Source organism: Dermochelys coriacea, chromosome 1, assembly GCF_009764565.3.
Source record: "Dermochelys coriacea isolate rDerCor1 chromosome 1, rDerCor1.pri.v4, whole genome shotgun sequence".
NCBI classification, from domain to species: domain Eukaryota; kingdom Metazoa; phylum Chordata; order Testudines; family Dermochelyidae; genus Dermochelys; species Dermochelys coriacea.
Genome location: NC_050068.2, coordinates 18,871,585 through 18,995,472, shown reverse-complemented (window position 1 = coordinate 18,995,472; position 123,888 = coordinate 18,871,585). Strand labels below are relative to the sequence as shown.

The following is a 123,888-nucleotide window of genomic DNA, read 5'->3' as shown; positions in this document are numbered from 1 at the left end:
GGCAATACTCCTACTAATGCAGCCCAATAGGCCTTTAGCCTTCTTGGCAACAAGGGCACACTGTTGACTCATATCCAGCTTTTCATCTACTGTAATCCTCAGGTCCTCTTCTGCATTTGAGTGGGGTAAAACTAAGACAAACCTGGCACCCCTGGCCAGTAATGGGAACTTGAGTAGACCACTAGGGCTTTTGACAGTGCTAAAATGTGCCCACACAGTGTCCATCCTGTACTGCACAGAAGTGTTATCCATGTCAGTTTGTAGTGCTGCCTCATCCCATACACCCTGAGAGGGAGCTGATTTCTGCATCAACTGGTAATCAACAACCTCCTCTTGCAGCTTCTCTATCTCAGGTGGAGAAAGATTGAACATGCTTAATCTATTCAAAAGTGCAGTTTTCCTTAATATCAAAGTTCATAAATGCTGCCATCTTTAACCTTTCATCATTCAAAGGTAGCTTCTCACATGCAGACTTGGCTACACTTGTACAGAATGCTCTGGCTGCACAAAAAAGCTTCTGTTTTGCAAGAGGACTAATGTCCCCTTGCTCTGCCAACTACCGTACAACCTGTTTTGTGACCAAACCTACACACGCTGTTTGTCTCTTTCAGATTCAAACTTCCTTTCAAATAGAGCATGACTAAGGCTAAGCTTTTGTCATGGTTATTTTTAGTAAAATAATAGTTATTGCCCAGGATCTGTCCCTGACTTTTACTAAAAAAAAAAAAAAAAAACCTGAGAAAAATGGGAAGGGAGGAGGCTCCAGCACCCCCCGTTGCTGGAGTTCCAGGGTTCCCCCTGTGCCCACAGTGGCTGAGAGCATAGGGTTCCCACTATTGCCACCACCAGCTGGGAGCTGCAGGGTCCCCCCGGCTGCTTGCAGCGGCTCAGAGCTGCGAGGAAGCCCCACCCCCACTGCCACCCATGGCGGCTTGGAGCTGTGGGGGCACCCCCACCACTGATGGTGGCTGGGAACTGCAGGGAGCTGTGACAAAATCAGCCTTAAGCATGACACAAATCACAAATAAAGAATTAATCATCTTATAAATAGAAAAATGTGAATGATTAATTTCTTAACATAAAAATTGAGATCTGAATAAATAAGGTAAGCTATATAATTGCTTACATGTGTATACGTATAGTATATCCTCCGGGCTAGCAAAAAGGAGCACGAAGTTTAGTGTAAAGGCTATATTTAGTTGCAAATCTACATGTTTTAATAGTTACCAACCAATGAGAATCAACCTTTCTTTAGGAAAATAAGTACAATTGCAAAACATGTTTAAAATTGAATATTTAAATCAGGGGTTCTTTCTTGCTGCTTTAAATCATGATTAAAATTGGTGATTTAAATCACTTTGATTTAAATAATTCCACCCTGGTGAAGATAGGCCCAAGTTTGGATCAGAGCTGAAAATCGGTATGGGGGTTTGATTTTTTTCATCCAGTGCTTTTGGCTTGGGACCAGCTCTAGGATCTTGGTATTTTCATGTTATAACTAGGAGGACTGTAGGTCTCTAAAACGTAACTTTTCTAATACTTGTGTGCACTTTAAAAAGAGACTTCTACTTGTCTAGCTGATTTAAGACTTCAAATAACTCCAACCTTAATGTGTAGAGCCCTGCCCGGATACAAATGTATATCTGCAGATATAAATCGGTACCCATGGAACCGCAGGGCTCTCCCAGGAACCGCAGCGGTGAAAAAAGCAGAACATGATATCGCTGCTCCCAGGAGCCCATGCTGGCAGCTCCTCGGGCGTGGCTATACCTCCCCTAGCCCCGTCCACCTGGGTGGGCACCAGGCTCACCAGCAGCTGTCCGTGGTCACGTTAGTGTGCACAAGCAGCACTCATGCCCCCAGACAGGAGATGCAGACAGCTGTGTGGAAGGGCCTCCATGTGCCTTAACAAGCCGCTGTTTGAATCAGTGGCATTATTAAAGGATGAGTGTTGGAGAGGGAAGCAGCTGGGTCCAACTCTGGGACAGGGAGAGTGTGATGTTCCCCTCTGGTGTTATCTGGACCTGTGATCTGTTAGGTCACTCCAGTCCTTGACTCTGGGAGCCAGCCTTACCCTGCCCTGCTGTGAGAACCCCCCACTCCTGGGCTGTTCACACACAGCCTCTGGCATGTAAGCTGCTCCTTGGATTGTGCAACCCAGTGACACTAGCCAATATCTCCAGTCCCAGACACAACCCTAGGAACCTCCATCTTGCAGTGCCCAGTTATGCCCGCTGGGTGCTGCAAGCTTATATGAGTTCATCAGTTTAACAAAGAAATTGATGCTTGTTATCCCAAGGGGAATCTGACGCTTCAAACCAAACACACTGTTTCAGGTAGAACAAACAGATTTGTTTAGATATAGATAGATAGATAGATAAAGATATAATTTAAGTGATTATAAATCAAAGCATAACAAGTCAGATTTGCTAATTCTAAGCTGATCTTAATAATTTGTGCCCTTACAAACTTAGATGCTTCTCACCACAGGCTGGTAGGTTGTTTTCAGCCAGGCTCTCCCCTTTGATCAGCACTTCAGTCGCTTGGTGTGGTGGCTGTAGATGTAGGTGGAAGAGAGAGGAAGGGCATGGCAAACATCTCTTTCTTTTATCATGTCCTTTCCTCCCTCTTGGCTTTGCCCCTCCTCTCCTTCAGAGTTAGGTGAGCATTATCTCATCGCAGTTCCAAACTGACCAAAGGAAGGGGGGTTGACTCCCTCGAGATTCTTTTGAATTTCAACAGATTCTTTTGTTGCTGCCTAGGCCAGTGCCCTTTGTTCCTGTGAGGCTGGGCTGGGTTTGTCCCATCCACCCCCTGATGAGGCGTGAATTGCTCCTCTGCTTCTGGAGAGGTTTTGTCTGGGCTTGCTTTAAGCCATGAGAATATATTTTCAGTCTCATAACTATATTCATGAAATTATACCCTATAACATTTCTGTAACAAGATCTCTATCAAGCCTTCTTACAACTACAGTACTCACCTGCTGAAGTGAAAAAACAGATTGACAGAGCCAGAAGAGTACCCAGAAGTCACCTACTACAGGACAGGCCCAACAAAGAAAGTAACAGAATGCCACTAGCAGTCACCTTGAGCCCCCAACTAAAACCTCTCCAGTGCATCATCAAGGATTTACAACCTATCCTGAAGGACAATCCTTCACTCTCAGATTTTGGGAGACAGGCCAGTCCTTGCTTACAGACAGCCCCCCAACCTGAAGCAAATACTCACCAGCAACCAACCACACACTACACAACAAAAACACTAACCCAGGAACCTATCCTTGCAACAAAGCCCATTGCCAACTCTGCCCACAGATCTATTTAGGGGACACCATCATAGGACCTAATCACATCAGCCACACTATCAGAGGCTCGTTCACCTGCACATCTACCAATGTGATATATGCCATCATGTGCCAGTAATGCCTCTCTGCCACGTACATTGGCCAAACTGGACAGTCTCTATGTAAAAGAATAAATGGACACAAATCAGACGTTAAGAATTATAACATTCAAAAACCAGTTGGAGAACTCTTCAGTCACCCTGGTCACTCGATTACAGATCTAAATGTCGCAATACTACAACAAAAAACCGTCAAAAACAGACTCCAACGAGAAACTGCTGAATTGGAATTTATTTGCAAACTGGACACCATTAAATTAGGCTTAAAGACTGGGAGTGGATGGATCATTACACAAAGTAAAACTATTTCCTCATGCTTATTTCCCCCCCTACTGTTACTCACACCTTCTTGTCAACTGTTGGAAATGGGCCATCCTGATTATCACTACAAAAGGTTTTTTTTCCCTCCTGCTGATAATAGCTCACCTTAACTGATCACTCTTGTTATAATGGATATGGCAACACCCATTTTTTCAAGTCCTCTCTCCCTCTCTCTGTATATATATCTTCCTACTTTATTTTCCACTGCATGCATCCGATGAAGTGGGTTTTAGCCCACAAAAGCTTCTGCTCAAATAACTTTGTCTCTAAGGGGCCACAAGTACGCCTCATTCTTTTTGCTCTAACTAATACTATAATATCTCTATAACAACCATGCTCAGTGCATCATGAGCCTTCCAAAGAGACCCAACATGACAAACTTTGCATTGGGTACCGCACAATCATTTTACAAGGATGAACATGGGGGTTCTGGATGCTCCCCCGAGGTACAGAGCATCACAAAGAGGAGTGGGAGGGAAACATCCTACTCCCAAGGAAAACATCTGGCACTGGAGTGAGGCACACAGAAAATGCCCCCTGCAAGAGCACTGGCATTAGTGACTCCTACTTGGTATGGAGGGAGGAGGAGGAAGAAGGCGGTTAGAACCAGTCTTGGTCCCCCTCTCTGTATTTGCATGGATGATAAAAGGGCTGTGTGAAGGGCACCAGACCAGGACTGTGTAACAGCAGGGGGCGCTGAGCACTCCGGGCTGGTTCAACAGCATGCAGAATGGGGGTTCTTTACGCCCATCATATAGTTGCCTTTCAGCAGGGCTGTTCCTGATGCACAAGGTAGCAAATGCTTTGAGTGGGATGTGTCTCCCTGCTGCCTGGGGGTGACACATTCTTGTGCAACCTTCTGCCAACAGCTAGGTTTCGGTTGCTGCATGGGGCATAAGCATTGTGTTTTCAGGCAGTCTCTTCTGCTACAGGCCTCACATCCTAGCTGAGACAGCCAGCAACTCAGTAGTGTGCAGAGCACCCCAGGAAGAAAAGGGACCAAGTGAGGCAAGGACTAGAAACCATCACGATGGGGTCATAAAAGTAAAATCAATGAATCTCTCCCCATCCTCTTCTCTCCCTTAAGGGCTCTCAGTTTAATTCATTAACATGAGACACTTTGAGATCTCTACATAAGAGGTGCCAGGGAGTTTCTTTATAAATGAATGGCTTGCATGCAGGTGCCAAGGGGTTTCGGGCAAGTATTTGCTTTAATTGTGCTTTGCACTGGTGTTTAATTTACTTAAACGTTTTGCTGTTGGGCTCTGCATTGTTACCCTCACCTGTTTACATTTAGCTAAACACCATGGAAGATTAGGTCTTACCTTGCATGTTCTGCCATCCAGCAGATGTGTTGCAATTGGACATTCCTAAGACTTGGTGCCAATATGTGGCAAAATCTCACATTCCCATGGCTTTAGATTCCACAGCTCAGATGCTGCAGAGCAAGACACCTTTCAGGACCTAAGGGCCAATTTTTCCTTTATTAGAGAGGCAAAACCCTGCTAACATCAAGTGTACTGTAGCTGTGAAATGGGATGGCTACTGTTCTGAACTAGCATGGACACTGTATCCTTATGTAGATGTTTTCCCATAACGAACATCACGCAAGAACACTACATCAACTGGAATTGAGAGGTCTCTGAAGCTGAACTGTTTATTTCTGTGCCAGCTGGATACTTCCCTTACAGTAAGTGTGGGTCCATCTTCTATATACAATAGCCATGCTAATATGTATTTCCAGGCACCCATGCCTGATGGTCACACCCAACTGCACTGAGTGGCTGATGATGCATAGATGCCAGCTGGCAAATAGGACTTAGTCAAATATGCCAAACAACTTGTGAGGCAGCTCAGTGTGAATAGGCCACATGGGCATAAGTGCAGAGAGCCAAAACTCAGTATCGCACTCTCATCTGCAGTTGAGAATTGCACTAGCATGACCGAACCAGTGCAAAGCATCCACACTACCCTGCCGGCTTCTGATACTCCAACTGCAGCATGTCCCTTCCCCCTCCATCCCCACCCCGAGTGCTGCAAGGCTTCTGGGCTGGTGCATCTATTCCACAGGGAAAGACACTGCTCGCTACTGCAGGGGCACACCATCTATGGCTTTTACATCTATGTACCTGCTCACATTATTGGTGTGTTCCACTCACCAGCTGTTTTGAATAGTTCTGTTCTGTGCATCTCAGCAGGAGGGGCCGAGATTACACTTATGCAGTGTGGAGGATCACTAGACGTTTACACGAGGCAGCTGGTTGGACTCTTGGGCCGGCTGCCCAGAGCCTGTGATGAGGATCACCAGTTTTTAGGTGGCACTGTTCAAATAGGTAAAGAACTTGATTTTTTTTCTGTTCAAGTTTTTTTTTTTTTAAATTCTATTTTGTGCTTTACAGTGTAGCTGAGCCAATGTGTTTTGTTCCTCTCCTATGTCTGTCTAGGATCCACAGATGGGACACGGCTGGCAGAACATCCCTGCAGGCGCCTCACTATGGCCCAGCCATTTCCCTTCACCACCTAGTGGTGTAGGATTCCCAGAAGTGGGAAGAACTCTTGGTGTCAGAGTGCCACAGTGAGTGGTAGAAGGTCGAGAGGAAAGATGGTCTGTCTGTAGTTAAGATTCTGCTCTGGGACTGAGGCAAGCTGGGTTCTATGTCTGTCCGTCTACCACAGACTTCCGGCAAGTCTCTGAACCTCTCTGTCTCACTACCCATGCTGTACAGATGGAGAATGACTCTGCTCTGCCTCATGGGCTGCTGAAGATCAGACCATGAATAGGTGTGAGGTCCCGACATTGTATATTACTGAGCACAACTGAAAAGCTTCTTTTAAAGTGGATTTGTTTGGGGATATTAGGGAGCCTTGGTATGTGTCCACTAATGACTTTTCTTTTTTGGCTTTCAGAAACACTGCAGTGCTAATATGCTCAGCTGCTAAGAGGAGGAAGCACCTCATGCTGAGTAACCCTTCTCGCCAACTACAGAGAAACAGCGAGGGGCTTCAAAGTTTTTGGTTAGGAGATGAGTGGCTACAATGTGGGGGGCCATGAGGTAGGGTAGAGAAATGGAAGAGAGATTTTCAGAGCTCCATAGGGCAGATGGAAAGTCCATGCTGAAAATAAAGGAAAACTGCTGTTCAGGGAGATTTGGAACAGGAATAGATCTGCATTTACACACTGCTTTCAAGCAGCTCTCAGTGGCTGAGTTTTCTTTTGCAGATTGAAAAACCCACTAAGGCCCAGAGACAGTGGATGCCTTGGAGCCCATTCCACTAGCCCATGAAATAATGAAAAAAGTCTCCTACTGATTCCTCTGACTGGGGACTGAATATTGTTCCTGGTGCCAAGACAGGTGCATTAGAAATATCATAATGACTTCCCTCAAAGACAAAACTAAATGGGTAGCAGAGATGGAACCGAATGCAGCTCATCTGATGCCTAGTTCCAGTCACAGTACCTAATGTTTTAGAATGGAATTTATTCCCTCCTGTGACATATTTCCTAACAGTCCTAAAACAGCAAAGTCAGCCTTCCACAAAAGAATTTCACTGAAAGCAGAATCCAGGGCCTGTGTTTTGAACAAAGCAGGAGAGAGAGCCCTAGGAATGCACCACTCTCTGGGGAAGATACAATTATTGGCTAAACAAGCCTTTGCTTGAATAGGCTTCAAAAGTAAGGTTGCATAGCCGGTCTATTAATGTTAAACTTTTATTTCACATTTTTTAGCTTAGTCATTTCATCCTCAAGAAAATAAAGTGACAGCAGGGTTCTGTGTTCCCCAACCTCCGTGCAAGACAAAAGGCTTTGCAGCTAGGCATAATTCATCTTAAAACAAGACAGATGCCGAGAGACGTATGAATAATTACACTTTTTTTAAAACAGCCCTTTTTCTTCTCGGGTAATGCTGGCACCCTTCCAAAAATTAAACAAAATGAGGTGGAGTCATGTTTCAAGATAAGGCTTTTTTCCCCCCAAAAGCCACATACTTAGAAATAGTATTTTTCTGTAAACAGTTCAGGAGACCAGCTAACTGCGTCATCCAGTCCACCCACTAAATAAGTTACACATGAATGGCTCTTCTGGGTTTCTGAGCAGGCACAAGTTCCAGACACCGCATCTTCCAGAAGCGAGGCCTTAGCAGCATTTTCAGGTATAAGAGTTGTTGGAATTCCAGCTCTATTCATAGGATTTAATTTTCTGCTTCTTAAACATGCATCAGTTCTTGACTTTCCACTGTTGGCTTTGTCTTCAGAAATAGTTTTTTTGTCAAGGGGTTTGCAGATAGCTGGGCTCCTGGCTTGCAATCCAACTGTTTTTAAAGTAGAAAATGCAACTGGCTGTAACAATTTTGTTGCCGATGGAGGAATCCATTCTTTAGAGTCATTCTCTGGCACCTTGCTGTTGATAAACGATTGCTGTGAAACAGACTTATTGATGGCTATGTTACTTGATCTTGTGTGTTTCAGGAAGTTGCTGGTAAGTTGTCTTAATAAAGTATTTTTAAAAGAAGGCCTAGACGGTTTACATTTGCAGTGGATTTTAGTAGGACTTTTAGATGTCAGTTTAGGGAGAACTGATTTTCTCCCCCTCTGGGATCTGAATTTTTGAAGAGGTCTTGCAACAGGAGTTGACTGTGAATAAGGAACAAAGTTCTGGGTATCTACCAGATCAAGTTCTAAATCATAAAGTGAGTAAGTTATGGGTGTACTGTGTATACCAAAAAGTGAGGATCTGCACTTTGAATAGCTACAGTCAACATCTAATGGACTACACACTAATTCAGATGCTGTGCACTTTTCAGTCAAAACATCTTCCTGTGCTGAAGAGTTGTGAGACTTATTTGAAAATTCTACCATGGTTTCTATCTCTCTGGCACTAGCATCAAAGAGGTCAGCAGAAGCATTGTAGCTGCTTTTGGGGTGATTGGAGTTGTTCTGTAGCAAGTCACTCTGGTTTATAGCTCTAACAGTATTTTCTTGCAATTCAGTTAATGGTTCTAATTCTCTCTTACACATATTTTTAGCTTTGTAGGGAGCTGCTGAATCACAGCCCAGGTCTTGAGAACTTGTAAGATCTGTTCTTGGGTCTGGTGGATAACTACAATTTTCTTTATTTTCCCAATTGGCTACACAGCCATCATATAGAGAATGTAAGCGGGCAGGTTTCTCTCTCCTTTGTAAATATGGGCTTTCTGCATCTTTCATAGTACACTGAAGGTTGGTGAAAGAATGGGCATTGTTTGAAATATTAACATTTGCTTCCTCAGATTGTAGAAAACTGCCCGCTGAAAGAGCAAAAGTTGCTGTAACTGCTGAGGACTGGGACAGCACCAGCAGAGGTAGGTTAGGTATAAAGTCAGACTCTCTGCCTCCCTTAGTACTTGTAGATAAAACGCTGGTCAAAGACTCACTCTGTGATACTTGGCCATTTACAGGAGTGAGGTTTGATTGATGGCAGGAGGTAATATGCTCTTTGCAAGTATTCACATTCTCTGCTAGTTGTGGGAACCTCCCTGTTGTGGTGGTTGATTTGCAGGCAGCATGTACAATGCCTTGACTACATGATGTTTTGCTATGATTTTCATCCAACTCACTTCTTTCATGCAGGGAATATTTATGAGCATTGAGACCTACTGGGGATAGGGTGCTCTTGTTGTTTTCAATTCTGGCTATGAATTCATTTAGACTTTCAGAGAACGGCAACTCATCCCAAATCATAGGGTCATCCTGAGAAGTTCCAGCTGCAATTCCATAATTAGGAGACACTGCTGAGGCGCAAAATGAATAATCTTTTCTCTGGTAAATCAAGGAGTTAAAAGAGTTTTCTTGAAAGTAATCATGTCTGCTGATAATCTCTGGGCAAGAGTATTTTAAATCCAATGGGCTTTGTAACAATCTGGACCTGTTCCTGTCAGGTGACCATTCTCTCTTTAAAGAAGAGAAGCTCTCTAGTTTTTCAGTTGCAGTGATCGTGTTTGACTGACTAGATAGTGAACTGAATTCATTATCTTCCTGTTCATTTCTCTCATTCAGAGGGTTACAGAGCTGCAAATCTTGAATGGCTTGGTTGCTGGGGCTTAGGCTGCATACTTCTGCAGAGAAACGCCTCTCCTGTAGTTTACACTGTTCACCAGCAGCCTTGCCCAGTTCTAAAGATGAAAAGTCTTCTGTTGTTATCCAATCAACAGATGAAGAAGTCAGACCAAAGGACTGCTGCCAGGGTCCTGAAAAACTCTCTTGGCCACCTGACTGAACAAAATATGAGTTGCTGCCAGAGCTACACAAGCTGCTGAGCTCGCTGCTAGGCTGATCTATTGCAATGAAAGGACAACCAGGTTGCTGTGAGCTACAGTGACTGCTCCTGAAATTAGCTGATTGCAGGAGCTGATGGAAGTAGCTGATAACAGTAAAGCCGGCAACAGCCGTGTTTGGCAGGAAAATCTGGCAGGCTGTAAGATCTCTTGTAAGTCTATTAATTCTGTAGCAGTTTTGCAAAATGCTGTCATAAACAGAGTGTCCTCTATCATCATTTTCAGAGCTCTGCAAAAGAATTAATTATGTTTATTAGTGTAATGATTTGTCTGTATACAGAGCAAAATTTTATGGGGACTGAGAGCAAGAAAGGTCTAAGCAAGTCCAGTCCACAGTTCATTTTAAAAACCTTCTCTTTTAATCAGGGTCTTTGGGGAAGAGATGAAAACCTGCTGTCTCACAGCAGCACACCCTAGCAAATGTGTGCTACTGAAAGCTATAAAGGACATCCCAGTCAGAAGGCCTTTGTGGCAATGATACAAAGAATTTTCAGAGCACTTGGTGAAAACTCAGTAGGAATTCTAAGGAGAAAAGACAAAACCTGGGTAGAAGAAAAACTACGTCACTAGAGAAGGCCATGTTGTGAAGAGAGACGTACTACATAATTGACTAGGTGGCCACTGGACAGCAGATACCTTCCTTTGAACAATGACGTACTGAGCAATGTTCAAAGCAGGGCACCCTGATACCCGGGAGCAGGGATTGGAGAGGAATATTACCTGGACCCAGTTGGTTAGGTCTAGATAGTGCTGGAGCTGTATGGCCACATTTTCAGAGGGGCCTCATCTGAAATTCTATTTGCACCCCCATTTATCACTCACTGAATTGAAACTGCAGGTGCAAATTTAGAGGCATTCTTGGAAAAAGACCTAAAGCATGTAGCTCACGGAGTGATTAAAACACCTGTAGTGTCTAGAGGAAATGCAATGCCACAGCTGAGCAACTGGTGGAAGGTACAGACTGCCGAACGATTCACAGATTCCAAGGCCAGAAGGGACCATTGGGATCATCTAGTCTGACCTCCTGAATTGCACAGGCCTGAGGACTTCTGCAAAATAATTCCTAGAGCAGGTATTTTAGAAAAACATCTAATCTTGGATGGTCAGTAATGGAGAATCAACCATGACCCTTGGTAAGTTGTTACAATGGTTAATTACTCTCATTGTTAAAAATACATGCCTATTTCCTGTGCAAATTTGTGCTGCTTGGTAGAGCGAAGAGTCCATTATTAAATGTTTGTTCCCCATGTAGATACTTATAGGCTAGGGTAATCCCTTTGTGTTTGAGTCTTAGTTTTAACACTGCAGTGTTTAATACTGGTGTTTTGAGCTGGGAGCGTGTACAGATGGTGTACACAACTATACCCAGTCAGACCCTCCTTAAACATCTGAGTAATCCTTACAATGCGAGTAGCCTCATTCCCATCAAAAGGATGATTGTTCAGGTGCATAAAGAGTACTCACATTGGAGAATTGGAACCTTAGTGAATAGCTGCTCTCACATAAAGCTAATCTCCCAACTTCCAGTATTCAGATACCAGGGAGATCTGTGTATTTCTATTGCACCTGTCACATAGAATTCCCATCATATCTGTGGGAGTGGGAGCTAGCCAGTATCTCTCAGGATTTAGTCCAGACCTTTCAGTCTAGATTAACAATACCTGAGTTTACATAGATATAAAATCTTTAAAATGAACATTTAAAATGAAAATATAACCAACACCTTGGAGTCTTCTATTGAACTATCAGTTTCTAGTAGTGTCTTTGGATCTGTGGAGACCTCTATTAACACTCAAATGCAGAAAGGTCTGTGAATGCAGGTGCTAAACTGTAGCAATTACAGTATAATATATTTAGCACTTTTTATCTTGCAGCATCCAAATGTTAAAAAAAACTAAACAAAACCCCCTCAAAGCAAACAAACTAGACATTTGGAGAGAGAGAAAAAGTTACTCTACAGTCCAGGGGTTAGGGCACCCACTTGGGAGGTGGGAGACCTCAAGTCCAGTCTCCTGGCTCCAATGACTAAAATATTTATACAAAGTGGACCAGTTTCATCAGGGGAGACGGAGAGGTATCAGAATATCCCATGGCAAAGTGGTTAGAGCACTCTCCTGAGAGGTGTGGAAGACCTCTGTTCAAATCCTCTCTCTCCATTAGGCGGGGGGGAATTGAACTTGGGTCTCCTACATCCTAGGCGAATTCTCTAGCCACTAGACTAAAAGTTACAAAGGTGGGCACCTCCTGGCAAGTTTTGAATGGGGCCCGATTCAGTAGGCTTGCTCCGAGCATGCCTATTGGATCAGATCCCACCGGTGAGATAGGTGGCCTCCCACCTAACTTCTCCCAGTTCATGGATTGTACTGGGGCTTAGGCAAGAGAGAAACATCTGAATGCCTAGAGGGAGGCAACAATGCATGTGCCCAGAGGCAGAAATGTAGGTGTCAAGGGGAACCTTTACCCTGAAAATGTAGCTGCCAAATGGCCTTAATTCCTACACATAACAGCCATATGGGGGTTTTGTGGATGGCAGTGGTGCCTAAGATTGTGACGTAGAAGCCTAAATCTGGGGTTTAGGCTGCTAAGTACCTTTGCAGATCTGGGCCTTACTCAATTACATGGGAAGTTAATAGCAGAACAGAGTGGAACACAGGTCTGATTCCTCATCTTATGGCCTAGCCCCACTGCCTTCTTTCCTGGATATTTCAGTCCCCAGAAGAAATCATACATGCTGCTCTGCTACTGTCAGTGTGGGAACAGGATACATTAGACTCTCAAGCCTGCCTAGTAAAATTTGCATGATTCAACTGGAAACTAATGGATCAAAGGTGGAAAGTTACCTTCACTCCAAATATAAATCTTCTCCCAATGAAACAAGTTTTGACTGCTTGAATTAACACACTTGGAGATACATCTCTGTCCAGCTCTCCTACTTGGTTAAAATCTTGAATATACCTGAAATGAAGAACGTTAAATGTTAAGTATTGACATGGACAGAGAAAGCTTTAAATTGTAATGATTAGGGCACCCACACTAAAATGGGGTATTGGGTTAGGTTGTTGAGCTACACATGGAATGAAAAGATGAAATCAGAGTAGGAAGTTAGCAGTGACAAAGCAGTGACCTGCAGAGAATCAACTTTATTATACAGAAGAGAAGTAAGGACACATACAACTGGAAAAAAATCAAATAGAGAAATAATGGAGTAAGCAGACAACTACATAATTTGCTTTAGGACTGGTCTGTACACAATTTTTACAGCAGTATCAGTATTTCTGTTAAGGGTGTGTTTTTATTGATAGTTAGATTGGTACCACCCACAGCGTGGACGCAGTTATACTGGTATAAAGGTGAAATACCAGAGTAACTTGTTCCCCTTCTGGTATGGGAATAGCTATACTGATACTAAGCACGCTTATAACGATATAACTTTGTCCACACTAAGAGGAGGTGAGAGGTCTGCCATTTCATGTATAATGATATAGTAAAAGCAGTACAATGTTTTATTGTAGATAAGGCCAAAAATTAAAGCTAGCACCAAGCCTGAAGTATAGCAATAAATTCACACTACACTGGGTGTTTTTTGTTTTTTTTTAAAACGAAGTATTCATGATACATTCTTCTGCTATAAAGTAATAAAAATTTACAGAAGCATGTGTGCACACAGACTGAGCCCTGGTCTACACTACAAACATGTCAGCATAACTATGTTGCTCAGGGTGTGGAAAATCCACACCACTAAGTGATATAGTTATAGTTATACCGACTTAACCCCCGGTATAGACAGTGCGATGGTGACAGGAGGGTTTCTCCCGTCAAAATAACCATCACCTCTCGGGGAGGTGGAGTATATATGCCAATGGGAGAAGTTCTTCTGTTGGTGCAGGAAGTGCCATTGCAGCACTGTGAGCTTAGACAAGCCCTGAGACACTATACACTCCCTATTCCTATCATCTACAGCTGCTAAAGGAACTGGAAAACATGGAATTGAAGCATTAGAATGTCAGTTGGTAAGAAGGTGGTACCACATATTACTCTAATGATGGGAACTACCTGATGGGCAGCTTACTCCTGGTAGAATTCTGCACCAAAAAATTAAAAATTCTGTGCACAATATTTTAAAATTCCGCATATTTTATTTGTCAAAAACAACACAATTATTTTTGGTCATTTATTTCAAAATACCTGTCAGCAAGTATGTCTGTAACAATACAGACAACAAAAAAGATTCAGGAAATGTTTTTTGACAAATAGAGTTCTGTATTAATATACCTAGTAAGGAATCTGAGTAATAATTCACTTAAACTACACCACAGAACCATTTTCCCCACACCCCTCAGAAGCAGTGCAAAGGTTTGGGGGAGTCAGAGGTAACGGAGGAGCTGAGGGAGAGGAAAATATATTGCTGGGAAGGAGCCTGGGTGTGAACTTAGAGGGTTGTTGGGTATGAGTGGGAAAAGTATGGAACAGGTTTTTTGCGCGGAGGGATTGTTAGAGACCTTCCCCCATGCAGACCCTGGCTAACCCCTATCCTCTCTCATTCAATCAGGCACATCTGCCCCGGTCCCCATGTGTCTCTGTTCCCCCACCCAGCCACTCCCGTCCCTACATGTCTCTGCACCTCCACTCCCATTCAGCCCCTGCCCAAGTCTGTCCTCCTCCACTAGCCCTTAGGAGCCCATCTGACCCCGCAAACCACAGCACCCCACGCTTTTTGTGTCTCCATAACCCCCGTCCCCTGACCTGGCCTGACAAGCACTGTGAAGAAGGCAGCTCTCTCTCTTCCCTCGCTGGCCATGAGCCATAGCTTTGTTTTATGGCCATAGTGCCCTCTGGTGGGCAAAAGACAGAATTGCATAAGTTACTTTCTGCTGGGAGCTGCTGTTCTTGTGCCACAGTGCCCTCTTGTGGACAAAAGGCGGAACAGCAGCAACATTTTTTTCTGTGCAAAAAATTAGAAATCTGCAGGGCTCATTAATTATGTGCCCACGCAATAGTGCACAATTCTCCCAGGAGTAGCAGGTTGTAGACTGGGATAAAAAGCCAGAATATTTTCCTAACTATTCAGAATGCAAGACAAAGCAACCTTCTTTGTCTATCCACCACAACTTGTGTGTGAAATTTGAGAGAGAGAGAGAGAGAGGTCATGGTGATGGTCTTGAAGCTGAGGAACAAGCTGCAACTATGTGTTATTAGAGAGAGTTAGCAAAGGATAATACAAATCAGGTGGGTGAGAATGTATTCCCTACCTAGGGAAGCTATTAAGGTGGTGTTTTCAGAAATTCTTGGCTTAGGTTCAATTCTGCTCCTACTGATCACATGGATAAAATTCTCACTGAAGTCAAATCCCACCCAAAGATTTTTATAGTCAGGATTTTTTATGGCCAAAGGGTGAAGCTTGTAGGGCTGGTGGTTGAGTTCTCAGTAGCATGCCTGGGAATTCACTCCTTGCTAAATTCAACCTGACTACTTCAGTGAAGAGCTATAAGACACATTTTCTACCTCAATGTCCAAAACACAAGGTAGTGCAAGAGAGAGATGTCCCCAATGAGGCATCTAAATGACATGGAAAAGTGTGTCTAAACTTGAGGGAAGCTACACTATTTAGCAACTTGCCATCAGACCAGGAATGATCACTAATGACAAAGGGACATAAGGGACCAAACTCCCAATGCAGCGTGAAACTCACAAATGGCAGATAATATCTACCTTTGATAGAGATCCTTCAGGTCTCTCTCCTGCACTTTGGCAACACATGTACAGCTGTCATACCAATAAATTATTAGTGAAATGATATTGTGAGGTGCACCTCTTTGACAAGATCTTCTCAAATGTTAACTCCTGGTTTCCTAGTAGACAGATTAAGCTGCAGGCAGTAGAGCTCATGGGGTTTTGTCTCTTACGAACATCTTTAATGTCTCAACTTAAGTCTTTTAAAGTGTCCAGTTAACATGGTGATAGGTGCCAAATAAATGCTTGTAACAAGTAGGTATTTTCCTGATTTCACCCTTACAAATAAATCACCATCTATTCAGATCTAATTTTTACCAGTTTATGGAGGAATACTGCTCAGATACCAAGTTGGCAAACAGTTCTAAGAAAATATTTAGAGCCATGAATGTAGCCACACACTCATTCCCCCCTCCCCCGCCCCGATTCTGCTAGGTTGAGTGAGGGGAAGCAGCTATATAATTTTAAAAAAAGTAACCCTTTACCTCTGCAGACTTCCTGCTGTGACCCCAAAGAATGGATCTAAAGAGCTTCCAAACACGGTAATGTTAAATAAATCACTAGTGCCAGCAACTTTTAGGGACAGCTTATACCTGTAGTTTGCATCCTTAGCTTCACCCGTGCAGCCACATTTTAGACAGTTAAACCTGGTAAGACAGTAAGAAAAATGAGCACACATTTTTGTTAATTGATGGTGTAGTAAGAATTTCTATCCATCAATAAATACTACCAGCATAATGCATCTTGTACCAAATCAGAAATGTTTTTTTCTTATTCTTTGCTCTTTATGGCCCAATCATGCAATAAGCTCAACAAAGGCAGATTCCTGTGATCATGCAAAGCCCTATGAACTTCAGTGACGCTTTTTTACATAGTTAGTAAACAAACCTAATATAGGCTTTGGGGAGGTTGGGATACTTTAATGGGGTTTTTGGGGGGAGGGGGGGAGGAGGCGTTGAGGGATGACTGACTTCACTTTGAAACTCCTAGCACAGTAGTTTTTGTATTTTGTATTTCTTTTATTTTATTTACTCTAGTACCTAGAGCTTTGGATAAATCAAAAAGATAACAACCCCCCTCAGACATTAGAAACCTCCACCATCTATCTTCTCTTCAATATCTGACACTATGGAGATATCAGGCTTTGTAAAGCTGGATGTCTTGATTTAGTATTTATGGAATTCATTGTTTTCGTGTGCTTCAGAGTCAGTGCCCAGGGTTTGACAGGGCATCAATCTGCATGTTCCACACATTTGTGGGAGTTTCTTGATTTTACAGAACAATGGCACTATGTGATTGCCAAATGCTGTGGAGTAGGAAAGGGCAAAATTTGGGCAATGTCTAGATGTGAGATGAAGAGGAGAAATCACACAGGAGGAGAGACCCTATGTTAAGAGAGGAAGGATGGGGTTGTCTACAGATAAAGAATGAGGAAAGTCAAAAGGGTTCATGAAGTTCAAGAAACCAGCTCAGTTTTAGTCATGTTAAACTGAAGTTAAGACATCCAGGAGAAAGTGTCTATAGATGCAAGAATGAGCCCATAGTTCCTACTGGCATAAGAAAGCAGGAGCTAGTGAATCTAGATTTCAAGGAACCTATAGGAAAGTAAATGTATTCTGTGCTCAGTGCCCCGTATTCTGCCACCATATTGTCCTCTTTCAAATCCCCCCTTAAAACTCCCCATTGTCATAATGCCTACAAGAAACTTTACAACAGTTAGGCTGCTAGTGTGCTGAGACCACTGTCATTGACGATCATGAGCATTTTCTCATTGTGCTCCCCTTCTATCTTTTGTCTCACCTGCTGTGTCATCTTATAATTACATTTGTAAACTCTTTGGGATAAGGACTGTTTTTGTATGGGGCCAAGATCAATCAGATCCTGGTCCGTGACTAGGGTTCTCAGGCACTAACATAATAGTTCTAATACAACTTTCTACAGGCAACTTATAGCACCCAAATTGTGGTAGGTGTTTCCAAATAAACAATTAGCAATGCCCCAACCTGGACCTACCTATTAGAATCTAATATCAGCTTAGAAAAGCAATTTTGACAAGAAGGATACACAAAGTTGGAGTTTTGGACAGAAATTACAGAGGCAGCTAACAGTCTTCTCCTGCCATTCATGTGTTCACAGTGTCACCTGAAAAGAGAGAAACACAGAATGATCTGATGAGATTCTCATTTATGAAATTTTAACACAAACTTCTTTTTCTGAAAAATAAAACTTTAGCTATTTTAAAAAGAGTAGTCTGTATCCCGATTAATCTCAGCATATTATTTACTGCTCCTTGTGAAAAAGACAACGGCTACTTGAAGTTGTGTTAAAGAGAAACATTTAATAGTTTTTCAAATGAGTACTGCAAAATACTGTACTGTTTAAGGTGGTATTATAACTATGCTTCATCCCAGCTTTAAAGCAAAATTGTTCTGGACTTTTTTTATTTAAGCTGGAGTCACAACATGGGGTTAAAAACCTGAGACACCTGCATGATGATGTTTGCATTATTGTGTTGAACTTCAACGAGTTCATGAGTGAGGGAGACAACCTAGTGACAGAGGATGTGGAAAAAGCTAATGTACTCAATGCTTTTTTTGCCTCTGTCTTCATGAACAAGGTCAACTCCCATCCTGGCTGGGATGATTTAGTTGGGGATTGGTCCTGCTTTGAGCAGAGGGTTGGACTAGATGACCTCCTGAGGTCCCTTCCAACCCTGATATTCTGTGATTCAAACGATGAGGGGACAGGGGGATGCTGGGCACTCGAGGCACTCAGAAAATCACTAAGTTGTCCTTTCAATTGAGAATGAAGACTATAATTCTGCCTTTTGATCCAACAGTGCAGACCAGCGAAGTGTGCAACTAACTTCAGTGAGGCACAGGTCTACCCATGTGTATCGGATAGCAGTATGAGGAGCTAAATAGCTTCCAAACCAAACTAGTCTTAATTTTCTTTGCAGAATTACGAATGTACTCTATAGTTAAGGGGTGGGCAAACTTTTTGGCCTGAGGGCCACATCGGGGAATAGAAATTGTATGGCTGGCCATGAATGCTCACAAAATTGGGGTTGGGGTGCAGGCTCTGGGGTAGGGCTGGGGACGAGGAGTTTGGGGTGTAGGAGGGTGCTCTGGGCTGGGACTGAGGGGTTTGGAGAGCGGGAGGGGAATAAGGGCTGGGGCAGGGGTGCAGGAAAGGGTGCAGGTTCTGGCTGGGGATGAGAGGTTTGGGGTGCAGGAGGGTGCTCCAGGCTGGGATCAAGGGGTTTGGAGACTGGGAGGGGGTCAGGGCTGGGGCAGAGGTATGGGGAGAGGCTCAGGTGGTGCGGGCTTCCAAGCAGCGCTTACCATAAGCAGCTCCCGGAAGCAGTGGCATATCCCTTCTCCGGCTCCTACGCGGAGGCACGGTCAGGTGGCTCCGCACTCTGCCCCATCCACAGGCACCGCCCCTGCTGCTCCTATTGGAGTGCGTAGGACCCAGATCGAGGCCATCCCGTGGCTTCTGGGAGTTGCGTAGTGCAGCCCCCGACCCAGTGTCCCGGCCGAAGCAGAGCCGAGCCACGTGGTGCGGCTCACGGTCCATAGTTTGCCCACCCCTGCTATAGTTAAAATCACAGAAGAGACCTCTGATACATCTATTTTTCAGGGGACTGCAACTCAAATATTCTTTTGAGAAGACATTTGGCTCATTTGGTTTTAGTATTATGTTTCACCAAAATTTAAAAAATGTAAGTCATCTGGTTTGAATTAATACATTTTTGCTCAGGCACACTTTACTCCAGGGGTCAGCAACCTTTCAGAAGTGGTGTGCTGAATCTTCATTTATTCACTCTAATTTAAGGTTTCATGTGCCAGTAATACAGTTTAATGTTTTTAGAAGGTTTCAGAGTAGCAGCTGTGTTTGTCTGTATTCGCAAAAAAGAAAAAGGAGTACTGGTGGCACCTTAGAGACTAACAAATTTATTAGAGCATAAGCTTTCGTGAGCTACAGCTCACTTCATCAGATGCATGTGAGCTGTAGCTCACGAAAGCTTATGCTCAAATAAATGTTAGTCTCTAAGGTGCCACAAGTACTCCTTTTGTTTTTAGAAGGTCTCTCTCTATAAGTCTGTATTATATAACTAAACTATTGTTGTATGTAAAGTAAACAAGGTTTTTAAAATGTTTAAGCAGCTTCATTTAAAATTAAATTAAAATGAAGATCTTATCAGTTTAATGCAGTGGTTCTTAACCTGGGATGCACGCACCCCCTGCAGGTGTGAGATGCCCTTTCTGGGGGTGCGAGACATGCGAGTTTTTTTAGAAAGTAAATCATTGAAAACACAAATTAAGCACAGGCACATAAGTACAACTACTTTGTTTCATCAAACCCATGTATTTATTAACATTGTATATTACAGTAATCATTAAAAAATGTATAAAGTTTTCAAGCTAACTGTAGTGTAATTTTGATAAGGGCTGTACAGCGTTGGGCCCAGGCCAGAAGCAGGGCCCTGGGCTGGCTGCCGGTACCTCAACCTGGCAGAAGGGCTGAGCAGGGCTGGAGGCCTGGACCCCGGCTGGCAAGGGGCAGGGCGGCTGGAACCCCAGACCAGTAGTGAGGTGAACGGGGTTGGCAGCTGGTATCCCAGGCCAGCAGCAGGCTGAGTGGGGCAGATGGCCGGGATCCCGGCTGGCAAGGGGCCGGTGACTGGAACCCCAGACTATCAGCAGGCTGAGCTGGGTGGCAGACAGAACCCCAGACCAGCAGTGGCTGACTCGCTGCCGGTCTGGGGTTCTGCCGGTTCCTGCCAGCCGTGGTCCCAGCCGCTGGCCCTGCTCAGCCCACTGCTGGCTGGGGGTTCCATTCACTCAGGCTTGCAGTGGGCTGAGACCCTGGCTGGCAAGGGGCCAGCGGCCGGAACTCCAGACCATCAGCGAGCTGAGTGGGGCCGGCGGACAGAACCTCAAACCAGCAGCGGGCCGAGTGGCTCAGCCTGCCACTGGTCTGGGGTTTCATCCACCGGCTCCTGCCAGCTGGGGTCCAGGCTGCCGACCCCGCTCAGCCTGCTGTCAGTCTGGGGTTCCATTCACCCAGGCAGGCAGTGGCCTGAGCGGGGCTGATGGCTGGGGACCCTGGCTGGCAGCAGCGTGCCAGTAAAAATCGACTTGCGTGCTGCCTTTGGCATGCATGCCACAGGTTGCCGACCCCTGCTTTACTCTCAAAGCTGCTGTTTTCTCAAGGAGTCATTTAGCCATTCATATATGCTTCTTGCTCTGAAGGTTTTTTTTAAAATATAAGACTATATCACAAGACTTCAATTCTGAAACTGCAGAACACTATTTTGGTGAGACAGTCAATTTACCAAAATATTTCTTATGTATTTGACACCAACAACTTTGTTTCTTCATTTGCGTGGGTCTTTCAAACAGCAATGGAGGAGAGAAAAACATGTTTAAGAATAGGAAAGTGACTGTAAAACTAAAACAGTTATCAGAAGGGTTTATATAGATGAAGTCCCTCAAGGTACTTTTAACATGAAATCAAATCAAGTTAAAAAAAACCAAGTTGAAGCATCTCTTAAAATGTTTCATGATAAACATTTTTAATCCAACAGGGTAACACTTTGAATTTTAATGTTGCTTTTATAACTCAACCTCCTCACTATACTGGCATAGAGAGAAAAAAAGAGCCCTTTTAATCATATGGTGCCATGAACACTTGCTTTTTACCCAGACAACGTTAAAATTCCAAATTAAAACTTTGTACCCTCAACTATATTCAAATGTTATCTACCCTAAAATATATTCGAGGATTTTTTAAAAAAAAAAAAAAAAAGCTAGCACCTTATACTGTTTACAGTTTTAATTAAAAATACCCAGCTCTTCCTGTTTTCTTCACTGAATTATCCATTTATCTCAGCTGTGGGTTACTAGATAGTAAAAATATCTTCTACTAATCAATATGAAAGATGTGGCTCCAAAGCTTTCAAACAGAAGTGGAGGACTTTGTTTAAGGGCCTTATTTAAGGTGATGTGTAGTTCTTCAGTTTGTTAAAGTTCGTAGAATGGAGAACAGAGTGTGGATTTCTGAAACTGACAAACTGAAGTGTTTGTATAACTGACGTATGCATTTGTGCATTCAATCATTTGGAGCTTATTGAGGATACCTAAAGGTGCCATTTTTAAGCAAACAGTTGATAATGGCAATGTTTAGGCACAATTGCTCACAATGAGCAATACCCTTCACCTTAAATAGTCTAATTAAAATCAAAAGGAATGTCTAAGGGTATTCTCCTCCACAGAAGGGTAGGACAATTTGGTCTTGTACCTTCAAATCAAGTCACAGACAAGCTACTTTTGAGCAGTGCAATTTGTAGAAATCAAGCTTTTTTAAAGGACTACACAGAATTTACAACTGCATCAGGAGAGGCCCTAAAACTTCTTTATGAAAAATTCACTGTCATTGTACGATCCAAACCTATATATCCCTCGCCACACTCCTTCCCCCAAAACTTACAACTTAGAGAAAAAATGTTTTAATAATTTCAATGGAAACTGAATTCCCAGGTCCTATATTATCCACAGCATCAGCCTATAGCTCCTTCTGGTATGCATGTGTGTATGACTTCAAAGGCAGCATTTGTAGTTTATAGATATAGCTATATTAAAATACTTCAAAAGGATATCTATTTTGTAAATATTTAAGGCAAAGTATCTAAATAATTGAGGACATCTCCTCTGGCCTTGGCCAGAGCAGGCAGGGCATATCTATCATTTTTGGAAAAGATAAACAAGATTTGGAACAAGCATAGTGGTCATATTCAGGTTACAAGACTTGTTAACTTTGTTTTTGTTATGCACAGACAACATGTCCAGTGCTGTGCAGATATCAAGATGGACCCAGCCCCAGAAGTTTAAAGTTTAGAAAACAGAGACAGAAAGACAAAATACATTGGGACATCAAGTGAGAGGACAAATATTATCCATAGCATTAATGAACTGGAGAAAGATTTGACTGTATACACATTGTATTCTGTAAGTACTACCAAAACTGCATAATCTTGATTTCAAGAATAAACACACAAGCGAGCTACAGAACCACACAACAGGACCAAGAAAATAAGTTTGGTCAGGGAATAAATTTGAGAGTTGATAAAGAATGAGTCTGATCTTGAAACTGCTCCAAATATGAAATTCAGATAGAAATCAATAGGAGTTTCATGCAGAGAAATTGGAAGAATTGGCACCGAGCTGTCAAAACAGCTGTTACCTATGCATTTTCAGTCAGCTAGGAAATAAACACAAATGCACATTCTGAAACGGAGACAGGGTGATAGGTTTCAGAGTAGCAGCCGTGTTAGTCTGTATTCGCAAAAAGAAAAGGAGTACTTGTGGCACCTTAGAGACTAACAAATTTATTAGAGCCTAAGCTTTCGTGCATCCGATGAAGTGAGCTGTAACTCATGAAAGCTTATGCTCTAATAAATTTGTTAGTCTCTAGGGTGAGAGGTGTAACCTTTGTATTTTACAGGTTTTGTTGTTAACCCCTCAGGTACAGTTTATATAGAAAAAAAGATGTAATGAGTAGTGCAGTTCCTGCATGGTGGAAATATTAAGGCTGCTCAGTAACAAACAGGAGAGACAGAGTCAGCTTTAGTTGACTATAATTTTTGTCTCAGAGTGCCGAGTATCGAAAGGCGCAGCCCTGGAGACAGGGCTCTGTCACACAACTCTTTGATTGGTTACCACAGACAGGCTTCAATAAAAAGAAAAGGAGTACCTGTGGCACCGTAGCCCATGAAAGCTTATGCTCTAATCAATGTGTTAGTCTCTAAGGGGCCACAAGGCCTCCTTTTCTTTTTGCGAATACAGACTAACACGGCTGCTACTCTGAGGCTTCAATCCCTGTCCTCCTGGTATGTTGTCCCTCTCAAACCCTATAAATCAGTGTTTGATGCCCTCTAGTGGATCAGGTTTCAGAGGAGCAGCCGTGTTAGTCTGTATCCGCAAAAAGAAAAGGAGGCCTTGTGGCCCCTTGGAGATTAACAAATTGATTAGAGCATAAGCTTTCGTGAGCCACAGCTCACTTCATCGGATGCATTTGGCGGAAAATACAGAGGGGGGATTGATACACACACACGGAGAACATGAAACAAGGGGGTTTCACTTCAGTGAGCTGTAGCTCACGAAAGCTTATGCTCTAATCAATTTGTTAGTTTCTAAGGGGCCACCGTGGATCAGTTATTCCCCCCCCCCCCTTCAGCCATGAGTTTACACTGCTCCGCGGGGGCGGCCGGGAGCCCCAGGCTGGAGCTAAGCACAGGCCGAGGCCGCCTGTCCAGAACGCGGCGTGGGCGGCAAGGCCACTGCGGGGCGCAGCCTCTCGAGGGGCGCGGGCGCAGCCCGGCGGAGGCGGGGCGGTAACGGCGGGGCGCCAGAGCTGGACGCGGCCGTTACCGGGACCAGGCAGACAGTTGGGGGGTTACTGGACTCACCCAATCGCAGCTCCGCCCCAGCCCCAGCCCCAGCCACGGCTCCTAACTCCCGCCGCCCGCCCGCACGCACGCAGCGGGCTCGCGGAGTCCGAAGGGGAAGTGACGTCACGCGGAGCCTCCGGCTCGCGCACCAATTATCCTGCACCCTCAAGGCGGAGCCCCTTGTCGCCTCCCAATATCAGAGCAAGGTAGCCAACCCCTGCTCTTCGCAGCAGCCAATCACCACTTCCAAACACAACAGCCAATCAGTGTTAGCCATCCCCAGCTTTGCAGCCAATCACTGCAATCAAGGCAACGAGACACTCGTTGCCCATCCCCGGAAATCCAACCGCATCCGGGCAGGCCAGGCCCGCAGACCAATCAGAGCACCATGCTGGGTAGGCCCCGCCCCCTGGGCTCCTGAGGCCCGAGGCAGATAGCTCCGAACCTCGCTAGGGCCGGGGCCGGGGGCGGAGCGGAGCGGGGCGCGGCGGGGCGCTGAGGCCCCCAGCAGCCCCTCCCCCACCGGGCTCGCTCTTTCCGCCGCTCCCGTCCCCGCCCCCCGCTTTGCCCCTCGGCCTCGCCCCTCGGCCTCTCCCGCCCCCCACGCGGGGCAGGGGCAGCGCCCTGGGGAGCTGCGGTCGGTATAAAGCGGGCGGAGCGCAGGCGGCGCTGCTCATAGTCGCTATGCTGCGGCTGCTCCTGCTGCTCGGCTTGGGCAGCGGCTGCTGCCCTCCGGGGGTCCTCTCTGGTCTGCCCCTGGGCTCCCGGAGGGGCCCCCCGGGGAGAGCTCAGCCACCCCCCGCCGCCCTCTACCAGACCCGCTACTTCCCCCAGAAGGTAAGCGCCTCCGCTCGCCCCGCCGGAGACAGCCCCGGCACCCCCGGCCTCTGCCGGGGGGTCCCCTCCCCTGGGCCCAGGGGCACCCCTGCGTCAGTGTCTGGGGAGGGTCCCCTCTGCTGGACCCAGCCCCTTCGGCCATCTCCCCCAGGCCCCTCCCCAGCGTGAGTGTCTGGGGGGGGGCTTCGTACTGAGCAACCCCCTTCCCAGCATGAGGGGTGTCTGTGGGGGCCAGCTCAGACTCCCTTCCCCAACATTTTCTTTGGGGTGCGGCGTAGCTCTGGGGGCTTACCTGCATCCCATATGTGCTTCTCTGGTGTGTCTGTGGGGCCCCCAACTGCTGCCTAGGTAGGGCCCCTCTTCCTGTTAATCAGCACCCACTCCCTGGCATGAGGGTCAGATGTTGTCTGCCCCTCCTCATGGTGTGTATGTTAAGGGCCTTCTCTCTTATGCTTCTGAGGCTATCTAAAACCTGGGCCAAGGGAGACTTCGGGCAGTTGTGAAAGAGCCTTTGAGAGTATCTCTACGCTACAATTAGACACCTGCAGCTGGCCCATGCCAGCTGACTCAGGCTCACGGGGCTCGGGCTCAGGGGCAGTTTGATTGCCCTTAGCTGGGCCTGAACATCTGCGCTGCAATTAAACAGCCCTTTAGCCCAAGTTCTGCGAGCTCCAGTCCGCTAGCGTAGGCCTGCCACAGACTTTTAATTGCGGTGTAGACATGCCCTAAATGTCTTGTTGAAATACAGCCTGTCAGTTTTCCTTTCACACTCTGAGCTCTAGGGTACAGATGTGGGGACCCACATGAAAGATTCCCCAAGCTTATTTCTACCATCTTAGGTTAAAACTTCCCCAAGGCACAGAGTCTTTGCCCTTGGATTAGATAAATGCTGCCACTACCAAGTGATTTAACAAATGATCAGGGAAAGGACCACTTGGAGTTTCTATTTCCCCAAAATATCCCCCCAAGCCCTTGCACCCCCTTTCCTGGGGAGGCTTGAGAATAAACAAGATGAGCACAGACCAGTACTAGGAGCTTGGATTCTATTCCCTGTTCTGCTACTGACTCTGGCTATATCTACACCAGTGCTTGTGTTGGAGTAACTTATGTCGCTTGGGGAGAAAGGGTGGGTTATTCGCACTCCTAAGCAACATAAGCTGTAGTATAGATAAAGCCTAAATTTATGTCTACACTAGCATGTTGGTCGGTAAAACTTTTGTTGGTCAGGGGTGTGAAAAAAAAGAGAAACTCTTTCCTGCCGATACAGCTACTGCCACTCATTAAGGGTGGGTTAATTATGCAGGCAGGAGAGCAGTTATATGGGAGACCTTACAGCAGTACAGATGTAGTGGTACAGCTTTGCTGCTGTAAGGTCTGTAGTGTAGACATAACCATGGTTCCGTGGGTGAACCACAGGCTCGGGGAGGCTAGCCCCTGCTGCAGCCCACCCCTTCCGCTTGAGGCCCAAGCCAAATTCCACCCCCTGCAGCCACCAGCTCCCCTGCAGCCCCAGAGCACTGGGTGCGTGGCTCCTCCCTGGTGTGTGTGTGGCCCTCCTCTCCTCCCCTCCCCCCTGCCCTGGAGCATTGGGCTGTGCAGCCCCGGTGCCGGGGCTCCCTCAGCACTGGGCAGCCCCAGCTACCCCAAGTCCCAGCTACTCTATCCCCAGCCCCAGTAGGCTTCCCTTCCTGGAAGAGTTGCAGCCTCCCTGGGCTGGGGCCAACCAGCTGCAGGGGAGGGGCCTCTGGACTGAGTGTGGGTGGGGCCACCTTAGTCTCCTTTCTCACACACAAGCCCCCCCCCAGCTGTCTTCCCCCCCCCTTTCCTCCCTAAGACTGGAGAGGTGTTAATGGGCCACTTTGCCTTGAATGGTCCTTTAAATATGTGTTAAGTACGTATCTAAACAATCTGTTTCATCTTGTATTTATCAGTGACACTCTGAGACCTTGTCTACCTAGAACTTACTTCAGTGTACCTTATGTCACTCCGGGCTGTAAATAATCCACATTCCTGAACAACATAAATTACTCTGACCTAAGCCCCAGTATGGACAACGCTATATTGGTGGGAGAGCTTCTTTTGCTGACATATCTACCGCCTCTTGTGGGAGGTGGTATAATTAAGCCGACAGGAGAGCTCTCTCCTGTCGGCTTAGAGCGTCCTCACCCGAAGCGCTACAGCAGTGCAGCTGTAGTTTCCCAGACTTGAAGAAGAGCTACGTGTAAGCTCAAAAGCTTGTCTCTCTCACGGACAGAAGTTTGGTCCAGTACAAGATATTACGTCACCCACCTTGTCTCTAATATCCTGGGACCAACCCGACTGTAACAATACTGCATACAAATGGGGATAACAATGTTTCACAACTTTATAGGACATCAAAGTATTATGTTTCTGTTCCCTATTTCTTATTTTAGCTTCTCAGCAACAAAGATCCTATTTTGATTCAAATGGTCTCTAACGCAGGATTGAGAGAAGAAAAACATGTTTGGCATAATGACTTCTAGAATGTTATATAAAAATAGAGAACTGAATTTGTGCATACCGCAAAAAAAATTATAGTGTAAATCACAAAGTAGGCTTTCATTTTTAACCCATTTTTGTATATTCACCATTTCCAAAAATTCTCTTTGGGGCTGAAATTTTCTATACTAGATCTCTGTCCAAAGAGGTACTTTAAAAAGTTTGAGCAGAATTCTTTCAACAGGGGGCAAGTTCCACTGCCAGAGAACAAACTTGATACTTTAAGCTTTAAAGAATATTTAATGGCATTTTGCAAATGGATAACTTCAGAAGAATCACCTCGAAAAGTCTCAACTTTTCATATTGTAAGTTCTGACTAATCTCTTGGGTAAATTTTTTTTTTTTTTTTTTTTTGCTGGGTGTGGGGTGTGCAGGGGAGAAGACTACAGTATTAAATAAAAAGTTGCAAATGACTGTAGGGGAAAATCACTTTTGCACAGAACAGTATTTCTGTGTTTAAATTGAGTTTGACTGTGAAACATATAAACACTTTATAGCGCTGTTTGAAGCAGGATTTGTATCAAAGCTTCACTGCTGAGATTCAACTATTGCTGAATATGCTCTTTGTGCAACTGGGGAAGTACGTAGTAGAATTATAAAGTTTAACATTTACTTCCTCTTTACCCATTTTTTCTTACTTAAAGTGAGATTAAATACAAAAAGCTTATGTTGGTGGAGGCTGAAGTCCAGAATGTTGAGAAACAAATCAAGTAATGCAGAAGTTAATGTTGCTATGAGATCTTTAACTTGCATACCTTGCTTGTACAGTATGGTGCATATCAGTGGCTGTCAATCTTAGTTATTGAAAACCAATCTTGGAATGGACTGGTGCAATGATGGCCATGTCCTGACACAGGTCTCTCTTTTTTTGCTACCTATTATTTCTCCTTACTGACCTTTTTCCCATCCTGTCTTTTATTTATTTTCTTATTCACTTTTGCTCTCGTGCATATTTCTTTCTGACTTCTGAGTCTGATTCACACAGAATTTTGTATCAGTTTAACTATTTGGGTTAGGTATGTGACTTTTCTAGTGAAATAATTAGAGGTCTGGGGGTGGTGTACCACTTTGTGTGCACACATTTATACCAATATGAAGGTGCTTGATAGCTTAATTCCCTTCTATTACAAGATTAAGTTATATCAGCATAAGCACTCTTATACTGGTATACTTGCATCCACTAGAGGAGATGTACTGCTTTAACTATATGGGTATAATTAATGCAGTACATTTTTTGTGTGTAGACAAGAACTTATCCTCTTTTCTTTGGTAGTTTTGATCCCATTCTCCTACTTACTAGAAGGCTACATTGGGAGTGTTCACTGATGCTGTCTGAAGCCGAGCTGAGTGTAATGGAGAAGGGAAGATGGGGATGACAATCTGCAGCTTGCACCCAGATTTGTGTGAGCTATTTTTATACAGCCAGCTATGTCAGAGGTCACAACGAGAGGCAGGTGTGGGTAGCTCTCAAGGAGCCACTTACCACTTTTATTTGCAGATTGGCAGCAGTTTTGCCATGTGTCGGGGGCCTGAAGGGTGGAGAATTTGGAATCATGCAGCTTTTCAGACCCACAGTGATCCTCTTCTGCCCCCTAAAACTAGTCTGGCACCTTTCTCCCTCCAGGAATCCCACATCGTAGATTGGAAACAGTGGAATGTGTATTAAAGTACTGTAGTCCTTGCAGGAGCTTGCAGCCCTCACAATGGTTATAAAGTAAAAGACTAGGAAAATGACGCAGAAATGCAAGGGGCCCATAGGCCTAGACCTATAAGAATAACTTAAGCAGTTAGCATGAGTGTAAGGCCAAACAGCCTGTGTAGGAGTAGTTGCTTAAAAGGGTTTGTGATCATGGTGCTTGGATGGGCCATGCTGAGAATGCCAACTTAGGGCAGGCTGCAAGAGATGGGGCATACAATCACCAAGACTGGTGATTTATTCTATAATTAGATTCCCCAGTCCAGTAACAAAACAGCTTTTGTAATACCACACTGGTTAACCAGAAACCAAATATAGTCCCCTTTTAAGCAATCCAGCCTTTGGCTCCCATCTAGACAGCCAACTCTAAGGGCTTGTCTACACTACCCGCCGGATCGGTGGGCAGCGATCGATCCAGCGGGGATCGATTTATCGTGTCTAATATAGCGCTCTCCTGTTGACTCCAGTACTCCACCAGAAAGAGAAGCGCAAGCGGAGTCTACGGGAGAGCGTCAGCTGTCGACTTACCGCAGTGAAGACACCGCGGTAAGTAGCTTTAAGTATGTCAACTTCAGCTACGCTATTCACATAGCTGAAGTTGCGTATCTTAGATTGACTCTGCGCGGTAGTGTAGACAAGCCCTAATATAGTGAGGGGTTACTAAAAACCTTACTCACCATAAAAGTTTTAGTTATCCCAAAGGACTGGATGCATTGCCCACCAGGCCAGTGAATATTCCACATTTCACCCAAATACAGCCAATCCTTATTAACTAAAGCATCCGATGAAGTGAGATGTAGCTCACGAAAGCTTATGCTCAAATAAATTTGTTAGTCTCTAAGGTGCCACAAGTACTCCTTTTCTTTTTGTGAATACAGACTAACATGGCTGCTACTCTGAAACCTGGTTTGTAAAAGACTTTCTGGAATAAGTTTAGAAGGTTATAGTCCAATAGGCAGTCCAGGTGTAGAATCTGTTCAAGTTCTTCCATGAGAATTCCAGGGTAATCCAAGGTAAATCTGGAGACTTCAGTTTTATGGCTTAGACCTTCCCTGTTCAGAGTTTAAGCAGACCTGAGATGGCTGGATCACGCCCAGGGCTTTCCTTTATAGTTTCCTAGCAAGCTGGCAAGCCTCTTGTCACCTCTCCGGAGGAAGCAGAGGCTGTGCAGATAGTTGCTTTGAAGCTAATCTTCTATTTCCTAGGCATACACAGATCGTGTATGCATCCAATGAAGTGAGCTGGAGCTCACGAAAGCTTATGCTCAAAAAAATTTGTTAGTCTCTAAGGTGCCACAAGTACTCCTTTTCTTTTTACAGATAAACTAGTTGCATTCATTCACATAAGGCAGTTAGCCACTACTTCATTGTGGCATAGATAATTAAGTTGAAGATAATATAGATATTATTAGTTTCCTGCAGTATCTTACATCTTCGATCTTAAGGTTAACTGAACCATCCGCGTACATAATATAAAGCACTTAAGACATGAAAGGGAATTAGCATCTACAAGCTGATTTCTATTACTACAAATAAATGGGTTAATGATTGCTGGTCTAGTATATTTCTTTGAAATTCACATACAAGTCTTGATCACATTTCAGTGCCTCCTATTAAGTTATGGGTCATACCCAAGTTGTCTGATCTGTCAGTGTCACAGGGTTAATAAGAAAAGGAGTACTTGTGGCACCTTAGAGACTAACAAATTTATTAATAAATTTGTTAGTCTCTAAGGTGCCACAAGTACTCCTTTTCTTTTTGCGAATACAGACTAACACGGCTGCTACTCTGAAACCTGTCATTATGCAAGGGTTAATAAGTAAACTATTAGTGTCCTTAAACCACAGGATGGCATGAGACTTCGTTTTGCTTGTTTTGTAGTAATCACAAATGCTGAAATTAAGGAAAACTGCAGACGGGTAACAGCAAGAAGGCAGTTTGTACCAGTTTAAGGTATTTTTGGAGAACACCAGCAGATGTCTCAGTGCATGTAGTCCTAGTAACCCAATCAATGTATATGCCAATACATTTAAAGTAATCAATATACTAACCTATAAGGTAAGGACATTCCAACATTATGAGGGTGAGGAATTTAAGATATGGCACAGGAGGATCTACTTGTACATATGCATGAAGAACATCAGAGCCTATAAAACATCTGGTTTTAGTACAAATTGAACAACTGAACTGATGATCCAGAATGCTACGTATGGCCCGTATGGCTGAGGTGATGTTACTCTGAGAACTTTAACTTTTGCATTTCCTGATGAGTCTCATTGTATAGTACTTAATAACTTTTACAGTTTTTTCAGAAAAAGAACTAATAAGATGTATGTCAGAGTTGTCTTTGATACATAGTGCTTCTGGAGGATTTGATGCATGTGTCCGATAGGCCCTGTTTCACGCATCACTCATTCTGATTCCATGTTTCACAGATTTAAGCCTCTATGCAACAGCTTGTACTGATATAATGCATTATTTAAAACTTAAACTGTTTTCCAGCATTGGTTTGAAAGATCAGATCCTATAAATTCTATCAAGATCGTGAGACTATTATCTTTAGCAAGGGGTTTATATTTTCAAACTAGTGCATGTAAATTGTGACAGTTTTCAAAATGTACTCTTTTTGCATGCAAGTAGCTTCAAGTGCTAATTCGTACAGGCTATAAAATAAACACACACAGCCACCCAGTACATGTGTAATTGGTAATGCTCTAAAACACAAATGTTTGTGTCCATAAAATTGCATGTACATAAAAGGGGAGAGTGCATCGAGACACGAAAATTTGGCTTTTTTTCAATGGGAGCAATACAGCTAACTCAGTGCCCAGCTGGATCAGATGCCTTCAGTACCATGGCTTACATTACAGTCAGCAATGCTGCTAAACCTAGAAGAGCTGGAGAAAGAAAGACCTTAAGGTCAGAATTGCAAAAGTAGGGAGGAAAGAAAGAAAAAAGGAAAAGAGAAGACAAAATATTCCTTTGGAAGTAGTTCTTTCTGTCAGTCACAGAAGTTGCCCTGCCTCCAAGAGATGCATCAGGAACTCCCACCTGTTCATGCTTAATGTGTTCCTTTCCCAGCAATGCACAAGACCTAGCTACAATCTGGATTATTATTCATTATCAAGCCTTCACATTCACCTGGGGAAGTTCATGCATTCTTGTACCACCACCATGGGTGCTGGGATATGATGGTGCTGAGCATGATTAGATAAAGAGAGCAGTGTCAAAGTGTGACTGGCCGTTTAAGACTCTGAAGCCTGGTCCGCACTAGGAAATTTTGTTTTTGCTATGGTTTTATTGGGGAAAAAAGGGGGAGCGGGTTAAGCATGTTGTTTATTTTCTTTACAATGGTGCCTAGAGGTCCAATGTTAGATCAGGGCCCCGCTGAGCTAAGCATTGTATACCTAATAAGAAACTGTCCCTTACCCAAAGAATACAATTTGAGTTGATTTTATTATTAAATTAGAAATTTCTATCTTTGCATGTGCCCACACTAGGAAATTTCTACTAAAATTTCCTACTGGTGGAGCTGAAGTGGAGGGGAAATTGTTGTGGGGAGAGAAGCAGGAAAATAGCCATTAAAAGGGTGTGATGCTTAATAGCTGTGGCCTATAAATTCCACAGTTGAATTGTATATGGCATGGAGAGTAGTGTATGTAGTAATCCTTCAAACTATTTTTGTTTGAAAGGTAGCTAAAAACATCTTTCACTTCATTTTTGTCATCTATCTCTGATTGAGAATTTGAACGCGTCTGTCAGATCCGGACCTTACTACAGTCACTCCTGCCTTTGTGTTGTCCAGACTGGATTTTTACAGTGCTGTCAGTGTGGCTGCATTTGAAGCTCACTTGGAAGTTACAGCTGGTTCAGAATGTGATACTGTATTGGCCACAAAGACAGTATTACACCAATTCCTCGAGAACAGCATTGTTTAATAATTTCTGGGTACAAAGTATGGACTCCATCTATCAAGCCCACTATGTCATGAGTCATGTCTACTTGAGAGACGTAGTAGTCCCCTTCCTATGGAGTGCTAAGTCTAACAGTTTCTTGACCTGCCTGTGTACTGTGTTCGTAAGAAGAGAGTTTAAAATTATGAAACCAAAAATGCCTTTAGCCCCAACTCTGGAATTCTCAATGCAGTATAATATTTTTGTGTGGATTAGTGTCTGACTTGTTTTTAAACAGAGCTGTATAATATAACTTGGCACAAATGTAGCACTTTTTATCCATAGGTTTCAAACCACTTTACAAGGAAAGATGTGTGGGCAATACCTCCTTTTTTGAACTTATAAAACTGAAGCACAGAGGCTAAGCCTGGGTAAAACAATGAATTGATGTAGGGTGTCCTTAAATCACGTGCTCTTGAGATTAATACTTTTAATTACAGTAATTATGGTGCAATATTTAATTGGTACTAGTGTTGGCATCTCAGAATAGTAACATGTTGAGAACAAATAAGTTGGATCTCTTCTTCATCACCAACAACATAATACAATAGCTTTTTAATTTTTTTTCATGAAAGGAAAAAAACCAGTGGTTTTTGAAACCCACTTAGTGCTAATTAAAAGTAGTGTCATTGGTTAAAAAGAAGTGATAATTCATGTCTGTGACAACACTGTGTGTTGATTATATGTTTTATTCATCAAATAGTATCGGAGTATTTGGCAACAGCTATGCTGTGATTTCATAATGGGATTTAAACCAGGAGCTATAAGTGAACACAAGCTATAAGCAAAAACAATAGATCTTGTTCAGCAGATAGGCAAGTGCGGAAGTACTTGTTACAGCTTGTCAGTGAATTTTTATTTTTATACACTGTTTATCTACGGGTCACAATGCAGACATCAACTTTTCAAAGTAAGCAGGAAACACTTTTAATTTCCTCACAACTTGCAGCCGCTTTCTTCAAGGGAGCAGTTAATACAGTAACTACAAAAGGCAGCAATAATCACCACTACCTCTTTGAAAATAAACACTTCCTCTTTTGTGCACAGCCGTTTTAATCATTAACGAACTATAATAAGCAAAGGGTGAGAATTGTGGATGACAGCGTCTTGATTAAAGAAAGTTTAAAAGGCGAAATAAATGAAACTTCAAAGTAGAAAGAGGCCTTTCATGAACTCCATGCACAAATTAGATTCTCAGCTGATATAAATCAGAATAGTTCTATTGAAGTCATTCTGATTTACACCACTTGAGGATCTGGCCCTCTTTTTAATGTATCAAACCAAAACTGTAAATTCCTCTCATCGTAGGGGTTAAGAGCCTGCTAGCAGTTCAAAGTGGTATTTAATGTCAACATGTTCTACATTGAATTCATTCTCCAGCTGAGAAGGATCAAGACTGTATATAACTGCTTGAGAGCATGTCTGTGATGAGACATCATTGTCGTAAATGTAGATGGTGTAGCACATCCCAAAGAGGTTAGGGACCTGGCAAGAGGTTAGGGACCACGTGACTGTCTGAGTCTGTTTCAAAACCTGAAGGAATACAAAATGAAAAGAGAGATGGAATATAATTGAAACAGTGTTTGTTCTGCTTGATAACTTTTCTTCCCCACTACTGTCCCTTGGTCTCCTTGTTTAGCTGATCCCCTCTCAACAAAACCCCACCCAAAAAATTAAATCAAACAAAAGGTGAAAACATGGTGGCACTAATAGGTTGTTTGCAAAATCTTCTTTGTTATATCCCTTTCTCAATCTTTTATCTATTTTATCTGTTTAAATTGTAAACTCGCCAGGGCAGTGATTGTCTCATTCTGTTTGTGTAATGCCTAGCGGAGTTAGGCCCCTGATCCCAGCTGGCCCTTCAGTTATACCGTGATATAAATAATAAAAATTGACTCTAAGCCTGTTAGTAGCCAGGACAAAAATTATCTTAGCTATGCAGGAATTCAATTTTAATTACTTGGAACACCTATGTTAGTCTGCTCTTCTCTGCAGTTTTACCAAAATTAACTCTTGCTTCTGAAACTTTGACCTGTACATTTTACATAATCAGCTGCCCTTAACTAGGCACTAAATTACTGGATTCTGCAAACACTGCTCTACCTGTTGATTAACACCACTTCCAGACTGCAGGTGTGCAATAATCTGTCTCATCACAACATGAATTTAATCCCAAGATTAAAATGTTACCACTTTGGAATGTATTGCTGATTTTCAGATAAAAGAGTAGTCTAGCTTTTTAGGACATTGTGATGGGTTCCTTCCAGGGTGCTGGCTGGAACTGTGGTACCATTGAGCTCCCCGATCCACCAGCCTAGGCTCCCACTCACCCTGTAATGCTTTGACAAGCTGCAGATACGCTCCAGATCTCACACTTTCACCAACACACAGGTAGGGACACACCCAGCTGTAGTAACATGCAGACAGGCTTTCTGACCAGCCCCTGCATGGGAAGGCTATACAGCTAGGTGACTTACTAGCTTCTCAGGCGCACACCCCCTCTGGAGAGTTAACCCAAATTTATACCGTCTTGAGCTGCACCGGGAACTGTACAGCATAAGTTCATAAAATTCTTGCCCTCCCGCACTGTGGAGAGGAATATACACAGCTTTGTGCCCCAAGTTACACACTGGTTTTAGACAAAACAAAAACAAGTTTATTAACTACAAAAGATAGATTTTAAGTGATTATAAGGATAGCAAACCGATCAAAGCAGATTACCTTGCAAATAAATAAAAATGTAATCTGAGTTTAATATACTAAAGAGATTGGATATGAGTAGCAAATTCTCACCCTAAATGATGATTTAAGCAGGTTGCAGAGATTCTTAAGCTGCAAGCAAGTGCAGTTTGCCCTTTAAAACTCCAGGTATTCCTTTCATAGGCTAGAAATCCCTCTAGCCTGGGTTCAGCCCTTCTTTCCCAGTCCAGTCTTTGTTCCTCAAGTGTTTGCAGGAGCCTCTTTGGGCGGGGAGTCAGTGAAGAACCACGATGATGTCAGTCCCTGCCTTAAATAGCTTTTGCACATGGCGGGACCCCTTTGTCTCTAAACTTGGTTCCCATGGCTGGTCAGTGGAAAAACTTTGGTATTCCAAGATGGAGTCCAGTATCAGGTGACTTGGTCACATGCCACTGTAGGGTCACAGCAACCATGACTAAGAGGTTGTTTGTTGCATCCTCAGGAAGGCTCCCCCGTGGGAGATTAACTTCTTCTAAGACCTATTGTTCTCCCTAATGGCCCTTCCCAACCAGCCATCTAGACTGATTGCATCCTGCCTAGTGGGCATTCCCCAGGTGTAAACACATTTGTAATGGATGCATAGACAATATTCCTAACTTCAGATACCAAAATGATACATGAATGCAAAAAGGATAATCATATTTAGTGAATCATAACCTTTTCAATGATATCTTACATGACCTATCCTGCCTAAAATACATCATAGTTATGCCATAATCATATGATAATATTACTATGAAGAATATGGGGCGTAATGCCACAGACATCACTTTTTTTTTTAATACCAAGACCAAAGAGGATCCTAAGGAGTTTAAAAGTACAAGTTCTATTAAGGTTTTGTCATATTTCAGAATGTTAATTTTGCAAAACAACAACAAAGAGTTGACAGTTTTTCTCTTTTAAATTACTCCATGGAGGCAGCCATGTTCCCAGAAGTTAGGACAGTTTAGACCAGAGAGAAATTCATTCTGTATATAAATCATTGGGGAAAACAGACTGCCTGAATACCTGCTATGTACATGGGAATACCAGTGCAGATCTTGTGGGGCCTTCGTTTTTATTTTAAAACGAAAGCCTCCAGCTGTCTTGTCTTGATCTCTGGGAAAAAGTATTTCCACTCTGCATTTTGCTTCTGGCATTTCCAACTAAAGGGGACCAAGTCTACTACTGCCCCAAATGTTCCAGCTCTCTCTACCATGTTGAGCAGCTGTTGTCTCCTTTATGACATTCACGTGGCAATGTAGAGCCATGCTGCAGCACTGCCAGAGTGGCAACTGGTGATCTTTAATATTGTGTGGCTGTATGACTAATTGCTGCTTGCTTATTGAATTTTATGAAACCTCTGTTTTAGCTGACTTGCAGTGGTTCATAGTCAAGCTGGAAGGGCATATTGAGAGGGGTCCCGCAGGTATTGGTCATGGGTCCGGTTCTGGTCAATGTCTTCATCAATGATTTAGATTATGCCATAGAGATACACTTATAAAGTTTTCAAAAAGAAAAGGAGTACTTGTGGCACCTTAGAGACTAACAAATTTATTAGAGCATAAGCTTTCGTGAGCTACAGCTCACTTCATCGGATGCATTACTTATAAAGTTTGTGGACGATACTAAGCTGGGAGGGGTTGCAAGTGCTTTGGAGGATAGGATTAGAATTCAAAATGATCTGGACAAACTGGAGAAATGGTCTGAAGTAAATAGGTTGAAATTTAGTTGGAACAGTCATTTGTGCACATACCACATGGAAAATGATTGCCTAGGACAGAGTACTGCAGAAAGGGATCTGGGGGTGATAATGGATTGCAAGCTAAGTATGAGTCAGCAGTGGAAAACTTTTAGGGGGGGCGGAACCATAATTCTGGGATGTATTAGCAGGAGTGTTGTAAGCAAGATACTTGAAGTAATTTTTCTGCTGTGATCCATGCCAATAATGCCTCACCTGGAGTATTATGTCCAATTTTGGGCATCACCTTTCAAGAAAGATGTGGACAAATTGCAGAAGAGAGAACAAAAATGATTAAAGATCTAGAAAACATGACCTATGAGGAAAGATTGAAAAAAAGGGTTTGTTTAGTTTGGAGAAAAGAAGATTGAGTGGGACCGTAAATTTTCAAGCACATGCAAGGTTGTTACAAGGAGAAGGGGAAAATATTGTTCTCATTGTCCTGTCCTCAGAGGTTAAGAAGTAATAGGCTTAAATGGCAGCAAGAGAATTTTAGATTGGAACATGAGGGGAAAAAAAAAACCTTCCTAACTGTCAGGGTAGTTAAGCACTGGAACAAATTGCCTATGGAGGTTGTGGAATCTCCATAATTGGAGTTTAAGAACAGATTAGACAAACACCTATCAGGTATGGTCTAGCTATTACATAATCCTGTCATGAGTGGAGAAGACTGGACTAGATGACCTCTTGAGGTCCCGCCTACACACCTACGATTCTGAAAGTTTAGGTTTCTAGACAGAACCAGCAACTGTTTTATAACTGACGTACCTGTTACTTGTAAAATCCTCCCTAAAGAAACTGGGATTCTGGACCTAAATGTTGTGTTGTGGAAAACCCAGTGCTGGAGGTCTTTAAGAACATAATAGTCAAACACCTATCAGGGATGGTCTATACTTAATCTTGCCTCAGCACAAAGGGGTGGGCTTGATGACCTTTAGAGTTCCCTTCCACGTTTATATTTTTATGATTACACAGTACCTGTTCTGGGATTATACAATAAAAGCTTCCTCATGATGCAAAGTGATTAACTTAATGGATATATGGGAATCTGCCATTTAAAATTCTGGCTTTTGTAGGAGTGACAGCATTGCATTGTGTTCATAATGTATGGCCGAGTCACTTACGAAACAATCCAGTTGAAAGGAAGTGTTTTGCTTCCCTAAACATATGTTTATGTTTTTGGACCTATGTTTGTTATTCCTAACTTGTAAAATTCTAGCAAAGCCTGGGAGTAATAATGTATTATACAACATATTTTCATCATGTTCTATTCAAAAAGATGCATTTAGGGAGAACAAATGCATTTGTTTCTCTTTCCTGGTTTGTTTTGAAATAGAGACTATGTAGTGTGTATTACTATTTAATGCTATTATTTAACAATGCCTCCAACTGCCTCCCAAAACAAACAACGTACCAAGCTTACAGCTTTTATCAAATGTCACATCAAGGGTGAGGGGAGGGGTACCAATTCACTTTCCTCATTCAAATCCATCCTTAAGACTCTCATTTTCTGTGACTCCCACAACAGGATTTTATCATCCCTAATATTAGCTACTTAGAAAAATACTTGTGATTGATTGTGTCTCCATCTTGATTGTTCAATCTTCACATCAGTTATCCTGGCTGTTTTGCCCTGTCTAATATCAGATTGTTAACTGTTTGGGGTAGGGATTGGATTTTTTCCCCACCTGTTGCCAAGTGCCTAGCACATCTCTAAGGCCACATCTACACTACCTGCGAGATTGGTGGGTAGTGATCGACCTATCAGGAATCGATTTATCGCGTCTAGTGTAGATGTGATAAATCGATCCCCGATTGCTCTGCTGTCGACTCCGGAACTCCACCATGGTGAGAGGCAGAAGTGGAGTCGACGGGGGAGCGGCGGCCATCGATCCCGCGTTATGAGGACGTGAAGTAAGTGATTCTAAGTCAATCTAAGATGCGTTGACTTCAGCTACGCTTTTCTTGTAGCTGAAGTTGCGTATCTTAGATCGATGCCCCCTCCCCTCCCCCCACCCCTCAGTGTAGACCAGGCCATTGTGATGCAAAATAATGCACCTTGATTAATCCAGCTTGGACGCAGATAGGTTTTTTTTCTCATCATAAAAATACTTCTTTCTGGGGCCATATTATTTATTGTATTTCAGACAGAATGTCGTAATTTAAAGTGTCACTGATGTGAATAGAAAGGAACATAAAGGCCATGCTGGGTCAGACCAAAGGTCTGTCTAGTCCAGTGTCCTGTCTTCTGACAGTAGCCAATGCCAGATACCCCACAAGGAGTGAACAGAGCAGGTAATCATCAAGTGATCCATCCCCTTTCGCCCATTCCCAGTTTCTGACAAACAGAGGCGAGGGACACCATCCCTGCCCATCCTGGCAAATAGCCATTGATGGACCTATCCTCCATGAGTTTATCTAGTTCTTTTTTGAACCCTGTTATAGTCTTGGTGTGACATTCCCGTGGTGTTATCTGGATCGGTGATCTGCTAGGTCACTCCAATCCTCGACTCTGGGAGCCAGCCTTACCCTGCTCTGCTGTGAGAACCCCCACTCCTGGGCTGTTCACACACAGCCTCTGGCATGTAAACTGCTTGGATTCTGCAACTGAATGGCACTAGCCAATATCTCCGGTCCCAGACACAACCCCTCCATCTTGCAGTGTCCAGTTATGCCCGCTGGACATTGCAAGCTTATATGAGTTCATCAGTTTAACAAAGAAATTGATATGTACCAGGCTTGTTATCCCAAGGGGAGTCTCTTGACACACTTCAAACCAAATTTACTGCTTAAAGTAGAATAAACAAATCAATTTATTAACTACAAAGATAGATTTGAAGTGATTATAAGTCAAAGTACAAGTCACATTTGGTCAAATGAAATAAAAGCAAAACACTTTCTAAGATGATCTTTTAATGCCCTTACAAACTTGGATGCTTCTTGCCACAGGCTGGCTCATTGCTCTTCATGCTCTTCCCTTTGATCAGCGCTTCAGTTGCTTGTTGGTGATGTCTGTAGATGGAGGTGGAAGAGAGAGGAAGAGCCTGGCAAACGTCTCTCCCTTTTATCATGTTCTTTCTTCCCTCTGGGCCTTGCCCCTTCCCCTTCAGAGTGAGTTGAGCATTACCTCATTGCAGTCCCCAACTGAGCAAGGTGGGTGACTCACTCGAAAATCCAACAGATCTTTTTTGCTACCTAGGCCAGTGTCCTTTGTTCTGTGAGGCTGGGCTGGGTTTGTCCCATACATGCCCTGATGAAGTCTGAACTGTCCCTCTGCTCTTGGACAGTTTTTGCCTGGGCCGGTTTAAAGCCATGAGGGCACATTTTCAGCCTCATAACTATATACATGAAATTATAACCTATAATGGGGAGGGAAAACTATGGCCTGTGGGCCAGATCTGGCCCATCAGGGCTTTCAGTCTGGCCTGCAGGGTTGCCAGCCCCATGGCGCAGCGAGGCTAAGGCAGGCTTCCTGCCTGCCCTGGCCCCGTGCCGCTCCTGGAAGCAGCCGGCACCACATCCCTGCAGCCCCTGTGGGAGGGGGGACAGAGGGCTCCATGCGCTGCCCTCACCTGCAGGCACCGCCCCCCGCAGCTCCCATTGGCCGGGAATGGGGAACCATGGCCAATGGGAGCTTTGGGGGTGGTATCCATAGGTGAAGGCAGCGCTTGGCAGAGCTGCCTGCGCCACCCCACCCCCAAGAGCCATGGCCGGACATGCTGGCTGCTTCCGGGAGTGGCGCAGGACTAAGGCAGGCAGGGAGCCTGCCATACCCTGCTGCACGCTGCTGCCACCCCAGAGCTGCTCGAGGTAAGTGGGGCCAGGCTGGAACCCACACCCTGAACCCCTCCCGCACCTCAACCCCATGCCCTGAGCCCATTCCTGCACTCCACATCCTTCCTGCACCCCAGCCCCCTTCCCTGAGTCCCCTGCTGCACCCCTCCTGCACCACAATCCCCAGCCCTAAATTCATGGCCCTGCATACAATTTCCCCACCCAGATGTGGCCCTTGGGCCAAAAAGTTTGCCCACTCCTGACCTACAACGTTATTATAACAACTCTCAGTGCATCATGAGTCTTCCAAAGACACCTGACATGACAAACATTGCATTGGATACCACACAATCATTTGATAAGGATGAACATGGGGGTATAGAGTGTTCTCCCGAGGTACAGAATGTCACACTTGGCTTTTATAACATTTTCTGGCAAGGAGTTCCACAGGTTGACTGTGCGTTGTGTGAAGAAATACTTCTTTTTGTTTGTTTTAAACCTGCTGCCTATTAATTTCATTTGGTGACTCCTAGTTTCTGTGTTATGAGAAGGAGTAAATAACACTTCCTTATTCCCTTTCTCCACACCAGTTATGATTTTGTAGACCTCTATCATATCCCACCTTAGTCGTGTATTTTCCAAGCTGAAAAGTCCCAGTTTTATTAATCTCTCCTCATATGGCAGCCATCCCATACCCCTAATAATTTTGTTGCCCTTTTCTGAACCTTTTCCAAGTCCAGTATATCGTTTTTGAGATGGGGCAACCACATCTGCACACAATATTCAAGATGTGGATGTACCATGGATTTATATAGAGGCAATATGATATTTTCTGTCTTATCTATCCCTTTCTTAATGATGCCCAACATTCTGTTTGCTTTTTTGACTGCTGCTGCACAGAGTAGATGTTTTCAGAGAACTGTCCACAATGGCTCCAAGATCTTTCTTGAGTGGTAACAGCTAATTTAGACCCTATCATTTTATATGTATAGTTGGGATTATGTTTTCCAATGTGTATTACTTAGCATTTATCAACATTGGATTTCATCTGCCATTTTGTTACCTAGTCATCCAGTTTTGAGAGATCCTTTTGGAGGTCTTCACAGTCTGCCTGGGACTTAACTATTTTGAGTAGTTTTGTATCATCTGCAAATTTTTGCCACCTCACTGTTGACCCCTTTTTCCAGATCATTTAGGAATATGTTGAATAGGACTGGACCCAGGACAGACCCCTGGGGGACACAACTATTTGCCTGTCTCCATTCTGAAAACCATTTAGTCCTACCCTTTGTTTCCTATCTTTTAACCATTTACCAATCCATGAGAGGACCTTCCCTCTTATCCCGTGACAGCTTACTTTGCTTAAGAGCCTTTAGTAAGGGGCCTTGTCAAAGGCTTTCTGAAAATCTAAGTACACTATATCCACTGGATCCCCCTTGTCCATGTGCTTGTTGACCCCCTCAGAGAATTCTAGTAGATTGGTGAGGCATGACTTCCATTTACAAAAAACATGTTGGCTCTTCCCCCAACAAATTGTGTTCATCCATGTGTCTGACAGTTTTGTTCTTTACTATACTTTCAACCAGTTTGCCTGGTACTAAAGTCAGGCTTACTGGCCTGTAATTGCCGGGATCAACTCTGGAGCCCTTTGTAAAAATTGGTGTCACATTAGCTGTCCTCCAGTCATCTGGTACAGAACTGATTTAAATGATAGGTTATAGACCACAGTTAGTAGTTCTGCAACTTCACATTTGAGTTCCTTCAGAACTCTTGGGTGAATGCCGTCTGGTCCTGGTGACTTATTACTGCTTTTTTTAATCAATTTGTTCCAAAACCTCCTCCACTGACAACTCAATCTGGGACAGTTCCCAGATTTGTCCCCTAAAAAGAATGGCTCAGGTTTGGGAATCTCCCTCGCATCCTCAGCTGTGAAGACTGATGCAAAGAATTCATTTAGTTTCTCCGCAATGACCTTATCATCCTTGAGTGCTTCTTTAGCATCTCGATCATCCATTAATTCCACAGGTTGTTTAGCAGGCTTCCTGCTTCTGATATAGTTAAAATTTTTTTTGCTATTACTTTTTGAGTCTTTGGCTAGCTGTTCTTCAAATTCTTTTTTGGCCTTCCTAATTATATTTTTACACTTCACTTGCCAGAGTTTATGCTCCTTTCTATTTTCCTTGCTAGGATTTAACTTCCACTTTTTAAAGGATGCCTTTTTGCCTCTCACTGCTTCTTTTACTTGGTTGTTTTGGTTCTCTTACTATGTTTTTTAATTTGGGGTATACATTTAATTTGAGCCTCTATTATGCTGCTTTTAAAAAGTTTCCATGCAGCTTGCAGGGATTTCACGTTTTGTGCTGTACCTTTTAATTTCTGTTTAACTAACTTCCTCATAGAATCAGAATCTTAGGGTTGGAAGGGACCTCAGGAGGTCATCTAGTCCAACCCCCTGCTCAAAGCAGGACCAATCCCCAACTAAATCATCCCAGCCAGGGCTTTGTCAAGCCTGACCTTAAAAACCTCAAAGGAAGGAGATTCCACCACCTTCCTAGGTAACCCATTCCAGTGTTTCACCACTCTCCTAATGAAAAAGTTTTTTTCCTAATATCCAACCTAAACCTCCCCCACTGCAACTTGAAACCATTACTCCTTGTTCTGTCATCTGCTACCACTGAGAACAGTCTAGATCCATCTTCTTTGGAACCCCCTTTCAGGTAGTTGAAAGCAGCTATCAAATCCCCCCTCATTCTTCTCTTCCGCAGACTAAACAATCCCAGTTCCCTCAGCCTCTCCTCATAAGTCATGTGTTCCAGTCCCCTAATCATTTTTGTTGCCCTCCGCTGGACGTTTTCCAATTTTTCCACATCCTTCTTTTAGTGTGGGGGCCAAAACTGGACACAGTACTCCAGATGAGGTCTCACCAATGTTGACTAGAGGGAAATGATCACATCCCTCGATCTGCTGGCAATGCCCCTACTTATACATCCCAAAATGCCATTGGCCTTCTTGGCAGCAACGGCACACAGTTGACTCATATCCGGCTTCTCGTCCACTGTAACCCATAGGTCCTTTTCTGCAGAACTGCTGCCAAGCCATTTGGTCCCTAATCTGTAGCAGTGCATGGGATTCTTCCGTCCTAAGTGCAGGACTCTGCACTTGTCCTTGTTGAACCTCATCAGATTTCTTTTGGCTCAATCTTCTAATTTGTCTAGGTCCCTCTGTATCCTATCCCTACCCTGCAGCGTATCTACTTCTCCTCCCAGTTTAGTGTCATCTGCAAACTTGCTGAGGGTGCAATCCACACAATCCTCCAGATCATTAATGAAGATATTGAACAATACTGGCCCCAGGACCGACCCTTTGGGCACTCCACTTGATACCGGCTGCCAACTAGACATGGAGCCATTGATCACTACCCGTTGAGCCCAACAATCTAGCCAACTTTCTATCCACCCTATAGTCCATTCATCCAGCCCATACTTTCTTAAATTGCTGGCAAGAATACTGTGGGAGACTGAGTTAAAAGCTTTGCTAAAGTCAAGGAACAACGCGTCCATTGCTTTCCCCTCATCCACAGAGCCAGTTATCTCATCACAGAAGGCAATTAGATTAGTCAGGCATGACTTGCCCTTGGTGAATCCATGCTGACTGTTCCTGATCACTTTCCTCTCCTGTAAGTGCTTCAGAAGTGATTCCTTGAGGACCTGCTCCATGATTTTTCCAGAGACTGAGGTGAGTCTGACTGGCCTGTAGTTTCCAGGATCCTCCTTCTTCCCTTTTTTAATGATGGGCACTACATTAGCCTTTTTCCAGTCGTCCGGGACTTCCCCCAATCGCCATAAGTTTTCAAAGATAATGGCCAATGGCTCTGGAATCACATCCGCCAATTCCTTTAGCACTCTCGGATGCAGCACATCTGGCCCCATGGACTTGTGCTTGTCCAGCTTTTCTAAATAATCCCGAAGCACTTCTTTCTCCATAGAGGGCTGGTCACCTCCTCCCCATGCTGTGCTTCCCAGTGCAGTAGCCTGGGAGCTGACCTTGTTCATTTTTATGTAGGTCCCCTTTCTGAAATTAAATGCCACAGTGTTGGGCTGCTGTGGTGTTTTCCCCACCATAGGGATGTTAAATTTAATTATGTTATGGTCACTATTACCAAGCGGTCCAGCTATATTCACCTCTTGGACCAAATCCTATGTTCCACTTGGGACTAAACCAAGAATTGCCTCTCCTCTTATGGATGGGGTAGAGGTGGGGGGGGGTCAGGGGTTGGGGAACAGTGGGGTTTGGATAGGCATGGGTGTCCCGGGGACCTGTCGGGGGCGGGGGTGTGGTAGGGGTTGGGGCAGTCAGGGGATGGAGCGGGGGGGGGAGGGTTTGGGTAGGGGGCAGGTCCCGGGTGGAAGTTAGATACGGGGGGTCCTGGGAGGGGTTGGTCAGGGGACAAGGAGCAGGGGGTTTGGATGGGTTGGGGGTTCTGGTGAGGGTGGTCAGGGAACAGGAAATGGGGGGGTTGGATAGGCGTGGGAGTCCCCGGGGGCCTGGCGGGGGGTGGTGGATAGGGGTCGTGACAGTCAGGAGACAGGGAGTTGGTGGGGGTGGGGTCCCAGGGGGGTGATTGGGGCAGGGGGTCCCGGGAGGGGGCAGTCAGAGGACAAGGACTGGGGGGGGTTGGATGGGGTTGGGGTCCCGGTCAGGGGGCAGGAAGTGGGAGGGAGCCAGGCTGTTTGAGGAGGCACAACCTTCCCTACCCGGCCCTCCATACCGTTTTGCAACCCCGATGTGGTCCTCGGGCCAAAAAGTTTGCCTACCCCTGCCTTACACCATCCTCTCAGCCACACATTGAGACCCTGAAGTTCTGCCTGCCTGTCTGGCCCTGCACGTGGAACTGGAAGCATTTCAGAGAATGCTACCATAGAGGTCTTGGACTTCAGTCTCTTACCTACCAGCCTAAATTTGGCCTCCAGGACCTCTCTCCTATCCTTCCCTATGTCGTTGGTACCTACATGTACCACGACCAACGGCTCCTCCCCAGCATTATACATAAGTCTATCTAGATGTCTTGAGAGATCCGCAACCTTCGCACGAGGCAGGCAAGTCACCATGCGGTTTTCCTGGTCATCGCAAATCCAGCTATCTGTGTTTCTAATGATCAACTTGCCCGTTACTAATACCTGTCTCTTCCTGATAACTGGAGTTTCCTCCCCCGGAGAGGTATCCGCAGTGCGAGAGGATACCACAACATCATTTGAAAGGAGGGTTCCAACTATGGGATTGTTTCCCTCTGCTCCAATTCGATGTTCTTTCCCTGAGACTCTCATCCTCCTCAGCAGCACAGAGGCTGTCAGACTGGGTGTGGGACCGTTCTACTGTGTCCCAGAAAGTCTCATCTATGTACCTCTCTGTCTCCCTTAGCTCCTCCAGTTCAGCCACTCTGGTCTCCAAATGCTGTCTACGGTCTCTGAGGGCCAGGAGCTCCTTGCACTGAATGCGCACACATGCCACCTGCCCATAGGGCAGCTAATCAGACATGCTGCATTGGGTGCAATAAATAGGATAGCCCCCACTCTGTTGCTGGACTTTTGCCTGCATTCTCTTTTGACTCGTTCCTTTGTTGTTTTGTTTTGTTTTTATCAGGGGGTGTTTTTGGCTTCAAGTTTAAAGAATGTTACGTGTATCTAGCCCCCCTCACGCTCCTGTAAACTCTCTCGTCGCAAAACTCCCATTAGCCGCTCCTGTTATATATAACGTGATATATTTAAGTCAAGCAGCAACCACAACACAAACACACACTACAGGCAACAAACTTACCCCAAGGGTCACGTAATCGCTCCTCCTTCACCTGAAGAACTCCCTCGCAAAACTCCCGTTAGCCGCTCCTGTTTGCTAGCTCATGAAAACTGCTCATGTATTGGGACAGTGCTTTATGCTCTTATTTGGTTCTCTGCAGAACAAACATGTCCATTGCTTGCAGATCGATGTGGAGGGGAGTACTGTGAAGGGAGTGAGAGGGTATGTCTGTGCGGTGGCTTGTCAGCTGACTTGGGCTTGTAGGGATCGGGCTGCTGGGCTGTAAAATTGCAGTGGAGGTGTTTGGGCTCAGGCTGGTACCTGCGCTCTCAAACCCCATGAGGGTATTTTATTGCAGTCTAGACACTCTGAGTGTGATCTTACTGTGATTTCCACAGGTTTTTTTCCTTAAATAATTAAAACCCAATTTTATTCCGACACTGCCTTACGTGGCATGGATATCTATGCTTTTAATCAGACAGCCAAGGCTGTTTCAAAGGAGCGGGGAGTTTGTCAAAGCTTGTAACCAAGATTGTCTTTCACTTCCCTAAGACCTTCACTGTGTTGCCATTTAAATTTTAACTGTTTATTTTGATTTTATATAAAAATAGCCCTGTATTATGTTCTGCTTACTGAGTGACTTGTTTCTAACAGAGGCTAACATAAATAGCATTGGCTACTTTCCTACAGTTTTTCCTCTGGGTATCTGAGTATTTTTCAGCCTGTTGTTTTCCAGGCAGTTTGTCTAAGCTGTGACACAGGACAATAGCAGAGTTCCTCTCCAAGATTTCCCTTTTGCGTGTTTCTAATGACAAATGGGTGCTAGAAGAAGGGTGATTTATTTAAACAATGACCGCGTATTCAGAACAAGTATCAAGGCTACCACAAAATAAAACAAGCCCCAGTGAAACAAGTGAAAGTATAATAACTTGCTCTTATCCCCGAAGAAGACACACTAGTAATCTTCTTACAATGATACAGTCACAGTTGAAAAAGTGCTTTCTCGCTGACTCCCTGTTCTCAGGGTTTTCTGAAAAAATTAGGTTGTAAATTCCCATGCCTCTCCTGTGTTAGAGTAACCCACTGGGGTAAGTGAATACTGGCCCCTGCCATATGACAAGGCATTAACCCTGTCTTGGGTCAAGGAGCTGGGCTAGGAAGTACAGTCATATCTTAACAGCTCTCTTGTATGTCATGCTATTATATACTGATTTCCTTTTGGCACTTCATAAAATGATTTAATTTCCTAATCTAACCTTTGAAAATTAATTTAAGGTCTAAAATAAGACTCTAGCTTATCCTTATTGCCATAAGGGAGGCAGAACTAGGCACAGACACAATAGGAGTCCAGCCTTTTAGATTATTTTTAAAAAATTGAAGCTGAGAGGAGGAAATTGAACACTAAAACCACTGAGATTTTATGAAATTTTTTAAACCAAAAAATGAAAGGCAAATTCAGTTATTTATCATAACTACTTTTCACTTATTTAGCACTTTAACATTATCTAATTGTCCTTGAATATTTCAAGGTTATTAGAAAAGTGCATGATCCAGTGCAGTAAGAGTTGGAAATATATCGCAGATCACGCCTTCTGATAAATGGCACCCGACGTTTCTCATTGAAACCAATCATACTTGGGATTTAGCTATATTATTTAATCAATAGCATCTTCTACAAGTATCAGCGTACTGAAAAGAATACAACAAACACCCTTAAAAAAAAATTGGTGCGCAAGTTGAAGCCCACTAACTTAAAATGGAAAATGAACTCATAAAGCAGCGTTTCAGTATTGCCAGCTCTTGTGATTTTTATCGTGAGTCTAGCAATTTTGGGGTGTCTCGTTACCTGTCTCATGAAGATGTGTTCACATGTGGCCAACTCATGAATTTTCCCTTATTCAACATGGCCACCATCTCGTATTATTACCAATGGGTCTCTTCACCACTTCCCTCAAGTCTATCTGCATCTGGCAGTGAGGTCGTCCCTAATAAAGTCCCATAGTTTGGCAGCCGCTTTGCCAATGGGCTTGGCTTCAGTCTGCTTCAGGAGGCTGAGTGGGACGCAGGGACTGTGAGGAGCAGCCAGCAGAGACTCTGTGCAAGGTAGATGGGGGAAGAATGAGTGGAGCAGGAGGTCTATTTAGGGGTTCAGGGGAATGTGGAGGCAGGAGGGAGGTTGAGGAGTATGCAGAGGACAATGTAAGAGTGGGAGATGGTGGGGATAGAATGGCAATTCCCTGAGCCAGGGGGTAGGTAGGTGAGTAAGTGGGAGACCCCTCTGAGCAGCCAGGGGAGGGAAGTGTTGCTAACTCTCATGAATTGATCTCCAATCCCCTATCTCAGGATTTTGGAGCCCACCTGGGGAGCTGTCATGATGACACAAGACTCTCCCATGATTCAATTCCATGATTTTCAGGGCTCGGCACATGGGCAGAACTCTGTGGAAGAGCCTTGGGGCTGAGGACACAGACCTGCCCTGCCTTCCTGTGGCCCTGAGGCAGAGAGCAGGTTCTGGGATAGCAGGAGGAAGGGGAGTGGGGAGCCAGGACAGTAGTGCTGCTGCATAGAGAAGCCCCAGGGTAGCAGGAGGTAGAGAAGTGCTGCTGCTGCATCAAGACTGTGCTTGGGGAAATGGATGGCAGTTCCCATCTTTGGAGTGAGGAGAGGGTAAAGGGGCTCCAATTGAGCAGCCAGGGAGAGGCGCATGTTTGTGTGCATTAAAGGTTGATATTTCAACCTGAAATTCTCTCACATGCGCACCATTGGCAGGGGAGTAGAGGGGAGTCGAACATTAAAACCATAATTTGATTATTTTTTTAAAATTATGGTTTTTGATCTCGAGGTTGGCAGTACTGAAGTTTTAGGGTTAGATTTAAACAAAACCAAATTCCCCCCCCCCCCCCCGATCCGATGAAGTGAGCTGTAGCTCACGAAAGCTTATGCTCTAATAAATTTGTTAGTCTCTAAGGTGCCACAAGTACTCCTTTTCTTTTTGCGAATACAGACTAACACGGCTGCTACTCTGAAACAAAACCAAATTGGCACTGAGAAGGGAGAGAATTTCACCCAGCAATAGGTGACACAAGGTGGCGCTTGATCCTTTGTGAACAAGAATGAAAGTACAAGCGATCTCAAAATGGAAGTATAGTGTGAAATCCTGAGCTATTGTAATATAAAAGCTTGATTTCTACCTAGCTTTTATTCCCTTTCCCTCCTCCTCCCCCCATAAAAGGTAAATTTCATTTTATTTTGTAAACTACTGGTATGTCTTGTGGGCATAGACTTGGGGATGGTATTTATTATTTGTATTATGATAGTACCCAGAAGCCCTAAACAAGAGTGGGACTGAGTTGGGTTTTATGCTGTACGTATGCATAGTAAGGGACAGTCTCTACCCTGAAGAGTTTATGGCAGTGGTCCTCAAACTGGAACCCACCCCCTGGAGGGTTCAGAGGAACAACAGGGGAGGAGCATAGCGGGGCCTGGGTCAGCTCCCACAAGGGTACAGGGAGGGAGCACCCTCAGCCCTGCTCTGTCTCAGCCCCACTCCTGCCCCTGCTCCCACTCCACTCCTGGTAAGGGGGTGGGGCAAGAGGAAAAGTTTAGGGACTACTGGCTTATGATCTACAGAGACAGGACAAGCAAAAACTGGGTATGGAAAACAGGCACAGAAAAGCAAAGTAACTTGCCTGAGGTCACGCTGCAGGTCAGTGGCAGAGCTAAGAATAGAACCCAGGTCCCGCGAGTCGCAGGCAGGCCAACGACCATGCTGCTTCTCAAGGCAGGAGGATATCCTCTGCCCTTCCTGTGTCTTTCCACAGAGAGGAAATAATTCAGACAGGATGAGCGCTTGGAGGGTGTCTTTCTTTTACTTAAGTTCTTTTTTGGCTGTTCACCAATGGAATCACTAAAGTAAACCAGTTGCAAATGAAATATCCAACTATGTAAAACAAAGCTGTTATTGCATAAAGGAATTCTGAAATATAAGCCGTCACAGCATGCTTTAGAGTCTCATGATCCTGCCAGAATCTCCAGGGGGTGAATAATATTGCAGTTATTTACAGTAAAAAATGGGTATAATCTCCTCTGGAGGAGACTTAGAACTGAGGTCCTGACTATTTGGTCATTAAAGGTCAAATGGGACTTCTGAATAGAGAAGCGTTTTTTTGTCTTGATGCTCTGTTCTGTTCCATATGGGTGGTTATACTATGTTTATCACAGTAGTATGTGATTGCCTTCCTGTAGTGCATTAAGGAATATGACTAACATCTGCCACTTGTTTGTTCTCTCAGCCTCTCCCTGGGGGTGAGTGGGGGGGGGGGGGAAGTATGGCAAATGGAGTATTTTGGTTTGGATAACAACATGCGTATAATAAGGCAAGGTCAAGGAACTTCTTACATCCCAGGTGTTTACACTCCGTTTCAGAAGTGTAAATTCAGTGCTGTTGGTTACAATGGCTGAAGGTTAAGTGCTGAAGTCACACATGGATTACTGCTACAACTGAAGAATAAAGAAAAGGAGTACTTTTGGCTCCTTAGAGACTAACAAATTTATTTGAGCATAAGCTCTTGTGAGCCACAGCTTGCATCTGATGAAGTGAGCTGTAGTTTACGAAAGCTTATGCTCAAATAAATTTGTTAGCCTCTAAGGTGCCACGAGTACTCCTGTTCTTTTTGCAAATACAGACTAACCCGGGTGCTACTCTGAAAACTGTAGAATAGAATGCTGTTCTGAAGGTCTGGCTTGCACCGCTACTGTTGATGACAAGGCTTGTTTCTAGCCAAGTTCTCTAAAGCTACATACTTAAAATTTAAGCCTATGTAGCCACTCAGGATGAATGTCTTCATACATGTGCCTTTAATAGTAGTATCACTTCTGGTAGCTATACTGTAATTATGGGTTCTCTATCTATATAAAATCCTTACATACACTGTGTATTTGTGTAAGATAATAGGCCATCTCTTGATCAGTGTTGCAGATAATACTTTAGATGATGATTAAAACCTGAAGTTTAAAAATCTGTGTTGATTTCTGTATCATTGCTTCTGTTTTATTCCTTTGCGTTCCATGCTGATTGGACAACAAAAGTGAGTTTTTGTTTCTCATCATTTTCACTTTTAGATTTCTATGCACTAAGCACAGTGTTGTTCTGTGGGCTGATAAAGCTACAAAGGAAAACCTGTTTTCTTTCTACTGGAAAAAAATTCATACTAATTTTTTTTTTAAATCTGATTAAAAAAAGCTTAGTTGGCAGGATCTGTAAATGTTTAAGTTGTGCCTTCCCTTTTAACCCACTGTTGTCCGTCTATCTTGTTTAACTTTCAGGGATCTTTGTGTTGAGCTACCTGTTCTCATCCCAAAAGTGGATTTAAAAAAGAAGTGTGCAAAATCTGGGTTGTTTTAAATCCTTTGAGTAAATCTTGATGTTCGCTTTTGACAGTTCCTTGTCTTCAGTAAGCCTGTTCAAAATGGATTATGTAATAGCTCCCTCTGATGTTCTCAGATTTTTTACCAAGCAATCCAGGTTGTTCTGTATCCCATTAATTACCACGCCCCCATTTTTTTGTGTCACTGCAAACTTTATCAGTGATATTATGTTTTCTTCCAAGTCATTGATAAAAATGTTAAATAGCATAGGGTCCAGAACAGTTCCCCACAGGACCCACTAGCAACAGACCTACTTGCTGCCGATTCCCTGTTTGCAATTACGTTTTGAGACCTATCAGTTAGCCAGCTTTTAATTCATTTAATCTGTGCCATATTCATCTTACCTTGTTCTAGTTTCTTAAACAAAGTGTTGTGCAGTATCAATTCAAAAGCCTTACAGAAATCTAAGTATGTTACATCACCACTATTACCTTTATCAACCCAATTTGTACTATATTAAGAAAAAATCAAGTTAGACAGGATCTATTCTCCATAAACTCATGTTGATTCGCATTAATTATATTACCCTCCTTCAATTAATCATTAATCGAGTCCCATATCAGCTGTTCTGTTATCTTGCTTGGGATCTATGCCAGACTGACAGGCCTATAATTATCCTGATAGTCTTGTTTATTCTTGCTAAATATTAGCACAACATTAGCTCTCTTCCAGACTTCTGGAACTTCCCCAGTGTTCCAAGACTTATTGAAAATCCGTGTTAATAGTCCAGCAAGGTCCTCAGCCAGCTCTTTTAAAATTATTGGGTGCAAGTTATCTAGACCTGCTGATTTTAAAAATATCTAACTTTAATAACTGCTGTTTAACATTCTCCTGCCATACTAGAGATTCTTGTGTCTCTGGATATATATAAGGTTTCAGAGTAGCAGCCGTGTTAGTCTGTTTTCGCAAAAAGAAAAGGAGTACTTGTGGCACCTTAGAGACTAACAAATTTATTAGAGCATAAGCTTTCGTGAGCTACAGCTCACTTCATCGGATGCATTTGGTGGAAAAAACAGAGGAGAGATTTATATACACACACACAGAGAACATGAAACAATGGGTTTATCATACACACTGTAAGGAGAGTGATCACTTAAGATAAGCCATCACCCACAGCAGGGGGGGGAAAGGAGGAAAACCTTCCATGGTGACAAGCAGGTAGGCTAATTCCAGCAGTTAACAAGAATATCAGAGGAACAGTGGGGGGTGGGGTGGGGGGGAGAAATACCATGGGGAAATAGTTTTACTTTGTGTAATGACTCATCCATTCCCAGTCTCTATTCAAGCCTAAGTTAATTGTATCCAGTTTGCAAATTAATTCCAATTCAGCAGTCTCTCGTTGGAGTCTGTTTTTGAAGCTTTTTTGTTGAAGTATAGCCACTCTTAGGTCTGTGATCGAGTGACCAGAGAGATTGAAGTGTTCTCCAACTGGTTTTTGAATGTTATAATTCTTGACGTCTGATTTGTGTCCATTCATTCTTTTACGTAGAGACTGTCCAGTTTGGCCAATGTACATGGCAGAGGGGCATTGCTGGCACATGATGGCATATATCACATTGGTAGATGCGCAGGTGAACGAGCCTCTGATAGTGTGGCTGATGTGATTAGGCCCTATGATGGTATCCCCTGAATAGATATGTGGACAGAGTTGGCAACGGGCTTTGTTGCAAGGATAGGTTCCTGGGTTAGTGGTTCTGTTGTGTGGTGTGTGGTTGCTGGTGAGTATTTGCTTCAGATTGGGGGGCTGTCTGTAAGCAAGGACTGGTCTGTCTCCCAAGATCTGAGAGAGCGATGGCTCGTCCTTCAGGATAGGTTGTAGATCCTTGATGATGCATTGGAGGGGTTTTAGTTGGGGGCTGAAGGTGATGGCTAGTGGCGTTCTGTTGTTTTCTTTGTTGGGCCTGTCCTGTAGTAGGTGACTTCTGGGTACTCTTCTGGCTCTCAAACAGTTGCAACTTTCAAATCAGTGGAAACTGCATCAGTAAATCTCCCTTGCAGCACTTAAAAATCAAAACATCAGATACATTGTCTAAGTTATTTTGATTTCTTGACATTAATATTTAGCACTTGCATGTTCAAAGAACTTTACAAACATTGGATTCTCTCCTGCAGTCCTTCTGTAATAAACTGACTTAGCCCCTAGTAACTGGTCCTATTAAGGATGTGCCTGCTACTTATTTAGTGCTTAAAGGAGTTACTATTCTGTCACAAGTAGAGGTACTTGTGCCTTTTGGGCTGAAGGTCTGGAATTTGATCTCTGGGGCCAGATATGTGGTGTGTGTGTGTGTTTATATGGCCACTCTTTGCTTACCGTGTTCAGGCCAAATCAAAGGGAATTTGTTTGAATAAGGACTGCAGAATTGGGCTTATTAACTAGCCCTCAGCAGTGCTCTGAGGAAGATAAGTGGGGTTAATACAACGTTAGAGATGGGGGAGGAGAGAAGAAACAGACATAGAGCCTCTAAGGGCATGTCTATGCAGCATTTTTGGAGTGAGTGTCCCAGCCCAAGTCAACAGACTTGGGTTAGCAGGGCTCATGCTAGTACCAAGGGAAGAGTGTGGGCTTCAGAGTCCGAGCTGCAGCCTGAGCCACAACTTAAAAGCTCTGTCTGTTCAGCTATTCTTAAAGCTCTAGCATGAGCCAGCTAACTCGACTCTGTCAACGTGGGCATTGCTCCAAAATGCTGTGCAGACCTACCCTAGGTGATGACCACGACAAGGAATGAGTCTGCAGCAGTACAGACCAGGAGCCCTGATGCAGAACTGTCATAATGTCACTTGATTGATTAAAATCTTGGTCAATAGCAATGATGGAAGAGGAAGGAAAAATAGAATTTCTTTCTCTATCAATACTAAAAATTGAAGATATGCCATCAATAGTGCACTGGCAGTTTGGCCTTCTGCCTTGCGTTTAGAAGGGACAGCAGAATAAAACTGTATAAAAAAGAAAATCCCACTAAACCAAAACTCTAAAAAGAAAGTTAGACAAAAGTGTGTGTGTGTGGGGGGGGCAGAACTGAACAATCCCCGCACCTCAAACCAAAAAATCGATTTCAATTTAAAACTCAGGATACTAAAAATTGTTAGAAAAATCAGATGCATGATTTTATGTAGAAAGATTCTCTTTTGTGTCAGAATTTTGGGAATCTACCAACTTCTGTACTAGCCTAATGTTAATCCAGATCTTCCACTTGAATTAACCATTTAGCAAGAAAAAATAGAACTCCTAGTACAGAACTATTTTAAAAATTATAGTGCATATGTATAAATAAAAAACAAACGAATGTTTATACTAGAACTGGCTGGAGGTTGACAATTCTGTTTCACAGCAACTTTCAGAGTAGCAACCGTGTTAGTCTGTATTTGCAAAAAGAAAAGGAGGACTTGTGGCACCTTAGAGACTAACAAATTTATTTGAGCATAAGCTTTCGTGAGCTACAGCTCACTTCATCCGATGCATTCAGTGGAAAATACAGTGGGGAGATTTATATACATAGAGAACACGAAACAATGGATGTTACCATACATGCTGTAACAAGAGTGATCACTTAAGGTGAGCTATTACCAGCAGGAGAGTGGGGGGACGGGACCTTTTGTAGTGATAATCAAGGTGGGCCATTTCCAGCAGTTAACAAGAACATCTGAGGAACAGTGGAGAGTGGTGGAGGTGGGGAATAAACATGGGGAAATAGTTTTACTTTGTGTAATGACCCACCCATTCCCAGTCTCTATTCAAGCCTAAGTTAATTGTATCCAGTTTGCAAATTAATTCCAATTCAGCAGTCTCTCGTTGGAGTCCATTTTTGAAGTTTTTTTGTTGAAGGATAGCCACTCTCAGGTCTGTAATCATGTGACCGGAGAGATTGAAGTGTTTTCCGACTGGTTTTTGAATGTTATAATTCTTGACGTCTCATTTGTGTCCATTTATTCTTTTACATAGAGACTGTCCAGTTTCACCAATGTACATGGCAGAGGGGCATTGCTGGCACATGATGGCATATAACACATTGGTAGATGCGCAGGTGAACGAGCCTTTGATAGTGTGGCTGATGTGATTAGACCCTATCATGGTGTCCCCTGAATAGATATGTGGACACAGTTGGCAATGGGCTTTGTTGCAAGGATAGGTTGCTGGGTTAGTGGTTCTGTTGTGTGGTGTGTGGTTGCTGGTGAGTATTTGCTTCAGGTTGGGGGGCTGTCTGTAAGCAAGGACTGGCCTGTCTCCCAAGATCTGTAAGAGTGATGGGTCGTTTATGTTTATGTGACCATCGCATATTAGCACCACCCTGTACCGGAAACCTACTGACTGCTATTCCTACCTACATGCCTCCAGCTTTCATCCAGACCACACCACACAATCCCATTGTCTACAGCCAAGATCTACGATACAACCGCATTTCCTCCAACACGTCAGACAAATGCCTACAAGATCTCTATCAAGCATTCTTACAACTACAATACCCACCTGCTGAAGTGAAGAAACAGATTGACAGAGCCAGAAGAGTACCCAGAAGTTACCTTCTACAGGACAGGCCCAACAAAGAAAATAACAGAACGCCACTAGCCATCATCTTCAGCCCCCAACTAAAACCTCTCCAATGCATCATCAAGGATCTACAACCTATCCTGTTTCACCCTCCCCATCCCCCTCCCCCACCCACTGTTCCTCAGACGTTCTTGTCAACTGCTGGAAATGGCCCACCTTGATTATCACTACAACAGGTCATCCCCCCCCTTCGTCCCCCCCCTTCTCCTGCTGGTAATAGCTCACCTTAAGTGATCACTCTGGTTACAGTCTGTATGGTAACACCCATTGTTTTATGTTCTCTATGTATATAAATCTCCCCACTGAATGCATCCGATGAGGTGAGCTGTAGCTCACGAAAGCTTATGCTCAAATAAATTTGTTAGTCTCTAAGGTGCCACAAGTACTCCTTTTTCTTTCAGGATTTTGGAATTTGTTTTTGTTACTCATTGGACCAACAAGAAAACTTTTCAGGCATCTTTTGCAAAAGATGGAGTTGTCGGGGGAGGGATGTGTATGTATTTGTGTCAGTATCACACCCCATAGGGTGGAGGTTAGGGTACTGGCCAGGCTTAAGGCCTTGCCCTACCTGATAGCAGAATTTTCAATCCCACATCACTCCAAATTAGGCAGAGCAGCGACTTGAACCTTGGTCCCCCACATCCCAGAACAGTGTCCTAATCATCCACCTATAGAATCTTACTCTGTCAGGAAGAAGAGAAGGAAGTTTTGTGCAAACAGATTTCTCATTCCTCCTAAAATCAGGCATAGAATACAAAATGGATTTTCCATTACTGCCAACAGAGTATTCAGGTTAGTAGACTATATTCTAATAGTTCTTGAAAACTACTTATCAAATATATTCCCTCTAAACCTGCTTAAATTTCCTCCCCAAAACTTGTACACTTCTAAACTGAGTATTTTCTGCTGCTGAGTCTATTCTTGATTCATAGGAATCACTTTCCAACTACAGCACTAAGCTTATTACATGTTAAATAATGGCACTGCAAAAAGTAGCAAGCCAAATATCAGCATACAATGACCTAATCTGTTGTCATCATTCATTAGGGCTGCGACCCAGCAAAGCCATTAAATGCATGCTTAACTTCAAGTATTCGTGTAGTCTCATTTACTGCAATGGGACAACTCGTGCTTAAAGTTAAGCACATGCATAAATAGTTTACTAGATTAGGGACTGAATTAGTTGTAGTCTAATTTATGCGGGGGCTCCTAGCCGTGGATCAGGGCCCTGTTGTGCAAGGTATTGAACAAACACGGAACAAAAAAGATGGTCCCTGCCCCAGAGTTCACGATCTAAGTATAAGACAAAAGACAACAGGTAGTTTCAACAGACAAGGACAGCACTGGTCTGGAGGATAGACGGTGGTTGCAACACAGCAGCTGCCCAACTGCTGTTAAGTTTTTGGTAGGTGTGACAGCAGAGGAGGTGAGAGGCTGGTTCAGCTGCTACATCTGTTTAGTCCTTGGCCTTTCCACTAAGCGTCAACAATTAAAAACTAATCGGATGGAGATTTCTGTGATGTAGACAGGTGGCCAATAGGAACTGGATTGATTCATTTAAAAGACAACTCATTTTGCCAGGGCCAAACAGAATCAGTTGGCAATAATTCACAAATAGGTCTGCTCTGACTATGCTCAGGTCCAGTGGCTGGTGCCTTGGGGACTTTTGCCAAATGGGCCAAGAAGAGTGTAACTAACTTCCTGGTGTCTTTCCATCCCCATCTTCACAGAGTGAGAACTTGAAACAACAGAGAACCTTGTCCTTCAATCTTGTTTTGTTTTTTTATGTTAAAATTTTGTGGAACTATGCAAGTGTTACACAACTGATAATGAACAGCAACAATGCCAAGAAAAACTGATATCCCTCTTACAGTTAAATGAGTGATACCATAGTTTCATGCTTCATGACTTGGCAAAGCTAGAAAACTTTCAACCAATGCAAGTTCTTTTTGGACCAGTACACATTTTCATAGCACTGGTTCTGGACCAGGGATCCCTGTGGTCCCTCACAACCTGGGATATATTTCATCTGGTCACATTTGACTCCCATTGCCAGTTTGCTAAACCATCTAACATTCACACTTATTGTCTCAAGAAGCTTAAAGATAAGCTTCCTTGGTGTAGTTTTCTGATATTTACGTTCATGAACGCTAAATGGCTCAGACTTATCCTAAAGTTATGTCTGATCTTCTTTGTTAGACTCCAAGACTAATTGTATGAGATAATGACCCCAAACTGAAACTATGGCTTTGGCAGCTGCTTGTCTTCTAAACAAACAAATTGAGATTAAATACCAGAATTAAAACCATTCACAAATGGTGCATGGAAATGTATAAGGATCAAATACTTGAGCACTTCTGATTTTATTTGACCAATGGTTGACCAGTCAATTGACCAGTTATTTTTGGACCAGTAAAAACCCTAAATCTAATTCATAAACTCTCAGGCAAGGACCATGTCTCTCTGTTTTCCATGTCTGTAAGGTAAAATGCACGCATATGGCATTATATGAATAGTAGAATGGGCCTGAGGCACAGAGGATCTGAACTTCTTCTACGTTCAGTGCTGCCAAGGCCCATCTCTAATAACAGCACCCCCAAAAGTGAGTGCAGCAAAATACTTTTTGCAAACTTGTTAGGTTTTGAAAATAAACCATTTTAAAATGTCATTTTTTTTTTTTAAGTTGAAATCCTGTTCTTGGGCCCAAGCAAAGTCTGGAGCCTTATCCCATTCCCTGTTTGTACGTACCAGCCTCTTAAAAAGTGTGCGCACAAGGCTATGCAGTTTGCTATCTTGATTGGAATATCTGGGTTCTGGTAGTCAGAAATTAGGCTCAGCGTATGACCTGCATGGGGAAGTTTGCACAGCAGCTGCTCATGCTACACACGGCTTGATCTAGTACTGAAATGCCTCTTTTCCATGAGCACTAAATCCACTTGCAGATGTTTGCAGAACAAAGGCCATGTTAAAAGAGCCCAGGTTTTATGGGGCACATGAGGGACTGTAGAGGCTGTATGTTAACGACAGAAGGCGGCAGGCACAGATGTTCGTTCCAGCAGATGTCAGGCTTCTATGAGCAGCACGCCATAAGCTACTGCCAATGTCTGTGTTCTACTGGTCTGGCAGGGAGACTGACAGAGATGAAGCAAAGATGCTGCTCTCTCCTAGAATAATTCAGAGTGATCTAGCTACAGGCTACCCTCGCTCCCAGGATGGAAGCACCAAACACTGGTTTCTAAAGCAAAAGTGATGATGTTTTAAGACTTGGCTGTGATATGGAAATTTACTGAAACAGCTACTTCAGAATAGTTACCTTGTGATAAGCCCCCCTGTGGACACTCTTATACCAAAATAAGAATGTCCACATAAGGAGATTACCAAAATAGCTATCCTGGAATAACTGCGCAGCAGGGGTGGTGCCAGCCTCTTCCTGGTGGGGGCGCTGAGGTGGACTAGACAGAAAATTGGGGGAGGGGTGGCGCTATACATCTTGTGGGCACACATTGGAGCACTGAGGCTCCCCTGTGCCCAAGCTGGGCCTTGGGAGAGCATGAGGGCTCTGGCCCCTCACTGCCCCTTCATGGGAAGGGCCCCGGAGCCACCCTGGGCTCTGGACCTGGGGCTCGAGGTCAGCCCCGCACACCTCACGTTGCCTGCCGCCTTGAGGCACAGCTCTGCTCAGTTCCTGGCAGCCCTCGGACAGCCATGGCAGTGGGACCGGACCCGTCCCAACATCTGATGGCTCCTGCCTGCCCTGCTCACAACAGCAGCATCCCCTGTGCTCCCAACCATGTGCGGCTTCATCATGTGCCATCTCCTCTTTGCAAGGTGCCTGCCCATGTGGGACTCGTTCCCCCAGTCACACTCCCTCTGTTCAGGGCTCTCCACCCTTAGTCCGTGCCCCCTATTCCCTTAACCATGCCTTAACCATGTGCTCAATATGTCACCCTTACTTCTCCACTTCTGCTGCTGGCTATGGCTCTGCCTTCAGAGCTGGGTGCCCAGCCAGCAGCCATCATGCTCCCTGCTCTGCCTGCAGAGCCAGGCCCTGCCATGCCACTCTTACCTCTGTGTGACGTTTGATCTTTGCACTGGGAAGGGTGGCTAAGGGCCCTGCAAACCCTCCCCCCCAGCATTACCCTTGCTTCCTAGTGTAGACAGGCTCGCCAAGGGGTGGGGGGGAAGGACTTGTGTAAACATTTGTGTGTGTAAAGTAGTATAAATGAAGGCTGAAAATTTCACTTCTGTAATCCAGGGTAAATTTGCAACAAGGTTCCAAATAGGGCCCTACCAAATTCAGGGTCCATTTTGGTCAGTTTCATGGTTATAGGTTTTAAAAATTGTAAACTTCATGATTTCAGCTATTTAAATCTGAAATTTCATGGTGGTGTAATTGTAGGGATCATGACCCAAAAAGGAATTGGGGCGGGGGGGTCGCAAGGTTATTGTAGAGGGGGTTGCAGTACTGTTACACTTACTTCTGCACTGTTGTTGGCCACGCTGCCTTCAGAGCTGGGCAGGTGGAGAGCGGTGGCTACTGGCAGGTGCCCAGCTCTGAAGGCAGAGCCGCTGCCAGCAGCAGCAGTGCAGAAATAAGGATGGCCTGGTATGGTATTGCCTCCCTTGCTTCTGTGTTGCAGAGCTGGGCCCTCAGTCATCAGCTGCCACTCTCCAGCCACCTGACTCTGAAGGCAGCAGTGCAGAAATATGGTGGCATGGAATGGTATTGCTATGCTTCCTTCTTTGCTGCTGCTGGCAGGGTGCTGTCTTGGCGCCTGGCCAACAGCCACCCAGCTCTGAAGGCAGCACAGAAGTAAGGGTGGCAATACTGTGACCCCCCTAAAATAACTTTGCGGTCCCTCTCTTTTGGGTCAGGACCCCCAATTTGAGAAATGCTGGTCTCCCCCGTGAAATCTGTATAGGGTAAAAGCACACACAAGACTAGATTTCATGGTTTGAGATGCGTTTTTCATGGATTTGAATTTGGTAGGGTCCCAGTTATAAAGCTAATACTACTGCTGTTTTATGCAGAAAAACACCTCCACACCCCCATGGAAAATTTAGATAAAAATGGGAGGAAAAATGTTTTAGTGAAAACATTCAGTGGAAAATTTCAACTCTTAATCAGAAATGAAAACTTTACCATTTTTCAGCTGAATACTGTTGAAAACCAAAAATATTTTAGCTAGGAAAACTTCCGTTTTGGGTTTTCAGTATTTCATCAAATATGTTCTAGGAAACATAATTCCTTGAAAATGTTTCCATTTAGTTGAAAAAACTACTTTGTATTTTCCCCACCACACCTCTCCAAAAAAAAAACAAAAACAAAAAACTGCCAGAAAACTTTTGACCAGCACTGCCATTTACCCCCTCACTCTTCTACCTTCCACCTTGCCCCATTTGTTTATTTCATACAGCTATCCTGTCTTAGTCATTACCCTAACAGCCTCCTAGTGCAAGAGGGCAAGGGGTTTACTGGTATCTGGTAGTGAGTTTCAGCTGGCCTGACCAGTATACCCCAAATTCATTAGTCATAAATTGTATCTGATTGGTGTCATGTAAGGTATCATTGAAAAACTAATAACATGCTGATCATTAATAGTCTTGCCTGGGGTAGGTATGGTAAATGCCCAAGGCACCATACAAATAATGAAGGAAATGCAGAACTAAAATACGTTTACCAGACAAGGCTGGGGACTGGGTAAACAGGTTTCTCCCAGACAAAGGACAAGCCAGCACTTCCAGCCAGGTGTCATCAGCCAATTAGTATCACATCAGGTGGCCATTAATTTGCACCGGAGAGGGCAGGAACAGATCAATATACATTTTAGCAAATACCATCAGGAAAGGAACTAGCATGCAACTTCCTTTATCACCAGACCCCATGTCTCCTTCCTCACGGTTTGAATGAACTTTATTTTGGGGAGTAACCTTCAGAAGAATCCATTTCAAAGTTTCACTGGTCTATACAAGAACTTGGGGTACTTTGTCTTCGGGGAGAGATTTTGACTGGGTGGGAGGAGTCAGCCATCTTGCTCTTTGAGCGTGCAGTAAGAATCTTACCTTGAATCAGGACTATAGTTTTGTTAAGTCTTAGTCTCTAGAAAGCATTTTTCACCTTTATTTGCTTGTGACTATTTCTAACTGTATTCTTAATACTTGAACTCACTTAAAATCCTATCTCCTTTTGTTAATAAACTTGTTTTACTTTTAATCTACACCAACCCAGTGTTTGAATTAAAGTGATACGCTGTGAATTTTGTCTCTTTAGAGGAACGAACGAACCTCATTATTCCTCTGAATGGTCCAGGAGAGGGCTGGACATTAAAGAGCACGTGGTTTTGGGAAATCTTGGGACTGAGAGTGTTGGAGTCACTAGGCTAATAGTAACAATCTTGGGAGATACCAGTGTGTGGCTGGGTTGTAACAAGCAGATGGCTGGCATTAGAATGCTGAGCCAGAGTTGCTTAATACACAGATGCTCAGTGCGTGCTTGTCTGCTGGGTGTTGCTGTCCAGGCTGTGAGCCACAGCAGCAGAGCATTTAAGGCCCCCTGGGTGACAGGGCAGGCTGTGATGCAATCCAAACTAGTGAGTGGTTGTTCCCCAGAACGTGACACAAGACTGTAAGCAATATGGGACAAACACTGTTTTTACTGCGTTTGGAGAGCATCTAGCAAGTGGGGTTTTGATGCAGGTCTTCTAGATGCTACTGCAATATCAATAGTATGGGAGACCTGAACACCTGGAGAGCATCACCTTTAAATATGATGCTATTAAAACTGCATGTATCTTTTGTAACTGAGATTAAATTTCACTTCTGTCTTGTGTGTACAGCCTTCATCCAGCCCTGGTTAACTGTCTCTTGGAGAGGAAAAACTTTAAATCAATTTCAGTGTTAGAGTCAAAGAATCCTGGGTTAAATTATGTTTTTCAACCTTGGTGAATCTCATCTTGAATGTCAACACTTTCATTCCTTGACCCTATTAGACCTTTCTGAAGCTATTTGTTTTTTCTGTTAATTCTCACAGATTGATCATTTTGGATTTGATCAAGATCTTACATTCCAGCAGCGGTACCTAGTAGCAGATCAGCATTGGAGAAAAGACAATGGATCGATTCTCTTCTACACTGGCAATGAAGGCGATATCACCTGGTTTTGCAATAATACGGTGTATATAAAATAGATTTTTGTTCTCTAATATTGCTCTTACTTTTACAATGTGGCATATTAGTGGGAGACAGCATCGGAATACGTATTTTAAAATCCAAGTCTGCAGTAATTTTGATTAAAATAATAGTGTTCCTTGAAGAACAGTGAGCTAAAAGAATAAACAAAATAAGAGTTTAGGGCCTGATTCAAAGCCCATTGAAGTAAATGGAAATACTTCCATTGATTTCAAAGGGTTGTCAATCCGATCCTGAGAGGAAGGATGATATTGTGGTTGAGACACTGGACTGGTTGTCAGGAGATTTTGGTAAGTCACCTCCCATCATGTTGCTTTAGATTCCCCATCTGCCCTGTAGGGGAGTTGAGTGTAGATTCATGGACATGGTCTGATAGTAAGTTGATGATCACCATAGGAAAGTCTGTTATACATAATAATAATAACTGAACATCCGTGCTGTCACACAGACATGGTAGTTTGGCCAAGTAATCCTCTTTCGGTGCACTCCATACGAACAATGAAATTACTGCGTGTAAATTAACTTTAGAATTAGGCTGTGATTGTGATATATCAGAGATAACCAATGTCTAGGACTGTCCATGGCATAGATACATGCCTTGCTGCTGCTTGGGTATAATTCCTCAAGTCAAAATGTCTGAGAACTTAAAATTGGGATGGTAACGGATTTCAAATCCCAGTGGTGATAGAACCTGGAGATGTTTTAAACAAAAAGAGCTTTCAGCTATGCTTGTAGCTATTTCCATCGCTTCACACTGACTCAACAGATAATCTAGATTTCAGACTGTCAAACCTCAGAGTAACATTCTTGGAATTTTATTATATAGATTATAGACAGGACTTCTGTTTTTTAGGGCTTATTTTTAGCAATTTTTTAGTTTTGTGTAGATATCCAAAAACTGGGTGGGGGAGAGGGGGAAGGGTTGGGGACCTTCTCTTTGTGTATGCTGCAATATATACATTACTCATTATAGTAATAAGAACAACAGGAGTACTTGTGGTACCTTAGAGACTAACAAATTTGAGCATAAGCTTTCGTGGGCTATGGTCTCTAAGATGCCACAAGTACTCCTGTTCTTTTTGCGGATACAGACTAACACAGCTGCTACTCTGAAACCTGTCATAACAGTAGTATATGCCGTAGCATCTTTAGCACACAGAAGCAAGGACTACATGGACCAATTAATGCACAACATGTGACTGTGCTTTATAAATCACACGCCTATTGTATGCATTACTGCTCCATGTAGACAAGCTCCTAGATGCAAGTAACCAGTTCCAGTGCTGTTCTGGTGTTTCCTGGATGAACGCTGATTTCAGGGGGTTATTTATGTCAGGGATGTCTTATTGGTTTTTGAGTAGCAGCTGTGTTAGTCTGTATCCGCAAAAAGAAAAGGAGTACTTGTGGCACCTTAGAGACTAACAAATTTATTTGAGCATAAACTTTCGTGAGCTACAGCTCACTTCATCGGATGCATGCAGTGGAAAATACAGTGGGGAGATTTTATATACACAGAGAACATGAAACAATGGGTGTTACCATATACACTGTAACAAGAGTGATCAGGTAAGATGAGCTATTACCAGCAGGAGAGGAAAAAAAAACCTTTTGTAGTGATAATCAGGGTGGGCCATTTTCCAGCAGTTGACAAGAACGTAGCGGGCCTGGGGGGGGAATAGTTTTACTTTGTGTAATGACACATCCACTCCCAGTCTTTATTCAAGCCTAATGTAATGGTGTCCAGTTTGTAAATTAATTCCAATTCAGTAGTCTCTCGTTGGAGTCTGTTTTTGAAGTTTTTTTGTTGAAGAATTGCAACTTTTAAGTCTGTAATCGAGTGACCAGAGAGATTGAAGTGTTCTCCGACCAGTTTTTGAATGTAATAATTCTTGACGTCTGATTTGTGTCCATTTATTCTTTTACGTAGAGACTGTCCGGTTTGGCCTATGTACATGGCAGAGGGGCATTGCTGGCACATGATGGCATATATCACATTGGTAGATATATCCTTGCAACAAAGCCACACTATCAGAGGCTTGTTCACCTGCACACCTACCAATGTTTATTTCCCCCCCCCCCCGCTACTGTTCCTCAGACGTTCTTGTCAACTGCTGGAAATGGCCCACCTTGATTATCACTACAAAAGGTCCCGTCCCCCCCGCCCCGCTCTCCTGCTGGTAATAGCTCACCTTACCTGATCACTCTTGTTACAATGTATATGGTAACACCCATTGTTTCATGTTCTCTGTGTATATATAAAATCTCCCCACTGTATTTTCCACTGCATGCATCTGATGAAGTGAGCTGTAGCTCACGAAAACTTATGCTCAAATAAATTTGTTAGTCTCTAAGGTGCCACAAGTACTCCTTTTCTTTTTATTCGTTTTTATCAGTTAAAACCGTAATTAGAAGCCCTCTTTATATAGTGTTTGCCACAAAATGACGTTGATGTCACCTGTAACTTAATCAGAATCCTGAGATGTGTATAGGTTTATTCATAGATTTCCCATGAGCCACATCCCTTTTGCTGCAGCAGTAACGTCAGCATTGCCTGAACTGGCTCTGGCACAATAATGGTGTGTAGCACTTTCCCTCACCTGAGATGTTTCTCTTTTTGTGTACCCACTTGCCCCTTGCAGACATTTGGCCCTGTGAATATTTTCAGTGATTTACTAAGCCTCCATTAATTCTGTATCTGTCTAGTTCTCTTTACTTTTACTATTCTTAGACAACAGTTGAGTGACTAGTAACTGAGTCAGTGGCATCTTCCCTATTGAAGAGTATGAGTTTAATGGGTATATTTAAATGAAAGTGCATAATAATTCAGTGTCTGCTCATTGTTTTAAACACTCCTTCCCCCCTCCCCCCAGGGTTTTATGTGGGATGTGGCGGAAGAGCTTAATGCCATGTTAATATTTGCTGAACACCGATACTATGGAGAATCCTTGCCCTTTGGAAACAAGTCTTATAGCGTAAGTTCCTTTTCCCACCCTGATCATCCACTGGTTTCAAGGCTGTTGAGAAGAAATGGCTGCTTCCTTTCTCCCTAAAATTCTTCTTTGTTAGTGTAAATTCTGCTGGCTTGACTCATGTGAATAACCCTGTTGACTACATAGTAACTACTTGCATGAGTAATGGGAGGTGGATTTGGCTCCATGTTTACTAGTATTTATGGCAGGAGAGTCACATTTTCTATAACTATTGATTCTATACAGTTGCTTTCAAAAGCCTCTAGGGATTTCCAGAATTACAAGCTACACTTGTAGAGATCAATTCACCTGTTGCCTAAATGCAGCCACCTCTGGTGTGATCCTCAGCAGCTCACAAATTGCAAATGGAAAAACAAAGATTGGTGTTTGAAAATCTGTCCCATACTATATAATGTGTTCTTGTTTCAGGATTCCAAACATCTGAATTACCTGACGTCGGAACAAGCTCTGGCAGACTTTGCGATACTAATTCAGCACCTAAAGGAGACAATCCCAGGAGCCCTAAATGCCCCTGTGATTGCCATAGGGGGATCCTATGGAGGGATGCTTGCAGCCTGGTTTAGAATGAAATACCCTCATGTGGTGGTTGGGTAAGTGCAGTTGCTGTGCTTAAACACAGATCGGTAATGGCACATAAAAAATGACCTGGAAATAGAGGGATTGGTTAGGAAGACCTAATCCTTCTTTGCATTTATAGCTATGAATATTGTGGAGGCACTCTTGAAGGCTTAGAGTTAAGATTGGGTTAAATTTTTCATCTAAAACAGGGATTCACTTTATTCTTCAGTCAATAACAAAGAAGTTATTTCTTCCGAAATTTACAGAACAGAATCTAGCAGTTGGTAGTAGTAGGCACCCTTCAGCCTCAAGAGGCCATGGGTATGCACCCCTGAGTGGTAAAGAATTCACTCAGATGATTTTATGGCAGCTGTGGCTGAAGAGACCCACTCGAGAGAGACAATCTCTGCTGCATCTTTCACATTTGAAGGTGATGTTTCAACCCTTTGGGCTCTGCCTTCTGCGAGCTCTTTTCTCCTCTGCTAGGCTGGACTGCTTCTTCTTGTAACTCTGGAGACCTTTAAGCTCTTGTTTCCAAATGCTGCGGTCCTGAGTGTGATCTTCCCAGGTGTCCACATCCAGGTCCATTTCTTTGACGTCTTGCTTGCACACACCCTTGAAAGCAATTTTAGACGCCCTTTGGGTCTTTTTCCAGATGCCACTTCACCATAGAGGATGTCCTTTGGGATGTGCCCATCATTCATTCGGCACACATGTCCAAGCCAGCAGAGGCATCTTTGTTTGAGGAGTGTTTGCATGCTGGGTACGCTGGCCCGTTTGAGCATCTCAGTGTTGGTGACTCTATCTCTCCAAGAGATTCCAAAGATTCGACGGAGGCAACGTATATGAAAGCCATATAGTGTTGACTTTTTTTTCTGAGGATTTTCAAATAAACCTGTTTATTTATAATTTCTTTTAAATGACCCCTTTTAAGAAAATTGACTTTTTGAGTCTCCTGATTTTTTTCAGGCTCCGTTGTCCTTAAAAGTTGCAGATGGCAGAAAGTCAACCATTTATCTGTGATAACATTTTGTCTCTCTCTGGGGTGAGGTAACTTTTAAAATTTATTAACAAAAAGAAAAAAGTAATTGGGATTTTTGACATAACCAAACTCTTACTCAATGAATATCTGACCAATAGCAATGTGTTTTACAATGGCTATTTTCATTCCTTGATGCAGCAAATGTAGTTGAGTGTGGGAATCTCCTCACCCCTGAAGGCTTAAAGTGCAGCTTTCCTAGGCTGGCTAGGACTTCATATGGGACAGGCCAAGTTTGGGACACTTCACTTGGCTGCCTTCTTTTTTCTGAAGGTCAGGTTGGGAGAAGAGCAAAGAGTCGCACTGGGCTCAAAACTCAACACCTCTGTTTATATTCCTCTCCTCATCATGAGGAAAGAGAGAGGCTCCAGGATAAACTATGGTGTTGGAGAGTAAGGGTATGCCATTGTGAACATAAGCTCTCTTCTTGATGTCTAGAAGAAAGAGAAGCTCCTCTATATGCCCTCCAAATGCCTGAGCCAGCCTTATCACCCTCCAGCAAATGTGCAAGGGAGTTAGTAGAGTTGTTTATAACTTATGTGGTCTTTGCCTTGGCAAGCAGACTGCCCAACTGTCCCAAGAGTTGATACTGGATGCTCTCTTTCCTTGGGCAACTTCACAGTTCATCATGGAAAGGTTATTTTGGTGACTTTGCTTTGTAGCATCTGAGGCTCTCCTGCCACAAAGCCAGCATCCATAGCCTTCTGTGGCTTTTATGACCTAGGCAGCCACTGCTATTTTGTATTATATCAGACCCTATATAGGATTACTGTATAGCTGTTGGCAAAGGATTGTCTTGTGGTTATGGCATGGGTCTATGACTTGGGAGCTCTGGGTTCAGTCCCAGTTCCACAGTAGACTTCCCATGTGACCTTGGGCAGCTCACTTAGCCTCTCTGTGCCCCAGAGTCCCATCTGTAATATAGGAATAATAATTCTACCACCCTTTGTCTTCCTTGTTTATTTAGATAGTAAGGTCTCTGGGGCACAGACTGTCTCTTTAGAGTGTGTGTGTGTGTGTGTGTGTGTGTGTGTGTGTGTGTACAGTGCTTAGTACACAGTAGTGTCTAGAGACCTCAGTTGGGGTCTCTAGACACTACTGTACAAATAAATATAAACATGGACTAAGAGCTGCAAAATTTTTAAAAATGTTTGAACTAGCATCTGACATGGCTAAAACTTCCACTTGTTTTGCACTCCATCTTGTGGAATATTTTTGCAAAGGTATGTATTGTTCATGTAATTCTCAGTCAAGAATGTCACAGATTAATTATAAACACCTATTTTTAGAAGCTTTTAATTAGAAGACAGCAGCTGTGTGGAAAGTGTTGCCATGAGGACAAAGATTCATTTTTTTAGAGGTGCTAGATGCACATGTTTCACCAAACAATCTTTTCTTTCTGTCTCCATCCACAGAGCTCTTGCAGCCTCTGCCCCAATCTGGCAGTTTGAGGATTTGGTACCCTGTGGCACTTTCTACACTATAGTGACAAATGATTTCAACAGGAGCGGGCAGTGCTGCTCAGAGAGCATCCTGAATTCCTGGGGGGCCATTAACCGTGTGTCCTCTACAGGTAGGCAGTTGGCAAGACCTTTCAGGAATCATGCTTTTCGAAGGATCACAAAGTTCAAGCAATTTGCTTAAAGAGAATCATTGTAAATTTTGAAATTGCACAAACTGTGAGTGATTGTCTCATGTATAATTTAATTTTTTTAAACGTAGCCTTCATCAGCTGTTACAGATTAGCTTTTACATTTAAAAAATGAACTTTTTAAATGAGACCATTTGGAGTTGACTTTGAAGGTGAAATTGGACACAGGTTGAAGATGCTATCTTACCACATAGAAACAGGAGACCTTTATTAAACAACTACAGACCAAAAAAAAAACCCCCAGCAACAACAGATTTCCACGCTGCTTGAGTTCTAGCTTTATCTACCTTTTTTCCCAGGGCCACACCTTGCAATGGCCTAACATAGTCCATGATACATCTGCATGCTCAGTACTGTAGCTAGTTTTTAAAAGTAAATAACTAGGTTGTTTAAAAATGACTACAAAATAGCAGACCTTATTCTAGATCTAGAGAGTTAAGCCATTTCCTCTATCTGGAATGGGTAAAAGAAAAGAGGCTAGCTACGACTGAAATGCTATTTCTGCAGTCTCTTGGTATCAGCCTTTCAAAAAGGGGAAGGTAACTTAAAAATAGACCTTGCTGATGGCATAGCATATGGTTTGTACAAGTTTTATAGAGTGGTTTAAAATCCAGGTCCAAACCTCCCTGATCACTGGGAAAACTTCAGATCTGGAGTTGGTTCCATATCATAACTTAAGGAATCTCTATTGTGTTCCAGCCTGGTGCAAACTAGGAAGGAATGAGAAAAGGTGAAGGGAGGAGGATGGGAAAGCAGATCTTAAAGGTAGTCTGTTTGGTTTTGTTTTTAAACTAGCTTAAAAATAAACAGGAAAGGAGGAAGGGAAAATCTTAATTGGCCGTTGCACTATTTATCATTTAGCACTAGGGGGAAGAGATCAGATGGGATTGCAGCCTACCTAGAGCACAGGGATTTTTAAATTTATTTTCCTGTTCTAGTTCAGGACCCCACTAGAGATACCAGTATTCTAAATTAATCTGTAGAAATGGGAAACTTGAGTCAGGGATTCTTAACCAGGCAAAACAAGGGAGAGAAGGGCAAGCAGAGTCCTGTGAGTTATCTAGTGACCGCTCTCATACCTTCAACCAGTAGGTTTGATGTTTCCTTTCAGAAAAGAAAGGCTTGCTCTGTGGTGGTCGTGATGATAATATGTCAGAGGCCATGTTCTCCAAATACCAGCCAGATTTGCATTAACCTAATGTGCATGATATGCACTATCCACGTACCTCTGAGTAATACAAATACTCGCTGGACCAGATTCTGCTCTCAGGAATGCTTGTGTACACGTAAAGAAACTTCAGTGGATTAAGGGAAGGGAAAAGGGTAAGAGAGAAGCTGCACTAACAGGGGCATGTTTCGGGTCCTCACCATCCATAGCCTTTATGATGTATGACTGACTCCAGGGACATTCACCCCTAATTTGTATGTTTTCTTGCTTAGATGAAGGTTTGAAGTGGCTTTCCAGTGCATTTCACTTATGCAGCCCATTAAAAAGCAAGCAAGATGTTTCTGTGTTGAAAGCTTGGCTAAGTGAAACATGGGTAAATTTGGCAATGGTGAACTATCCGTATAAAGCTGACTTCTTACAGCCCCTGCCAGCTTGGCCTATTCAGGTAAATGAATGTCTACATCTTCTATAACTGATTCAGCTTTAGGCTGGACAAGCTGATTTACTGCAAATTGCTGCTTTTAAAAAGTTAAGAAAATCCACATGATCTAGGACAGGGGTGGGCAAACTACGGCCCGCGGGCTGCATCCGGCCTGCCAGCTGTTTTATTCTGCCCCTCGATATCCTGCTGGGGAGTGGGATTTGGGGCTTTCCCCACTCTGGGGCTCTAGCCGGGGAGCAGGGTCAGGGGTCACTCCACACGGCTCCCAGAAGCAGCGGCATGGCCCCATCTCTGGCCCCTACACGTAGGGGCAGCCAGGGGCCTCCGCTCTGCGTGCTGCTCCTGCCCCAAGTGCCACCCCTGTAGATGGGGCAGCATGGAGAGCTGCTTGATTTAAGCGCTGCTGGGAGCTTGCACCTCTTTCATCATCTTGTCGGAAAGTCGCTATCGGTCTTTACTTCTCCGTGGCCCTCCTCCTTATTCATACCTTCATCTGCTATGACCTCAGCTGTTGCCTTTCCCTCTTATGATCTTACCAAATCCCTCTGGTCTTTAAAAGCTCAAAGTGCTGGAACTAGACTGTTTTTTGCAGCTGTGTTCTGACCTCCTGCCTGCAGCTCTCCACATCCTCTGCCTTATTTGCTAGCCCACTTACTTGGAATGCTCCTTGCCTCTGAGCCACTTCTTCTTGGTCTTGCCTGCCTCTACTCTGTTAGTCCCTCAGTGAGTTCCTTTGAGTCACTTTGAGATACTATGAATTACAATAGGTAAAATTAAAAGAAATAAAGTCAATACCAGTGTTATCCTCTGTTAAACGTAAATTCTGAACAGACAAACTGTTGATCTCCTTTAGTCAGCAGTCTTGGTTTTATATGCCACATAAGGGATTGATCCTGCTGGAAAAATCTTGCTAATGTGGGCAGCGTGGCTTATTTGAATGGGACTAGTACACACCCAAGAACTTCTGCTCATACTGAATAGTCCCTTAGGAATGCTCCCCTGGATTTGAGCATGAGGCACTACTCTGGGTGAGCAAGGAAAGCAGAATCTGGAGTAGAGTAAGGGATTTGCTGAATTGTGCTTCAATGTGATTTTCTGTCATGTCCTCGCACCGTGTATTGTCATGTTGTGTTCATAGGTGGGCTTGACTTGCTCTGGCTTGTTAACAAAAGCTGAAACAGGCATACAAAAAAAACCCATAGACTTGACTGGTGGAAGGGAAAAGAAAGGAAAAGGGGGGAGGATGGAAATTCACCTTTCCTTTGCTGCTCTCCCATCAGCATAAATATCCCCAGTTCAATTTCAGTCTCTTGTCTGTCTAAATGCAGCTTGAAGGATACCCTTTGTCATCTTAGAGACTATGCCACAAGTACTCCTTTTCTTTTTGCGAATACAGACTAACACGGCTGCTACTCTGAAACCTTTATCATCTCACTCTCATCCCTGAATTTGCTGTTCTGTTACTGATAGATGGAGTTCAAAGGTTTGAGTGAGCCACAGTGACTCAGTAAGATATGAAATAGAAAATCCTTCCTTCTGTTTGTCTTGGCGCTTCTAATGTATGCGGCCTCTCTGGGTGGTTTAAGCTGTTTAGATACCGTCTATCAAATGTGAGCTCTAATGACCAAACTAATGTGATTAGCTGAGTGAGAGCGAGAAGGGTATTGAGAGTTTAGTGGAAGAAAATCTGTTAAAATAGCTGAATGTGTCTGCATAATTCTTTCTCTAGTGTGGGCGGATGGTGCCCTCTGAGAAGTGATTGGTCTCTCAGTCTCCACCCCGATGCTTGATCTACAGAAGTAGGGCTGTCTGCAGCTCTTTAGACTCTCATCTTTACCTTCTGCAGTGCACAAGGGCACTTGTGAGTGAGCTTTCAGAACCTTTAACTGCTCAAGGCAGAGCTGGTTAGTGAACTAGCCAGTGCTTTCTTTGTAATGAAATTGCTCAAGCAATTAGATGCTGGGTCTCAAGCAATTTTTTTACATTTATAACTGATGCAACAAGCCCAGAGGTGCCAGGGCTATGAACTGCCAAGTCTAGGGGTGCCGGGGCTCAGCCCTGGAAAGCCCTGGCACAAATTAAGCACTGGAACTAGCTCAGGCAGAAAGCTCTCTCGATGATGGCAGAACAGTTGGTGACTTACACTTAGACCTGGTCTTTACTAGTATGTTCTTGCCTCCTGTTAGCTAACACAAGGTAAAATCCTAGTGACGAAGCGGGAGTTAACCTCTACCTGGACCTGCTCACTCATGTTAAAACTATGAGCTGCCTGAGTTTGCAGGTCACAGACAACTCTAGGCTCCCCCATAGACCCTACTTCAACCTGCTAATTTGTGCTAAAACGGGTAACTGCCTCTTCTTCAGTAGGATTTGACCTTCTATTAGGCCCTCTGTTAGCGAACAGGAGGCAAGAACACATCTTTCCTCCTAGTGAAGGCATAAAGTGAGCTATACCCTGCTGAGCACCAACAACTCTCTTCAGCTTCAGGGGGAGTTGGAGATACTCTCCACACCCTTCAGGGGGCTGGATTGCACACCTCTGCCCCCAATAAGTCTGTGGGAGGAGGCTAAGGGGAGAGGAAAGTTACACTAGTATCCCCTCTGAGTTTCTTCCTGATTATCTTTTCATGGAGACAAGGACAGGATTTGCACACTACTCCCTCCCCCCAGCACACACCTATTCCCACCATGAGCTATGGAGCCTGCCCCCAAACCATGTAGATCCCAGAAGGTCTGCAGGTGGCCAGAACTGTTTGCACCAGCATCCGTGTGACTTCACAACGACTCTAGAGTCCTGGTGCATCTCCCCCAGTCCCTGGCAGGATCCGCACTAACAGGGATTCCCATGGCCACCCATGGGCTGGGTTGGAGACTGGGGTCTGATGGATGTACCCTGGCCCTCCCTACACTTACCATTGGGATGCTCAGTCTCTGCCCTTCCTCATGTAGGTCCAAGACTTACTGAGAGCCCTCCACAGATCAGGAGATAAGAAGGGAGCTCTGCTCAGGAATCAGCTGCCACATACCTCTTCTGTTTGGGAATGTGTGGAGGCAGATCATGGTGTGATGTGGCCCAGGATTTAACCCTGAACTACCAACCAAACCCAGTGTTGATTTAATTCTCCAGCAGCACAGTGCCTTCTTCCAATAGGTTTTCCAGAGCTGAAGAAATAACAAAACTGCTAGAGTGCTTAAAAACAGTATCACTTTAAAAATGAGAAACTTCCCAGTTTATGTTGATTTATTATTTATATTACAGTAGCACCTAGAAGCCCCAGCCATGGATTGGAGCCCCATTGTGCTAGATGCAATGAATTTACATTTTTAGGAGACATTTTTCATCCAGAAGGAACTCCAAATTATTTATTAACTTTGCTAACTAATTATGAAGCATAAGCAATTTTTATAAAGCAAGGGAATTGGATGCAGAAACCTCTAATGCAATATTAAGATTGTACAGCTGAAATAAAATAAGGAAATTCAAAATGTTGGGTTCTAACAGCAAAATTAACTCAGCTGTACTACACGTAATATTTTATATTTGTGTTTTTCTGATTTAATATAATTGTCTTTGTAATATATACCATAAAATTAAATAGGGTGTCCAAGAAATGCTGTAGTTTAGACTGACAAAACTATCAAAAAGAAAGCAGTGCACCTTACCTGACTTGTTCTCAGAAACAGTCTGCATCAAGGGCATCATTAGAGACAATTCCCCCTTTCTCTTGCTATAGGTAGTTTGCAAGTTCTTGAAGAATCCCAAACTGCCAGACAAATTATTGCTACAGAATGTTTTCCAGGCAGCAAATGTCTACTACAACTACTCAGGAGCTGCATCGTGCCTTAACACGTCTCAGAGTGCCACAAGAAATCTTGGGCTGACGGGCTGGTACTATCAGGTACACACAAACCCTTTCCAAAATGTCCAAAGTGCCAAAGCACTTTGTGAATTCTCAATTCGTGCTGTCAGAATCTTTTAACTTGTGTTACTATATGGGTGCAGATCTTTGGTTGATGTAAATTAGCATACCTTCACTGAGAAATCAACACAAGCTGTACCGTTTGCACCAGCTGAGTGTCACTTCATTTTTTCAAAATCAAGCTGGTCTAGATCTCAATAGGAATGTGTCAAGGGATTATCATTAGCTTTTCTGAACAGTCCTGGCCTTCCCAACAAAGAAGTTTGTGTTAGATGATCAATAGGAATTAGACTGTGATCTTAAAACATTACTTCAGTCTTTATCTGTGAAATTGATTAACGGAACCTGAACGTTCTCTTGATCTTGTATGTATGTGGTGAATAGGGTGGAACCTTTTTAATGACATGAGTAATATATCTTGGTGACCTGCAGATGTGAAGTAGGGAAAATTGTCAAGAATTAAAATAATGAAAGTTTACAGCACTTTTCATCTTTAGGGCACAAAACACTTGACAATGGAAGGTAGGTACCATTATCCCCATTTTAGAGGTGGGGAGACTGAGCTATATAGAGGGGAAGTGACTTGCACGAGGTCACAATGCAAGATGGTGGCAGAGCGGGAAACAGAACCCGGGGCTCCTGGGCGTTTGACGGTTGGTTTGATTCACATCAACATCTTTATTAGAAGCAAATCATTAAGTTCCAGCAAAAAACCCATAATTTGAGTCCATGTAAATTTACAAGGGTAAATTGATTCTGGTTAATTCAGATTGAACCACTTCTGATGTGTCCTCTGGCTAGTGGTATTGAGGTCAGTGGGACAACTGGAATGGGAAAGGCAAGCAGTTTGTGGCTCAGTGTCTGCATTTTAATATGTAGCAAATATCTATTGTTATGTAAGGCATTGAAAGGAGTCCTCCTTTACAGTACAACTATAGCCACAACTAGCATATTTAAAGTGTCCCACAGAGGCCACTATTACATTTTCCTGCTCTGCCTTCCAGGCTTGCACAGAAATGGTGATGCCCATGTGCACAGATGGTGTCAATGACATGTTTGAACCTAGGAAATGGAACTTCCATGCGTTCTCTGAAGAATGCTTCAAATTCTGGAAAGTGAAGCCTCGCCCTTCCTGGATTCCTTCTGTGTATGGAGGGAAAAACATCAGTTCACACAGTAACATCATCTTCAGGTGAGCTTACTTCTGCTTCTGTAACAATCCCCCTCCACCAGTATGGGTTGCTGGTGGGGATAGAATCTGGGGCTTTGAACACCAAAACCACAAGCCTCTCCCACTTTTTGTTTCATCTAATGTGTAGCCATAGCCAGGAGTCCCCAGCACTCCCCAATTCTCTCCTTCGTGCTTGTGCTGCAGTTGATGGGAGTTGCATGTGCACCTTTGAAAAGTGAATTTGGCTTATGGCTTTGTGGAGCGTGGCTTTGTTTCTGTGAGGAAATGCTTTTGTCTCTCCACCTGTAAACGTGGCCATTGCCATAGTATCCCAGGACGGTAAGGCTATCTAGTTTGCTGGCTAAACTGGAGCGCCAACCCTCCCCCTGTAAATGGAAGTCTAAAAAACACAAACTCCAACACCAGGAGTCTTTTGTCCCATCTGTTACCCTGAGTCACAGCCTCTGCTGTGGCTGGAGCAACCTTCCTTCCCTCAGCTGGATGCAGGGGAGCTGCCACCCATCCTCTTTTGAAAACCTTAGCTTGGGACCCTGAACATGGAAGACAGCATTTGGAAGCCAGTCATGTCTCAAACCCTCTATTCTCTTGGTCAAGGTCTTAATTTCTCTGTGGGATGTTGGCTGTCCAGCCTCACACCCCCTTGTTGGGATACTTCAGGAATACTGGTTGTTGCCAGCCCCTGGCTCTGCCTGTCAGCTCCTCCCGGCTGCTTCTCCTGATCCCTAGGAGGGGCTGGGGGTGAGGGAGACAGATAGGCCTGGTCTGAGAAAATGGGTTGGGAGCTTTCTCATAGGGATGTTTCTTTAGGGTCAAGGCCCTTTAGGAAGTATTGTTTGTACTGGGCAGTGATGGCAGGGTTAAAGAACTAATGATGGGGGTGGGAAATAGGAACTTCACACTGGAAACTAGATTTTTTTCAAAGCCTTACCAGGATCCTTGTCGATGATGATTTGTTTTGGAACTTGTCCCTCAAGAAGCATTTGTAACCATGTAGTGAATGGAGAGGAATGGCTGACTCCTGAATATTATTTCACTTGGATAAAAATGAGTGTTTGCTTGAATTTATTCTCTTGTATTCTCAGACTCTTTACTTGCAAGATGCTCAGCAAAGCACTTAAGCTTAACTTTAAGTCTGCATTGAAGTAAATAGGACTATTCATATGCTTAAAGTTAAGCACATGCTTAACTGTCTTAGTGGATCAGGATCCGAGCACTCGGCACCTTCCAGGATAAAGCCCCTACTGAGCATTGTTTCTCAATCTACATCAGTGCTGCCAATGCCATCACTTGGCACGTTGGCCAGAACCTTGGATGGAACAGCCAGATTCTCCCATGAAAGCCAGGGTTGGTGGTGTGTTCCTGCTGCATGCTTTAATTTCCACATGAGTGGGACCAAGAAATCCAAGTCCATGTACGTTTTGGGTTTCTCAGCAACTCGGCCTACTGTTGCTAAGGCACTGGGCTGATTCAGGTGACCTTTTAAATCAAATGCGTTTTGCTTATTGTGCAGTTCTCTCTGTGTTTTTGTTTTGCAAATACAGAATGTTTTTTTCTCCCGAGCCATATTAAGATCTATTGAAATTAGAGGTACAGAGAGATGCAAGATTTCCTGTATTTTCCACTGAGGAAAAACAAACACTGCAATACTATAGTTCAAACGCAGTCGGTTTTTATTTGTAGTTCTTTAAGGTCAAAAGTTGGAGATAGAGACAAATGTTTTTTTACAAATGTAATCGACTGATATTTTTATGAAACACGATGGCTGCGTGACATCAACAGACCCCTGTCCCTCTAGGCATCCGATTCTGTAATGCATCAGATTTGGTTCAGGACAGAACATCATGAAGGTGCACAAAGTGTTCAGTGGCCTTTATGCTGACCAAGCAACAGCCTGAGATCTAACCTAACATATTTCTATCTGCGTGACTACAGCTGTAATAGAAACGCCTTTTGTGTCCCAGGAAGAGTATCTGAAAGATTTAACTTAAAACTAGCATTCTAAATAAAATAAAAGGGCCCAGGGCTATAATCCTTTTTGTTGCAGCAGTTCCCCTGATTTAAATGGGAGTGAACAAATAAGGATTACCCCCAGAGACTGTGTGTGTTTGGTGTGCTGTCCAAGGTCTCCTCCTTTCATCTGGAGAGATGGCACTAGAGATAACCTTGTTGAATGGAAGGGATGGGGGAAAAAGTACCATAGGTTTTAGTGGACTGAGCCCAGGATTGAGAATTAGACATTCTTAAATGCTAATCCTGATTCTGCCACTGATTTGCTGTACGGACTTGGGTAAATCATGTTGGACCTGATCAAAGCCCATGGAAAGCCTCTCATAGATTTCATTGGGGTTTAGATTGTTGCCTGTAAGGCTTGAATTTTCAGAAGTGTCCACTGGATTGGGTCTCTAACTGCGCACCCAAAATTCATGGACACTTCGGAAAAACTGGACCTTTCCCAGTTGACCCATCTGTAAGAACAGGGAAGTTACTCTATTATTTTTGCTGAAAAGGCATTAAAATAAAGGCATAAATAAATGAATAGCTTGGTACCGAAAGTGCAGGAGGGAAAAGAGAAGACAGAAGTATATTGACATATCACTCTGCTACAGTCACTCTTATTCTGTACAGAAAAGGCAATCTGTGATGAAAAGTTTACCCATCTGAATGTGAATTTGCAAACGAAGATGGCTCAATTCCTCCAGTAACTTTAAGTGAATGTAGGCTACTTCAGTTACTGTTTAAGCTGTTGCATGTTGTTGCTGAACTCTATGAAAAAACGGCCACATTTTATCTCATTAGGAGCTGGATTTCAGTGGGGGCAGAAATGGATCCCCAAGGAGTTCATACAAATCCTACTGAGCCCGCATGTGATACTCTTACTCCCTACTGAGTGGTATGTTATTCCACAAGTAGCCCCATTCATTTTGGTAGGACTGTTCAAGGTGTAAGATGCTATAGGTATCACAATCTGACGCGTACACTCAGAGTGCTTTAAATTCTATATTCCCTGGATGAAAAACACTGCATAAGAGCATGAGCAGGACACGTTGTCTGAGATGAATGTCCCTAAGGGGGGGAAATGTGCTCAACTCTCACCAGTTGCACTGGCAGCTGAGGATAGTCTGTGCCTTGCAGGATTGGGCTGTGCATTTCTAGCCCCTATGAATCTGAAAAAAACCTTCAAAATGTGGAGTGGATGGGTCACGAGGATAAGTCACAGCTAACAGGGCCAGAGGGGAGGATGATTACGTGTAAGTTAATACAGCCTCGGATTGTGAGCCAAAGCCCCCAGGAGCTGCCATTGTCTGGTGGGAGTCTGTGAAAGTACAGGCCCAAGGGAGCCCTTCTGCTGGGAGAGTGGGCAGATAGTGCCATCCTGTCATTCCCTATGGCTTCTTGTCACCTCCTGGAATCAACAAGTAAGGCCCCCCTCCTTGTGTGGCAATCTAAGGTAACCTTTGCACTGAATTTTTCACTGAGTTGTCCTGGTGAGACATTCCCTTCCGTGGCTTTTTTGTGTGTGAGGGAACAGCCTGCGCCCTAGTTGGTGGCAGAACACCACAGAGCAGGGGGACTTTGTTGTAGAATTTGGATCTATCCTGAATACTGAGCCTCTGATCATAACAGTGGCTGCTGAGTGACTCCTAGCTTTATCACACAGGTACCATCACTCAGGATATTAACTGTAATCTAACGGGCTGTATGGACTTTCCTTATAGCAATGGCGGATTGGACCCATGGTCTGGAGGTGGAGTGACTCGGAATATCACAGACTCTCTCACTGCAATTGTGATCCCAGAAGGAGCTCATCACTTGGACCTGCGTGCCAGTAATCCCAGCGACCCCAAATCTGTGCTGCAAGCCCGGGCCTTGGAAGTTCAGTACATGAAGCAATGGATTGAAAAGTCCAGGCATAAGCACTAAAGTGGTACTGTAATAATGGTGGTCATTATCTCCCATTGGCTTCAATAGGAGCAGGAGCAGGCCCTTATTACAGAGTTCTATTCAAAACATTTTTTGCCCTTGCTTCCTCTCTTCCTTTACTAGCTATATGTATGGTGGCTGTCAGCACTGTGCCTATCACTGGGGGATAGAGGAGATGGCTGACAGTTGCGAGTCTGCTCCAATAGCAAACCTCAATCAATAAATACATAATACATGGCTTGAGTCACCCATGGTGGCTTGCTTTCTTGTTCCGCTACTACCAAATGCTGCATTGCATCTTCTTTGCAACATGCTTGCTTGGAGCCTGATTCCTGCTAGGCCACACACATCCTCACAAAATCAGTTTCCAAAGTTGCTAACGAAGTGTGTGCTTGACCAAATGCAGGGACTGCTGAACTCCATGACAAAGCTCTCACTGATTTCAGCTGGATCTCAATGCAGGGGCTGCTTCTCAGCTGGTGTAAATTGCCATAGCTCCGACAGGAGCACCAGGTGAGATCTGCCCTAGCACTTTCCCTTATCAACACAAACTGCATGTTTGCTGTCTTCTATCAGACACAGACTAATTAGTTAATACTGTAACCCAAAAAGTGAGAAAGCACATCTGTTCGGTTAAGTCTCTCCAGGCTTTCTAGCAGAACTTCTATTGTTTCCAACGTCCAGTTGAAAACAAAACCATGAGAGGGAGCTGAGTTTGAGTGATCCCTTGGCTTCAGACAGTTGTCCTCTCTGTACTGGAGAGTTACATAGGGATATAAACCATTTTGATATGGTGAGGGGTAGAGGAGTTATTTTAGAGTACAAACAAAACCACACTAGGATGTGATTTCAGGGATGGAAAGACTTTTTTTTTTTTTTTTTAAAAAAGCAGAATAATAGGAATCAGCTCAATATTTTTCTTGTTTTCAGCAGCGTCTTAAGCAAGTTGTCGTATACTGTATGGTTGTTTCTATTCTCCTCTGCACAGAACAAACAGGACTGGCCCGTGAACACACTTTTGTTGATTAATTCTCTAATTGATTGGCTGTGCACAATTTATCACTTTTTTCCCCTCCCACACTACTTCTCTTAAGTCCCGGGCTAGGATATCTGTTGCTGCCAAAGAGAGATGTGGGTATTTTCTTCCTTGTTTCTTTCCCACAAACATTTAACTTGGTTTTTGTCTTTTTTCAAATCATCACTGGGAAACTTTTTCTCTAAACTCTCCTCCTAGAGAGGGAACTTGATACAGTACTTGTGCTAGCTAGATGGTATTAAGTGACAAATAACTGGGGCTGGACCTTGTTTTCTTTTCCCTTTCTGTGTAGTGATGAGATTCTGCATGGTCTGGTTGCTGATGGTGGTTCAATAAAGGCCTTTTAAAAATTGTTTGCAGGGCAAACTATTCAGAATGCAGCTAAACTGTTGGGACAGCATTAACCCAAAGAATGAGGCAGTGCTCAGCAGGGCAGGTGCACTAGATGGCTTTCTGTAGGGCTTCCGAAAGAGCCAAACTACCCAATTTATGCAGACAGCATATTTGACATTAATAAATGGCTGAGGGAGTCCCCTCACTTTGCAGATTTGGTTTTATTCACGCTGAAAGCCTTCTTCCAAAAAGCCCCCTTTCTAGGCTAAGGGGACTAGATAATTTAATTTCAGAAAGTCTCAACGCAACAAATGGACCCAAAGGTCTCTTAAAATTCCAGTTTTCTTTGTATTTCTCTGCCTAAAATACAGCATTTCTTCTTACTCCAGACAGCTTTTTACATTCCCACACAATCCAGCATTTTCTAGGAACAAAATGGATCTTATTCTGAACCTTTAATTTTTTTGATACACTCCTGTACGTCCGTTTCTCTTGTTTGACAGAGCTCTTGGCATATCCTTGCTTTTGCTCCAGTGTTCTAGGAAAGGTTGATTTGAACAAGGAGGCCTTTATGTTCAGGTTCAGCAATCTGGACCTTTCATGCTCTGTCTTTAGCAGGTAATCACTTTGGAGCCTATAAAGAGTGAGACCAAAGTAAGCATCCTAGTGCAAGGGGAAGAGCTCTTTAGAACTGGACTAAAATCTGTCAGGTGTTAGTAATCTCCATTCAAATGGGTCAGTTTTCTAGCATTATGATGTAAATGTGTCCTAATAGGGGGTGGGGGGGAAGGGGTGTGTGTGTGTGTGTATACGTTACAATAAAATAGTGGCCTTATTTTTTTTGTGTTAAAACATTTTAGATCAAATAAAAACTAACCAAATTTCCTGCATCCACTGCCAAACAAAAGTTAAAACTTGAAGACACAATCAATAGTATTTTAAGATGGCATCTAGGTTTATTGTTAACACACTTTATTGGAGGGCAAGGGAGAGAACTGACCAAGTAAATCTAAACATTGGGAATGCACGAACCACTCATAACCAAGGAGAGAGAAAAAAGGGCCTAATCCAACTACTTTCATTGACTGCCGAGGGAACACTTGTCAGATCTAAAGATGATTGAACTAAAATGTCTTGAAAATGCTTCGGTTTTCAAAAAAACTGTCTTTAAAAAAAAAAAAAACTTTTTTCCTCCCCCCCTCCATCTCTGCCTTTTTGCCATTTTCTGTGGCATTTTTGTTTTAATTTTTTAAAGGAATATTTCAAATATTTCTTTCACAATTTTATAAAAAGACCCTTTTTTGACTCTGCCCCCCAAATCTTTATATTAAAAAAATATTTCCATTAGCTCTATCCAGTCCCTCGCATAGACTTCTAGAAGATAGAATCATAGAATCATAGAATATCAGGGTTGGAAGGGACCCCAGAAGGTCATCTAGTCCAACCCCCTGCTCAAAGCAGGACCAAGTCCCAGTTAAATCATCCCAGCCAGGGCTTTGTCAAGCCTGACCTTAAAAACCTCTAAGGAAGGAGATTCTACCACCTCCCTAGGTAACGCATTCCAGTGTTTCACCACCCTCTTAGTGAAAAAGTTTTTCCTAATATCCAATCTAAACCTCCCCCATTGCAACTTGAGACCATTACTCCTCGTTCTGTCATCTGCTACCATTGAGAACAGTCTAGAGCCATCCTCTTTGAAACCCCCTTTCAGGTAGTTGAAAGCAGCTATCAAATCCCCCCTCATTCTTCTCTTCTGCAGACTAAACAATCCCAGCTCCCTCAGCCTCTCCTCATAAGTCATGTGCTCTAGACCCCTAATCATTTTTGTTGCCCTTCGTTGTACTCTTTCCAATTTATCCACATCCTTCCTGTAGTGTGGGGCCCAAAACTGGACACAGTACTCCAGATGAGGCCTCACCAGTGTCGAATAGAGGGGAACGATCACGTCCCTCGATCTGCTCGCTATGCCCCTACTTATACAACCCAAAATGCCATTGGCCTTCTTGGCAACAAGGGCACACTGCTGACTCATATCCAGCTTCTCGTCCACTGTCACCCCTAGGTCCTTTTCCGCAGAACTGCTGCCGAGCCATTCGGTCCCTAGTCTGTAGCGGTGCATTGGATTCTTCCATCCTAAGTGCAGGACCCTGCATTTATCCTTATTGAACCTCATTAGATTTCTTTTGGCCCAATCCTCCAATTTGTCTAGGTCCTTCTGTATCCTATCCCTCCCCTCCAGCGTATCTACCACTCCTCCCAGTTTAGTATCATCCGCAAATTTGCTGAGAGTGCAATCCACACCATCCTCCAGATCATTTATGAAGATATTGAACAAAACGGGCCCCAGGACCGACCCCTGGGGCACTCCACTTGACACCGGCTGCCAACTAGACATGGAGCCATTGATCACTACCCGTTGAGCCCGACAATCTAGCCAGCTTTCTACCCACCTTATAGTGCATTCATCCAGCCCATACTTCCTTAACTTGCTGACAAGAATGCTGTGGGAGACCGTGTCAAAAGCTTTGCTAAAGTCAAGAAACAATACATCCACTGCTTTCCCTTCATCCACAGAACCAGTAATCTCATCATAAAAGGCAATTAGATTAGTCAGGCATGACCTTCCCTTGGTGAATCCATGCTGACTGTTCCTGATCACTTTCCTCTCCTCTAAGTGCTTCAGGATTGATTCTTTGAGGACCTGCTCCATGATTTTTCCAGGGACTGAGGTGAGGCTGACTGGCCTGTAGTTCCCAGGATCCTCCTTCTTCCCTTTTTTAAAGATGGGCACTACATTAGCCTTTTTCCAGTCATCCGGGACTTCCCCCGTTCGCCACGAGTTTTCAAAGATAATGGCCAAGGGCTCTGCAATCACAGCCGCCAATTCCCTCAGCACTCTCGGATGCAATTCGTCCGGCCCCATGGACTTGTGCACGTCCAGCTTTTCTAAATAGTCCCTAACCACCTCTATCTCTACAGAGGGCTGGCCATCTCTTCCCCATTTTGTGTTGCCCAGCACAGCAGTCTGGGAGCTGACCTTGTTAGTGAAAACAGAGGCAAAAAAAGCATTGAGTACATTAGCTTTTTCCACATCCTCTGTCACTAGCTTGCCTCCCTCATTCAGTAAGGGGCCCACATTTTCCTTGGCTTTCTTCTTGTTGCCAACATACCTGAAGAAACCCTTCTTGTTACTATGATGGTTATTGCTTCCATCTATTGTAGGCCGAACTCATGTTGTACCATTCTTGTAGTATCTAAGGGCTTGATTCAAAGCCCATCAAAGTCACTGAGAGTCTTTCCAGTCTCTAAGGTGCCACAAGTACTCCTTTTCTCCATACACTTCAGTGTATGGATCAGGCCCTTACCACTTTTCCTAGATTTTTAACAAGGTGACCAGTTTTCTGTTCTGCTTAACGGGGCTTTCTACAGGCCTTCATCCTTATCATTGAAACTGTAGGTCCATCTATGTACTTATTTCCCTTAAAGGATCGTTCGGATCTGGTCTAAGAATTTATGTCCATTAGGGAATGACCATCAACAAAGATCGACTACCTCATTTTGAAATGTAACTTTCCCTGCTAATGTCATGCACGTTGGACTATCAAGAGCTGTGATAGGATTGTTACTTTCTATGCCCAACTGTATCATAAGACCATATTTTGTGCCCTTCAAGAAGATATTCCCAGATACACTAGGTACACTTTTTTGTTCTCAGTGTGTATTGTGAATTCTTTTGTTTTAAGTATATGTTGCCTTTTTGGGGGAAAAATGCATAAAATAAAGCAAATTTAAATTTGTATGTGTAGCACTGATGACATGTGAATCAAAACCCAGTAACAATGGATCTTACAGCCAAAAGATTTTGATATTGAAATCTGTATGACAAAAATATGCTTATTAAAGATAAATGTGAATTTCTGGAAGTTGCTTGTTTCATTTTTAAAGTAAGCAGATTGCTGATATTAAACAGATGTTGGGGGTCTGTCAGCATTTCTGTAAGTTTTTTCTAGTTTATGCTTGATCCACAGTTGGGGAATGTGAGCTAAATATGCCACTGTTAAGTTATCACTGCTTTGTAATATCCAAGGGGTCAGGTGTTCAGACACCCCACGCTGGTTCAAATAAGAAAGCTGTTTTAACTCTTCAGTACTTGGGGGATTTGATGGCTCAGGAGCTTGGTAATCGGCAAATAACCCTTTCTCTTCTAGCCTGCTGGTTTGAGTCTAGCCCCGGTGAGTAGTATTTGAAAGTTGCTATCTGATTGCTGTTTTTTGTTAGTCTCAGTCCAGGCCCCAACAGACAAATGTCTGCTCACAGTTCTACGCTGATATGAGGGCCTTGTAAGTATTGTGACAAAGCTCTGTCCTTGCCTCCGTGGGTCCCGTGTTTCCTGGTGGATTTCGCTAGCCTCAGAGGCTCACTGTGACCCTCCACGTAACCCTTCTTTCTCTAGAGGCAAGGATCACAGTCTACTGAGCCATTTTCATCATAAGCCAGCGAGGGAGGTGAGAAGTTATCCATCCTTGCACAATCTGTTGTCTCCCAGTCTCATTGATTAAACAGGGGGCAAAGGTGGGGTGGGGGGAGAGCCCGGGCCCAGCCTCTACTCTGGGTTCCAGCCCAGGGACCCTAATAGTATCAGCTGTGGTAGCTGACCTTTTAGAAACATGACATGTACAATTCCCTGGGCTACTTCCCCCACAGCAGCCCTCACTTCCTCAAGCTCCACTTCACCCTTACCTCAGGGCCTCCTTCCTTGTGCCTGATATGGTGTGTACTACTCAGTCTCTCCAACAGCGCAACTTCCTCCCACAGCTCCTGACATGCACACCCACCTGACTGACTGGGAGCTTTTTAACTAGTTTCAGCCAGCCCCTGATTGGCTTCAGGTGTCCCAATCAACATAGCATTCTCCCAGCTTTCTGGAAAGTTCTTAATTGGCCCCAGGTGTCTTAATTGACCTGGAGCAGCTTCCATTTCACTTAACCTGGTACCAGGGATTTGTTTAGCCTAGAGCTAATCTATCTATCTCCCACTACTTTTCTATAGCCACCTGGCCTTGCCCCATCACAAACCTCCCCTCCCCCTTGCTCTACACCATAGAATTGGGCAACTTGGGACACCAGGCAGTATGCTTGTGACAGACCATCAGCGTTGCTATGGTGGCATCCAGCCCTGTGCCATATGTGGAACTGGAATGGTTGGAGGGATAAGAACTACCTGGTGACCCTTGCATTCTTTTACTTATTCTGCTGCATCCACTGGAGGGGTGCATGGTCCGTCACAAGAGTAAATCGCCGGCCTAAGAGGTAATAATGCAGCGTCTCCATAGCCCATTTGACAGCAAGGCATTCTCTCTCGACTACTGCGTATTTCTGCTCTCTTGGGAGAAGCTTTCTGCTTAGGTAGAAGATTGGGTGTTCCTCTTCTCCCACCATTTGCGACAAAACTGCTTGCAACCCCACCTCAGAAGTGTCTATAAAATAAATTCCCTGTTAAAGTCTGGGGCTATGAGTACGGGGTCATTACAGAGGGCCGTCCGAAGGTCTGTAAATGCTCCCTCTGCTGCATTGGTCCACTTTACCATGTCTGGACCTTGGGCCTTCACCAGGTCTGTTAGAGGACTTGCCCTACTGGCGAAGTGTGAATAAACCGTCAGTAGTAGCCTACCACACCTAGGAACGCACGGACCTGCTTCTTTCGGGTCAGCCGGGGACAGTTTTGAATTGCCTCTAGCTTATTCGTTTGGGGCTTCACTATGCCCCTTCCTACAATATATCCCAGGTACCTAGCCTCTGCTAGCCCTATGGCGCATTTAGCGGGATTAGCAGTGAGGCCAGCCCGCCTTAAGGTGCACAGTACTGCCTCAACTTTCTCCAAGTGGGTTCCCCAGTCTGGCGTATGGATGATGACATCATCTAGGTATGCAGCTGCATAACTAGTATGGGGACGCAGCAGCTTATCCATGAGGCGCTGGAATGTGGCTGGGGCCCCATGTAGCCCAAAAGGGAGGACGGTGTACTGGAATAGCCCATCCGGGGTGGAGAATGCTGTCTTTTCTTTAGCTTCTTTGGTCAGAGGAATCTGCCAGTACCCTTTTGTCAGATCCAGTGTAGTCAAGAATAGGGCACTACCCAGTCGATCAGCCAGTTCATCGATGCGTGGTATAGGGTATGCATCAAACTGGGATATTTCATTCAGTCGATGAAAGTCATTACAGAATCTCATGGTACCGTCAGGTTTAGGCACTAGAACAATTGGACTGGACCACTGACTGTAAGATTCTTCAATAACCCCTAATTCTAACATGTTCTTTACTTCGGCCTTGATTTCCTCTCTTTTAGCTCCTGGGATTCGGTAGGGTCTCAATGTTACCTTGGCTCCGGGGATCGTACAGATATGGTGATAGGTCTTAGTCATCCGCCCTGGTTTTGTAGAGAACACATCTCTGTTGCGACTAATCATGTCGGCTGCCTCAATCTTTTGGATCGGCATCAAGTCGGATGATATCCTCACTTGCTCGTGTAAGTTATCCTTCTGGGGAAGGGTCTCCTGCATGACTAAGCATTCCTCTCGATCGTGCCAAGGTTTTAGAAGATTGGTGTGGTAAATTTGCTCCGATTTCTGGCGGCCTGGCTGCCGCACCTTATAGTTCACCTCTCCACGGCTTCGATTATTTCGTAGGGTCCCTGCCACTGGGCCAACAGTTTACTTTCTACTGTGGGCACCAGTACCATCACCCGATCCCCTGGTTGGAACCGTCGAAGCTTCGCTTGGTGGTTGTAATGGGTTCGTTCGGTCTCCTGTGCTCTCTCCAAGTGTTCCCGTACAATGGGCGTAACTCGGGCTACCAGATCTCTCATCTGCAGTACATGCTCAACTATGTTCCTTCTTGGATTTGGCTCCTCTTCCCAGGCTTCTCTGACTTTATCCAATATGCCCCAAGGGTGGTGCCCATAGAGTAGTTTGAATGGAGAGAAACCCGTGGAGGCTTGCGGAACCTCCCGGATGGTGAACGTGAGGTAAGGCAATAGGATATTCCAATCTTTCCCATCCTGGCTCACCACTTTCCTGATCATGGCCTTGAGGGTCCTATTGAACCTTTCCACAAGGCCATTTGTTTGCAGGTGGTATACAGAGGTCCGTAGGGCTTGTACATGGAGCAATGAACAGAGATCTTTCATCAACTTGGACATGAAAGGTGTCCCTTGAACAGTCAATATCTCCTAGGGTAGTCCAACCCGGGCAAAGATCTGTACTAGCTCCTTAGCTATGGTCTTGGAAGTTGTGTTGCGCAGGGGAACAGCTTCCGGGTACCGGGTTGCATAGTCCAGTACAACAAGCACATGTTGGTGGCCCCGAGCTGTCTTTTCTAGGGGCCCTACCAGATCCATGGCTATGCATTCAAAAGGAACTTTTATTATTGGAAGAGGTATCAAAGGAGCCTGCAAGTACGGGCGAGGGTTATGTAACTGACACTCCGGACAAAGAGGTGCAGTATTGCCAGACATCTTCATGTATTCATGGCCAGAAGAACCTCCACAGGATCCATGCCTGGGTTTTCTCTACCCCTAGGTGTCCTCCAAACAGGTGATCGTGGGAGAGACTCAATATGGCTTTTTGATGTTTTCGAGGCACCAGAAGTTGTATCTCTTGCTCCTGCATTTGCACCACGTGGTACAGGAGATCTTTCTTCACTATAAAGTAAGGTCTGGGTCCCCGGACCTTCCCATCTACGGGTATCCCATCTATCTCAGCCACCTCTTTCCTGGCATTATCGTATCTGGGGTCCTCCGCCTGGTCCTGCCCAAAAGTCTCTCTCTCGGGACTAATCTGCCCAAGCTCCCAGGGGCCGGCTTCTGCTTCTTCCAACGGCTCGCCACCATCATGGCTGGGGGCAGCTTCTGGCTCACCTTCTGTGGTGGAAGTTTCTCTGTTGGCTGCTCGCATCCATCTGCCTACTAGGTCTTCTGGCCCTGGGTCAGGATCTGGGTTCCCAAGGCCTTCGCAGCCTTCCTCTCTTTTTTTTTATTTTCCGGGTCTTTTGAGGGGCTGAGAACGGATCCTGAGAAATCTCAATGAACATCAGGGGTTGACATTCCCCTGGTGACGAGTCGCTGTCCTCAGGGTCCCCATCTCCCTCTAGCCTCTCCGGGGGGAGTAAATTATCAAACCCTGGATAGTCCCTCCCAATGACTACAGGATATGGGAGTTTAGGAACTACGCCTGTGGTTTCCCTGAACCTCTGTTTTCATTGGGATGATGGGGTAATGGCTCATGGCCCCATGTACACACATCACTGCTACGCGTTTGGCTTGTAGCAGCTGACTATTTTTTACCAGCTTACCCGATATGAGGGTGATAGCACTACCAGAGTCCACAAGCGTTGTAGTCTCTGCTCCATTTATCCTCGCTGGCCTGGTGTAATTATGCGGGGCTAATGCGACTCCCACGAGATGGATAAGGGAGCATGGGACCTCCCAGTCCCCCAAGTTACATTGCATAGGCTCCTCGGTGCTGGGACACTGTGCTGCTATGTGTCCCCACTCCCCACATGCACAACATCTATAATTGCTTTTAATCACTCCCTTATCCTGGGGGTTATGGGGTTTAGTCCCAGGGTTCCCCCCACTCAGGCCAATTCCTTCCTTCTGGGGTCCCTGCTGGTTTTCGCGCCCCCCCCCCCCTTTTTCCGCCAAGACTCCCCAGGGGTTTGGCTGCCCAACCTTCCAGGTTTGGGGTGGGGTGCTTGCTTCGAAAGGGGCCTTCCTTGGGTAGTCAGGTCAGTTCCCTGGCTGTCATCTGTCTTTCTACCAGTGTGATCATCTCGTGATACGTGGATGGATCGTTCTGGCCTACCCATTTGCGGAGATCTGGCGGCAGTCCCCGCATGTAATGGTCTATGACCAGGGTCTCCAGTCTCCTCCGGCCTGCACACCTCGGGCTGTAACCACTTCCGTGCGAGGTGTATGAGGTCGAATAGCTGGGACCTCAGGGGTTTGTTCTCCTGGTATTTCCACTCATAGAACCTCTGGGCCCTTACCGCTGCCGTTACCCCTGCTCGTGCTAGGATCTCTGCCTTCAGACGGGTATAGTCAGTGGTATCTGGCAGGTGAGTCAAAGTAGGCCTTCTGGGCCTCTCCACACAAAAAAGGGGTGAGAATGCTGGCCCACTGCTCCTGGGGCCATGCCTCAGCCCTTTCGAATGAGTGGAGATATGCTTCTGACATCATCTTTGGCAGATAACTAGCGGCCTTCAGGGTTCGCGTCCTGTCAGACCCCCGGGCCTTGGTGGTGAGGATCTTCAGCTGGTCCACCACCTCTCTCAAGAGGGCATGATCTTGGGTCGCCTGGCTCATCAATCATTGATTGATTGATTTCTGCTGTAGCCGCATAGACGCCTGTTGTGCCATTGCCTGAACCCGGGTGGCCTCCTGCTGGGCTGCCATGGCTTGTACCAGAGCTCTTACCAGCTCCTCCATTGTGGTATAAAGCAAACAAACAAAAAACAAAACAAACAAAAAAAATCCAAAACCCCAGTGCACTTATTTTTAAACCTCTTTCTTCTGCCACGCTGTGAACGAAGTCTCACTCCTGACACCAGTTGTGACAAAGCTCTGTCCTTGCCTCCGTGGGTTCTGCGTTTCTTGGTGGATTTCGCTAGCCTCAGAGACTCACTGTGACCCTCCACGTAACCCTTCTCTCTCTAGAGACAAGGGTCACAGTCTACTGACCCGTTTTCACCATAAGCCAGCGAGGGAGGTGAGGAGAAGTTATCCTTCCTTGCACAGTCTCTGTTGTCTCCCAGTCTCAGGGATTAAACGGGGGGCAAAGCTGGGGCAGGGGGAGAGCCCAGGCCCACCCTCTACTTGGGGCTCCAGCCCAGGGAACCTAATAGTATCAGCTATGGTAACTGACCTTTTAGAAACATGACATGTACAATTCCTGGGGCTACTGCCCCCACAGCAGCCCTCACTTCCTCAAGCTCCACTTCACCCTTACCTCAGGGCCTCCTTCCTAGTGCCTGATATGGTGTGTACTACTCAGCCTCTCCAACCGCGCAACTTCTTCCCATAGCTCCTGACATGCACACCCACCTGACTGACTGGGAGGCTTTTAACTAGTTTCAGCCAGCCCCTGATTGGCTTCAGGTGTCCCAATCAACCTAGCCTTCTCCCTGCCTTCTGGAAAGTTCTTAATTGGCCCCAGGTGTCTTAATTGACCTGGAGCAGCTTCCATTTCACTTAACCTGGTACCAGGGATTTGTTTAGCCTGGAGCTAATATATCTATCTCCCACTACTTTTCTATAGCCATCTGGCCTTGCCCCGTCACAGTATCTAGATAGACAAGCATCATGGAAACCACTGGTATCCTTGGCGGTAATTGACAGTCCCAAAAGGTGAAGGTTAGATAGGACTAAGCAGACTGAAATGCAGAGTTTGAACAGCTGCTGTCTATAGTGTACTGTGCTCCTAGGAAACGTTAAATACTTAGGCCAGTGGTTTTCAACATGTGGTCTGTGGACCCCTGGGTGTCCTGCAGATTATGTCTAAGATTTCCAAAGGGGTCTGCATTTCCATTTGAATTATTTTAGGGGTCCACAAATGAATAAGGGTTGAAAACCACTGACCTAGATCTCTAATACAGTCAAACCTGCATTGTCAGAGAGGTTACCAAAAATATCTAAACTCCATCTCGAGGAGAAGCTATCCTGGCTGTGACACTTTACCTCAAAGTAGCACCCTGGAACCCCCATATTCACCACTATCATATAATGATGTGATTTGTATAAAGTATGCCTTGTGAGGTATCATTTTAAAAGCCTTGATTGGTTGAACATTACTGTCCTGTTGGATTGTATGTGCTATCACTATATGTGAAGTTATGAAGTATTGCTGTGTGTATCACTGAAATATGTTGTAAGGTTGGAAACACTCACAGCCATCCTTTCAGTTGCAACAAAGGAGGGTCAGACAGGCGTTGATGGCCCACCAAGAAAAAAATCCATTATCCCAGAGACTCCTTAGAGAAGGTATGTACGCAGTGGAAACTTCTTGGCCAATGGGGGCAACCTGACCCCCACATCACAGAAAGGATCTTTCTAGCAGCTGGAAGAAAGTATAAAAGATGGACAGTGACATCATCGTTTGGCTTCTCTCCTCCCCATCTAAACACCTGGAAGAACGTCTGCAAGGAAAAGACTTTGAACTGGGGAAGTTTGGTCCCAGTGTGGAAAGTGGTCCAGTATGTATACAGAGGAACTGTACCCTGTTTGTACCATCTGTTAGGTTGAGACGTTGCTTGATTCAAATCTTGCTTAGTCTGTTAAAGTTAAAATTTAGGCCGCAGATTTATTTTTGTTTCTAACTGATCTCTATGCCTGCTACTTACAATCACTTAAAATCGATCTTTCTGTAGTTAATAAATCTGTTTTATATCTTACCCAGAACAGTGTGCATTGGTTGAAGTGACTGGGGGAATCTCAGCTCAGGCTGGCGCATGTCCACTTTCCTGTGAAGAACTGGTGAACTAAGTAATGAACTTGCACTGGTCAGGCTTCTGTCCAGTGCAAGATGGTACAGTTTTGGGTTATAAGACTGGGGGGCATTGGCTGAAGCCTCTCTATCGTGGATGGCCAACCTATGGCTCCGGAGCCATATGCAGCTCTTCAGAAATTAATATGCGGCTCCTTGTATAGGCACCAACTCTGGGGCTGGAGTTACAGGCGCCAACTTTTCAGTGTGCCGGGGGGTGCTCACTGATTGACCCCTGGCTCTCCCACAGGCTCTGCCCCCATTCCATCCCTTCCCACCCTCTCCCCTGAGACTACTATGCCCTCGCTCTCCCCCCTACCCTCTGAGCCTCCTGCACGCCATGAACCAGCTGATCAGGAGGTGCGGGGAGAGAGAGGGAGGCGCTGATCGGTGGGGCTGCTGGTGGGTGGGAGGCGCTGGGAGCGGCGCGGGTGGGGGAGCTGATGGGGAGTGGCTGACATATTATTGTGGCTCTTTGGCAATGTACGTTGGTAAATTCTGGCTCCTTCTTAGGTTCAGGTTGGCCACCCCGCTCTCTATTGATGGTTCATGAGTGGCTGAGAGATCATTTGAGTAACTCAGGTGTGTCCTTGCCTGTGGAAGGCTCTGTAAGTGCAGAGCCTGTCAGAGGCTTGCAGGTTCACACCAGCATCACAGTGAGAGGCAGCCCAGGTTGGAGGGCTTAGCGGTCCCACAGTCCAGGTTGCATGCCAGGGAGCCCGTCACACTGACTCATCTACTTAACAACAGAGCGAAACTAAATGAGAATAAAGGGAAAGTTTGGAACCGATAGCTTGAATTTGTCTCAGTAAAGAACTGGGTACCAGAAAGCAGCAGGACAAGGCTTATGGAAAGAGTTTTGAGGATTTAAGATTCAAGTGGAGGAGATTCACTGCTTTTGTGTTTATACCCGTCTTCTAGTTTTGTCCTTCTGCAAGGCACTAGTTATAATCAGGACTTGATTTCAACATTTAAACATTGCTTTGCTCTCACCAATCTTTCTGAAACCAGGTTTTAAAAGTAAAAATTTCTTTGATCCCTCATGCAGGATAACAGTGACAGAATATGCAGAAATGTCCAGGTTATTCAGAAATTGTATACTGATTAAAGGGGCTCTGCTAACTTAAGAATCATATGCTAAAAACAAAAATTGTTTGTTACTAATAACATATTAGGATATTAAGAGAGAGGACTTGACAAGTCCATCTAACTTTTCATTATGTTGTTGGTTTACTTTTTGGATTTCCCAAATCAAAACCAATTAAGTTGTTGTTTTATTATTCCACAAGGGTACTAAATGCCTCGCAGAAAACACACATGTTCTGAGGTCTATGCCCAAAGAAGTTTACATTCTGAGTGAAGGACTTGACTGACAGACAAGTGTGGATATAACATACCAAAGAGAAAGGAACGTGGATTATAGCTGTATGATTATGTGGTTAGATGAGAAGCTGGATATCAGTCAATAGAGTGCCCTTGTTGCCAAGAAGGCTAACGGCATATTGGGCTGCATTAGTAGGAGCATTGTCAGCAGATCGAGGGATGTGATTATTCCCCTCTATTTGGAATTGGTGAGGCCACATCTGGAGTATTGCATCCAGTTTTATGCACCCCACTACAGAAAGAATGGGGACAAATTGGAGAGAGTGGAGGACAACGAAAATGATTAGGGGCTGGGGCACATGATTTACAAGGAGTGGCTGAGGAACTTGGGCTTATTTAGTCTGCAGAAGAGACGACTGAGGGGGGATTTGATAGCAGCCTTCAACTACCTGAAGCGGGGTTCCAAAGGGGGTGGAGCTCGGCTGTTCTCGGTAGTGGCAGATGATAGAACAAGGAGCAATGGTCTCAAGTTGCAGTGGGGGAAGTCTAGGTTGGATATTAGGAAACACTATTTCACTAGGAGGGTGGTGAAGCACTGTAATGGGTTACTTAGGGACGTGGTGGAATCTCCATCATTAAAGGTTTTTAAGACCCAGCTTGACAAAGCCCTGGCTGGAATGATTTAGTTGGTGTTGGTCCTGCTTTGAGCAGGGGGTTGGACTAGATGATCTCCTGAGGTCTCTTCCAATCCTAATCTTCTATGATTTCAAAAGACGCAGAGAACAGTTAGGCCCAAATCCCACTGAGAGGTGCCCAACTCCCATGCACGCCTTTGAATATCACCCCTGCAGGGAGTAAGGTCAATATTAGGAAAGATTGAGTTCACAAGCCTGGAAGGAGGCTGGGGAACCCTAAATGAGGCCCTAATTAGAACACAACGGACTTCAAGTCCTCCAACAAGTAAGAATGCAAGGAAGAAATGGCTGGTGTGCCTTCCTGAGGCTGTGCTTGGAGATCTGAGGGTGAAACATTACAACTCGTACTGTAAATACAGCATTCTCCCCTGAAAGCTTTAGGTGAAATTTGTCATGCCCCATCAAATGGACTCATGCTTTGCCCAGGCAAAGTTGGTAGGGAATAGTGTCCCACTGCTGGCTGGCATAGTAAATTTCTTCATTAAGGTCCAGAGTGTAATGCCTATATTTATCTTGACTAGTGCCCAACATGACGAGTAGGCCCATTGCAGTCTATCTGGTCACTTGTGGAGTTAGGCGCTTTCAATATGAATAAGGGTATCAGAATCTGGCTGTAAGAAGGGGCATGTTACCATACCAGTGTCCAGGCTCAAGAAGGGCGTAAGATCTCCTACCTCTAAGAATCTTGGCAGCTACTGCCTTGTTTCCAGCTTCTCCTTCCTAGGCAAGATAAATGAGGAGATGATAGATGTTGCTGGAGTGAGTGCACTGCTCTCTGCTAAGATCCAAGGGCCTTTCCATTTAGGCTTCAGAATATCTTACAGCACTGCAATGACAGACCATCTCCCTGTGGCTACTGATGAGTTTGTCATCCATGTTCTTACTACTCGCACACTGTGTGCCTTTTGATAAACTCTTCGTGTCACACCAGTCAATCATGTACAGTGTTAGGTACACACCAAGCATGTTCTAGATAGACTGTTTTACAAATGTCATAGAGGGTTTTAAATAAAGGGACTTTTTAACCCTTCTGCCTCCAATGCAAGGTAGTTTAGTTGCTATTAATCCAACTGTGCAGGTCTCGGGAGTCATCATTGACCTAAAGTAGTTTTTTATACTTGGATGCTTTGTGAAAATCCAGCCACGTAAATTCCAAAATATAATCTGAGAAACCTAACTTTAGGTTTTTATTCCTTTTGAGATTTTGGCCTAGGTATTTGTTAGGGGCCAACTTTCAAACTTTTTGACCAATGTACGTTTGGGCACTGTCACCCTCCAGCAATGTTAGTAACAGTGAAGTGTAGCTCGGTCTCACATGGCTGTTGCCTAGACCTGCTCAAAGCAGGCTCGAGTGATGCAGTGGTAGAAATGTCCATGCCCTGGCTGCACGAGAACGCTCACCATTTGTACTTTAGTGGTGCAGCTGCTAGCGTGAGGAATTTAGAGAAAACCCATCTAGTGAGAACAAGGACCATGAGGTAGTGGGTGTGCTATGATGGCTGCATGTTGTGCTAATGGTTGGAGCTGTCTGGACATCGGAATTCCTGTTCCATGGGGAATTCCAAAATTAAAAAAAAAATTAGTTCAGAAAAATCCAAATTTCCCATGGGCTGGGCTTGCTGAAATGTCATGTAGAAAAAGCTAAAGCACCGCTTCATTTAGACATTTTTGAAACATTTCAAAGATACTCCAGCAACTCACTGTGGAGGAGTGGGGGGAGGGCAGGAACAGGCAGCTGGAGGAGCCTGAGACTTTGAGAGCTGGGAATCCCAGGCCCTGGAAGTCCTGGTTCTGCAGCAATCTACCTGGCAGGCTTCCCCAGAAGCCTGGAAATCTGGGTGTACCATGATGACAATGAGCAGGGAAACTGCAGAGCTGACAATTTTCTGCCTCCCCTCCCACCTGACCCCCAGCCCTACTTCCCCTTAGCCCACGCACAAAAAGTGAATTTTTCTGGATGAAAATAATTTAGGTGAAAATTTCCAAAAACCAGCTCTACTAATCACAATAGTGTTGTATTGTGTCAATATGTTAAAGTCGGTTTGTTGCTGCTCATCAGACACTTTGGGGCCAGAATTGACTTCTCATGATATGCATGTACCCTGCTGGATGCAATGGGGCTCTGACGCTGGATTGGGCTTTAGGTGCTACGCTACTGCAAGACAAAAATTAAGAAAAAGGCTAAACCATGGTTTCCTAGTACGGTTGTAACCTGTTTTTCCTCACACAAACAACAGTAGCATATGTCATAAGCTGGTTAAGCTGAAATCAGGATTCACAAGCTAGTTTGAACATGATGGCTCAACTGAGGTAAATCAGCATAGTCCGAAGGTTTCCATTTATTTGGCTTTAAGCCTCTTTGTGTAATACCGGGTGTCACCTCAGTGGGGAGCAAGTGCTCCTCAGACAAGGTTCTACAGCACTGTTCTGTCATGTGTAACTTCCCAGAGCCTCCTTTCTGATGTGGTTCTTCAGTATTGAGCTGGGGTAGAGGCAGGGCTGAGTGCATAGCTGCCCAGGACTTGGCTGCTTTGCCCTTTGCTGATAATTTGCAAAATCTTTTAGTTCAATCTCCTGAGTTTAGAAAGTAGGTGCAGTGAAACGCTGAGACAGGGAATAGTAAATCCCTTCCGTTTGTCTTGTTTTCTAATGTATGTGACCTCTCTGGGTGGTTTAAACGGTTTAGGTACTTTCTATAAAAGGGATCTTTTAATGACAAAACTAATGTGATTATCTTAGTGAGTGTGAGAGGGGTATTCAAGGCTTAAAGAAAATCTGTTAGAATAGCTGAATGTATCTGCTTAATCCTTTCTCTAATGTGGGTGGACAATGCTCTGGGAAGCAATTGAGCTTTCTTTCTTAGAGTAAATGCCTGGTCTCCAGAGGTAGGAACTGTTTGCAGCTTTTTATACCCTTACGCTTCACCTTCTAGAGAATACAAAGGCACCGGAGGGAGGGGGAGAATTTTCAGAGGCCAAGTGTTGCTGAGGGTGCCTTGGGCTAATTCCGGCAAGCTGCTGAGTACCCTCAGCTCCCCTTCACTACATCAAGAAGAGAGGGAGCGCAGCATCTCACAGGATATGGCCCACTGTGGGTTAAGAACCCTGGGTTCTTTCCCCCACATCAGGCAGCAGTAAATATATCAACACTTTCAAAAAAAGAAAGCTATGAATATGATCTTTAAGGGTGTATGAAATCTGACCAGGGTTACTTGACTGGACAGATGATTTTTTGTATTACAAAGTTGCCTCCATGCATGGGAGTCTGCCTTTGTTTGTCTGGGTTCTCAGTATAGCAGCATTTCCTGTCCAGAATAATCGTGTCATTGCATGGTCTGGGAACAGGAATGCTGGGAAATGGAATTCTCCATGGCATTTTCCAAATGGTCACTGATTTTTCAGTGCTTTGAGTTTTGGGTGCCCATCTTGGGAGGTGCAGAGCAGCCACAAATCCAGCTGATGTCTTTGGGAGCTGTGGGTGCTCAGTGGTTGTCACAAGATACGGAACTGCAGTCTGTTTTAACCAGGATGCCTTAATTTGCAGTTGTCTGCTTTAATAATAGAAGTAAACAAATACTGTAGTTTGAGTTTCAGCTTTGCCTCCCTTGTTTATGAGTGACCACGTCTTGTCTAGAACTCTGGACAACACATGGAGACACCTAGAGCTGAATAATATAGTGCAAGTTACTATATCGTTAGAGAACCTTTGGAACTAAGGCCCCAGAGATCTCAAACTGGGCATCCAAAATGGATACTTTTAAATCTGCTGGTCTTGATTCCGTGGTGTTCCTTGATGGAACCTAGGCTGGGTCCCTTGGGCCCTAGGCTGTCTGAGAATGGGCTTCCTATTCCTCCAGTTTGGCTGCTGCATTGGAGGGTCACTGAGTTGTCTCCTCTCTCTCACCCCCACAGCAGAAACACAGAGAGAGGGGAGGAACTCCCAGTCCTTGCATCCTCTTAGAGAGATTCAGCTAGGTCGATGAACTGCTGAGGTTACACGTAGGGAATGCGCGTGGATTAATTTTTGTAAATAGGCCAATGTTCAAAGACCTATAATGAAGCCCAAATGGTGTCAAAGTATGACTTTCTTTGAGGGGTGCAAAATAAATTATTAGACAGAGCCTCAGGAGCACCAGAAATATGCAGAATCTCCCCCATAGGATACTTGCATAGTCAGTAACAAAGTTAAAAGAGCCAAATCAGCCAAAAAGAATTCATAATCTGGGAATTAAATGTTTTCTTTTTTAACACTGTTCTAGAAACTCTGCTGGGAAAAGATTGCTGGTCCTGAAAGCACTTATTCTAGTCCTCCCTTATAACATGTTTCTGGCCTCATCAGGATGCTAGATATTGGGCATTAAAAATGTCATCATTCTGATTACCTTCTTGTGTAAGAGACTTCAGTTCTTACACATTTTCTGCAGCTGACATCTCACCAACGGCCAGGGCTACTGATTAATGTTTAATACAAATTTTCTTTCAGATAACATTGTATATAGGGTAGATGTGGGGGATGAGTAGGTGTGTGTGTGTAGATAATATTCTTTGGGGTACACTGATTGTGTATGTTAGTGTTAAATAACCACTGACCTCCTCCTGCCGGAGAAGGGTTGCCTACGTACTTGTGCTGGAGTCCAGGCACAGCTTCCAACATTTCGAAAAGTTCTGTAACAACTAAGCTTTCATATAAGCCAGTGCTGGGAGGGCAGTGGGCTGGGTCTCCTTCTCCCACCCAGCAGTGTGTATGTTCTGACACATGTCAGCACTTGTACAGAGCTTCACTTGCCTGAACAGTTAAGGGTCCCACAGACCCTTTGAGATAGATGAGTAAATACTATTGCCTCCATTTTATTTATGGAGAAACTGAGACAGCTGAGGATCCAGGCGGGCTGGTTTTTTACTTAGATTACGTGCCCCTTCTGGCTGAGCAGGAAGGAGCAAGAAGCTTCTTTATGTCCTGGTGGGGCTGCCCAGATGTTGGAGTTAGAGGTGGAGGAGTACCAGGGTGCTGCATTTCTGCCTCTTGGAGCAGGTGGGAAGAACCCTGGGTCTGTCCCTCAAGGGGCTGGCAAGCACAGCTGAGCAGATGTGGGGAATATCATGATCGGTTGCCAAGCCAACAGCAAATTACTGCACCTCTCCCCGCCCCGCCCTCCCCTCAGAGCAAGGGCACCACTCCCTGCTAAAATTGTGCCTCTGGGCACAATCTAGGCCAGAGGGAGTCGATGTGAAATAATATTAATACTTTAACACAGTTCCCCCAATGCAAAACTGGGGCTGGGGCATTAGTTCAACAGTGATTGAAAGTGAGGAGCTCTCTACCTATTGAGTGATAGACACCACTTCCTAGTACCTAGTTGTTCCTTTGACATTTCCTCTCTACACACCCAGACGCAGGGTGGGAGAAAGAATTATCCCCATTTTACAGGCAGACGACTGAAGCATAGAGAAACCAAATGATTTGCCCACGGTCCCCCAGAAGCACTGTAGCAGAGCTGTGACCTGAACTCAGATCTCCTAAGGCCTAGTTCAGTGCCTTATCCATCCTTCTGCTCATAGATCTGTATGTCTCTTTGGGTGTGCAGCTTTGAAAATTGGTCTGCTCAGACTTGCCCTCCAAGATAAACACACATCTTAGTGGAAATGTGGATTGAACGGTTCAAATCCAATGACGATCTTTCCCTACAGAGGAAAGTCTGAGGTTTTTGATTTCCACAGTCAGGGCCTTTAAAAAGCCCAGGCTCTTGTGAACCAACTTTGATGAGAGGGTTGCTCTTACCTTTTCTCCTGAGAGATAAAGTCAGCATTCTGTGTATAAACGAGACTAATAAATGTTGGGGCAGCAGGAGGTGAGTGTAATAAAGTGAGAGAGTCTGAGTTATAGTGGTAACCTGCTGAATTCCTAGGTCACAAAGTAATTTACAGAGCAGCCCTAATGTCATTCAATAATTATTCAGACAGCCTAGGCCCCAGGGTGCCCAGCCTCCCGCTGTTTATATTATTAATACCATCAACAAACAGCAGGATGTTGGTGTGAAGAAAAGAAACACAACACAAGCATCTGAGCTAAGGAACAAATAGAGACCGATATTAACTGGTTGTTTGTACCAGCACCAAACGAGTAAAGAGAACACCAAAACCCTTTCCTGACAAGTCATTCAGCAAGTATTGCCAATTCTCCCTTATGTCAACAGCGAAAATCACTCACCACCGTTTGCAGGGGAAGGGGGGTTGGGGGCAAGAAACTGGCATGTCAGTATCTGTCCATTTATATCAAATACGCTCTGCGATAGTCCCCATGGAGATGGTGGGGAGGGGGGAGGAAGAATGGTTTCTAGGCACCCCCAGAATAATTTAAATTAATATCCAATGAACAAAGTAAACCTTTTCTTTGACGTGGCGTGGGAATAGGCAGTCACAACACTATAACTGGGTCAGCTGAAATGGAAGGTAATGCCAAAAGCTCAGGATCTGACCAGCAGAGTAGCTGACCAGCTCGGGATCCTGATCTCAGCTATCTTAGTCACTTGTTACATTTCTCTTCTCTCTTCGCACTCCCTCCTGCCCACCCTGTCAAAAAAATAAATAAATAAATAAATAAAGGTCTAGAAAATAGTGGTGGAAATCTTTCTTTAGAAACTGACACGTGTTGGGTGGCACTAATGTATGTGACCAGAGAGTGTGTGCACAGCGAGTGACCCTATGTATATGTCTATGTATATGACTATGTATATGTGTATATATACACACATACATGTATGCTTATATATGTATATGCATATATACGTGTGAGTCTACATGTGTGAGTGACCCTACAGTTAACATTTTAAACCTTGTTCCATTATAAGACTGATTTTGACCTGTCTCTCCTAGCAAAGCTCCTCTCTGCCTGAAATCTGTTACGTGCCCCCTGCCCAGGGGTGTGTTTTAGACAAACTCTGTGGTTAATTGGCCAAAGTTGTCTCTGAGTTAGGAGATGAGGGATGAGTGCTGCTTTCCTACTTTTTTAGATTTGTTCTGGTTTTTTTATTTTATACATTCAGAGCTAAAACTATACAAATGCACTATTCCTCCCCCCACTTTTTAATACACTATTTTGCAGTGGGAACATATGGTTTAGCATTTTGCATTCATTCAACAAGCCTATTTCCTTTTTTCTTACCTAAGTAATTCCCATCTGAAAACGTTAGACTGGTGGCCTTGGGAGATCAGCAGGCCAGCTTTTTTAATTGACATGTCTTGAGAGGATGTTGTTTGAGGATTGACCAATGTAGGCCTACCCATCATGCACTGAGTCTTGGGGAGATAGATGGAGGATATCAAACTATAAGATGTTCTTGGAGGTCTCCTACCTAGTTACCAAGAAGTATTATCGCTCAGATTGCCACCAAGTGAATAGAGAACAGATATGTGATATTGACTCAAGGGGGATGTAGCCTCAACTACAAAGCTGAACCAAACAATAAGAAAAGGAGCTGGTAACATAGATGCAGCTTTCTGCCTTCAGAAAAACAAGCTGTTGAGGAGTTGGGGATCAGACGAAGAACTTTCTACCATATTTGACTTTTGTGTTACTTTATGTCTATTACGTAATTTAAGTTTAATGCCAGTCTAGTGGTGCTTTCCAGAGGATCCAGCTACCCTGGGGCTTTCACTAGCAAGGCTTCCCATAGGATCCAACTAAGTGTGTTTATCCCTGTATTTATATTTTATTGGGTAATTCTTCTCTCCAATTAGATTTTGACAGTTGAGAGGTGACTTGATTACAGTGTACAAGTACCTTCAGGGGGAGAAAATCCAAGTGACTAGAAGGTTCTTTAGTCCTGTGAAGAAAGGCAAAACAAGAACCAATGTCTGGAAGCTGAAGCCAGACAAATTCAAATTAGAAACAAAACACGATTTTTTTAACATGAAGGGTGATTAACCACTGGAACATACTATCAAGGGAAGTGATGGATTCTCCATCTCATGATGTCTTCAAGTCAAGATTGGATGCCTTACTGGAAGACAGGCTTTAGCCAAACACAAGTTATTGGCTCAAGAGAGGGGTAACCATGTGAAATTCTATGGCCTGTGAAACACAGAAGGTCAGACTAGATGATGTAATTGGTCCCTTCTGGCCTTAAAGTCTATGCAACTGGGAATCACTTTCTGTAAAATTGTGCAGCAGGTGGGAGTTGACCAGGTTGAGCCACTGGGTGGTGGTGTGGTGTGCAGTGCTAATGACCAACACATTTATATTTTGTTTCCCTTCTATGGGCATTTGGTATGTGCACAGTAAACAGTGAGGGTACCTAGGCTTGCTAAATCTTGTTTTTTGTATGCCATGATGGCCTCGCAATACATGGCAAGCCCTTGTAGTAAGAGCTGGGATCAAGAACAAATGGACTGATGCCAGATGTCCCTGATCTGGAGGAAGTAGTTGAAAGAAAATAGCCATCAACATTATGAGTACTGTCTTGGCTGGATTCTATGCTGGGTTATTGTAGACAGGTTGGTCCCAGGATATTAGAGAGACGAGGTGGGTGAGGTTGTATCCTTTATTGGACCCACTTCTGTTGGTCAGAGAGATAGAACTCTGTGTAAACTCGAAAGCTTGTCTCTCTCATCCACAGAAGTTGGTCCAATAAGAGATATTTCCGCACCCACCTTGTCTCTCTTTGGCTAGATTCTCACACACCAGGAAGAATGTGCCATTGAAATGGTGATGGGAACTATGAGATAAAGCGCTGGGTCATTTCAAGTGGAAATCATAAAGTGGATCCTTTTGGTGCAGAAGCATTTCTGCACAACTAGCTATGCTCCCAATCCAGCAAAGCACTTAAGTACAGTATGTGAATAGTCCTGTTGGCTTCAATGTTAAGCATGCACTTAAGTGCTTTACTGGATAGAGCCTGATTGAGCATGGTCAGAAAGTCTCCAATCCTGCCACTATACATTCTCGCTGCTCAGGAAGCAAATTACACAGGGCAGCTCTAGTTTTCCAGTGTTCTTGGCTACCACAGGGGGTCCCTGCACTACTTTTCATTTGGGCCATGCCAGGAAGCCCTTTATGATGCACTTGAATGGCTCTGGGATTTGACTGGGCACCATCTTATGCCCCCTGCTAGGGGGTCTAGGATTGTGGTAGAGGCTTGTAGAAGGATGCTTTTGTGATTGAAGCACAGGGCTGGTACCTGGGGAACTAACGTTTGGGAGATGTGAGCTGGAGAATACCAAAAAGATTGCTGCCTCCCAGAGGAGACTGAAGTAGGGCGGAAGTGATGCTCAGTGACAGTGATCTGACAGCATTTCCTAAGTGCACTGTAGGACATGATTACATCAGGTGGAAGGGAGTAAACAGAGCAGCTTGACCCTACAGAGTGTTGTGGTAGATGAAAATTCTCCACCTTCTTGTGCTGGCCTCTTTTAAATTTTTGGCCAACAGTTTCTTCAGTGCCAAGTTTCCCCAGAAACCAGCTCTTTGTTCTGCAATTCTGCCATCCCCCACCTCCATCTTGGCCTGATCATAGACATGGAGGCTATGGCAAAGCCTGGTGTCTGTGTAACTAGGGGGGGAACAGAGAAAGGATTTCAATGACTGCTCTCCTCACACCACTTATCCTTCTGCTTTTATTTTCCATACATTCACCAGGAGCCTGGGGACATCGAAAGTTTCCTTTGCCTCATTAATGCTTGGCCTGGGCTGAGGTGACTCACTGAGCTGCTGATGGCACAATCGCAGGGATGGTGGGTTTTTTTTTTTTTGAATGCTGCCAATGGACAGTACATTTTTAACGGGCTCAGAAGGCAACCCATCAGACCACAGATAGTACAGCTACTTCCCCAGACACCAGTGACTTGGAGGTGCACAGGCAGTGGGTCCTTCCCCTGATTCACAGCTTAGAACTTAATCGCTGGAGACATCCATTCCCTATTCCAAATCCATTCCCTCTTCCCCGCCCCGCCCCTCCCCGGAACAACTGAAAGCAACTGTAATTTTGTCGGTTGTTTTTCTTCCCTGTGGGATCTGGAGAGAAAGGGAGAGAGCTGCATTATTCTGTCATTATCACTGTAATTGTCGAAGCCCAGGATTGCTGAAATACTTTTATTCTCCCTTTTGTGTTTATGCACAGATGTTGCAGATGATATTTCCTGAATTCCACTGAAAAATAAAGAATGTTTTATCAGTATTCCCCAAGTGTCCAATACAAATGCAAATCAGCTGTGGGCGGTAAATGTTGTTTTGGCTTTTTATTGGCTGCCCAGCGTTAACTGGCTGATCTTTTCTCACTTCTCTCCTTTCTCTCCATTTCCTTTAACCAATGTGTTTGAAGTGTGCTCCCTCCAAGGTTCTGAAATGTTCTCCCTTTCCAAACTTTTTTTTTTCTCCTTTTGGTCAATGCATTTGTTTAAGGTTGTTTGTTTATTAACCCTTTACAAGTTTCCCCCCCTGTGCAGGGTATTTTGAGCTAGCTTGGAATTCTTTAAAAGACTAACACAATTCCAAACAAGGCCCATTTGCATTTGATATTACTGGCTTATTGCCTGTATTCTTTACCACGCTCTCCTCCTTAGCTGAATCAAACAAGACTTCATGGCCAAAAAGACAGCTCCTGTCACCACGCAAAGAATCAAGTTCTGAGAAAGGAGGTTGTTTCTGACCTCACTTACTGCTTCAAATGTGCTAAAGCTTTTCCAATTAAAAACAATGAGAAGAGCAGAATCATAGACAAAATTATCAGACTCGGGTGTTTAAAATTAGGCTCTTAAATCCCTATTTAGGGAATTAAATATGTGGCTTGATTTTTCAAAGGTGCTGAGCCCCCAGTAGCTCTCACTGAGATCAGGGGGAATTATAGGGGTGTGTGTGCAACACCTTTGTAAATTAGGCCAATGTTTATGTAGGTGCCTAGGCCCTGTGGCAGCTATACCTGTATTATTTTAAGCATCTGCATGTAGATGGTGGTCCCTAACTTAAGCAGCCTGGTTTGAAAGCATTTGAATCTTTACTGTATTTTGACATTTCTTCTTTTGGAATTTTCAAGTTTTCCTACTCACCCCAATTTACAAACAAACTCTCTAGACTGCCAGTTTCCCATTGTTTGTGTTTGTTTTTTTTAGAAATGATTTTGTATTTGAAATCTCCAGTAGAACAAACATGCAGGTGATGCAAAACGTATAATAGATCATTACAATGAAAGAAAAAAATTAAACATTAAAAATCACAGTTGCCTTAATGAGCAACCTTCTGTTTTAACTATTCAGGGTTTGTTGAGAGGTGAACAGTTAGTACACGGCAAGCTGGGGTGTAAATCTACCTCACACTAGCCTGCTGTACCCTAACTGTCCATGTGGACCCTGCTGCTATGCTCTAAAAGTTCCGTCATGTGCTTTGATCTCCTCTGCTTTGAAAGGGGAGTACTTCAAAGTGCGCTAGGAAACTTCTCTGAGTGGCAGCAGGGTCCATATGGACAGTTAGCACACAGCAGGCTAGTGTGAGGTAGATTTACACCCCAGCTTGCCATGCACTAATTGTTTGTCTGGAAAATATAGTGTAAGATATAGTGTAAGAGCCTGATCCTGAGAACAAAGAAGCTTAACTTTACTACCATGGATAACCCCCATGGCCCTGACCTACACCTAAATACTTGCTTAAAGTTCATCCCATCCCTATTCAGCAACATACTCTAATCTTGTGCTTAATTTTAAGCATATGCTTAAATCCCCATTGATTTCAATAGGATTTAAGCACATGTTTGAAATTAAACTGGGGAACTGGGTCCTTTGCAAGTAGATCCAGTGAAATCAGGTATCTGCTTGTATTGTAAGGCCCAGATTCAGCAAGGTACTTAAGCACATGACTATCTTTAAGCAGTTGTGTAGTTCCATTAAACTCATCGAAGCGGGGCTTAAGATACTATTCAACATGACTACAGGTGACAAAATCTGACCCTAAATAAGAATCTGACTCACATTTCATGATGAAACATCTAGAGCAGTTGTTCTCAACCAGGGGTACATGTATACCTGGGGACACGCAGAGATCTTCCAGGAGGTACATCAACTCATCTAGATATTTGCCTAGTTTTACAACAGGCTACATAAAAAGCACTAACCAACTCAGTTCAAACTAAAATTTCATACAGACAGTGACTAGTTTATACTGCTCTCTGTACTATACACTGAAATGTAAGTACAATATTTATATTCCAATTGATGTATTTTATAATTATCTGGTAAAAATTAGAAAGTAAGCAATTTTTCAATAACAGGGTGCTGTGACACTTCTGTATTTTTGAGTCTGATTTTGTAAGCAAGTAGTTTTTAAGTAAGGTTAACTTGGGGTTACACAAGACAAATTCCTGAAAGGGGTACGGTAATCTAGAAAGGTTGAGAGCCACTGAACTAGAGAATATTTATGCTGATATGTTCTGGGCTGATGCACAGACTTACACTGGGGTGGGGTGGAACCACATTATCCCTCCACAAATGCCTTCCCAAGCTTCTCATCATGATGAGCTCTCCTCTGAAGCAAGCAGTTCAAATGCGTTTAAGGACTGTGATTTTGTCTTACTCCTAGCTAGGAGGTCAGGTGAGAGCAGGCTCTCTGCAACCTTTCCTCATGGCACATCCATGCAAGAGCCAGGCACAATTGGGCCGTATTTGTTCAAGAAGAGCACATATGTCAATTCCCTTTGCCTATCCAGCTCAAGAGGGCAGTGGGTCCTTTATCCAGTGCCTCATTCTAAATAGGAATGCAACGTCCCCAGATATACCATACATTTGAGTGGATTTTTTATATCTCATGCCTGCTGCTTGTTATGTAGCTTGAAATAACCTTCAAATAAATCCAGAAAAGGCCATTTGAAATAGCTGCTGTTTCCATTGTTAATTATTGTTTTGAAATTCTATTTTAATAATACCTAGTACTTTAAAAAGGACTAATATTTATTTCACAGTTGGGGAAACTGAGGCACCAGGAGGTGAAGTGACTTGCCCAAGGTCACCCAGCTGACGAGTGGCAGACCTGGGACTAGTGTAGGCACTTGGCCAATCGTTCAAAATACATCCTCCCATTCAAGTATTCTGAAGTTAAATGCAGCCCCTCTCTTAACAGCTATTTCCCCTATCAGACTTGTTTTTCAAAGCAGAAAACTATCCAGAGCAGATTACTAGCACTTCCATGACAACAGCGTCTACACAGCTTGTTTTGTTACAGAGGCAAAATAGTGCTTTGAGGGTAGCATCACACACACACACACACACACACACACACACACACACACACACACACACACCACATTTTCATAGGCTAATGGTATGGTTCTGTATTAACAAACCCAGAAATGAAGCAGTTAATTGCTCTACTGGGGAGGAGGAAATTTCTTGTAAAAATCCAGAATCTCATTAAACAATGCACCCTTTTATTTTTCAGCCTTGGAATCAAGCCTGGCTGCTCGTGTAAACAAAGAAAGGAAAGAATCACTGAACCAACCCAACACATAAAAAAGTGACCATGTCTGTCTTTGAAGCTCCCTTTATGTTGCTTGGAAAATTTAGGATTACAGGGATTTTTTGGAGTTTTTTTGTTTTTGTTTTTTAAAAGAAAAAGAGGAATGGGAGTTAAGGGAAACTTTCTCTTAAACGGAGCAGAAGTCATTAATTAAGTATCCCATTCATTCCTCTGGCACCAGCTCATCAATCAGATTTCTTATTAGCATTCTGATGACCTGTATGACCCCCAGTCTCTGTACTGTCTGCATGACGAAACAGACTATCAGACCACACACCAAACGGGGGAGGATTATTCTACAGTTTTCCTTGCTCGGGGACGATGACTCAAGTTGTTATTTTGGGTTTGGGCATTTTAATAAACAGGCCAGAAGAGAAGCCATCAGGTATTTCAGAGTCCGCTTAGAGAACATTTCTAATGATTTACAGATTTATAAACTGCTCTAGTTGCAGCAAGGTGAAAGATTGAGTCAGTGAAGTCCTGAGCACCAGGAAATGAGCACCATTGAGATTAGACTAGAGGAGCACAATGGTCCCTTCTGGCCTTGGACTCTATGAATAAAAACTTTGTGCCAGCACAGTGCCACAAGAAGAGTCCCCTTGGACTTGGGTGATCTTCACAGGGCCAGAGATGCTGGCTTTAGGGCAGCTTGAACATGGGTCAAGAGAGGCATGAGGAGTCCAAGGCTGTACAGGAAGTCAGCAGCAAAGATGGGAGTAGAATGGCACCTAGTCCTGCACTCGAACCACTATTTAACTTCCTTGTCGGAAAATTGATTAACGCCTGAAAAATGCTGGTAGACACCACAAATGGGCCTAGTTTTAGGGTCATTGGACTGGGTTATAAGTACCACAAATATAGCAATCTGCTTAGTTTCACTTCTTAGATTATTACAGAAATAAGTGATAAAATATTTCAAAATCTGCCTTATTAAAAGGGGATTTACTTGTAAAGCATGTAAGGGAATAATAATAATGATAATGACAGAGCTGTAAGTGCACATTGTGCTTAACAGACAGTTCAACAACAACAGAGCCCTGCTCAGCCCAGGAGCTTACACTATAAATAAGACACCACACAGCAAGGTTTGGCATGAAACAAAAGGCAGGGAAGGAGTTTGTTATGGCAGCAGGAGGGATACAGCAGTGAAAGATCATGAGATGCTCCCAAGTACATTTTGAAATACTTTATGCAGAAGTGCATTTTAAAGATGAGCCAATCAAATGCGAATACGTGTGTGTGTGTGTGTGTGTGTGTGTATGGTTTAAATGATGCTAGAAACATGACCATGAACACGTAGTATGTGGATGAGTCTCTGGCTTAGGGTGAGCACGGATCTCTGGAAAAATAGCATGGACTTGTGGACCAAATTAGTGGAAATGACTGGGGGTATAATTCAATAGGATGCCTACATTAAATTGTAACTTGATCAGAGAGCGTGGGAGGAGTGATCTCTATGGCGGGTTAAAAGAACAAATCAAGTATTTTATTATTATTAATTTATTATTTATTATTTATTTGTATTTATTGGAGCTAATCATTTTTTTTTATGTCAAAAATTACTTATTACAAATGAAAACTTTGTAATTTTTTTTTGAAATGTTGAAGGGTTTTTTTCCAACCAAAAATCAAAAAATTTTGTTTTTCATTCTCCCCGTATTTTCCTTTTCATTCATTTTTTTCTTTTTCCACCGTTTTTCAGAAACCAAATGGAAAAAAGCAGAGGAGGAAAAAAAAGGGAGGAAAAGGAAAAAAACAAACAGAAAAAGTTGGTAAAAGCATAGTGAAACTTTTTGAAATCAGCTCTTTCTGAAAACTTTCAAAACTTGTGAATTTAGTTTTGCTTTTTGACCAGCTCTAATTATTAAAGGTTTTTATTCCAGCAGGTGCTACCTATCTACCTAACATCTCAGAATGTTTAGTGTATTTATCTTCACAACAATGCTTTGAAGCAGGGCAGTGCCACCATCCCAATTGTACAGATGGGGAACTGCGGCACCGACAGACTAAGTGACTTGTTCAAGGTCACACAGGAAGTCTGGGGGGGGAAGAAGGGAGGGAATTGTAAGACACTGCAAGGTCTTCCGAGTCCCAGGCTAGCATCCTAGCCACTAGGCCACCCTTCCTCCTTGTGTTTTTAGACAGGGGGACACAGTCCCTGCCATGTACCTAAACAATCCATTCCCCTGTCGTCCATTCCCAGCTTCCGGCAAACAGAGGCTAGGACACCATCCCTGTCCATCCTGGCTAATAGCTGTTGCTGGACCTCGCCTCCAGAAACTTATCCAATTCTTTTTTGAACGCTGGTATAATCTTGGCCTTCACAACATCCTCTGGGAAAGAGTTCCACCAGTTGACTGTGCGTTGTGTGAAGAAATACTTCCTTTTGTTTGTTTTAAACCTGCTGCCTATTAATTTCATTTGGTGGCCGCTTGTTCTTGTATTATGAGAAGGAGTAAGTAACACATTCTTATTTACTTTCTCCATACCAGTCATGATTTTATAGACCTCTGTCATATCCCCCCTTAGTCGTCTCTTTTCCAAGCTGAAAAGTCCCAGTCTTATTAATCTCTCCTCACATTAACAATGACGGAGGGGAAGTGGCTGGGGAAGCAGGGTCATAGACCTGCAGATGCAGGAAGTGCATACAGAGTGAGGAGTGTGGCATACTATTTGTGGTGCTGAAGGAAGTACAACCAGAGCTAATGGAAGGGGAAATGAGAGAGTGATGGGGAAATGGGGCAGCAGATGCAGCAGCCCCATTCCTGGCTATTCAGTCCCCAAATCTGCTCAACGGAATCCCCACTTTCAGTTGGTTCTTCCTCTCCCCCCATCTTGGGGTCTTTGATTTCCTAAAATAGGGCCTTATCCTGCAGTAATAAGTATTCACATTATGGTAGAACCCATCCTCATGTGAGCACAGCCTGCAGGGTTGGGCATTTGGCTGTTTTTCCAGATGCAATGAACAAACAAGACATTTCAATCTGTGGCAAAGTTTGCAGCTGATACAAAATTACTCAAGATCATTAAGTCCAAAGCAGACTGAGAAGAGTTAAGAAGGGACCTCCCAAAACTGGGTGATTTGGGCAACAAAATGGCAGATGAAGTTCAATGTTGATAAATGCAAAATAAGGCACATTGGAAAACATGCTCCCAGGTATACATACAAAATATGAGTCTAAATGAGCTTTTACCACTCAAGAGAGAGATCTTGGTATCACTGTGGGTAGTTCTCTGAAAACATCCACTCAATGTGCAGCAGCAGGCCAAAAAACCTAACAGAAATTTAGGAATCACTGGGACAGGAATAGATAATGAGTAACAGTAAATACCATAATGCCACTATATAAATCCATGGTATGCTCATATCTTGAATACTGGATACAGTTCTAGTCATCCCATCTCCAAAAGGTTTTATTACAAATGGAAAAGGTACAGAGAAGGGCAACAGAAACGATGAGGGGGATGGAACAGCTTCCACATGACGAGGGATTAAAAAGACTGGGACTGTTCAGTTTGGAAACGAGGGGGGGGATATGATTAGGGTGACCAGACGTCCCGATATTATCATCCCCTCATGGGGATAGTTACCATCCCAATATTAGGGGTTTTGTCTTATATATACAACTAACCCCGCCCCCTCCCCACTGCCAAAGAAAAGTGTTCCAATTTTTCACACATACTAGCTGGTCACCCTAGCTATGATAGAGGTTTAAAAAGTCTTGACTGGTGTTGTGAAGGACAAAATTATAACTGGGTTCAAAAAAGAATTAGATAAGTTCATGGAGGACAGGTCCATCTATGGCTATTAGCCAAGATGGTCAGGAATGCAATCCTATGCTCTGGGTGTCCCTAAGCAACGGACGCTCGGACTACACAATAGGGCAGGGATCGGCGATCTTTGGCATGCGGCCCGTAAGGGAAATCCGCTGGAGGGCTGGGACGGTTTGTTTACCTGCAGCATCCACAGGTTCGGCCGATCACAGCTCCCACTGGCCGCAGGTTGCCGTTCCTGCCCAATGGGAGCTGTGGGAAGTGGCGAGGGCCGAGGGATGTTCTGGCCGCCTGTTCCTGCAGCCGCCATTGGCCTGGAGCGGCAAAGCGTGGCCAGTGGGAGCTGCGATTGGCCAAACCTGCGGATACTGCAGGTAAACAAACCATCCCAGCTCGCCAGCGGATTTCTCTGACAGGCTGTGTGCCAAAGGTTGCCGATCCCTGCAATAGGGGATGGATCACTTGATAATTGCCCTGATCTGTTCATTCCCTTTGAAGCACCTGGCACTGGCCACTGTCAGAAGACAGGATCCTGGGCTAGATGGACTACTGGTCTGACCCAATATGGCTGTTCTTATGTTCAGAATGAAAACATTTATTTTAGTCTAAGAAAACAAGAAAGAATGAAAGTAAAGTCACCATGAGAGAGCACAATGTGTACCTCTTCTCTGACAATCTGTGCTGAATTGAATACAAAGTGGCTTTCTGTCTCAGTAGAAAGCAGAGTCCTTAGATATTTATGATGCAATATACAGCAAACAAAGGAGATCAGTTCTATAACTAAATACACATATACAGTGACTGGAAAGGAAATTAAGAGAATTACATAAATACATTGACTGTATCACAGAAATAAAAGGAATATAGTTCAGCTCTGCACTGCTGTCTAGAGTGGCTGAATTTTTAGTTTTTACATTATAAAGTGTCTCCAGAAATCATACTTTCTCTGTTTGTAATAAGTACAGGGAGATGTCTTAGCACATGATACTCTTTTCATGGTTTTCATTAATTATTTCTGAACACAATTGGTTAAGGTCAGAGAACAGATTTTGGTGGAAAAATTGGCTGTGTCAGATAAACATTAGTCATGGTGATTATCTTCCAGCAAACGTAAACAGGCTACAAAGCGATAAGAGAAGCTGCTGGCATGAACAAGCCTGTTTACATTTTTGGCATGTACAGAGAATTTAATTTATTCAGGCTTTGAAAACAACATCCGATCACCATGTCGGATGGTCCATCAACAAATCAGCAATTTCCAACCTTCCACCCATAGAAACTCACTTCACAATTTACTGTGCTGGGTGAAAATGGAGGGGATTTGGCCTCACTCCCAACCTGAAGATTATAATTTGGCTTTTCTGTGCACTTTTTAGATGTGTGGTGCAGCACGTATCATCTTATCTGCTTCTCTTTTGTAACATTATCTACCACATGCAACTCATCGATCTTCCCTTCCAGCTTTTATCTGCTGCTTCCTGTCAGCAAGGCCACTTGGTTGGAAAAATGACATCATCAGAGAAATATCCGACATTTTAGCTGATCTAAATTCAAAGTACACTCAGCATTGAATAGCACGGCAAGGCACACAAAAACAACTGACAGTCATGGGACACAGAGGTATACTTCAGAGAGGAACTAGATTGATTGCTACTTCGGTTAACAAGGACCCATGAAAAGTAGACTTAATTGTACATATCTAAGACAAATCTGGATTATTTTCTTTACCCATCACCTACAATGTTTAATGTCCTTCTGGATTGCCCAGCTTCAAAATACATCCCAGTAAAACTAAAAGGCTGTGTCTGACCTTGCATGGGTTCAAAAGACTGGGAGGAAAGGGCAGTTTCCATCCCTCCTCCATGTGTACAGAGGACAGGCACAATCTTAGTCTTTAAACTCTCATCGGACCAGGGCCAACAGTAGTGGGACAGGGAAGGCAGCACTTTCTTCATCTGGACTCAGTTAGATCATAGGGAAAAGTGAATTTCAGCACCAAGGGCATTCCACTGAGAATGCATTCACCCCAGCTTCTGGATCAGTAACTGGTTAAAAGATAGAAAACAAAGGGTAGGAATAAATAGTCAGAATGGAGAGAGATAAAGAGTGGTGTCCCCCAAGGGTCTGTCTAAGAATGGGATCAGTGCTGTTCAACATATTCATAAATTATCTGGAAAAAGTGAGGTGGCAAAATTTGCAGATGATACAAAACTACTCAAGATAGTTAAGTCCCAGGCAGCCTGCGAAGAGCTACAAAAGGAACGCTCAGAACTGGGTGACTGGGCAACAAAATGGCAGATGAAGTTCAATGTTAATAAATGCAAAGTAGTGCACAATGGAAAACATAATCCCAACTATACGTATAACATGATGGGGTCTACATTAGCCATTACCCTCAAGAAAGAGATCTTGGAGTTATTGTGGCTAGTTCTCTGAAAACATCCGCCCAATGTGCAGCGTCAGTCAAAAAAGCAAACAGAATGTTGGTAATCGTTAGGAAAGGGATAGATAATAAGAAAGAAAATATCATGTTGCCTCTATATAAATCCATGGTACATAGACGTCTTGAAAACTGTGTGCAGATGTGGTCACCCCATCTCAAAAAAGATAAATTGGAAAAGGTACTGAAAAGGGCAACAAAAATGATTGGGGTATAGAACAACTTCCATATGAGGAGAGATTAATAATACTGGGAGTTTTCAGCTTGGAAAAGAAATGACTAAGGGGGAATATGACAGAGACCTATAAAATCATGACTGGTGTGGAGAAAGTGAATAAGGAAGTGTTATTTACTCCTTCTCATAACACAAGAACTAGGGATTGCCCAATGAAATTAATAGGTAGCAGGTTTAAAACAAACAAAAGGAAGTATTTCTTCACACAACACACAGTCAACCTGTGGAATTCCTTGCCAGAGGATGTTGTGAAGGCAAAGACTACAACAGGGTTACAAAAAGAACTAGATTAGTTCATGGAGGATAGGGCCATCAATGGCTATTAGCCAGGATGGGCAGGGATTGTGTCCCTAGCCTCTGTTTGACAGAATCTGGGAATGGACAACAGGGGATGGATCACTTGATGATTACCCTGTTCTGTTCATTCCCTTTGGGGCACCTGGCATTGACCACTGTCGGAAGACAGGCTACTGGGCTAGATGAACCTTTGGTCTCATCCAGTATGGCCATTCTTATGTTCTTAGGTTGGATGTCCAAATCTGAGGACCGTCTGCTTGAGTGTTTGCAGCTCATTTCACTTGCTATTTTGAAGCATGAAGACAGCTGTACCTTTTAAAATGCACCAGACCCAAAGATGCACATACACAATAGGGAACACTGACTGGGAAAAACAGTGCAACTGGCTTCCTACAAAAATGCTGATCCAACACCTAATGAAGTCACTGGGAGTCTTTCCACTACCTTCAATGGACTCTGGATGAGGCTCAAAGTACTGCCAAAGTAAAGCCATTGTCACAGCAGGATGGTTTCTATTGTTCTGTTCAGTCCAATTTTAAATGTCCCAGGTATTACGGCTGAAGGTCCAGCCATTTGGAGGTTTTAGGCAAATGACTTAATGCATTAATTTGGATACATTAATTCTTATCAAAGACCAGAAATGTCCTGATTACCAGAAAGCTGCCGCATGGAATGAGCTTTAGGAATGCAGGCATCCCCCTCCCCCTGCCTGGCTCTGGCATTTCCCTGGGTTGGTCTCCAGGTAGCTCTGCTGGCTCCTGTTTCATTAGCAAAGTGTGAATGTAGGTTAAGTTGAAGACGTGACACTTTATTAAACTCAGTGGGCTGCTCTATTCCTGTGGCTGGATTACTTCCAGCCTAACTCCCCATGGTCCCTGGTCTATTGCTGTCCCATTAACAACAATCCCTCCAGCGAACATGGGCCCTCTGACTCCAATTCCACTGGTCATGGTACAGCTCCTTAAGGCTCTGCCCCAGCTGCTCTTTGTCCTGGGTTGGGTGGATATTGGAGTTGAGTTACTAGCAGGGCCGGCTCCAGGCACCAGTTTTCCAAGCAGGTGCTTGGGGCGGCATTCAGAATGGGGCAGCAGTCTGTGTCCCGCGTGGCAATTCAGCGGCAGCTCTGCTGCTCTTCCAGCCACAGCGGCAATTCGGCGGCAGCTCCACTGCTGTTGCAGCTGCAGCAATTCAGCGGCAACTCCTTGGGGCGGCAAAATTGGTAGAGCCGCCCCTGTTTACTAGCCCCGGGGGCCTGCTGCTTCATGACATCAGCGGGGGAGGCTCTGGCTGGGCTGTGGACTCCCTAGCTCCAGCTGCTCCTTGCTGCTTGGCTTAAGAGCCTGCCCCTCCCCGTGTTCATAGGCCAGGGAGAGATGGTCGGAGCACTGCCTGGCTTCATTCTAGCGGTACCTCTGAGTCTAAGGCCATGGCTGAGTTGGGAGACTACACTGTAGGCTTTGTTTCTACAATTGGAGTGCTCCCATCTAGTATCTATGGTTAGAGACTCTAAGAGACAGCACCTAAAGCAACTGCAACCATGGAGACATATTCTTGAGTGTCTCCCCAAATTAGGAAATTAAAGACCCCAAGATGGGGGGAGAGGAAGAACCAGCTGAAAATGGGGGTCCCGTTGGGCAGATCTGGGGACTGAATAACCGGGAATGGGGCTGCTGCATCTGCTGCCCCATTTCCCCATCGCTCTCTCATTTCCCCTTCCATTAGCTCTGGTTGTACTTCCTTCAGCACCACAAATAGTATGCCACGCTCCTCACTCTGTATGCACTTCCTGCATTTGCAGGTCTATGACCCTGCTTCCCCAGCCACTTCCCCTCCGTCATTGTTAATGTGAGGAGAGATTAATAAGACTGGGAGTTTTCAGCTTGGAAAAGAGATGACTAAGGAGGGATATGACAGGTCTATAAAATCATGACTGGTGTGGAGAAAGTAAATAAGGAAATGTTATTTACTCCGTCTCATAACACAAGAACTAGGGGTCACCCAATGAAATTAATAGGCAGCAGGTTTAAAATAAACAAAAGGAAGTATTTCTTCACACAACACACAGTCAACTGGTGGAACTCCTTGCCAGAGGATGTTATGAAGGCCAAGATTATAATGGTTAAAAAAGAACTGGATAAATTCATGGAGGATAGCCATCAATGGCTATTAGCCAGGATGGACAGGGATGGTGTCCTAGCCTCTGTTTGCCAGAAGCTGGGAATGGGTCACAGGGGATGGATTGTTTAGGTGCATGGCAGGGACTGTGTCCCCCTGTCTAAAAACACAAGGAGGAAGGGTGGCCTAGTGGCTAGGATTCTAGCCTGGGACTCGGAAGACCTTGCAGTGTCTAATTCCCTCCCTTCTTCCCTAGGCAGGGCAGCTGTCTAAATGCAGTACCACAAGCTGTCTCGGGAGTGAGTCCAGTCTTGTGAGGCACAGTGCTAATGTTTCCGCACATAGCACAACATAGACTTCATTATCTGTTACAGACCTACCCCACGCTATTCCAAGGAGGGCAAGGTTTCTTACTACTCTGTCATCTCCTGTGCAATCAGGCACGGGCAGTACAGTTCCTCATTCAAGCTACCACTATTCCCTCATTCAAGTCCCTCTTTCCATGAGGCCCACAAAAAGTGAGCTGGTAAATTAAAGAACTTCCAAACAAAACCTAAAATCACTGCCATGCCCCACCTGAGTTTTGCCAGTGCATACCATCTTAGGTGTGCCATATCATAGACAGTAAGCTTTTGAAGGCAGGGACTTTCTTTATATGTATACTGTATAATGCTATATGTATATAGCATTCTTAGCGCTCAGCTAATAGAAAATACTTTAGTCTTACACCAGCGTAACTAAGATCAAAGATTAAAAAAGCAAGGCAGGAAAAGGGATTAGGTGGTTCAGGTTATTAGTAATAAGCTAGTTTGCATTTTATCTCTATGTGACTGGTCTGAATTCATCTAAATTAGCAGGGCACATAAACAGTTATTAGCTGGCGGATGTGGGATGGCCTCTGTAATATGGGCTTAGTGATCTTTGAGTGGCTCAGACCAACATTTTCAAAAGTGGATATGGATTTTAGGCAACTGTATTGTGACACCTAGAGCCTGATGTTCAAAGGTGCTGAACACCTGTGGCTGCAGCTGAAGTCAATGGGCGCTGCAGGTGCTTGGAACCTCTAAAAAGCAGGCTCAACATGTCTCCATGGGCAGCCAAAATCATTGGCCAGTTTTTGAAAATTTGCCTTTAAGTGCTCATATCTGGCAACCTTGTGTCTGTTCTCACATTCCTAAATCTGGCAAAATTCCCATGGGCCCAATCACAGTTATTCCTGAGTGAGATCTGCAGGATCTGGTCTCTGGTTGACAATTTCAGCAGTGAGACCAGTTATTGAATGGACATGAAAGCTGAACTGCCATGCCATACAAATAAGTGGTCTTTCAGGGCAGGACTGATGAAGTGTTGTTGTAGCTGTGTTGGTCCCAGGATATTAGAGAGAGAAGGTTAGTGAGGTTTCTCAGCCAGGGGCATGTGTACCCCTGGGGGTATGCAGAGGTCTTCCAGGGGGTACATCAATTCATCTAGATATTTGCCTAGTTTTAAAACAGGCTAAGTAAAAAGCAGTAGCTATGTCACTACAATAAAAAATTCATACAATGACTTGTTTATACTGTTCTACATACTATACACTAAAATGTAAGTACAATATTCATATTCTAATTGATTTATTTTATATGTTAAAAATGAGAGAGTCAGCAATTTTTCAGCAGTAGTGTGCTGTGACACTCATATTTTTATGTCTGATTTTGTAAGCAAGTAGTTTTTAAGTGAAGTGAAAGTTGGGGTACGCAAGACAAATCAGACTCCTGAAAGGGGAATAGTAGTCTGGAAAGGTTGAGAGCCACTGTGTTATTGGACCAACTTCTTTCGGTAAAAGAGACAAGCTTTGGAGCTACTCAGAGGTCTTCTTGAGGTCTAGGAAAAGAACTCCAAGAGTCACAGCTAAATACAAGCTGGAAGAGATTGTTTTGCACAGGTAACTAGCACATATTCTAAGGCAGTGTCTATACTACAGCATATTGACAGGTTTCAGAATAGCAGCCATGTTAGTCTGTATTTGCAAAAAGAAAAAGTACTTGTGGCACCTTAGAGACTAATCAATTTATTTGCTCATAAGCTTTCGTGAGCTACAGCTCACTTCATCGGATGCATTCAGTGGAAAATACAGTGGGGAGATTTATATACATAGAGAACATGAAACAATGGGTGTTACCATACACACCGTAACGAGAGTGATCACTTAAGGTGAGCTATTACCAGCAGGAGAGCCAGGGTGTGGGGGGGGACCTTTTGTAGTGATAATCAAGGTGGGCCATTTCCAGCAGCTGACAAGAACATCTGAGGAACAGTGGGGGGGGGGTGGAGGGAGGGAATAAACATAGGGAAATAGTTTTACTTTGTGTAATGACCCATCCACTCCCAGTATCTATTCAAGCCTAAGTTAACTGTATCCAGTTTACAAATTAATTCCAATTCAACAGTCTCTCATTGGAGTCTGTTTTTGAAGTTTTTTGTTGAAAAATTGAAACTTTTAGGTCTGTAATCGAGTGACCAAAGAGATTGAAGTGTTCTCCAACTGATTTTTGAATGTTAAAATTCTTGACATCTGATTTGTGTCCATTTATTCTTTTACGTAGAGATTGTTCAGTTTGACCAATGTACACGGCAGAGGAGCATTGCTGGCACATGATAGCATACATCACATTGGTAGATGTGCAGGTGAACAAGCCTCTGATAGTGTGGCTGATGTGATTAGGCCCTATGATGGTGTCCCCTGAATAGATATGTGGACAGAGTTGGCAATGAGCTTTGTTGCAAGGATAGATTCCTGGGTTATTGATTCTGTTGTGTGGTGTGTGGTTGCTGGTGAGTATTTGCTTCAGGTTGGGAGGCTGTCTGTAAGCAAGGACTGGCTCCAAAGATCTGTGAGAGTGATGGGTCGTCCTTCAGGATAAGTTGTAGATCCTTGATGATGCGTTGGAGAGGTTTTAGTTGTGGGCTGAAGGTGATGGCTAGTGGCGTTCTGTTATTTTCTTTGTTGGGCATGTCCTGTAGTAGGTGACTTCTGGGTACTCTTCTGGCTCTGTCAATCTGTTTCTTCACTTCAGCAGGTGGGTATTGTAGTTGTAAGAATGCTTGATAGAGATCTTTTCGGTGTTTGTCTCTGTCTGAGGGGTTGGAGTAAATGTGGTTGTATCGTAGAGCTTGGCTGTGGACAATGGATCGTGTGGTGTGGTCTGGATGAAAGATGGAGGCATGTAGGTAGGAATAGTAGGTCAGTAGGTTTCCGGTATAGGGTGGTGTTTATGTGACCATCGCTTATTATGGTTTATGTGACCATAGTGTCCAGGAAGTGGATCTCTTGTGTGGACTGGTCCAGGCTGAGGTTGATGGTGGGATGGAAATTGTTGAAATCATGGTGGAATTCCTCAAGGGCTTCTTTTCCCTGGGTCCAGATGATGAAGATGTCATCAATGTAGCGCAAGTGGAATAGGGGCATTAAGGGACGAGAGCTGAGGAAGCGTTGTTCTAAGTCAGCCATAAAAATGTTGGCATACTGTGGGGCCATGCGGGTACCCATAACAGTGCCGCTGATTTGAAAGTAAACATTGTCCCCAAATGTGAAATAGTTATGGGTGAGGACAAAGTCACAAAGTTCAGCCACCAGGTTTGCCATGACATTATCGAAGATACTGTTCCTGACAGCTTGTAGAGACTGCTGAATTGGAATTAATTTGCAAACTGGATACAATTAGCTTAGACTTGAATAGGGACTGGGACTGGATGGGTCATTACACAAGGTAAAACTATTTCCCCATGTTTATTCCCCCTCTCTACCCCCCACTGTTCCTCAGATGTTCTTGTCAACTGCCGGAAATAGCCCACCTTGATTATCACTACAAAAGCTTTTTTCCCCCCTGCTCTCCTGCTGGTAATAGCTCACCTTAAGTGATCACTCTCCTTACAGTGTGTACGGTAATACCCATTGTTTGATGTTCTCTATGTATATAAATCTCCCCACTGTATTTTCCACTGAATGCATCTGATGAAGTGAGCTGTAGCTCACGAAAGCTTATGGTCAAATAAATTTGTTAGTCTCTAAGATGCCACAAGTACTCCTTTTCTTTCTACAGCATATGTCGGCATAACTCACCCCCTTTAGCAACATAAGTTACGCGGGTGTGAACAGTGCTATGTCGGCAGGAGAGCTTGTCCCGCCGACATGCTACCGCTGCTCCTTGGAGTGGATAAATTAAGTCGACGGGAGAGCTCTCTCTCTTCGGCTTAGAGCGGCTACAGTAGAGAGCTTACAGAGGCGCAGCTGTGCCTCCATAAGCTCCCTAGCGTAGCCATAGCTTAAGTGACCATTCAAGGTGGTTAGCCCATTAACCTCTCTGCAGTCATAGGACAAAAAAGGGGGTTGGGTGTTAATGGGTTACAGTGTGTTGTAATAAGCCATAAATCCAGTGTCTCTGTTCAGTCCATGATTGTTAGTGTCCAGCAGCGTTCTGAATGTAAGCGCCCGGGCTCGTCTTTCGGAAGTGTTGCGAAGGTTTCCTTTGAGGATGAGGACTGATAGGTCAGATATAGAGTGACCTGAAGAAGAGCACTATGTAGCTTGAAAGCGTGTCTCTCTCACCAGCAGAAGTTGGTCCAATAAAAGGTATTACCTCACCCACCTTGTATTTTTAAGGAGAGGACTGAGGCATATTGGCAAGTCAGGACAGGGAAAATTGCATTGCTATTTCCTGGGCTGTACTTGTTCTGTAGATAAACACAAGACTTCAGTGTTCTGGGCTGGAACATTCCCCAGACAATCTTTAAAGGAAAAAAGGCAGCGCTAAAGTGGAAAAAGAGATGCCTTAGACTATTTCTTTCCTTGAAAGCCCGCAGTTCTCACTTAGCACCAAGGGCACTTCCACAATCTAAACTGCCAAACAGTGTCTTTCAGTCACAAGCTGTTTTGAGAACTTTCTGCAATTTGTAGTGTCAGCCCAAAGAAAACCACATGGATGGCAATTTGAACATGTTAAGCCAGAGACTGCATCTTTCAGCATTCCCACTAATGTATGGTCAAAGATATGATAGCTTGCCAGAGAATCATTCGCACTTGAGGGGGAGGAGCACATGGAATAGTATTTAAAGTGTGGTCTAACCTTTTCTGCAAATTGAAAGCAAGAAAAATGCTCATAAAACTGCTCTTTGTGCACAGGAAGAAGTCGGTTTTTATACTGTTGCTAAGTTCCTTATTGTTTTCTGGCTGTTTTTTGTGTTTCTGTGGCAGCCTTTTCTGTGGGCCCCTTTCAGTGACTTGGCTATATTGGCCTGCAGATAATTAGATCAGTGCTATCATTTTCACTGTCCTTTTTCCTCT

General features: G+C 44.0%; 2 protein-coding genes and 1 long non-coding RNA gene across 9 annotated transcripts; 1 reads left to right on the top strand and 2 right to left on the bottom strand.

The window, feature by feature from the left end:
• Window positions 1-3,248: 3,248 nt before the first annotated feature.
• LOC122457873 lies at window positions 3,249-23,075 on the bottom strand. Its single transcript, XR_006277556.1, has 3 exons — window positions 22,608-23,075; window positions 19,829-19,833; window positions 3,249-3,261 (listed from the first exon to the last, which is right to left on the bottom strand). It is a non-coding gene; the product is annotated as an uncharacterized LOC122457873 (long non-coding RNA).
• DDIAS (DNA damage induced apoptosis suppressor) lies at window positions 7,419-35,355 on the bottom strand. Of its 5 annotated transcripts, none has more exons than XM_043504097.1 (5): window positions 35,342-35,355; window positions 17,778-17,906; window positions 16,250-16,411; window positions 12,875-12,989; window positions 7,419-10,263 (listed from the first exon to the last, which is right to left on the bottom strand). In XM_043504097.1, the coding sequence occupies exons 2-5, from the start codon at window positions 17,888-17,890 to the stop codon at window positions 7,711-7,713; spliced, it is 2,943 nt and encodes a 980-aa protein (XP_043360032.1). In that variant the 5' UTR covers window positions 17,891-17,906; window positions 35,342-35,355; the 3' UTR covers window positions 7,419-7,710. The 5 variants fall into 5 exon arrangements, with proteins under 5 accessions (XP_043360032.1, XP_038243340.1, XP_038243344.1 ...); XM_038387412.1 differs by lacking the exon at window positions 35,342-35,355 and adding an exon at window positions 24,238-24,386; XM_038387416.1 differs by lacking the exon at window positions 35,342-35,355 and adding an exon at window positions 24,238-24,386 and having other exon boundaries at window positions 16,358-16,411.
• Window positions 24,608-83,777, top strand: LOC119849153 (prolylcarboxypeptidase). 3 transcript variants are annotated; one of them, XM_038385931.2, is made up of 10 exons: window positions 24,857-25,056; window positions 64,254-64,394; window positions 67,281-67,382; window positions 67,809-67,990; window positions 70,413-70,570; window positions 72,089-72,261; window positions 75,993-76,157; window positions 77,183-77,370; window positions 80,167-80,260; window positions 81,087-81,258. In XM_038385931.2, exons 1-9 carry the CDS (start codon window positions 24,904-24,906, stop codon window positions 80,255-80,257), a joined length of 1,353 nt encoding a protein of 450 aa, XP_038241859.1. In that variant the 5' UTR covers window positions 24,857-24,903; the 3' UTR covers window positions 80,258-80,260; window positions 81,087-81,258. The 3 variants fall into 3 exon arrangements, with proteins under 3 accessions (XP_038241887.1, XP_038241859.1, XP_038241879.1); XM_038385959.2 differs by lacking the exon at window positions 80,167-80,260 and having other exon boundaries at window positions 24,608-25,056; window positions 81,087-83,777; XM_038385951.2 differs by lacking the exons at window positions 24,857-25,056; window positions 80,167-80,260 and having other exon boundaries at window positions 64,257-64,396; window positions 81,087-83,777.
• Window positions 83,778-123,888: the final 40,111 nt, after the last annotated feature.

Bases quoted from the DNA above. Each gene is read 5' to 3' on its own strand.
- LOC119849153 (XM_038385959.2), top strand. From the start codon at position 24,904: ATGCTGCGGCTGCTCCTGCTGCTCGGCTTGGGCAGCGGCTGCTGCCCT. The intron at 64,395-67,280 runs GTGTATATAAAA...CCCTCCCCCCAG, and splicing joins CCTGGTTTTGCAATAATACG to GGTTTTATGTGGGATGTGGC. The intron at 72,262-75,992 runs GTAAATGAATGT...CTCTTGCTATAG, and splicing joins TGCCAGCTTGGCCTATTCAG to GTAGTTTGCAAGTTCTTGAA.
- DDIAS (XM_043504097.1), bottom strand. From the start codon at position 17,890: ATGAATGGCAGGAGAAGACTGTTAGCTGCCTCTGTAATTTCTGTCCAA. The intron at 16,412-17,777 runs GTAGGTCCAGGT...CTGTCTTACCAG, and splicing joins CTGATATTAGATTCTAATAG to GTTTAACTGTCTAAAATGTG. The intron at 10,264-12,874 runs GTAACTTTCCAC...ATTCTTTTGCAG, and splicing joins GATTTATATTTGGAGTGAAG to AGCTCTGAAAATGATGATAG.